Source organism: Cervus elaphus, chromosome 21 (assembly GCF_910594005.1).
Source record: "Cervus elaphus chromosome 21, mCerEla1.1, whole genome shotgun sequence".
Taxonomy (NCBI): Eukaryota; Metazoa; Chordata; class Mammalia; order Artiodactyla; family Cervidae; genus Cervus; species Cervus elaphus.
In genome coordinates this window covers 27,031,368-27,167,269 of record NC_057835.1, presented here as the reverse complement: position 1 = coordinate 27,167,269, position 135,902 = coordinate 27,031,368, and the positions used below count along the sequence as shown (strand labels likewise).

The window sequence follows — 135,902 nt, the reverse complement described above, 5'->3', positions numbered from 1 at the left end:
ACTTTTAAAGCCTTCCCATTTGGCTCAGTGGTAAAGAATCTGCCTTCCAAGGCAGGACACAGGAGACTCGGGTTCGATCCCTGGGTCAGGAAGATCCCCTGGAGGAGAGCACGGCAACCCACTCCAGTATTCTTGCCTGGAGAATCCCACGGACAGAGGAGCCTGCTGGGCAACAGTCCATGGGGTCCCAAAGAGTCAGACACGACTAAGCAACTCAATAACAACAAAAACTTTTTAAATTATTTATCCTGAGAAGTGGTCAAGATGGCACAGTAGTAAGACCCTCCTCACACAGAAGGAGGATCTCACTTCCTCCCGTGGGTACCCCAAAATCACAACTGTTTACAGAGCCCAACCTGAAGACTAGCAGAAAATATCTACAACTAAAGACATAAAGAGGGAACCACAAGGAGATGGGTAGGAGTGGTGGACATGCAGTATAATCAGAATTATAATTACAGTTGTGGAGGTTCTCCCTATAGAGCAAGAGGTCGGAGTCCTGCCTGCATGAGACTCCCCAGCTCTAGGGTCCTGTACCAAGATGAGACCGTGGAATGTTTGGATTTGAAGGCCAGCAGGGCTTACTTCTGGGAGAGCCAAAGGGTTTGGGAAATAGAGACTCCACTCTTAAAGGGCAAATATAAAATTTCAGATGCTCCGGGACCCAGGGCAGAAGCAGTCAGTTGAAAGGAGCCTGAGTCAGACTCACTTGTTGATTCTGGAGAGCCTCCTGGACAGGCAGGGGGCAACTACAACTCCCATTGGGGAAACAAATTCTGGCAGCAGAGCCCATTCTACCACAAGGACATGGAAGGGAGCAAGCACAATGTTGGAATTCTTCCCCTAGTTCATTACTGCCAGGACAGGTCCCACCTGCCAGCAGCTTGACAGTAGCTCAGGGACCTCTTGGGCCCCACAGCCAGAGGCCCCAGGGTGCAGCCTCACCTATCAGTGGGTGGGCATCGGCCTGGGACTACAGCAGCCAGCAGCCAGCTATGTCTGGACCCAGCCCACCCATCAGCAGGCCAACACTAGCTTCAGGACACCTTGCCCCACAGTCGGTCACCCTGGGCCCTGGCTTCACCAGCCAGTAGACCAGCACTAGCCGCAGGATGACACAGGCTTCATAGCAAGTGATCCAGTCCAACCCACCAGTGGACCAGTGGCCTCTGCACTAGTCAGGACCTGACACCTAACCAGACCAACACCAACACCTACCAGCATGTTCACAGTAGTCAGCCTGTCACAATAGAAGGGTCCATACAGCCCACACAGAGGGCACCCCTAGAGCATATAGCTCTGATGACCAGAGGGATATGCACCACTGGGCCCCAAAGGACGTCTACATACAGCCACTTCTCCAAGATCAAGATAACCAACTTACCAAATATAGAGAATTAGGCAAAAGGAGGCAACAGTGGAATATGTTCTAAGAGCAGGGACAAGATAAAACCACAGAAGAACTAAATGGAGTAAACAATCTACCTGACAAACAGTTCAAGGCAATGATAGTAAAGGTGCTCAAAGAACTCCTGAGAACAAGGGATGAGCAGAGTGAGAAGTTGTGTTTCTAACAAAGAGTTATAAAATAGAGGAACCAAAGAAGAAGAATACAATAACTGAAATGAAAAATGCTCCAGAAGGAATCAGTGGTGATTGGATGATACAGAGGAATGGATCAACAAACTGGAAGATAGAGTAGTGGAAATCACTCATGTTGAATTGAAAAGAGAGAAATAAATAAAAACAAATGACAACAATTTAAAAGACCTCTGGGACAACATCATGCATACTAACATGCACATTGCAAAGATCCCAGAAGGAGAGAAGAGAGAGAAAGGGGCAGAAAACATATTTGCAGACGTAATAGGTGAAAACTTATCTAACCTGGGAAAGAAAAGAAAACAGACATCCAGGTCCAAGAAGCACAAAGAGTCCCAAAGAAGACCACGACAAGACACATTGTAATTAAAATGGCAAAAATTAAAAATAAAGACAGGATGTTAAAACCAGCAAGGGAAAAATGAGTTTCATATAAGGGAACTTCCATAATATTATCAGCTGACTTTTCAGCAAAAATCTGCAGACCAGAAGGGAGTGACATGTAATATTTAAAGTGATGAAAGAAAAAAAATAATAAAGTGAAGAAAGGGAAATGGGCAGTAGACCTAAATAGATATTTCCCCAAGGAAGACATACAGATGTCCAAGAGGCACATGAAAAGATGTTCAACGTTGCTAATCATTAGAGAAATGCAATTCAAAACTACAATAAGATATCACCTCACTTCAATCAGAATGGGAGTCAAAAAAAATCCATAAACAATAAATGCTAGAGAGGGTGTGGAGAAAAGGGAACCCTCCTACACTGTTGGCAGGAAAATAAATCAGTGTGGCCACTCTGGAGAACAGTATGGAGGTTCCTCGGAAAACTAAAAATAGAGTTTCCATCCTTCAAACTCACTCCTGGGCATATATCTGGAGAAAAACATTGTCCAAAATGATACACATACCCCAATGTTCATTGCAGAACTGTTTACCAGAGCTAAGACATGGAAGCAACTTAAATGTCTATCAGCAGAGGAATGGATAAAGAAGATGTGGTACATATATAGAGTGGAATATTATTAAACCATTTAAAAAAATAAAAGAATGCCATTTGCAGCAACACAGATGGACCTGGAGATTGTTGTTCAGTCACTAAGTCATGTCTGACTCTTTGCGACCTCATGGACTGCAGCACCCAGGCTGTCCTGTCCTTCACTATCTCCCAGAGTTTGCTCAAACTCACGTCCATTAGTAATGCCATCCAACTATCTTATCCTCTGTCACTCCCTTCTCCTCATGCCCTCAATCTTTCCCAACATCAGGGTCTTTTCCAGTGAGTCAGCTCTTCATATCAGGGGACCAAAGTATTGGAGCTTCAGCATCAGTCCTTCCAATGAATTTTCAGGATTGATTTCCTTTAGGATTAACTAGTTTGATCTCCCTCCTGACTTTCAAGTGTCAGAAGACTCTCAAGAGTCTTCTCCAACACCACAATTTGAAAGCAAGCCTTCTTTAAGGTCCAACTCTCACATCTGCACATGACTACTGGAAAAGCCATAGCTTTGACTAGATGGAACTTTGTCAGCAAAGTGATGTCTCTGCTTTTTACTATGCTGTCTAGGTTTGTCACAGCTTTCCTTCCAAGGAGCAAGTGTCTTTTAATTTCATGGCTGCAGGCACCATCTGCAGTGATTTTAAAGCCCAAGAAAATAAAGTCTGTCACTGTTTCCATTGTTTTCTCATTTATTTGCCATGAAGTGATGCGACCGGATGCCATGATCTTAGTTTTCTGAATGTTGAGTTTTAAGCCAACTTTTCATTCTCCTCTTTCACTCTCATCAAGAGGCTCTTTAGTTCCTCTTCACTTTCTGCCATAAGAGTGGTATCATCTGCATGTCTGAGCTTGTTGATCTTTCTCTTGGCAATCTTGATTCCACCCTGTGATTCATCCAGCTCAACATTTCACATGACGTACTCTGTATATGAATTAAATAAACAGAGTGACAACATACAGCCTTGAAGGAACTTACTTCACTTAGGATGACAATGGAGATTATGATGATAGATGATAATGGCAATTATCATCTTAAGTGAAGTCAAAGAAAGACAAATATCATATGATATTACTTATATGCAGAATCTAAATATATATATACATACACAAATGAACTTATTTTAAAAAACAGAAACAGACTCATAGACTCAGAGACTGAACTTATGCTTACCAGAGGGAAAAAGATAGGGGGAGGGATAGATTGGGAGTTTGGGATTGACATGTACACATTGCTATATTTAAAATAGATAACCAAGGGCCAGATATATAGCACAAGGAACTCTGCTCCATATTCTGTAATAACTTAAATGGGAAAGAATTTGAATAAGAATAGATACTTGTATACGTGTAACTGAATCACTTTGCTGTACTCCTGAAACTAACCCAACATTGTTAACCAGCTATACTCCAATATGAAACTAAAATTTAAAAAAAAAAAAAAAAACCCTCACTTCTAAATTCTAGCACTAAGGTAGAGAAGGCAGGAAGCATTATCAGGAGTCAGGCACCTGGATAAAGAGGCACTGCCCCCTTCTGCACTGTGCTAACATTCCTGTGCCCTTGAGCATCTCCTCCTCTGGGGCTATCCATTATAGAATTATCCAATTGTCACCCCAGAAGGGTCAGCATCCCAGGGCAAAACATGAGTACAATTCAGAGAGGGTGAGAAGTACCCCCACTTTTCATGCAACAGGGCCAGCTTGATTTGAGAGACCCAGCAGAGCACAGGCTAGTCTGGGGCAGATTGCTTTAGGAAAGAGCTGCGTGCAACTTCAGTTGCTCAGTCATGCCAACTCTTTGTGACCCCATGGACTGTAGCCCACCAGGCTCCTCTGTTCATGGAATTCTCCAGGCAAGAATACTGGAGGGAGTAACCATTCGCTTCTCCTGGGGATCTTCCTGACCCAGGGATCAAACCCAGGTCTCCTGCATTGAGGGGCGATTCTTCACCACTAAGCCACTTGGGGAGCCATCTATAGCCAAGTCAGGCAGCTAATGCCCTTCACTAGCAGTTTCCTGACCACAGATAGAATCAAAAGGGGAAAGAAATCCAAGAAGAGAACAGCACAATGAAAAGGAGAAGACGTATCAGTGTCATGAGACATTGACTGTGTCTGAACTGCCTTCCAACATGACTCAAGAGGCCTTGGCATCGCAAACCAGGTCAAATCTACATAAATTCATCACAATGCCACCCATACTATGTTTACTCAGAGGAAAAGAAAGTGGGGGTGGAGGTGTTTATGACCTTGGGATAAATAGAAGGGCAGAAACAAACTGGTATCAGTTCTTCTCTTTGTCTTTTTCTGGGAGAGGGGTCTGAGGAGTGTTTGGCTGTGTGATCAGCCCTCCTGAGAAACGTGGCACCAGGTAATTCTCCTGAGAAATGTGATACCACAGGATTCCAGTCCTGTGTCTGTTCTATCACGTCTTTCCCCAGTCCTGGCTCTCTGGAACTTCTGAGTTTCGGCCCAGCCAGAAGCAAGAACAACTGTCCCCCGCCTCCTTCCGTCTTGGACTGCTTATCCACATGTATTGTTCTTCCTACTCATTCACTGAGTCAAATGTACTTGTTTCCTACTTCTGTCCTGGCTGACACTGCTTTTCTCTGTTCATGGAACAAGCCAATGTATTTAGAAGCTAATTTTGTTCTCTGAGAATTTTATAATTTCCTTCAACCAACTCCAGGCAGTATCCCAAAATAGTACATTTTGGCAATACTAATAAATTTTGAATGTGTCACCTAATCTCCAAAGGCAATCTCTTCTCTCTCTCCTTTTGGAGATTTGGAATTAAAACTTTTTTTTTCCAAATTATAGTTGATTTGGGGTTTCTCTGGCGGCTCAGATGGTAAAGAATCTGCCTACAATGCAGGAGACCCAGGTTTGATCCCTGAGTCAGGAAGACCTTCTTGAGAAGGAAATGGGCTACCCACTCCAGTATTCTTGCCTGGGAAATCCCATGGACAGAGGAGCCTGGCAGGTTATAGTCTATGGGGTCGCAAAGAGTCAGACACAGTTGAATGACCAACACTATCACTCTCTCTCTCTCTTAGTTGATTTACAGTGTTGGGTGGGCAATCTGTTCTTAAAATGAGTCTTTTCTAAACAGAAAGTATGTTCATTTCAACCATTATTTTGGTTTTTAAGATTACAAAGTAATGCACAGCATTTGTAGAAAGTCTAATGATAAGAAACATACAGATGTAGAAAACAACCTTGTGGTTACCAAGGGAGAAGGGCAGGAGGATAAATTGGGAGATTGGGGTTGACATATACACACTACTGCATAGACATAGATATATAATGAGATATATATCTCGTTATATGTATATACATACATAGCTATCTACATAACATAGATAACTAATGAGAATCTAGTGTATAGCACAGGGAATTCTACTCAGTACTCTGTAGTGACCGATATAGGAAGAGAATCTAAAAGAGTGGATATATAAGGATATATAAGTGGGTCACTTTGCTGAATAGCAGAAACTAACACAACATTGTAAATCAACTATACTCCAATAAAAAGTAATTTAAAAAAAGAAAGAAACATATACCCTAACTCAGAAAGCCTCCCTGAATGGCCCTCACTTGATTTGGTCCCCTCCTAGGGGAAACCACTGTGAACAGTTTGATGCTTGTTCTCAGACGCATTCCTATATGTGTTTCCATCTGTATTCATACACACACATGCACACAAACAGTGCCATCTTAAATTTAAATTTCATGGAATAAGACTATTTTTTTTTTCATGTAATGTACCCTGGAGATCGCTCCCTGCCAGTATCTAGAGCTCTAACTTCATTCCTTTTTTTTTATCTTTACATCACTTTTTTATTCAACAATATATCATGGAAATATTTATACATCATTATGTGTATGTTTTCCCGCATTCTTTCAAACTACATTTTTCTTTCTAATGGATATTTTAGGTTGTTTCCAGTTTTCTCCTGTTAACCTAGGCTGAAATAAATATCCTTGTGTGTGGAGAGGAGACTTACCCTAGCGGAAATTTTTGAGATATGAAATTGGTGTATGCTTTTTTTTTCCCAATTTTTTTCTTTCGTTAAATTTATTTATTTTTTAATTGAAGGATAATTGCTTTACAGAATTTTGTTGTTTTCAATCAGCCATCAGTTCAGTTCAGTTGCTCAGTCGTGTCCGACTCTTTGCGACCCCGTGAATTGCAGCATACCAGGCCTCATTGTCCATCACCAACACCCGGAGTTTACCCAAACCCATGTCCATCGAGTCGGTGATGCCATCCCGCCATCTCATCCTCTGTCGTCCCCTTCTTCTCCTGCCCCCAATCCCTCCCAGCATCAGGGTCTTTTCCAGTGAGTCAACACTTCGCATGAGGTGGCCAAAGTACTGGAGTTTCAGCTTCAGCATCAATCCTTCCAATGAACACCCAGGACTGATCTCCTTTAGGATGGACTGGTTGGATCTCCTTACAGTCCAAGGGACTCTCAAGAGTCTTCTCCAACACCACAGTTCAAAAGCATCAATTTTTCGGCACTCAGCTTTCTTCACCGTCCAACTCTCACATCCATACATGACCACTGGAAAAACCATAACATTGACTAGACAGACCTTTGCTGGCAAAGTAATGTCTCTGCTTTTTAATATGCTATCTAGGTTGGTCATAACTTTCCTTCCAAGGAGTAAGTGTCTTTTAATTTCATGGCTACATATATATCCCCTCCCTTTTGAACCTCCCTCCCATCTCCCTCCCCATCCCACCTCTCTAGGTTGATACAGAGCCCCTGTTTGAGTTTTCTAAGACATATAGCAAATTCCCATTGGTTATCTATTTTACATATGGTAATGTAAGTTTCCATTTTACTCTCTCCATGTATCTCACCCTCTCCTCCCCTCCCCGCTCATCCATAAGTCTATCCACTATGTCTGTTTCTCCAATGCTGTCCTGCAAATAATTCTTCAGTACCATTTTTATAGATTCCATATATATGCATGAGAATATGATAGTTATCTTTCTCTTTCTGACTCACTTCACTCTGTATAGTAGGTTCTAGGTTCATCCACCTCATCAGAACTGACTCAAATGTGCTCCTTTTTATAGCTGAGTCATATTCCATTATGTATATGTACCACAACTTCTTTATCCATTCATCTGTCAATGGACATTTAGGTTGGTTCCATGTTCTAGCTATTGTAAATAGTGCTGCAATGAACAGTGAGATACATGTGTCTTTTTCAAATTTGGTTTCCTCAGGGTACATGCCTAGGAGTGGGATTGCTGGGTCATATGGTGGTTTTATTCCTAGTTTTTTAAGGAATCTCCATACCGTCTTCCATAGTTGCTTTATCAATTTACATTCCCACCAACAGTTCAAGAGCATTCCCTTTTCTCCACACCCTCCCCAGCATTTATTGTTTGTAGACTTTCTGATGATGGCTATTCTGACTAGTATGAGGTGATATCTCATGTTGTTTTGATTTGCATTTCTCTAATAATGAGCTATGTTGAGCATCTTTTCATGTGTTTGTTAGCCATCTGTATGTCTTCTTTGGAGAAATGTCTGTTTAGGCCTTTTCCCCACTTTTTGATTGGGTTGTTTGTTTTTCTGTCATTGAGTTGTATGAGCTGCTTATATATTTTGGAAATTAATCCTTTGTCAGTTGTTTCATTTGCTATTATTTTCTCCCATTCTGAAGGCTGTCTTTTCACCTTGCTTATAGTTTCCTTTGCTGTGCAAAAGCTTTGAAGTTTAATCAGGTCCCACATTTTACTTTTGTTTTTATTTCCATTAATCTAGGAGGTGGGTTATAGACAATCTTGCTTTGATTTATGTCATCGAGTGTTCTCCCCATGTTTTCCTCTAAGAATTTTATAGTTTCTGGTCTTACATTTAGGTCTTTCATCCATTTTGAGTTTATCTTTGTGTGTGGTGTTAGGAAGTGTTCTAATTTCATTCTTTTACATGTAGCTACCAAGTTTTCCCAGCACCATTTACTGAAGAGGCTGTCTTTGCCCCCATTGTATAATCTTACCTCCTTTGTCAAAAATAAGGTACCCATAGTTGCATGGGTTTATTTCTGGGCTTTCTATCTTGTTCCATTGGTCTATATTTCTGTTTTTGTGACAGTAGCATACTGTCTTGATGACTGTAGCTTTGTAGTATAATCTACAGTCAGGAAGGTTGATTCCTCCATTTCCATTCTTCTTTGTCAAGACTGTTTTGGCTATTCAGGGTCTTTTTTGTTTCCATATGAACACAAAAATTGTGAAACTTTTTGTTCTAGTTCTGTGAAGAATCCCATTGGTAATTTGATAGGGATCATATTGAATCTGTAGATTGTGTTTGATAGTATAGTCATTTTCACAATATTGATTCTTCCTAGCCAGGAACGTGGAGTCTCTCTCTATTTATGTCATCTTTGATTTATTTCATCAGTGTCTTATAATTTTCTGTGTACAGTTCTTTTGTCTCCTTAGGTAAGTTTATTCCTAGATGCTTAATTCTTTTTGTTGCAATGGTGAATGGGATTGAGTCCTTCATTTCTCTTTCTGATTTTTCATTGTTAGTATATAGAATACAAGTGATTTCTGTGTATTGATTTTGTATCCTACAACTTTGCTAAATTTTAGCTCTAGTAATTTTCTGATACTATCTAGGGTTTTCTATGTACAATGTCATGTCATCTGCAAACAGTGAGAGCTTTACTTCTTCTTTTCTGATCTGGATTCCTTTTATTTCTTTTTCTTCTCTGATTGCTGTAGCTAGGACTCCCAGAACTATATTGAATAATAGTGGTGAAAGTGGACACTCTTGTCTTGTTCCTGATCTTAGAGGTAATGCTCTCAGTTTTTCACCATTGAGAATAATGTTTGCTGTAGGATTGTCATATATGGCCTTTACTGTGTTGAGGTAGGTTCCTTCTATGCCCATTTTCTGAAGACTTTTAATCATAAATTGGTGCTGAATTTTGTCAAAGGCTTTTTCTGCATCTATTGAGAGTATCATATGGTTTTTATCTTTCCATTTGTTTTTTTTTTTTTCATTTATTTTTATTAGTTGGAGGTTAATTACTTTAGAATATTGTAGTGGTTTTTGCCATACATTGACATGAATCAGCCATGGATTTACATGTGTTCCCCATCCCGATCCCCTCTCCTGCCTCCCTCTCCATCCCATCCCTCTGGGTCTTCCCAGTACACCAGCCCTGAGCACTTGTCTCATGTTAATATGGTATATCACATTGATTGATTTGTGTATATTGAAGAATCCTTGCATCCCTGGGATAAACCCAACTTGATCATGGTGTATAAGCTTTTTGATGTGTTGCTGAAGTCTGTTTGCCAAAATTTTGTTGAGGATTTTTGCATCTATGCTCATCAGTGATATTGGCCTGTAGTTTTCTTTTTTTGTGTTGTCTTTGTCTGTTTTTTGGTATCAGGGTGACGGTGGCCTCATAGAATGAGTTTGGAAGTATTCCTTTCTGTGCAATTTTTTGAAAGAGTTTTAGAAGGATAGACATTAACTCTTTTCTAAATGTTTGACAGAATTCTCCTGTGAATCTATCTGGTCCTGGGCTTTTGTTTTGGGGAGATTTTTTATCACAGCTTCAATTTCAGTGCTTGTAATTGGGTTGTTCATAATTTCTATTTCTTCCTGGTTCAGTCTTGGAAGATTGACCTTTTCTAAGACTCTATCCATTTTCTTCCAGGTTATCCATGTTATTGTCATATAGTTGTTCATAATGATCTCTTATAATCCTTTGCATGTCTTCATTGTCTGTTGTAATCTCTCCTTTTTCATTTCTAATTTTGTTGATTTGATTCTTCTCTCTTTTTTTCTTGATGAGTCTGGCTAAAGGTTTGTCAGTTTTGTTTATCTTCTCAAAGATAACTTCATTCTTTTTGTCTGCCTCATAGAATTCTATTATATGACTGCACTAGAACTATTGGAAAAGATGTGCATTTAAGGAGTTTCTGTTTTTTGCCACTGCAAACAAACTTCACTGAGAATTCCTTCTGAGCAAGTGTCAATACTCCTATGTGATTGATCCCTAGATGTGAAACAACAGGATCAGAGGCATGAAAGTTGCTGCCCAGTTGCCTCCTGGAAAGGATACATCAGCATCTGCCCTCACACCAAATCCATAAGCATACCTGTGTTCCCACACCAGCATCACTTCTGGGTTTTCACCTAACTTTGTAATGTCTCCATACCAATGGATGAAACAAAAGGATATTCTTTTTCAATGTGCATTTTCCTGAATACTAGTGAAATGTAGCATTTTTTCAGAAGTTTTCAGTCACTTGTTTTTTGGCCTATGAGTTTTCTGTGCATATCTTTACCCATTTTCTCTACTGCCTTACTCACAGTGATTTATAGAAAGTCTATAAATTATGGATAATTGTCAATTCTTTATGTGAAAATATTTTCCCATAGTCTATTGCTTGCTATTTTACTTTGCTTATATTTTTTTTTACTGTATGATAGTTCATACTCTTTATGGAGTCAGATAAAAAAAAAAAACTGATGGTTTCCAGTGGCAGAAGTAACAACACAATGTTTGTATATTTTATTTCAGTACTTTTAGTGCTTTGTTTTTCTTGTAATATCAAAACTCGTACTCCATCTGGATGATCTATATCCTATTTCCACTCTTTGTGTTTATTTACTGAATTGCAGTTACTCGGGGATTTTGTTGGGAAGAATGACTCATTTCTCCAGTGCCTTCCCTGAGTGTGTTTTAGGTTAAGGTATTTTTTGCTCTGGTTTCTGGAAATGGGATCCATCTGCTTACTGACCTCTAGTCAGTCCTCACTGAGACAGCCTTTCTTTTTTTCTAATACTATTATGTTCAAATTCACTTTAACATCTTCCCCTTCATTTCACAGGAATTTTGGAAGAAAATAGGGATAAATGCCTATACTCATCCTGCCATCTTGAATGGAAACATCTGTGTGTGTCTGTTCTAAGAAAAATTTTTATTGTGAAATAAAAGCACATAATAGAAAATTTGGAAAACACAAAAAGACACAAAGAAAAAAATAAAATCAATCAAAATTCCACTATTCAATAATAACAATAAAAATAATGTTAAGACATTGGTGAATTCACTACCAGCATTTCTAATGCATGTAGATAAGGTTTTCATAGAAAAATAGGGTCATATCATATATTGAGTCTTATACTATGATTTTTAAACTTATATCACATGAAGAGTATTTTTCTATATCCTTGAGAATAGGGTTTTATTTTAAAAAATGACTATAAGTACTCCATCTGCACATATTTCTTAGAAATTAAAAATCAACTTATTTTTAGTAATATATGTGTTTCCACAAAAAGTAATACATTTCCACGTGTCAAAGCAGTCAAAATGCTCTTCCCAGTGGCCAGTTTTCCTTCCTGGAGTCAACAAATGATATCCAATTATTTTGTAAAGATTAATGTCATAGATGGAACTGGATGAGAGGTTACATATATTTCTAGCTCCTGATACACACTTGCTCTCCAGAAATGTTTCATTTACACCACTGCCATATGAAGACATTCTCTCTTTTTTTCAAATATTTGTCAATTTGGAAGGCAAGAAATAATTTAATATGCATTTTTCTAAGAATAAAGTTAGAGCATTTTCTTTCATGTATTCATCAACCATTCTACATCCACCATCAGAAACTGTCTGTTCCTAAACTTTGCCACAAAGGACCCTTTAAAGGTAATTATAGTTTTCAGGTTTCTGGTCACCTATGAGTGCTTCCCATACCAAGTCAAACGGAGGCCTTTTCCAAAGGCAGTGCCTCTAGTTCCCTGAAGGGCATCATAAGGGGAGCCCACTGCTTCACATCACGTTGTTTTAATGAGCTTTCTAATAATGCTGGAAACTTCTTTCTTGAGGTCTACTGTGAACTCCTGACCAGAAAGAAGACAGACAGTGCAGAGAAACCATGAAGATGATAGAAGGCTGGCGTTTCCCAATGTCCCCCTGATAGGGACAGAGTAAAGGGACAAAGTAAGTGATCCCACTCATTAACTTCCCTGTAGCTCAAATGGTAAAGAACCTGCCGGTGATGCAGGAGAACAGGGTTCGACCCCTGGGTTGGGAAGTTCCCCTGGAGTAGGGAATGGCAATCCACTCCAGTCTTCTTGCCTGGAGAATTCCATGGACAGAGAAGCCTGGTGGGCTACAGCCCGTGGGGTCGCAAAGGGTTGGACACTACTGAGCGACTAACACGCGTAAGTGATCCCACTAGGGGATTAGCAGCAGAAAAAATATGGGAGACACCTGTAAGTTAACGACTACTCAAAAAAAGCAGATTTGTTTAACTCAGTCACTCAGTCAGTTCAGTCGCTCAGTTGTGTCCAACTCTTTGCAACCCCATGAATCACAGCATGCCAGGCCTCGCTGTCCATCACCAGCTCCGGGAGTTTACTCAAACTCATGCCTATCGAGTCGGTGATGCCATCCAGCCATCTCATCCTCTGTCATCCCCTTCTCCTCCTGCCCCCAATCCCTCCCAGCATCAGGGTCTTTTCCAGTGAGTCAACACTTCGCATGAGGTGGCCAAAGTACTGGAGTTTCAGCTTCAGCATTAATCCTTCCAATGAACACCCAGGACTGATCTCCTTTAGGATGAACTGGTTGGATCTCCTTACAGTCCAAGGGACTCTCAAGAGTCTTCTCCAACACCACAGTTCAAAACTATCAATTCTTTGGTGCTCAGCTTTCTTCACAGTCCAACTCTCACATCCATACATGACTACTGGAAAAACCATAGCCTTGACCAGATGGACCTTTGTTGGCAAAGTAATATCTCTGCTTTTTAATATGCTATCTAGGTTGGTCATAACTTTCCTTCTAAAGAGTAAGCATCTTTTAATTTCATGGCAGCAGGCACCATCTGCAGTGATTTTGGAGCCCCAAAAAATAAAGTCTGACACTGTTTCCACTGTCTCCCCATCTATTTCCCATGAGGTGATGGGACCAGATGCTATGATCTTAGTTTTCTGAATGTTAAGCTTTAAGCCAACTTTTTCACTATCCTCTTTCACTTTCATCAAGAGGCTTTTTAGTTCCTCTTCACTCTCTGCCATAAGGGTGGTGTCATCTGCGTATCTGAGGTTATTGATGTTTCTCCCTGCAATCTTGATTCCAGCTTGTGCTTCTTCCAGCCCAGCGTTTCTCAAGATGTACTCTGCATATAAGTTAAATAAGCAGGGTGACAATACACAGCCTTGATGTACTCCTTTTCCTATTTGGAACCGGTCTGTTGTTCCATGTCCAGTTCTAACTGTTGCTTACTGACCTGCATACAGGTTTCTCAAGAGGCAGGTCAGATGTTCTGGTATTCCCATCTCTTTCAGAATTTTCCACAGTTTATTGTGATCCACACAGTCGAAGGCTTTGGCATAGTCAATAAAGCAGAAATAGATGTTTTTCTGGAACTCTCTTGCTTTTTCGATGATCCAGTGGATGTTGGCAATTTGATCTCTGGTTCCTCTGCCTTTCCTAAAACCAGCTTGACCATCTGGAAGTTCACGGTTCATGTATTACTGAAGCCTGGCTTGGAGAATTTTGAGCATTACTTTACTAGCGTGTGAGATGAGTGCAATTGTGCGGGTAGTTTGAGCATTCTTTGGGATTGCCTTTCTTAGGGACTGGAATGAAAACTGACCTTTTCCAGTCCTGTGGCCACTGCTGAGTTTCCCAAATTTGCTGGTATATTGAGTGCAGCACTTTCACAGCATCATCTTTCAGGATTTGAAATAGCTCAACTGGAATTCCATCACATCCACTAGCTTTGTTTGTAGTGATGCTTTCTAAGGCCCACTTGACTTCACATTCCAGGATGTCTGGCTCTAGGTGAGTGATCACACCATTGTGATTATCTGGGTCATGAAGATCTTTTTTGTACAGTTCTTCTGTGTATTCTTGCCACCTCTTCCTAATATCCTCTGCTTCTGTTAGGTCCATACTATTTCTGTCCTTTATTGAACCCATCTTTACCTGAAATTTTCCCTTGCTATCTCTAATTTTCTTGAAGAGATCTCTAGTCTTTCCCATTCTGTTGTTTTCCTCTATTTTTTTGCATTGATTTCTGAGGAAGGCTTTCTTATCTCTCCTGGCTATTCTTTGGAACTCTGCATTCAAATGGGAATGTCTTTCCTTTTCTCCTTTGCTTTTTGCTTCTCTTCTTTTCACAGCTATTCGTAAGGCCTCCTCAGAGAACCATTTTGCCTTTTTGCATTTCTTTTCCATGGGGATGGTCTTGATCCCTGTCTCCTGTACAATGTCACGAACCTCTGTCCATAGTTCATCAAGCACTCTGTCTATCAGATCTAGTCCCTTAAATCTATTTCTCACTTCCACTGTATAGTCAGAAGGGATTTGATTTAGGTCATACCTGAATGGTCTAGTGGTTTTCCCTACTTTCTTCAGTTTAAGTCTGAATTTGGCAATAAGGAGTTCATGATCTGAGCCACAGTCAGCTCCTGGTCTTGTTTTTGCTGACTGTATAGAGCTTCTCCATCTTTGGCTGCAAAGAATATAATCAATCTGATTTTGGTCTTGACCATCTGGTAATGTCCATGTGTAGAGTCTTCTCTTGTGTTGTTGGAAGAGGGTATTTGCTATGACCAGTGCGTTCTCTTGGCAGAACTCTATTAGCCTTTGCCCTGCTTCGTTCCATACTCCAAGGCCAAATTTGTCTGTTACTCCAGGTGTTTCTTGACTTCCTACTTTTGCATTCCAGTCCCCTATAATGAAAAGGACATCTTTTTTGGGTGTTAGTTCTAAAAGGTCTTGTAGGTCTTCATAGAACCGTTCAACTTCAGCTTCTTCAGCGTTACTGGTTGGGGCATAGGCTTGGATTACCATGATATTGAATGGTTTGCCTTGGAAATGAACAGAGATCATTCTGTTGTTTTTGAGATTGCATCCAAGTACTGCATTTCGGACTCTTGTTGACCATGATGGCTACACCATTTCTTCTAAGGGATTCTTGCCCACAGTAGTATACATAATGGTCATCTGAGTTAAATTCACCCATTCTGTTAGGGGAAGCACACTGATTGAAACCGCCCACCCTGGCCAGGCACCATAGTAACCATTTGCATGAGTTGTTTTATGGCAGGAGATCCTGATAAGGAATACGGAACTAATAGGCCACCACCAGCCGGAAGAGTTCGGGAAAGATCGGGAAAGATCGAGAGGAGACACTACCTGTCCATCCACTTCCCAGAATCCCTCTTGCTAGCATCCATCTTGGCTGAGCGATGCGTGCGCCACCAGGAAAGACTCTGAATTAGAATGATTGGCCAAAGACCACCCGGAAACTAATCCCATCACCATAAAACCCAAGACTGCGAGCCACGCGGTAGAGCAGTTCTCCTGGGTTCCCTTACCTACTGCTCTCCACCCGGGTGCCCTTTCCCAATAAAATCTCTTGCTTTGTCAGCATGTGTCTCCTCGGACAATTCATTTCCGAGTGTTAGACAAGAGCCCAGTTTCGGGCCCTGGAAGGGGTCCCCCTTCCTGCAACAATTCCAGTCCATTTTAGTTCGCTGATTCCTAGAATGTCTACATTCACTCTTGCCATCTCCTGTTTGACCACTTTTAATTTGCCTTGATTCATGGACCTAACATTCCAGGTTCCTATGCAATATTGCTCTTTACATCATCGGACCTTGCTTCTATCACCAGTCACATCCACAACTGGGTATTGTCTTTGCTTTGGTTCCATCCCTTCATTCTTTCTGGAGTTATTTCTCCACTGATCTCTAGTAGCATATTTGGCACCTACCAACCTGGGGAGTTCCTCTTTCAGTATCCTATCATTTTGCCTTTACTTACCAACAAAACCATGACATAGAAGCACAGGATGTACCTCCAAACAATAAAACGATGGTGACATGAGCCCCACATCCTGCCCAGTGAGCTCAGTAACTTAGGACACGCTTCCTGAACACATTAAAAAACAATCATTTGCGTACCTAGCCTGACCATGTAGGTCCAAGAAATCTTCCCTGCCCAACCGGGAGGAGAAGCTAATGATGGAAGCATGACATCTATTGAAGAAAGTCAAAGAAATTTTCCCCCCTCCCTTTTCCTTTGATTATAGAACTGTCGTGCTGTAAGTTCTCAGCTTGATACCTTTTCTCCCACCTACTTGTAGGCCTCTCAAGCATCCTATTCTAATAAATTGCTTCTTATCTATCACTTTGCCTCTTGCCAAATTCTTTCTGTGCCGAGACATAGAGGACCAAGGGCTCCAGTCCCCTGAAATGCCATCCAGCGCTTTCACCCCCATCTGAACTCTTGCAGGCTGGCTATGTGACCTGGAGTCCATCACCCAACTTTTCTGTGCCCTGGTCTGTTAGCTGGAAGGGTTAATTTTGATTTTATGTTGAATCTGTTTCTGTGACCTTTACCCTCATCTTGCCACTTTTGTCACTGTAAGCATACATAAGGGCCTGCCTCAGGGAGATAACCTAAGCCACTCACCTGTGAAGGACTGGTAGGAAGTGAAACTAACACATTCCCCTGCCTGAAGCTTGCCATTCTAGGGGATATTGGCAAGGATTGAATAGTCTTTTTTACTTTGTTTCCTCACCCCTCCATCTCTGATCCATAAAAATCCTGGCAACCAAGCCCCAACAAGATGGTTATTTTGAGGCACTAGCCTGCCATCTTCTCAGTCAACTGGCTCCCGTATAAAGTCTCTTCCTAGTCCCAAAGCCTCGTCTCAGAATCACTGACTTTCCATGCAGCAAGCAGAGCAAGCTTGGACTTGGTAACGGCCCCCTCTTACTCCCCACTGAGTCAGCCCCTCATTTGACCCATTCTGTCTCTGAGTCAGGAAGGCTCTTCTGGCCAGCTCCCTCTCCTCTCCAGGCTAAGGGGGCCCCCTCTTCCATGCACTTGGGCCACCTCCCTGCCTGTCTCTATCACCTGCATATGTGCACTTCCTAACTGTGTTTCACTGCCCCCCCCAAAAGCTCTGTGGTTCCCCCAGCCACACAGAGGCCCCCACAGCAACATGTCCTTGAGTGACGCTTGCCAACATGAAACCAACACACACACCTGTCCTATTCACCCTCACACAGAACAGCTCACCACCTCCGGAACACACCATTCCCCCCTACGAGCTGAAAAGGCATTCAAGGTTCTCCCCTACACCTACTCCTCCAGGGTTAAACCACCTGCCTCACTCTTCTCACAGCCAAAGAAAGTACAAATGTGCAATTCCTCCCATTGTAACCCAACAGGACCCCATGAAGCCTTCCTGGAACAGGCCTTCCCCCATATCCTCTGCCGTAGCTCCCCTCTGAAGGACCCAGACAGCAGTATTGGATGCAAATTTTCTGAGCTGTTTTGCATTTGTGAAAACCCCCACCAAATAGAAAATGTTAAGTACCTGACCACCAGGAGCACACAGCCCCAGGCCTCCTGGAACCTAAGGACTGATCTTGCTAACCTCTGTGACACCACCCTGTGACCTCACCATCCGCCCACCATCAGAGAATTGTGCTCAAGCTGATCATCCTGGGACCCCTCTCCCCACCAGCCCTTATAGACAGCCAATGGAAACTCAGATTGGGGCTCTGCAGTAACCTAGAGGGGTGGGAAAGGCTGGGAGGTGGGAGGGAGCCTCAAGAAGGAGGGGACATATGTACACCTATGGTTAATTCATGCTGATGTGTTAGGTAGTTAGAATAGGAAAAAGCAGTCCAGAAGGGCGGTGGCTAAAAGGCAAAGAAGGGGAAAGCCCAGGAAAACAGAACAAAGGAAGGTCCGAGGACAGGAGTGAGAACCTCAGGTAAAACAAACAGCACTCCTGGCTAGCCAAATTTACACAGGGTAGGCTCAGGGGGAGGAGAAAAAACATATAAAGAGAGGAGCCAAAACTGGTCTGGCTTCTCTTCACATCTTTAGGGTTAGCCCACCCTCATGACTCAAGGATGTAGTTCTTTGCTTTCTAAATAAAACTGAGCTATAACAAAGGAGGAAACAGACAGAACAGGCTCTGTCTTGAAAGCAAGACTCCATCTTGGGCCGGACTGTGGACTTTGAGCTATATGCCCAGTATCTATGGAAATGACATACCAGCTGGAAAACCAGGCCCCCAGAAGGAAGAGCCCCAGGGCTCCTACCTAGACTCCGCATTATCTAAAAGAATGCCCTAATAATCTGTGTAACAGAATAGAATCATACATTCTATTACGCTTATTGGCATATGACCACAGGCCTATTGATAATTGTCCACTGTTAACTACCTAGGCTTAAGGCATATGAATCATGGGTTAACTTTGATTGTATCTTTCTTTTCAATTGTTCAGACTATTTTCAGGAAATTTGGGGAGGTGGGTTTGGGCATGTACACTTAGGGTATATAAGGTTTTCACAAAAACTGGTTAGGGTCCTTGACTAAGAGGAGGTTCTACCTTCAGCGTGCTGGTGTAATAAACTGTACTTCACAGTTTATTGTCCTATCTGCATTGTCCTTCTGAATGAATTTGTTTCCCAGAACACGTGGCTACAACAGTAACACTGGTCCCTCCTAGGGCAGTAACACCAGTCCATCCGTCACTTCAAATTTTCGTTGCAATGAGACAGAACCAAAGAGATTACAAACTCCCCCAAAAGATGCATGACAGAAATCAAGCCAATATTGTAAAGCAATCATCAACCAATTAAATATAAATAAATATAATTATATATATATATATAATTTTTTTTTTTTTTTTGCCAAAACCCTTCCAGCTGCCGGAAGCTTTTCAAGGCATGAGCCTCCTTATCTCCCTGCAGGGCCCTGCAGTAAACACTTCTCTGCTCCAGACTCCAACGTGCCAGTGCGTCTGGCCTCACCATGCATCCAGCACACGGACTTGAGTTAATCACACAGCCAGGTTTGTCCCAGATACATGTTGGCTAAGCAGCTCTCCTGTGCACCTTGGGCGCTCCTGGGTGTCCCACTTAACCCTCAGTAAACTCCAAAAGCAATCTTGTCCTGACTCCCAGTCCTTCCTTTAGCACCCTATAATCTGATATTCCTGCTCATGCCACCCATAAAATTCCACCCCACTCATTTCACTGGTGACCTAGTAAATGATGACCTAAGGCTATCCGCTTATTATTATCTCTAATTTCTTCCCGACAGATACAGCATTGCTATGTCTCTGGATATTTGTACTCAGAGAGGATGTTCAATAAACACGGGTCAGTGTTTATTAACTTCTCCGACTTCTCCAGGCCCCCTGCCAGCTCCGCACCCACCTGCTTCCCGCAGTGTGCCATGCCCACATACCAAGGCCCAGGCCAGAATCCGACCAGCCAAACACAGCCCAGTTCTAGCCTCTGCTCCGCACTGCAGGCCACACGGACAGTACCTGGCTCCCTCCCCTCACGGACCCCGCATCTGCCTCCCCCGTGTTCTCCTCTCCAAGGGTCCCAACCTCTATCTGCGTTTATGAAATGCTTGGGGAACTTTTCAATTGTTGGTGCCAGGGCCCCCTGTCAACCCAGCCATTCTGACTTGATAATCCAAGCTGCAGCCATGGGCATCGCAAATGTTAAACGACCCCGGGGGATGCACTTGCCCGGAATCTAGGTACACGTCGGGTCCACGAGACAGAACAAGTTTCCAAATCTGGCAGCTTGGGAAGAAAAAATTAGCAACGGACACGCCCCTGCGGCGCGCAGAGCCCCGCGGGCGCCCCACCCCCGCGCGGGCGCGGCCGTCCCGCCCTAGGTCTTGGTCTCCCGGCTGCGCTCGCTCGGGATAAACCCGGAACCTCACGGGGCTGAAGCCAGAGGTGCGGTTCCCGCGGCCGACCAGGAGGGCTTCTCTGCGGCAACTGTCCCTGGTGAGTAACCAAAGTCTCCGGGAGGCCGGGGTCGTGCGAGACCAGCCCGCGGCGTTAAGGTTAATGGGGGTGGGGGCGCTGAGCGTGCGCGTTTGGGGAGACTCGGCGCTGAGTGCAGGGTTCCCGAGGCGCCCACTGCGTCGGCGATCCACGCTCCCCGGTCCCCAAGAACCGAGTTGCCAGCCTCCCGCCCCTTGCCAGAGCAGGGCGGGATTCCTCCTGGGTGTTCTCCTCTCCTTCCGGGCATTGTGCCCAGGTGCCCCACTCTCCCCTGTTCCGTGCACCCACCTTGGCCTTGGCTTGTCGCTGTCCCTCTCCAGACTCCCACCCACCACACACACACACAATTCACCCCGTGCCCCCTTAGCAGGGCAGCACAGCCCTGGCCTGGGAGGCAGGCCTCATCTGTTTATGCTGCACCAAGTTAGCTCAGCTTTAGGACTAAGTGGGTAAGCCATGGGATGAAGACGCCAAAGAAGTCTTCAGCCTGTTGAAATTTAACACATATGTTCCCTGACTTCCTAAGGAGCAGTCTTTACACTAAGAGAGAGCCAGACGTTTACCTGTGTTCCTCAGTAAAGTTACTATTGGCCTCTTTTTCTGGCATAGCCTGAGTATCTGTAATTCATAGGCTAGCTGGAGCACCAATCACAGTCCTAGCTGGTATTTATTTTGCTGTCATTATGTGCCTGGCACTCTTCTGGCATATAGTAGGTGAGTGTGGATGGGAGCTAAACCTGGCAGCACTCAGATCTAGCCCAACTCCTCTCCTTCCACCCTCACCCTCACCCTCTGCCTCTTGGAGAGGGCTGTGCTCCTTGGCACAATGGGGACCTTTTTTCCCCCTCCGATCTGCTCAGAAGTTTCACAAAGGGTTTGTTGTTGTTTAGTCGCCAAGTTGTATCCGACTCCAGTTGTGTGCCACCCTACGGACTGAAGCACACCAAGCTCCTCTGTCCGTGGGATTTCCCAGGCAAGAATACTGGAGTGTAAATAAAAAAAAAAAAAAATACTTTATTGCTAAAAAATGTTAACCATCATCCTAGGCTTCAGCAAGCTATAGTCCTTTTGCTGGTAAAGAATATTGCATTGATGTTGATGGCTGCTGACTGATCAGTGTGATAGCTGCTGAAGTTTGGGGTGGCTGTGGCAATTTCTTAAAATAAGACAACAATGAAGTTTGAGGGGGAAAAAAGAATACTGGAGTGGCTTGTCATTTCCTTCTCCAGAGGATCTTCCCAACCCAGGGATCGAACCTGGGTCTCCTTCGTTGTAACAGATTATTTTCTGGGAAGTCCTTCATAAGGAGCAGTAGAAATCATATTACACTCCTTAATACCAGTGGTGCTAGTGGTAAAGAACCTGCCTGCCAATGCAAGAAACGTAAGAATTGAGGATTCGATCCCTGGGTCAGGAAGATCCCCTGGAGGAGGGCATGGCAACCCACTCCAGTATTCTTGCCTGGAGAATCCCATGGACAAGAGGAGCCTGGCAGGCTGCAGCCCATGGAGTCACACAGAGTGAGACACGATTGGAGCAATTTAGCGTGCAGCATGCATTAACCTCATGTAGCTTCCACACCTTCCATATTTCATACATGTTGGCTTGTACTAATAGAATCCCCCTGTTCAGAGAAGGAAACTGAAACACAAGAGATGCAACAGTTCTTACCAAGGGTGCAGAGAGGTCGGTGGCAGATCCAGGTTTCCAACCCACAATCTATAGACCTCACTACCTGTGCCGGTACCCTGCAGACACCCTAAACCCCCAAATGCGGGGGACCTCAGGAAGCCCAGCTCTAGAGAACCTGGGAAGCATCTGCTGGGTCGGGTTAAGAAGTGGCTTGTCCTAGAGCTTGTGTCATGCCAGCTCGGAGACGAGGGAAAACTGAAGTCTAGAACCCCTGAAACGAATAACTTTCACGTCAACCAGGAGAGTGGTGAGGCTTCCAGCTATCTTCATGGTGCTGGAGACACTGAGGAGAGAGGTGGACCATTGTCCCCCTGGCGAGGACATACATCATGGTGTCCCTAAAAGGAGTTGTGCAAAACCGGCAGGTGTGGGTTTTCTCACAGAAGGAGTGTGCACAATGCTGAGGCTGCCACCTGGGGAGGGTGCCCAAGGTGTGGCATCCCTGTGGGAAGTCTGACCCTCTTCCTTCAGATGTGAAGGAATCCATCCCCTTACAGTGTGTTTAAAATGAGACACTGAAGACCACTGTTCACCCATTAAGCTACCTTCTCTCCAAGTCCTGTGGGCCTGGGAGATTTTATCAGTCATCCAGAAGCAAAGATGACAGAGAGTCTGAGAGCCATTTCATCCGAAGTGTGGTAAAACCAAGTGCTCCACAGCAGGGAGCACTCCTTGTTGCACCAGAACATCCCGTTCCCCCACCCCCACCCCCACCAGCATGCCTATTCCTTGGACACGCAGAGCAAACCTACCTCAAGGCTCACACTGTTCCTTCCCTGTGTTGGGCAAGCCGCTCCCAAGCCCTCCCTGGCCCGGTTTATCATTTGCATGTTCAATCAAAGGTCACTTTCCACAGATCTCCCCTGTTGCCTCCTCCATCAACTCCCATCTAAATCAGGTCTCCTGGCTACTCTCTAGAGTGCCCCCAACACACATGTTCCTTTATAACACTGCAGTGAGTACTGATGTATTCATTCTTTCATTAGACTCTTGTCTCCCCAGGGCAGAGATTATGGGAGGCTGCCCACCCACTCAGCCCCAGGGCCCAGCATTGTACCTGCATAGAATCCACGCCTAGGAAATGTGACAATGAGCTCACCTGGCCTGAACAAACTAGACAGGGATCCTGGCTAAGCCACACACATATTCTTTCTGGTTCTTGGTCCCATCTACACATGCATGCATGCTCATTCAGTCGTGTCCGACTCTTTGCAACCTCATGGACTATGACCTGCCAGGCCCCATCTATACAAAGAGCCAAGAAGCAACAATTTAGTTTGCCACTTCCTAAGGGTCTGACCACACTTCAAGCCATCCTTTAATGAATCTATGAGAACTAGTGTGTCCTCAGTCAAGCGTCAAAGTCAGTGTGGAACTGCTTCACTTCACTAATGAAGTCCATCATCTGTCCTCACGTCCAACTCTCAGCTGGCCACCCCATTCAGGGAAACCCCCACCCACAGCATAGTATGCCCCTTCTCTCCTCATCTGGAGGAAATAAGACATTCCCTTCTTTCTCAGGTGCTTGTTTGGAAAGCATCTTATAAGCTCCTTCTCACTAAAATGTGAGTGACTGATAGGATGGAGCCACTGAGCCCTGTATAAGTTTGCCTTTTATTCATTCGGCAAACCTATCGGGTACCTTCCTGTGGGCAGTGCTGTGAGTCTGAGAAACAAGCTAACATCATAAAACACTAGCTTCGAGCCAGCATTGTGGTCACGCATGCACAAACATTCTCATCCTACTTGCAAAACCACCCTAGACCACAGCACCAGGAAGGGAGGAGACCGAGGCCCAGGGGGGCTGCGTGGCCTGCCGCAGGCTCCACAGCCAGACAGGCGCAGGGCCTAGCTATCTCACCCTCTCCCCAGATGTCGTACAATTGCAGGGCCGAGTAGTAAGGGATGTGGCGTGGGAGCCTCAGAGCCTGGGAAACATGTATCCTGTGCTGACAGCAAGTTCTAGGGGCCAAGGTTTAGTGTGTCTAATTACTCCTCTTCAGGTACATTAATCCAAGCAGGATTTCACATTTTCCTCTTGAATCTCAGATTTTAAAGAACAACAGTGCAATGAGAAAACGGAAGCCTCAAAGGAGGCAAAAAATAAAACCAGGAGGGAGCAGTTGTGTCATCAACACAATAGGGTCAAGACCTTGAAGGTGAAATCAACCTACAGGACTTATTATGGAGAAAAGCTAGCTATGAGAGAGTGAATTCTGCTTTGGGTTAAATGTAGCCGTGGTTACAGTTTCTGGGTAACGAGCATTTCTGTCACCTAGAACACATAACAGGCATGCGGGGATGTGATGAGCTCGGCACTGTGATGCAAGTTGGTCGAGATGGTCCCTGTGGACCCTGTCCCCCCTTTCTCAGTCCGGAGTCTGCTACACAGGGATGTTTACATCACGATTCTTAGTTTCTTTCACTTCTGCAAGGAAGTATGGGCCCCATGGAATAAGGTCCTTACGGAGTCCCTCTTGCTTTATAGGTGTCAGCCAGAACATGGCACTCAAGCTGAAGTCAGCCAAGAAATTGCTCACTTTCTTAGGAAGATCATTGTTGGCTCTTCTGGAGACTGTAGTTTTTACTATAATCCCAAAGCCACGGAAGAATGTTGCTGGTGAAATCGTACTTATAACAGGTGCTGGAAGTGGACTCGGAAGGCTCCTAGCCCTCAAATTTGCCCAGCTTGGGTCGGTGCTTGTGCTCTGGGATATCAATCAGGAGAGTAATGAGGAGACCTGCAAGATGGCTGGGGAAGCTGGAGCCAGGAGGGTCTGTGCCTATACCTGTGACTGCAGCCGGAAGGAGGAGGTGTATAGGGTGGCCAATCAGGTAAACCTGTGTGCCTGCTCTTCCTATGGGCAGTAAGGACTTCATGTAGTCTCTGACATCCATCAGTTTCTCTATTTGCCTTCCTCTGCTAATTTGCCTCTCTAAAAAATATCAGGGCGTGGGAGTTAGCATTTTTGAGTCTTGCTATGTGCCACACACCATGCTTGGCACCCTCTGAATTATGCTCCTATAAAGTCAGGCCTCTTATTATCTCCACTTCACAAATAAGACAATGGAGACAGTGCAGGTGAGTTTCTCAGGTGACTTACCTGACAAGTGCAGGTAGTAAGTAGCAGAGCTGCAGGTGGGACACGAGTCTCTTGACTCTGAAGAATGCCCTCCAGCCAGCTCATGTGCTGGTTGCCCGGTCCCCCCGTTACCGTGTAAAAGAAAGGCCATAGCACCTTTCATGGAGGCATAACAAAAACTGGTAAACAGGGCTATAAATAACCTGCTGGGAGTCACAGAGCTAGGGGATGACCATGCAAGGAGGTGAACCTGTATCTAGTCTGATTGCAAGTCCACCTGTTTCCCCCACGCCCAACAGTCATTTCCATTCAACCTGCATTTCCCTCACGTGGTCATATGAAAAGCAAATATTTTATTCATCCTAAAGACTCTTAACTGCAGCTGCCCCTTTGGTGACGGTAGAGAAGTATGTATAAAGAACACTTTAAGGAGCCCGGGGCTCCAGTGGATTCGCAGAGCCCGAGGAGGCACATGCCCATGTGGTGGCCACTTCCTCTTCCCTCAGAAGGATTTCTCTGCCTGCTCGTTGCATGAGCACTGCACACAGCACTCTCCTGGACTACTTTTTTGTGGCTCTCAGAGTTCCCTGGTTTCAGGAGAAGGAAGAAAGTAGATGTGCCTGCTGGAAGTTTCCTGCCCAGCGTGTAGGCTCTAACTGGGCTCTGCTTGCAGCTTCTCATCTGACTCCCCAGTGGAGGGGTGTGCAGGTCTCTGGCCAGTGAGTTTCTTTTAAGTTGTGACTTTTGTCTTTACATCTTATACATCCGTGACCACCACCATCACCAATCTCAGGCTGCCTGGCAAGTCTGGGGATCCAGACCAGACAAGCTGGCATGGGCTTGTGTGGGGACCACCTTTCAAAGTGCAGGAGGGTCTGCTGCAGCTACTTTTGCAAACTAAGCTCTTTGCACTTGTAACACAATCTCCTGCTAGGTTGACTTCCCCAGCTATGAGCCACTTCTCTGGCTATGAGCCAGTCTTAAAGCAGTGACTGGTTCACATTTAAAGACACAAGACCTTAAGACATTCATACTATAAACCAGCCATTTCTACCTCTTGTTCTTGACAGAGGAAAGGTAAGCAGGAAATTTTTATCCCATAGAGGAATAATCAAGGTGCAAACTTTTACAGCTGATATGACAGTGTTTTATTTCCACAGACCCCAGTAACTTCGAAATCTTGTGTCCCTAGATCATAGCTTGGGACTAAGTTCAGAAAGTTCATCCTTGCCACCTGGCATCCTGGTTGAGTCATTTATTGTTCAGAATCACACAGCCCCGTTCAGCATGTGATTTTGCCCCGGGAAGAATGCCTTGACTGCTGTTCAGCTTTGCTTTGACTAAATATTTTAGCCACTCTCCATATCAGACTTCAAGTTAGATTGTTTCCAGCACTTCTATCTGAAAATTTCAACATGAAACATGCGGTTTCCTTGGCCTGCATTGCAATCCTCAGTTTCCCCGAGGCTAGGGATCTCATCGGCTAGTGGATACCGAGCACGTCACGTTCCTTGCTGGGGCTCATGTGTTCTGGGAGAAGGCATAAGGAGAGTGGCAGTGTCGGCTCGTCGGTAATCCAGCCTCCCTCTCCAGAGCTGCATCACCCACACAGACAGGTTCACACCCACATCTGCACACCCACACGAGTGTGCACACAACACACAGAGCCAGAGCCAGATGTAAGTGGTGCTGCAGCCAGGGGTTCCCTCTAATTCGCGGGGGACAGGGCCCCTGCTATGTGATACAAATTACAGGAATGAAATTCAAAACACAGAGGCACACCAAGGGACGGCCCCACCGCCTGCCATCAAGCCTGGAAAACCCTGTGCAAAAAAAAAATCTGACAAAGAGCCTGGGTCACTTGCTGACTGTTTGCTCTAAAGGGAAGGCTCCAGTGGCACTCCCAGGATTTTTATTTCTTCAAGTTATTAAGTATCTAGTCTGGCCAGTGCCGGTGGGACAGCAACAGATGGCGGCCCCTCTGATCCTCCCTTCACAGACCTTACACCTAAACGTTGGTGTTGGGGAGAAGAGAACCAGCCAAGAGATGAAAACAGGATGGACGGGTTCTGAGCTCCTGTGTGTCTGAAACATCCATAAGATGATCATACTCCCTCCGTTCCCTCCCTGCCCCAGCCCCGTTGCTACAAGTGGCAGGGCTTGATTTACATGGCATGGCATCACGCCTGATATATCACCACGTCCATTTAAAGGCCGTGCTGCTCATACTTCATTTTAGCATAGGACAGTCACTAACCATGTCACTACTGAGTATGAGAATAACTCTCCCTGTAGGAAAGGAGCGTTACATCATAAGAAGAGGGGAAGATGAGTAGAAAGGCATTAGACTTAGATCTCTGATGTGCCATGAACTCTGCCAAGGAAATAGACACGCTTTGTTTTTAGAGTGCCTTGCAGCAGCAACTCAGTCTGAGTTAACAAGGACAGAAGCATCTAAAACCACAGGAAAATAAATCCAGTTCACATAAAAGAATTATGGATGCACCTCATTTTATGGCACTTCACAGATATTGCATTTTTTTCTACCATCTGAAGATTTCTTTTGCAAATTGAACATTTGTGGCAATCCTGCCTTAAGCAACTCTTGATGGCACCCTTCTTTCGACAGCATTTGCTCACTTGGTGTCTCAGCATCACATTGTTTCTCACAATACTTCACACTTTCATTATTATATTTGCTCTGGGTGGTCTGTCATCAGTGATCTTTGTTACTGCAGATCAGTCAAGGCTTAAATGATGGTTAGCATTTTTAGCATTTCTCATTAAGGCAACTTGTTTTTTAAACCTAAAGCTATTGCACACTTAATAGATGACAGTATAGTGTAAACATAACTTTTCTATGCACCAGTAACCAAAACATTTGTATAACTCACTATGTTTTGGTGTCAGCTTTACTGCGGGGTGGTCTGGAACTGAACCCGTGTATCTCCAGGGTCTGCCTGTGCTGCCCTGGTGGTGCTGATTTCTGTATTCAATTCAGGTGAAGAAAGAAGTTGGTGATGTTTCCATCCTGATCAACAATGCCGGAATCGTAACAGGCAGAAAGTTCATGGACTGCCCAGATGAGCTTATAGAAAAGTCTCTTGACGTGAATTTCAAAGCACATATATGGGTAAGTATTTTTTCTTCTCATTATAAACGTCATTCCCAGGTGGCGCTAGTGGTGAAGAACTCACCTGCCAATGCAGGAGACATAAGAGATGTGGGTTAGATCCCTGGGTCAGGAAGATCCCTGGAGAAGGAAATAGCAACCCACTCCAGTATTCTTGCCTGGAGAATCCCAAGGACAGAGGAGCCTGGCGGGCTACAGTCCATGGGACCGCAAAGAGTTGGGCACGACTGAAGCGACTTAGACTTCTTCTTGTTCTCTTACAGTAGTGAAAGTGTTAGTCACTCTGTCTGACTCTTTGCCAGGCTCCTCTGTCCATGGGATTCTCCAGGCAGGAATACCAGAGTGAGTTGCCATTCTCTTCTCCAGGGGATCTTCCTGACCAGAGATTGAACCCGGGTCTCCTGCATTGCAGGCGGATTCTTTACCATCAGGGTGGACTCTTCCAGCAGTACTGGTCTTAAGTAAAGCACAGACTTCTCAGTTCTAGCTCAAGCTGTCCTCTCCTGATCCAACTTAAGCTCTACCTCCCCACACCTCTGCTCAGGGAATCCTGCAAGGACACAGCTGCCCTGTGTCCTAGTCATGTACTGATGGCCAGCGTCCTGTCTGGTACCATCCCAGGCCCCTCATAAATAAGCCTTCAAACAGCCCAGTGAGATAAGGGCTCATAGAAGTTAAAAGTGACCGCGCTTAGACATGACCAGGTGACCTCATCATTTGCCTAGGCAGGAACTCCCTTGAAGTGAAAGGAGGCATAATTAACAAGCAAACATCCACCAGGTCTGTTTGGGGGCACACTAAGATGCACAGTCAACTTTGTTGTTGCTGTTCATTTGCTAAGTCATGTCTGACTCTGCAACCCCATGAACTGCAACACTCCAGGCTTTTCTGTCCTTCATTATCTCCCAGAGTTTGCTTGAACTCATGTCCATTGACTGAGTGATTCCATCCAACCATCTGATCTTCTCTCACCCCCTTCTCCTCCTGCCTTCAATCTTCCCCGACATCAGGGTCTTTTCCAGTGAGTCAGCTCTTCACAACAGGTCCCCAAAGTATTGAAACTTCAGCTTCAGCATCAGTCCTTCCAATTCATATTCAAGGTTGATGTCCTTTAGGATTGATTGGATGAATCAAGGACAGCACAGATATTCTTTAGGACTCTCAAGAGTCTTCTCCAGCACCAGAGTTCAAAAGCAGCAATTCTTCAGCCCTCAGCCTTCTTTGTGATCCAGCTCTTATGTCCATACATGCCTACAGGAAAATCCATAGCTTTGGCCATGCGGACCTTTGTTAGCAAAGTAATGTCTCTCCCTTTCGCTGTCTAGGTTTGTCATAGCTTTTCTTCCAGGGACAGCGTGCCCACCAGCAGCCTGATAACTACATGCCTTGAACATTAAAAGGCATGGTCCTGACTCGCAAGGAGAGGTGCCCACACTCAAGTTGCATTGTCCTAGCCTTTGCACAGACCAGTCACATCAGCCTCTCCAGCCATGCACACGCCCTCGTTCTGCCCCTCCTGGCTCTTGCTCATGACCACATCTCCCTGACAGGCCAGATGAGTTTAAAAACAAAGTGATATTTTTAAACTGAAACCAACAGCCACATGTCCTGTGAACAAAGTTGAAGAAAAATTTGAAATTCAAATATAAGCCAAGGGAGGAAAAATTTATCATTTTTTATATTTATCATTTTTATATTATAAATTTATCATTTTTATATTATAAAAATAAATTTATCATTTATGGTGATAAATCTAAATAACCATATCTTTGAGTAGTCTTACTGGTTTGTGGACTGTGGATGCCACAATTAAGATTTTCCTGTACTGTTTCAATTGCTGTTTTTGTTGTGTTTTTAAAAGTCAAATGTGAGCAAATGTAAGTTTGAGTAAATTATTTTTAATAATTGAAATTCCAATTGAAATACTGGAATAACCACCAGCAAAATATTGATCCACAGCTTAAACAAGTTCAGATGGTTACTTGCCAGATAGTTAAGTTTGAATGTCCCATTTCCTTCAGGTATTTTTTTGAACTTGAACAACTTTTTTCAATCATGATTGCATAAACAGCTGAAAAAAAATACAATGTGCTATAAAATGTTAAACGTTTTACCTTGATCTTCTTAGACTTATAAAGCCTTTCTACCTGCTATGATTGCTAACGACCATGGACATTTGGTGTGCATTTCAAGTTCAGCTGGATTAATTGGAATAAATGGACTGGCAGGTAAGAGAAATACGGTATTTCACAACCGCAGCTTGAGCAATAGCTCTGAATAATTAGCACTGACTTGGTGCACTAATAATAAATGGTAATAGGTGAAGACATATATTCAGTAAGGTAAGCTGTTGAGAACTTTATCAGCCAGCAAAACTGCCCAGCTGCTATACTTACACGAAGTTGAACTGTGCACTTTAGAATCATTAGGTCTTATGCAATCCCCTGGAATTAATAAAAGACCTAGCTGGGTGGGATCAGGAGGTGGGAGAGAGGCTCAGGAGAGAGCGAGTATACACATACTTACAGCTGATTCATGTTGTTGTATAGGAGAAACTAACACAACATTGTAAAGCAATTATCAAAGAAAGAGACCCTACTTATATATTCCTTACACCAGTGATCAGCATAGTCACCTTCCCCTAAACTCACCTGGCACTGTCATCAGGGGGTTAAGGAGGACCCTTCTGGGAATTCCTTCATGGTCCAGTGAATGAGAATCTGCTTTCCAATGCAGGGGGTGCAGGTTCATCCCTGGTCAGGGAACTAAGATCTCACATGCTGTTTAGTCGCTCAGTCATGTCTGACTCTTTGCGACCCCCTGGACCACAGCACACCAGGCTTCCTTGTCCTCCACAGATTCCCAGAGTTTACCCAAACTCATGGCCATTGAGTTGATGATGCCATCCAACCATCTCATCCTCTGTCACCCCCTCAATCTTTCCCAGCATCAGGGTCTTTTCCAGTGAGTCAGCTCTTCGCATCATGTGCCCAAAGTATTGGAGTTTCAGCTTCAGCATCAGTCCTTCCAGTGCATATTCAGGGTTGATTTCCTTTAGTATTGACTGGTTTGATCTCCTTGCTGCCCAAGGGACTCTCAAGAGTCTTTTCAGGGCAACTAGGCCCATGCACGCTCTAGAGCCTGTGCTCCACAACTAGAGAAGCCCTCACATACTGCAAGCAGAGAAAGCCTGCACACTACAATGGAGACCCGGCGCGGCCAAAAAAAGAGAGGCCCCTTCTGCTCTATGAATTTTCCATTAAGTGGTCTCCCCTGGCTGGGAACTTGGAGAAAATGTCTTCACCCAGGGAAACTTAACATTAACCTTCTTTTGCTGTTCCATTGGTTGGAGACTGGCAGGAATTTGTTGTCACTTCCATGTCCCTTGCAACCGAGTTGACATTAGCAGTGGGGAGGGGATAAGACATACAACAAGATCTTCGGTGAAGAGGACCCACCGGGGAGCTGGCTCTAGGAAGTCCTGTCCTTCCCCCACCCCCAGGGTGTCCCCTGGAGGCTCATCCATCAGAACCCTAATTGCAACACTCAGGTAGCAGACCAGCAAGCTGGCTGACTGACAGCTGGTTCCAGATTCACAGCACTGGTCTCAGCAAGTACCTCTCAGCTGCCAGATAGGTTTCCAGAACCACTTGTCACCCCAATATTAGCAGTCTGTACACGTCTCCCTGTAGCCTGGGTCTCCCTGCCTCTGTCCTCCTCAGAATCCATCAGGCATTATTATTACCCCTCTCTCTCGTACATCTGAGAAGTCACAGGTCCTTGACATACCACAAGTGTATTTACAGCTCCTGTTAAATCCTTTTGTTAGACACAGCATCTCTCTCTTCAGATGCAGGTCTCTCCTCCCTGGCTCCCTTAGAAACAAGTTTTCCCGGCGTGGGCAGCAACTCCCTGGAATCAGAACCTCTGGGGCTGCTACTTGGAATGCAGGTTCCCTCCCCCTGGGCTGTACCCACTCATCCCAGTCATCTTCCAGGCAGAGCAGACCAAAATCAAGCAAAACAAGAACTCTGAAATGGTTTGTCTCTGCCAGTATTCATGTTACAAGGAAATCTCCCTATAATGCCATTTTAAAACTTTACACTATATAATAGTATCATTTGTCTTTTCAGATTACTGTGCAAGTAAATTTGCAGCCAATGGATTTGCTGAATCAATATTTTTAGAAACATTTGCCAAGGGACAGAAGGGGATCAAAACGACTATCGTGTGTCCATTTTTTATAAAAACCGGAATGTTTGAAGGATGTACTACTGGGTAAGCATGTCATTTGATTTCAAAGGAACTGTATTTTGAAAAATGATTGACCATCGATTTTATTTTGTTCTGGCTAATGTTGTTTGAAAAGACTTTTCCAGCATTCAGCCTACTTTATAAACGGTTTTAGAATTTATTTCCTTAGATGTGTTAGTGATTAAGACACTGGGTTTAATAATGACAGTTTAAGGCTTAAAGAAGGAAATGGCAACCCACTCCAGTATTCTCGCCGGGGAAATCTCATGGACAGAACAGCCTGGTGGGCTGCAGTCCATGGGGTCGAAAAGAGTCGGACACAGCCAAGCATGAACACAGCACACAAATATCAAGGCTATATCCACGTCTTCAAGGCCACCCTGTGGCCGCGACCTGCTCCCCCATCTCCTTGGCGCTCCTGTCACACACCCCCTTTCTGCCACCAACTCTACCCTGCTCTCACCCCTGATTCCACAGAAGGACGAGAAGTTGATGAAGAGGTCTAAATACCCAGTCTGCACTTGTCAGATGACAGGCAGTTACTTTTCAAAGATGCGCTTTGCAACATTTAGGCCATTTGATTAATGTGGTTTCACACATGTGCCTATTATAACATCATTGTGTTAATTAGAATCCCTGTTTTCCACTTCAAATTCTAGTTATGTTATTACTCACCATATTGATAATAAGAGAGCAAGTATAGAAAAATATCAAATCTGGAAGGAAAAGAAAGCAATAAATGATGATGTCTTGTGTGTGCATGCTTGCTAAGTCACTTCAGCTGTGTCCGACTCTTGTGACGCTATAGACCGTAGCCTGCCAGGCTCCTCTGTCCATGGGATTCTCTAGGCAAGAATACTGGAGTGGGTTGTGATTTCCTCCTCCAGGGGAATCTTCCCAACCCAGGATGGAACCCACGTCTCATGTTTCCTGCATTGGCAGGCAGGTTCAATACCACTAGCTCCACCTGGGAAGCTTACAACTGTTTTATTGTAATTTTTAAGAATTGTTTTCTCTAATTTCTTATTTGTTTTCTTTAAACCCCCCCTTCCCCCCACCACCAGCTGTCCTTCTCTCTTACCGATTCTGGAGCCAGAATATGCAGTCAGGAAGATAGTAGATGCTATCCTGCAAGAAAACCTGTACCTGTATATGCCCAAGTTTATATACTTCATCGTGTTTTTAAAAAGGTAATGTTTCTACTCCTATTAATTCTCAATGTGCCAGTCCAGTCAACAGCTTACTCCAGAGCCAACAAAGAGCAGCCATTTAAAAGATAACTGCGGGAGGGGGGGATAACTGTTACTTATTTATTTTATTTTTGCCTGTGCTGGGTCTTCATTGCTGTGTGGGCGTTTCTCTAGTTGCAGTGAGTGGGGACCACTGTGTAGTTGTGGTGAGCAGGCTCCCCACTGCAGCGACTTTTCCTGTTGTGGGGCAAGGGCTCTAGGGTGCATCCTGATGTAAGTGTCAGGATGGCCGCATGGAGAAGATAATGTTTGATCAGAGACCTGAAACTGGGAAGGGCAGGGACCCCCTGGATATCTCGGGCTGCCCCCAGAGGGACCATGAGCCCAGGGCCCTTTTCTTGTCCCCACTCCTAGGACAAGTCTTCAGTTGGCTGACTGTGCCCTTTCTCGTCCTGCGGTGTGAACGTCATGATGGACAGGGTCAGAGTGTCAGGAGGGGCAAGGGGGATGGAGAAGATGGACAGTCTTAGTTGGGTCTTGCCAAAGCTCTGAGGAGCTATTGCATGGACTTCTCTCAGTTGTCCAGGAAAGAAAGGTCAATGACTTCTTTGGACAGTGGGAGGAACTGATTGTTCCTCAATCACAGCCCAGTAGCACTTTGAGCAACAGAGCGAGGTTGCAAGGCAGGATCAAGACTCCTCAAGGCTGCACGCTTCCTGTCCATCATTACAGAATGTAGTCAGGCCTTGAGACTGACACGGAAGTGAGTGAATAAGGTAAATAAAGCAAAGAGAGACACAGAGACCCTGGGCCAGTGTCATCCCACGTGGTGGATGAGCCCTGAGTGACCCACGACAGGGACGTTCAGGTGGGCATGGGTGACTCACGTCTTCTGCAGCAAGTCAACGGCCCTGCTTTTCAGTGGAGCTCGTAAAGATGTTCCATGAATGATAACCAAGATGTTCCCTCTTGTGTTCTCTTTAGCTTCTTGCCCCTCAAGCTGGGGCTGCTTTTGGGTGAGTACCTGGGGGCCTTTAATGTAATGGATGGCTTCACTGGCTCCAGGAAGAAAAACTGAAGACTGCTTCTGTGGCTGAAATACCCACAGTTACACAACATCTGTTTCAATGAAGAAGTGTCTTTGTTGACAGAATGTACATGGAGACCATAAGCACAGTTCTTTGTCTGCTATTTGCAACCAGTGCCTCTGAAAATAATGTCGCTCTCTGCTTTTCTGTTAAGTTTTTTAAATTAAAAAAAAAAAGTCCATTTTTGTTGTTTGCTTGCAACTGCTGTGGAAGTGATTGTTGTTATTGTTATTGTTTTAGTTACTATATCACATCCGACCTTTTGTGACCCCATGTGTGGACGTGAGATAATCCTCTCTCTCTTATGAATTGCCCATCATTTTGGTCGGGTGTCTGGCTGAACTTGCACTGGACAGGGGAAGTGAGGGCTGAGAAGAAGCCTGAGTGCCTGCGGAGGTGGGGTGTCCTGAGGACACAGAGCTCTGGGTTCCCCATCACCTTGTTCTCAGACTTGGCCTTGTTGAAACTGTGCCGTCTGGCACAGAAAGGTCAGACTCCCACATCATCCTCACACAGATGCTCGTCCTCCTCCCCACAAAGATGCTTGTTTCTACAGCCCTGGGTATTCCGAGAGCAATTGCCAGACCTGCTGAAGGCTCCCCAGGGGCACTGTGTCAGGGAGCTTTCCTGCACATTCCTGTATGACCAAGGGCCAGTGATACTGGCGTGCGTGCTAAGTCACTTCACTTGTGTCCTACTCTTTTGCGACCGCATGGACTGTAGCCCACCAGGCTCCTCTGCCCATGAGATTCTCCAGGCAAGAATACTGGAGTAGGATCGCCATGCCCTCCTCCAGGGGATCTTCCTGACCCAGGGATTGAACCTGCATCTCTTACATCTCCTGCATTGGCAGGCGGGTTCTTTAGCACTAGCATCATCTGGGAAGTCCCAGTGATCCTAGACCAAACTTTAAATAGGATCACATTGCTTTCCTAGAAGATACCAAAGAGTGGTTGCTTATGACCCTGAAGAAATGATCTCCTCCAGAGTTAGATGAACTGTTCCCTATTAAACCAGAAACCATTCCTGTGGGTAATTTCAAGTGTTTCATTTAGTAGTTCAAACTGGGTTTCTCGTAAGGTACTTTTTTTTTTTTACAGAAGGAACAAATTTATCCATTTATATTCATCAGGGCTGCCTTCATTTCAGATGTATTGCATGCTTAGGGTTTAATCAACTGGCCAACTCTTTTCACGCTTTGGAGATTAACTATAAAAACAAGAGTAAAAGAAATATGTTAATTGCCATAGCCCCAGAGCTCCCTCCCTGGGTGGGTGGAAGCACCTGCCTTGCGAGAGAAACAGCAGCCTTTGTCTCCTGTCTGTCACTGGAGAGTGAGGACAGGGGAGGAGGACCTTGGGAGTCCCTGTGAGAGTCATTTCGGGGTAAGATGCTCTTAGAGGGGCAGCCGTCTCAGGAAATGTGGCGTCTAGAATCCATTCTGGACTGATTTCTCCTGAGCCGCCTATAGGATTCTGACAACTCTGCCCCTGTATTCCCTTTCCCTTCAGAAAGCCTTTTTTAAAACCTCATTTTTCATAAAATTAGCCCACAAAGACATTTGAAAATATGTTTTCTTTTTGCAAAAATGGGTGATTATTTTCAATATTTTAAAGCAACTGCATCTTCCTTGTTTAAAATACTTTGTTTGGACTTCCCAGGAGGCACTAGTGGTAAAGAATCCACCTGACAATGCAGGAGATGCAAGAGATGTGGATTCAATCCCTGGGTTAGGAAGATCCCCTGGAGAAAGAAATGGCAACCCACTCCAGTATTCTTGCCTGGGAAATTCCATGGACAGAGGAGGCTGCTGGGCTAGAGTCCATGGGGTTGCAAAGAGTTGGACCCGACTGAGCACACACACACATATGTCAGTGATTATATAAACTGCAGAAGTGCTGGGCTAAAATGTTATGTTTTTTACTGTTTTTTTGGAGAAGAAAATTCTTCAACAAAGTAAGGATTTTGCAAAAATATAGGCCTTAACAATATAGGTATTATGTATTTTTAAAAAAACTTATTTTATGATCATAAAAACAATAGCTCATATTTGTCAAGCCTGGCACAAAGCGTGCCACTTTACACACACGATTTCATTAAATGAGAATCATAAAGGTATCTGGTGGATGCTGAAGAAAAAATACCATTTATTTCACAAGGGTGACATCCTCCTCAACCAGAGACCTGCATTCAGAGGATCAAAGAACCACTTAACATCTACCAACTCCTGTGCCAAATCCTTGACTAACAAGGTTAATTAAGAGTGAGGCACAATATTGCTCCCATATTACGATTCCAAACACGTAGATTCTAGGGGTCTGTTTCTTTAACTGAAGAATAAAGAAGAGACTCTAAGGAGATTTTGTAGAACAAGGGCCTGGGGCATAGCAGACACCCACCACCTCGTAACAGCATTAACAGCAATTATTTCTAATTGGAGTGCATCTTGGCTGGAAGACTACAGAGTCCTGAAATTCAATTGTGGTTTTACAGTACCCATACAACTGTCTAAATGAATTTGGATCTACTCAAAGTACTCAGAGGAGAAGAGACCACATGTAAATTAGAGAATTCCAGAAAAAATACCAAGGTGATTTAACACCTCTGGGGAACAAGCATCCTCAGAGAGTGTTTCCTGGCAGTTTCCATCTGAAATTTAATCCTAATGAATCCACGATCAAGAGCCCAACACCCAAAGAGGCCTCAAGACTCAAAAGGCTGGAGACAAAAGCTGTCCCCAGGAGTGGGCACCCTGCCCTCCAGGTTGCGTCACCTCACATCCTACAGTCAGCATACCGCTCAAGAATGAGGAAGAACTCTTGATCTTGGAAGGAGTTTGGCTGGGCAAGATATGTATGACCTTGGTTTTGGGACAGCTTTTTGGCTTGTTTTGTTTTGTTTTGTTTTTTTAATCATCTTAATGTTTACTTTTATTTTTTATTTCTTTGGCTGTGGTGGATCTTAGTTGGGACATGTGAGATCTAGTTCCCTGACCAAGAATCAAACTCCAGCCCCCTGCACTGGGAGCATGGAGCTTTACCCAATGGGCCACCAGGGTGGTTTGGCATTTACATTGTGATGTCGTATTAGTCAGCTCAGATTGGGCCACCATGACAAAATAGCAGAGACTGAAGGGCTTAAATAACAGACATTTGTTTTCTCAGTTCTGGAGGCTGAAAGGCCAAGGTCAAGGTGCTGCTGGGTGCAGTTTTGGTGAAGGCTCTTCCTGGCATGCAGTCAGCCCTCTTCTCGCTGTCCTCACATGGCCTTCCCCTGTGTGTGATCACTGAGAGAGGGAGATCATGCTCTTCCTATAAGGGCACTAATGCTATCATGAGGGCCCAACCCTCACAATCTAATTGATCCTACTTACCTCCCCAAGGCTCCATCTCCACATATCATCACACTAGGAATTAGGGTTTCCAACACCACATGCTATTGGCCAGAATTAGTCACATGACTGAACTAGCCTGCAATGGAGGCTGAGTGTGTTCCCTGTTTTGCACTGCAAGAGCTAGTTAAACATCAGGGGTTACAGCACTATGGAAAAAGATAAAGACACCTGTTGATGTCAACTTATAGCTCTGTCACAGTCTGCTTCCCCAAATGGCTATGTATCCTCTTCTCAGATGGAAACCACAGACCCACTCTGCCTTCAAAACCTTCCCACTCTGCATCTCAGGCAAAGTCCAGGACATTTGGACCAGGGCAGCACTCTGCATCAGGTCCAGAAATGAATCTTCTCAGTCTGATGACCAAGAAGGTAAAAGGTGATATTTGCTGCCATGCTGGATTCTATGTTCTAGAAGACAAGCTTTAATGGAAGCTGCTAGGGAAAGACTTAGGACCACAGTCTTACCTCTGCTAAGGCCACGGTCTGGAATCCACACTTCCCAGGACTTCTCATCAGACACAGAGGGTGCTGGCTGCTTCAACCATTCCAGGCTCTGCTCTGCAGGTAGAGCGGGCCTCTGGGAATAGACTTTCATCCTCTTAAACCTCCACTTGCACATGGATGCTGTCCGGTCTTCAATTCCAGAAGACTGCTGAAAGCAGCAGAAACATCCAAATTGTAGCAAAGTTTTGAATTTGTCTTAGCTTTCCCCCTCACACTGCAGTCTCCTTTAGTAGGTGACAGAGCTTTCAAGGTAGAGTAAGGTCAATGTGAACCCAATGTTCTATGCCAGACAAGGATCACCAAATTTCTAGTCCATATGATTATGAGCCCTTGCTACCTCCCACCTGAGAACTTGAACTTACATCACATATTTTCATCTCTGCCATACACAGCATTGCTCAACATGGTATTGAGTTATCGTTTGTTGTTCAGTTGCTAAGTCATGTCCAACTCTTTGTGACCCCATGGACTGCAGCACACCAGGCTTCCCTGTCCTTCACTCTCTCCCAGAGTTTGCTCAAATTTATGTCCATTGAGTCAGTGATGCTATCCAACCATCTCATTCTTTGTGGTCCTCTTCTCTTCTCACCCTCAATCTTTCCCAGCATCAGGGTCTTTTCCAATGAGCTGGGTCTTCTCCAATGAGTCGGCTCTTTGCATCGTGGACAAAGTATTAGAGCTTCAGTTTCAGCATCAGTCCTTCCCATGAATATTCAGTGTTTATTTCCTTTAGGATTGACTGGTTTGATCTCCCTACTGTCCAACAGACTCTCAAGAGTCTTCTCCAGCACTAAAATTCAAAAGCATCAGTTCTTCGGCCCTCAGTCTTCTTTATGGTCCAACTCTCACATCTGTACATGACTAACAGAAAAACCATAGCTTTGACTAGATGGACATTTGTCAGCAAAGTGATGTCTCTGCTTTTTAATATGCTATCTAGGTTTGTCATAGATTTTCCTCCTAGGACCAAGGTATTGAGTTATAGATTAGTTTAAAAACAAGGTCAGTGACCCAGGGATTCAACCCACATCTCCTACGTCTCCTGCATTGGCAGGTGGGTTCTTTACCACTAGCACCCCATGGGAAGCCTACTGGAGTGGGTAGCCATTCCTTTCTCCAGGGGATCTTCCCAAACCAGGGATCAAACTCGGGCCCTATATTGCAGGCATTTTCTTTACCATCTGAGCCACCAAGGAAGCCTATCAGTGGTTTAGATAATTCTAAAGTTTGAAAACAAAACTTTGTAAGTTGATTGTTAAATTTTTAGGACTTCAACTTTCACATTTATTTCCTAGATGCTTTATGAGAAAAAAATTAAGAGTGATATTAAGACAATGAATATAACTCAAACAAAATTATGTATAACAAATAAATTACAAAAAAATTAAAATAAGGTTCAGCTGTAACAGTGACTAAATAACAGAGAGTTAGGAACTATAAGTGTATTCTGTCATGGGAAAGTCTGAAGGTAGGTGGAGCATGCCTTCCATGTGGGCTCTGCTCCATGAAGTTCCAGTGACCTGGGCCACAGACAGTTCCTCATTTGGTCATGCCCATAGTGTGGCAACAGCATTACCAGCAAGATGGCAGCTGTCACAGACCCCTCCAGGCAGCAGATGTAGGAAGGGATAAGGATGAAAAAGACACAGGCACAATTTGCCTTTTAAGAATATTTCTAGAAACAGCCACACAACACGCTCTTCAAACATTATTAGTCAGATGCAAGTGAGACTGAGGATTGTTGCTTTTATTATAGCAGCCATGATTCCATTTAATAACTGCAGAGATTTCTAAACATGGGAAACTGGGTCTCAGTGATCTTGGTCACAGGCTCCCTCAGATCATATATGGGAATTCAAATCAGTTGAATTATGCAACTTATGTCAAGTGATGTGAGCTTTCTGAAACCCTTTTGCAATGCTGCAGATGACTGTAATTCCTCATGTGTAATTCCTCATAAAGAGCCTCTTGATAAAAGTGAAAGAGGAGAGTGAAAAAGTTGGCTTAAAACTCAACATTCAGAAAACTAAGATCATGGCATCTGGTCCCATCACTTCATGGCAAATAGATGGAGAAACAGTGGAAACAGTGAGATACTTTATTTTGGGGAGCTCCAAAATCACTGTAGATGGTGACTGCAGCCATGAAATTAAAAGACACTTGCTCCTTGGAAGAAAAGCTATGACCAACCTAGACAGCCTATTAATAAGCAGAGACATTACTTTACCAATGAAGGTCCATCTAATCAAAGCCATGGTTTTTCCAGTAGTGATGTATGGATGTGAGAATTGGACTATAAAGAAAGCTGAGCACTGAAGAATTTATGCTTTTGAACTGTCATGTTGGAGAAGACTCTTGAGAGTCCCTTGAACTGCAAGGAGATCCAACCAGTCAATCCTAAAGGAAATCAGTCCTGAATATTCATTGGAAGGACTGATGTTGAAGCTGAAACTTCAATACTTTGGCCACCTGATGCAAAGAGCTGACTCACTGGAAAGACCTTGATGCTGGGAAAGATTGAAGGTGGGAGGAGAAGGGGACAACAGAGGATGAGATGGTTGGATGGCATCACCAACTCAATAGACATGAGTTTGAGTAAATTCTGGGAGATAGTGGAGGACAGGGAAGCCTTGTATACCACGGTCCATGGGGTCACAAGGAGTCGGACATGACTGAGTGACTGAACTGAACTGAATTCCTCATAAGGAGTAAATGAACTGACAGTTATAAAATGCCAACATATGGTTTGGTACCTACTAATGCTCAATACTCCAGAATCCCATGGACAGAGGAGTCTGGCAGGCTACAGTCCACAGGATCCCAAAGAGTCGGACACAACTGAGTCATGAACATACCCACACACAATGCTCAATACACACCAGATTTTTACTGTGTCTCCTATGTTAATCCCAAACACCTAATTTATTGCCTTCAGTTTTCTGATGGGTCAAAGAAAAGTCATTTGTTTTCATTTTATCCAGATTTTGTTGTTTAAGATTGGAATGATGACTTCATGTCAGAGATGAAACCTGATGTTTAGAAGATGAAATCTGAAACCAGAAGTTGGCATCTATCAGCTAGTTTTGCATGCCTATGTTTAACATGGTTTTTCAGAATATAATGATCCTTATCATCCTCAGCTTTGTGGCTTCTGCCAGAAGTTCAAGGTATCAAGAAAACGTTCCAGTTAAGAGCCTGTAACAGGGGCTTCTCTGGCAGTTCATTGGTAAAGAATCTACCTACCAATGCAGGAAACACTGGTTTGATCCCTAATCTAGGAAGATCCCACATGTTGTGGGGCAACTAAGCCTGTGTGCCCCAACTGTTGAGCCTGTTACTGAGCCCGTGTGCCATAACTACTGAAGTCCATGTGCCCTAGAGCCTGTGCTCCACAACAAGAGAAGCCACTGCAATGAAAAGCCCTCATAACACAATTAGAGAGTAGCCCTGCTTGCCACTACTGAAGAAAGGTCTGTGCAGCAATGAAGATTCAGCACAGCCAAAAATAAATAAATAAAAATTTTAAAAAGAGCCTATAGCATACATTTGCACACCTAATCCATTTTGTACACGTAGTACTTTGCAGAGTGAAACAAAATGGACATTCAGGACATATTTTTGAAAGGAAGACAGGAAGAGATAGAGAGACGTTACAAAGGAGAAAGTCAGGAGGAAAGAAAGAACAAATAGGAATCATAACAAGACAGTCAAGATCCAAAGTTTATCCAAAATTATATCAATATAAGTGGCCTACATAGAGAATAGTGAATAGTAACATGAGTAAAAACATCGAAGTAGAACATTATATTTTCTTTGTGTGTGTGTGTGTGTGTGTGTGTGTGTGTACTCCAAAAGATAGCAAATTCTTTTAATTACAAAGAATTAAAAGACTATTCTATACCTAAACGTCCACTGACAAGAGGAATGGATGAAAAAATGTGGTACATGTATACAATGGAATATTACTAAGCCATAGAAATGAATGAAATAATGCCATTTGCAGCATCATGGATGGACCTAGAGAGTTTTATACTGAGGGAGGTAAGTCAGACAGAGAAGGAGAAATATCACACTATATCCTTTATATGTGAAATCTACAAAGAAGTGATACAAACGAACTTACAAAACAGAAAGAGTCTCATCGATTTAGAAAACAAGCTAATGGTTGCTGGGAGGAAGGGAGAGTTAGGGAGTTTGGGGAAGGTTGGGTACCTGCTGCTATATTAAAAAATAGATAACCAACAAGGACCTACTGTATAGCACAGGGAACTCTACTTGATATTATGTGGCAGCCTAGATGAGACGGGGCTGGGGGGAGAGCGGATAAAGGTATATGTATGGCTGAGTCCCCTTGCTGTTCACCTAAAACTATCACAACAGTGTTAATCAGCTATACTCCAATACAAAGTAAAAAGTTAAAAGTCTGAAAAAGAATATTCTGTAGAAATCCGTAACTGTAAATAATTCCACTTTCTGCAGTGAAATACTAAAATACCCTTAACATATAGGTTTTAAAACGTCATTGCAAATGTGTTATAAAGAATTTCCAAAAAAAAAGAAAAGAAAAAAAAAAAAAGAATTTCAAGTGGTACCAGACACATTGCTAGAACCTAGAAGTTTAACATATACACACAACTATATAGAAATTAATAGCCAACAAGGACCTACTGTATAGCACAGGGAACTATACTCAGTATTTTGTAACAACCTATAAAGGAAAAGAATCCAAAAAAACCAATATAGGTAGTTATAGATACGCCTCCCTGATGGCTCAGATGGTAAAGAATCTGCCTGCAATGCAGGAGATGTGGGTTCAATGCCTGGGTCAGGAAGATTTCCTGGAGAAGAAAATGGCAATCCACTCCAGTATTCTTGCCTGGGAATCCCATGGACAGAGGACCCTGGCAGGATACAGTCCATGGGGTTGCAAAGAGTCAGACATGACCAAGCAACTAAACAACAATGATGATGAACTAGCATGACAACAAGAAACTTTTGAAAACTAAAATCTTAAGGACCCCCACACTTCAATGGGCTTTTTCAACAGGAATCCCAGTAGGTTCTCACAGTAAAGGTCTGAGAAAGATCCCTTCCTGGCTCTGGGAAGAGGGATCACTGGGAAAGACCCTCACACCAAAAGCCTATTTACTCCCATTCCCAGAACCCAATAAAACATGTTTAGCTTTCAACCAAAAATTGCAAAGCATGCTTTTTGAAAAAACACAGTCTGAAGAGGCATAGTAATCATTGAAACCAGACTCACAGATGACACAGATATTCACATTACCGGGCAAGAAATTTACAATAAATAGATTAATATATTAAGGGCTCTCATGGAAATAGTAGATAACATGCACAAATAGACAGGTAATTGTGATACTGTGATTTGTATTAAGACATACACATTCCTCTTCCCCAGTGCTGGCACGGAGTTCCTAAAACTCTCACAACTCTTAAGTGATAAGCGATAAAGATAAACTGGATGTCCTAGAACTCACCTAACAAGTCCCTTTCACTCACACCTGAGTTTAGATTAATGGTGGGACTTTCAAAAAGGGTCCAGGCTGGTTGCCAGGGGAACCAATCATGATTACAGGGTTGGAATTTTCAACCTCTGGGAAGGGAAGAGTGGCTGGAGGCTCAATCAGTCACCAAAGGCCAATGATGCAATCAGTCATGCCTATGTAAGAAGCTTCTGTAAAACCTGAAGGACAGGCTTCAGAAAGTGTCCCTGTTGGTGAATGCTTCCCACGGCTGGAGGATGGGCACCCCCAGTCCCATAGGGACAGAAGCTCCTGCACTCAGAACCTTTCCCACCTCTACGCAATTCATCTCTTCTGGCTCTTCATCTGTATCCTTTATAACATCCTTTATAATAAACTTAAATGTGTAAGTGTTTCTCTGTCTTCTGTAGGGCTTCCCTGGTGGCTCAGATGGTAAAGAATCTGCCTGCAATGTAGTAGACCCAGGTTCAATCCCTGGGTTGGGAAGATCCTCTGGAGAAGAAAATGGCAACCCACTCCAGTATTCTTGCCTGGAGAATCCCATGGACAGAAGAGTCTGGAGGGCTATAGTCCATGGGATCGCAAAAGAGTCAGACACAACAGAACAACTAACACTTTCACTTCACTTTCACTTTATAATAAACTCATAAATGTAAGTAAATGTTTCTCTGAATTCTGTGAGCCATTCCAGCAAATTACTCAGGCTGACAAAAGGAGGCATGGGAACTTCTATTTCAAGCCAGTAGGTCAGAAACACTGATGACAACCTGTGCTTACAACTGGCATCTGAAGTGGGGTCAGTCTGATGGGACTGAGCCCTAACCTGTAGAAGCAGATTCGAGCTCCAGGTAGATAGTGTCTGAACTGTGTCCATTTATAAGACACTCAGTCAGTGTCCACTGAGAACTGCAAAACTGCTTTATGTGGGGATTAAAAAAACACACACACACACATCTGATGTTGGAAGTGTTATGAGTGTGGAAGTCTTCCCAATGCAGTTGGTGGGGAAAACATGCATCAGAGTGATGCAAACAGAAAGATGGAAACTCAAAGAATTTTTTTTAAAAATGATAGAAATTCAAAGCACCAAAACAGAAATGAATGTCTTTGGTGGGCTCATTAGTAGACTAGATATAGCCAAGGAAAGAATCAATGAGATTAAAGATGGATTGATACAACCTAGATGAGTAAGATGGGGTGGGAGGTGAGAGGGCGGGGACATATGTACACCTATGGCTGATTCATGTTGATTTATGGCAGAAACCAACACAATATGTAAAGCAATTATCCTCTAATTAAAAGTAAATTGAAAAAAAATAAATAAAAGTAAATTGATATTTATAAGATAGTTCAATGGAAAGTTCCCAAATTGAAATGCGAAGAGGAAAAGATGAAGAGAGAAAACAGAACAGAACATTCAAGAACTATGGGGCAATTTCAAATGTGTATCATGTGCATAACTGGAATACCAGAAGGTAAAGAAAGAGCTTCTTATTCCTAATTTTCCAAAAGTTTCTTTTACTAAGATTAAACACACATGGACTCTCTCTTCTGGATTCTTGCTGAAGCAATCAGAAGGTGTTGCATAATAATATGCTTTGGCAATTCCCCTTTCCCTTCACCTGATATTTATCTGTTTGCATTACCTGCCTTCCCACATAAACGCACAAACTTGGATTCTGATGGCATATGTGTATGTCAGTCACTCAGTCATGTCCGACTCTTTGTGACTCCTTGGTCTGTAGCCCACAAGGCTCCTCTGTCCATGGGATTTTCCAGGCAAGAATACTGGAGTGGGTTGCCATGCCCTCCTCCAGGGGATCTTCCCAACCCAGGGATTGAACCCCGGCTTCCTGCATTGCAGGCAAATTCTTTACCATCTGAGTCACCATATTGCCTGTTAATATGGTCACTTTGCTGTCTTGATGGATGCATCACCAGAGAACGTAACATTCTCTGAACAAACCCTCCATGTCCCACAGATCCGAAGCTACCAACCCAGCACCACTGCTCTCTGCTCACCCCTGACCAGTGACAGCTGTCAACCTGGATACTCATACAACCCCTACCCAAACTTTTATGTTTTAAATAGCACATGAAATCAGAGATGTACCACTTACTCTTAAACTTTTCATCATGATGAGAAGTATTATGTTTGTATTACATTAAAAATTGTGTTTCTAAAAACTCATGATGATTGAGAAGTGCTTCTCACAACTGATCCAGGGCTTTAAAAAGGAGGAAAACAAATTGTGCATAATCATAACTACATAAAGGAAAACTTAAAACAATTTAAAATCATTTGGAGAAAAGCTTATGTCAGTAAGCCTTCACAGGTAATGTGACGGGGTGATATTTTTTTTACTTCTCTTTCTTGTGTCTCTCAAATCATAATGAGGATATCAAACATGCTAGTGGAGTCCACCCAGATCCCTTTTGCCCCAATACACCCACCCTAGCTGTTGCAAGGGATTCCTAGCAGCTGATACTTGGAATCTTCACCCCAGGCTCCTTCCTGCCTGACTGAGCCAATCCACATCTTCAGGGCCTGGGTTTGTTTGATTCAGGGTAGAAAGAGTGGTGTGTGTGTGCACACGCTCAGTCATGTCCATCTGTTTGTGACCCCCATGGACTGTAGCCTGCCAGGCTCCTCCGTCCATGGGATTTTTCAGGCAAGAGTACTGGAGTGGGCTATAAAAAGGAACACATTTGAATCAGTTCTAATGAGGTGGATGAACCTAGAGCCTATTATACATACTGAAGTTAGAAAAAGAAAGACAAATATCATCTATTAATGTACATATATGGAATCTAGAAAGACGGTACTGACAATCCAATGTGCAAGGCAGCAAAGGAGACACAGATGATAAAGCACAAACTTTTGGATGCAGTAGGGGAAGGAGAGGGTGGGATGATTTGAGAGAATAGCATTGGAACATACATAGTACCATATACAAAACAGATAGGCAGTGGAAGTCTCATGTACAACACAGGAAGCTCAAACCCAGTGTCTGTGACAACCTAGAGGGGTGGGAGGGGGTATAAGAGGGAGGGGACATATGTACACCTATGGCTGTTTCATGTTGATGTATGGGAAGAACCATCACAATATTGTAAAGTAATTATTCTACAATTTAAAAAAAAAAAAAACCTAGTGGGATACCATTCTACAACTGTTTAAAAAAAAAAAGAATACTGGAGTGGAAGAGGGAGAAAAAAGAGAGGGTGGGGTAGGGAGGCTCCCTGTGTCTGTTCTTATAAGGGCACTAATCTCATTAACGGGAGCTCCACCCTCATGACCTAGTCACCTCTGAAAGGCCCCACTTCCAACATCATCACATTTGGGAGAAGTCAGAATTTCAACATATGAACTGGGAGCCAGGAGAGACACACTCAGTCCCTAAAACACTATCTTGCTACATGTTGCTCTTCTCAGCATCCTGTCTTTACTTCCTTTCTCACTATGACACACACTCCCTGGCTGGTCTCCTAAGAGCAAAAGAAACAAAAGAAAAACAAATGGGACCTAATTAACCTAAAAACATCGCACAGCAAAGAAAACCACTGACAAAATGACAAGTCAACCTACTAAATAGGAAAAAATATCTGCAAATGATATGATCGATAAGGGAGTAATATGCTCAGTCACTCAGTCGTGTCCAACTCTTTGTGACCCCATGGACTGTAGCCTGCCATGCTCCTCTGTCCATGGGATTCTCCAGGCAAGAATACTGGAGTGGGTTGCCATGCCCTCCTCCAGGGAATCTTCCCCAACCAGGGATCATAAACAAGTCTCTTCCATCTCTTGCATTGCAGGAGGATTTTTTTTTTTTACTGCTGAGTCACTGGTGAAGCCCAAGGGACTAATACCCAAAATGTGTAAGCCACTTATACAACTCAATATTTTTTTAAAAACTCTTGATTTTAAGAAATGGTTGGAAAACCTAAGTAGACATCTTTCCAAAGAAGATACACAGATGTCCAAGAGGCACATGGAAAGGTGTTCAGCATCACGAACCATCAGAGAAATGCAAATCAGGACCACGATGAGATACCACCTTATACCCATCAGAATGGCTATCATCAAAAAGTCACTCTGAGTGTGAGCAAACTACTATTTTTCTTTGGGGACAGAAGGTCCCTTTAAGGCTAAAAGGCGTGAGTAGATGCTGTATCCCTGTAAGGTGGTTGCAGAAGGAAAGCAAAACAGCAAAATCACATACATATTGCCACAAAGTAGAATCTCCAGGGAACTTTATATTATCCAGATCGCCCTCCAGGATTTGTGAGAAATTGGAAGATTCTCAGCAAAACTCTGAGGCATTACTGCCCAAAAGAATTGCTTTTCTTCCCAAGTGAAGGCAAAAAGGTAAGAGGTTGTTTGTCAGCTGGATACCTAGGAATGCACTGCATCAATCAGTTACAATAAGGAATTTACTTCTGGTGGGAACTGTTGTTGTTTAGTCCCCCAGTCACATCTGACTCCTTGTGACCCATTGACTGCAACACATCAGTCTTCCTTGTCCTTCACCATCTCCCAGAGTTTGCTCAAACTTATATACATTATGTCAGTGATATGCCATCCAACCATCTTATCCTCTGTCTCCCCCTTCTCCCCCTGCCCTCAATCTTTCCCAGTATCAGAGTCTTTTCCAGTGAGTTGGCTCTTTGCATCAGGTGGCCAAAGTATTAGAGCTTCAGCATCAGTCCTTCCAATTGAATATTCAGGGTTGATTTTCTTTTAGAGGTCCAATCTGGTTTTAAGAAAATTAGCTTTGGGGATTTCCAAAGTCCGAATCATGGCCACTGATGTGCTAACCTCCTTTGGTCAGGTGGGTCTGCTTAGTTAGAAATGGGCACAAGGCAGGACTCTGGTTTTTAAACATAAAATCAGCTGAAATCCCTGCAGAGGGTACACTCTCAAACTCTTTAGATAACTAGGATCCCATTTCTCATTTTCCCCCCTAGAGTAAAAGAATAATTTGAAACAATCTAAACAGCTCAGTTTACAGCTCAGACAATTCAAACAGTTCACACATCCCAAACAACCTTCAGGGCTAAAAACAGTCAGTTCTAACAGAACAGCTAGGTCCCAGAGGAACCAAGTCAGGCTTTTCAGGCAGTTCCTATAGGTCAGCTCCTCTTCCAAAGGAACAGAGGAACAGCTGAACGGGAATGGTTTTAGTGAAACATATACTGCAAAAATCAGACCAGGGACTTCCCTGGTGGTCCAATGGTTAAGAATCCGCCTGCCAATGCAGGGGACACAGGTTAGATCCCTGATCCAGGATGATCCCACATGACTCGGAGCAACTAAGCTCCTGCCCCAAGACTACTGAAGCTGGAGTGGCCTAGAGCCAGCACTCCAGAACAAGAGAAGCCACGGCAATGAGAAGCCTGCTGACCACAACTACAGAAAGCCCATGTGCAGCAATGAAGATCCAGCAGAGCCAAAAATAATAAAAGAAAAAAATAATAAAATAAAAATAAAAAAATAATAAAAGAAAAAAAAAATCAGACCAAAGTACCAAAGAAGCCATGGCAATGAGAAGCCTGCTGACCACAACTACAGAAAGCCCACGTGCAGCAATGAAGACCCAGCAGAGCCAAAAATAATAAAAGAAAAAGTTTTTTTTTAATTAAGAAAAAAAATAATAATAAAAGGAAAAAAAATCAGACCAAAGTACCAAACAAGTACACTCATACAGAAGAAGGATTTCACCCAGAAAAAAAAAGGGGGGGGGGGCGGGGACCAGAACTTTAAAGATCCCAAATTAAGCCCAGAGAGTTCCAAACGCAAAGAGGGTGGAGGCAGCAGTGGAAGAGAAAGACTTACCTTCAAGCTCCAGGGTTCCTTGAGAGAAGCCGTGAGCTTGATGCGCTCCACGTGGCTCCCGGACCTTCTTGCTCACCAGCCCGGCACCCTCAGGGGTCTTCTCTGGACCCCACGTGGGCCACCAGGATGAAGACTTGAAGCGGACAGACTGCCCGATGCTTCTCAAGCAAAGAGGGTCTTATTCGGGACCCGCAGAGCCTTGCAACTTGGGGTTGGCAACCACAGCAAGTCCCTGCAGGCAAGGGAGGATTTTTTAGAGCGGGAAAGAAGCGGTGAGGGATTCGGTAAGCACATGGCTTGTCTTTGGCTGAGTCCTTCCTGTCTGGCTCCGCTATTGTCACAGGGCGTGAGAGCTCCGCCTGCTGGTCTCCTGGCGCTATTTCACTGAGGTTTCTACTAATCTTTCACGTCTTCATCTGCAGTATGTAGATACTGATAATACTTAGTGTTAGTCGCTAAGTGGTGGTGGAGCCCAGGAAAATAAAATCTGCCACTGTTTCCATTTTTTTCCCATCTATTTTCCATGAAGTGGTGGGACCAGATCCCATGATCTTAGTTTTTTGAATGTTGAGTTTTAAGCCACCTTTTCCACTCGCCTCTTTCATCTTCATCAAGAGGCTCTTTAGTTCCTCTTCACTTTATGCCATTAGGGTGGTGTCACCTGCATATCTGAGGTTGTTGCTATTTCTCTGGGGAATCCTGATTCCAGCTTGCTGCTACTCATCACCAAGTCCTGGCAATTGGGAGCCCCAGGTATCTCTACATCTACCCCTTCCTACATCCAGACCTTTATCCTTAACTGACACTACCCTTGGGCAGGCTCTTATCCTCCCAACTGGAGTTTTATAAGAGCTTTTTGCACTATCTCCCTGTCTCCTGAAATACCATCCTTCCCTTAAGACCACCATGCTGGCTCCTTGAAAAAGCAATTTCAAAACCATCTCAGTCCCTTGCAAAAACAAACTCAAAAAACAGGCAGAACAAAATAAACCCCTCAAATGGTACCACAATAGCAACAGGGAAAGTTCACACACCTTCGCCAGACACTCACAGCTTTCCTGATATACTTTGGTATTTCTCAGATACGACCTCTGACCACTTTTACCACATTCATTTGAAACCTGTTAAGTTTGCTGGGAGGGGATCCAGGATCTCCATATTTAACAAGGTCCCCAGATGTAAAATGGGAAGCCTCCTGTCTACCCTCTTGAGTCATTTTCCACCACTCTCTGCAGCAAAAACAGTGTTTCCCAACCCTAGATGCTTGTTAAAATCACCTAGGGGGGGGTTATTTTGTTAAATACTAACACCTAGGCATCTCCAGATGAATTAAAGAAGACTATCTGGGAATTAGGGGCTTCCCTGGTGGCTCAGTGGTAAAGAATCCACCTGCCAATGCAGGAGACAGAGGTTCTATCCCTGGGTTGGGAAGATCCCCTGGAGAAGGAAATGGCAACCCGCCCCACTATTCTTGCCTGGAAAATCCTATGGACAGAGGAGCCTGGCAGGCTACAGTCCACAGGGTCACAAAGAGTCAGACATGACTTTAGTTTCTACTAAAGAACAATGTCTGGGAATGAAGTCCAGGTTGGTATTTTTTTAGAAAGTCCCCAAGTAATCTGATATGGACCCAGGACCAAGAACCACTGGTAGCATTTAGGGTTGAGCTGTTCAGAAAAGTACCCTCACATCTATGCTGTGCCTCATCTCCATTCCTTTGCCCACAGCCCTCCTCACCTAGATGGACCTGCGCCTGGATGTCTGCTGAACCAATTCCTCTTAATCCCTCAGGACTAGCCATAGGTACTGCTGACAACCCCAGGCAGCGTCCCCACACTCCCTCCCACAGGCTGAATTTGGTCCATTCTCTCTGGGCTCCTATGACATTGAGTACATATCTCTACTATTGTAGTAAGTTATGTAGTACATAATATTATAATAATTATCTCTGTCTCCTCCAAATAAGTTTTGGTGCTCAGTCGCTCAGTCGCGTCTGACTCTGCAAGCCCATGGATTGTAGCCTCCTAGGTTCCTCTGTCCATGGGATTCTCCAGGCAAGAATACTGGAGTGTGTTGCCATTTCTTCCTTCAGAGGATCTTCCCAACCCAGGGATCAAACCTGTGTCTCTTATGTCTCCTGCATTGGCAGGTGGGTTCTTTACCACTAGTGTTACCTAGGAAGTCCAAATAAGTTTTGAGCTAAAGGCAAAGCCCATAAGCCATACATCTTTGCATCCTTCTGAACTTAGCAGTATCTGACATATCATTGTTGTTTTGTTTAATCACTAAGTCATATCCGACTCTTTATCGATACCATAGACTGTAGCCCACCAGGCTCCTCTATTGGTGAAATTTCCTAGCAAGAATACTGGAGTGGGTTGCCATTTCCTTCTCCAGGGTAATCTTCCCGACCCAGGGATCACACCTGTTCATCTTCCATATTGGCAGGCAGATTCTTTACTGCTGAGCTACCAGGAAAGCCCCTTCTATCATCTAATAGGTACTGAATGAATGATTGTGGATTGAATAAATAAATGAATGGAAAAAATGAAGGGATTCATCTTTTTGATAAAATAGTAGGTGAGTTATCTGTCTAGACTAAGAGGCCTAGGATGAAGTTGCTCTGTCGTGTCTGACTCTTTGCGACCCTATGGAGTATACAGCCCACCAGGCTCAGGGTGAATTTAGAGTATTGGAAAGAGGAGGATATTTGGGACTATGGTTGTGAATCACTAAGATGAATGGGAAAAGTGAATCTGCATATATATTCAAGTAAAATACAGGAGTAGAATTCTTTATTGTTCTTAAAATATTTGTTTAGCCATGCAATTCATTCTATGTGCAAGTATTGTTAAGTGTTATAGGACTTTATGTATGTATTTAGCTGTGACCCAAAGAGGACTTAGTTACTGTTGTAACGGACTTGTCAGTCCTTTACACCTTAGTGTAAATAAAAGCTTCGAAGGTAGGAGAAGGGTGCCATCTACCGATAAAATGGAGAATAACAAGAGACGTGATAGCTTCAGTGATTTCTTATTTTCACATTGCTCCTAGGAATTGTCTTACCTAATTTCATACTCTGTCCACTGCATATTTAATCAAGTCTTTTTCTAGATTATTTTAAGCACATTACTATTTAGGAAAACATTACACCACCTCCACACATACCCCATGACTATTTTTAAATGTTGTTCACATCTTCCTTAAAATTTTAGTGTGTGCTTTTTTCCCTAATGTCCTAAATCAAATTTTTTAAAATAGAAATTAGTGGATAGCACAGCTGCAAAGTCTAGACAGTTATTAATCTTTAACAAACAAACAAAAGATACCAATGATTTTGTTCATAAATACAGAGAGGGGAAAGAATTTTTGACACAAGGCAAGGGCCAGATGTGTTCACCTTATTTAATACAAATACAAACAATGTGCAGTTAAATGCATCATTGGCGCCTCTGCAAGAAGGTATCCCTGGCCTGGCACTGCAGTCCTCACCGTACATCCTGGAGGATGCATCTGTGCACCGTGCTTCGTGAAGCTGATGAGTGCACACGGACAGTGGAGAGACCGAAACCCACTCTTTAGGTCCTGTACTCATTGTATGAATAATATTCTATACATCACATAAGGTATTTTCTCAAGAGCTTTCCTCATACACAAGAGACATACTTATTATTCGGAGTGGAGGCAGGACCAAATAGGGTTTCACGACCTTCCTGCTCAGATCCCCTGAAAGTTCAAACGTACGTGGTTATTGCTGCTGTTTAGTTGCTCAGTCATGTCTGACTCTTTTACAACCCCATGGGAGCCCACCAGGCTCCTCTGTCCATCGAATGTCCAAGGCAAGGATACTGGAGTGGGTTGCCATTCCCTTCTCCAGGGGATCTTCAAACCCACATCTCCTGCACTGGCAGGGGGCTTCTTTATCACTGATCCACCAGTGAAGCCCTTCAAACATATAACATTTATTGAGCAGTTTCTATATGCCAGTCACTGAGTTTTTTACTGTATAGGTGGTGTGTTGGTTAATCAGTTGGTCCCCTGGTGGCTCAGACAGTAAAGAATCCACCTGCCAATACAGGAGTTGTGGGTTTGATCCCTGGGTCAACATGAGGTTTTGATACCTGGAGTAGGAAATGGCAACCCACTCCAGTATTCTTGCCTGGAAAATTCCACAGGCAAAGGAACCTGGTGGGTTACAGTCCATGGTGTCACAAAGAGTCGGAAACAAGCACATACGCCAATACAGGAAATGTGGGTTTGATCCCTGGGTTGGGACGATCCCCTGGAGAAGGGAAAGGCTACCTACTCCAGTGTCCTTGGCCTGGAAAATCCCACAGCCAGACAAACCTGGTGGGCTACTGTCCGTGGGGTCACAAGGAGTCGGACACAACTGGATGATTACCACTTTTGTTGTTTAATCAAAACATTCCTGTGAGGAAGATTTTATACAGAATTTAATGATGGAGGAGAGCCTAAAGAAACGGAAGCTTACACCAGCTGGTAGGTCTAGTAACTGGTTGAAATGGCAAAGCCAACCTCTTTGACCCTCAAATCTATTTCATTTTCTCTCACCAGGGCTGTGAGGAAGAAAATATAGCCAAGAAAAATGGTTAGGGGCGACATCAAAAGGGACACTAATTCTTACATGGGGGAGGCAGAGTGGAGTGAATCCCCACTGGTTTGAATTCTTCACAGTTGCTATCGGAAGTGTTTCTCAAAAGATTTACCTTGTAATCCTAATCACTGTTGTGCTTCCCTGGAGAAAGGGTGGGGCCCATGCAGCTAGATTTAGGAAAGGCTCTATCGCGCATCTTCTCTTACAAGAGTCACAAAGGTCAGTAGTCTGCAACACGTTACTGACTGAAGATATGTCTTTTGTTACCAGAATGTCATTGCCCAGATACATATCAATATGTTTCAGAGAGTGATACAATTAACTTTATGTATTAACATGACTATGGCATGCCACAGTCCATGGGCTTGCAAAGAGTCCGACAAGACTTAGCAACTGAGCAACATAGCGACTAAACAACAACAATTAACATCACCAGGTAAACTTGCTAGGGCTTAAAATTGATCAAGTGTTCATTAGCCAACTTATGCTTGTCGTTATCACTCATATTTGCTTAGTTAGGCTTTTGTTCCAACCTTTATTGTTGTTCAGTCACTGAGTCGTGTCCGACTCCTTGCGACCCCATGGACTGCAACAGGCCAGGCTTCCCTGTCCTTCACCATCTCCCGGAGCTTGCTCAAACTCAGGGCCATTGAGTCAGTGATGGCATTCAACCATCTCATCCTCTGTTGTCCCCTTCTCCTCTTGCCCTGTGTATATTATATATATATAAAAAATTTTTAATGACGCATCATGAAACTTTGAGTGAAGAACTTTACAGTGAATTTTATGCAGATACTTACTCTGATTGTCTAAGTGATATGTATACTAGTGTCTCAGAGGATGATAGTTCTTCAGAATATCAGTTCAGTTCAGTTCAGTTCAGTTGTCTCAGTCGTGTCCAACTCTTTGCGACCCCAAGAACCGCAGCACTCCAGGCCTCCCTGTCCATCACCAACTCCCGGAGTCCAACTGATCCCATGTCCACTGAGTCAGTGATGCCATCCAACCATCTCATCCTCTGTTGTCCCCTTCTCCTCCTGCTCTCAATCTTTCCCAGCATCAGGGTCTTTTCAAATGAGTCAGCTCTTCACATCAGGTGACCAAAGTATTGGAGTTTCAGCTTCAAAATCAGTCTTACAAATGAACACTCAGGACTGATCTACTTTAGGATGGACGGGTTGGATATCCTTGCAGTTCAAAGGACTCTCAAGAGTCTTCTCCAACACCACAGTTCAAAAGCATCAATTCTTTGGCACTCAGCTTTCTTTATAGTCCAACTGTCAGATCCATACATGACCACTGGAAACATGCCTGGACTAGACAGACCTTTGTTGAAAAAGTAATGTCTCTGCTTTTTAATATGCTGTCTAGGTTGGTCATGGGCTTCCCTGGTGGCTCAGAGGTTAAAGCGTCTACCTGCAATGCAGGAGACCCGGGTTCGATCCCTGGGTTGGGAAGAACCCCTGGAGAAGGAAATGGCAACCCACTCCAGTATTCTTGCCTGGAGAATCCCATGGATGGAGGAGCTTAGTGGGGTATAGCCCGTGGGGTCGCAGAGTCGGACACGACTGAGCAACTTAACTAACTAACTAACTAACTAGGTTGGTCATAACTTTCCTTCCAAGGAGTAAGCGTCTTTTAATTTCATGGCTGCAATCACCATTTGCAGTGATTTGGGAGTCCAGAAAAATAAAGTCACCCACTGTTTCCCCATCTATTTGCCATAAAGTGATCGGACCTGGTGCCATGATGTTAGTTTTCTGAATGTTGAGCTTTAAGCCAACTTTTTCACTCTCCTCTTTCACTTTCATCAAGAGGCTCTTTAGTTCTTCCTCACTTTCTTCCATAAGGGTGGTGTCATCTGCATATCTGAGATTATTGATATTTCTCCCAGCAATCTTGATTCCAGCCTGTGCTTCCTCCAGCCCAGCGTTTCTCATGATGTACTCTGCATAGAAGTTAAATAAGCAGGGTGACAATATACAGCCTTGACATACTCCTTTTCCTATTTGGAACCAGTCTGTTGTTCCATGTCCAGTTCTAATTGTTGCTTCCTGACCCGCATACAGATTTCTCAAGAAGCAGGTCAGGTGGTCTGGTATGTCCATCCCTTTCAGAATTTTCCACACTTTATTGTGATCCATACAGTCAAAGACTTTGGCATAGTCAATAAAGCAGAAATAGATGTTTTTCTGGAACTCTCTTGCTTTTTTGATGATCCAGCGGATGTTGGCAATTTGATCTCTAGTTCCTCTGCCTTTTCTAAAACCAGCTTGAACATCTGGAAGTTCATGGTTCACGTATTGCTGGAGCCTGGCTTGGAGAATTTTGAGCATTACTTTACTAGCGAGTGAGATGAGTGCAATTGTGCAGTAGTTTGAGCATTCTTTGGCATTGCCCTTCTTAGGGACTGGAATGAAAACTGACCTTTTCCAGTCCTGTGGCCACTGCTTCAGAATATAGTGTTGATTCAAACTATGTGAATATTAGACCAACAAAAAGGCAAAAAAATCTTAGAAACTGATTATGACTTGAAAAGTTAAAATGAAACCCACAGTACTGGAGAATGCTCCTTTGCATCAACAGAAGAGTGTATAGAAGACAACATTTCATGTAAATTTGAAGACTTTACAGGTGTGTCAGGTGTAACTATTGACTGTAATAACCATCAAAGTATTAGTGAAATAACAGAATTAAATTTTGGCCAACCAAAATAAACATCACCACCTGCAGGCATTGGTTTCAGCAAAAATCCCGCTAGTCAATATTTAAGAGCTCTGAGAGGTGAAGAACTCTGTTTAAACTGGCTTATCCAAGGCTTCCTGCTGAATTTTTCTTGCACCTCTTTGAACATCCCAGTGAAAACCAATTAGAAATCACCAGTAAGGAGTGGATTGGTTGTAAGCAGGGCATGATGTGTGACATTTATGTTTTTAAATAGGATCTGGCAGTGGGGTTGGAAGAGGCTGATTAGGAAATGCAGCCAAAACCTGAAATAGGATATTTGGTAGGGGAATTAGGATAGAGAGAGACAGACAAAAATGTAGAAATATTTAGGAAGTAAAATGAATAGGACTTGAAGATGTATTAGATACCAAAGGGAAATAAATAATAATAATACATTATTATTTATAATACCTAATACATTATCATTCTAATGTTAAATAATTATTACATGATGTTTTCAAACTGTGGTGCTGGAGAAGGGTGCTGAGAATCCCTTAGACAGCAAGGAGATCAAACCAGTCAATCCTAAAGGAAATCAACTCTGAATATTCATTGGAAGGGCTGATGCTGAAGCTGAAACTCCGGTCATTTGCACACCTGATGCAAAGAGCTGACTCGCTGGAAAAGACCCTGATACTGGGAAAGATTGAAGGCAGAAGAGGGTGACAGAGGATGAGGATTGAATGGCATCACCAACTCAATGGACATGAAGTTGGGCAAACTTCAGGAGATGGTGAAGGACAGGGAGGGCTGGTGTGCTGCAGTCCATCGGATCTCAAAGAGTCAGACACGACAACTGAACAACAAATGACCAATCTGCAGATTTCTAGTTGTTCAGGTAACTGGATATGAGACAGAGAAACTGGCTTAACTTTTGAAATTCAGTGCTTTCTAAATGTATTTACCCCTAATGCTGCTTTTCTTTTTTTCCCCCTTGGAGATTTCCAAAAGAATTGGTGGTCAGCAGGACTTGCTTTCAGAAATGTTGCCATGGGAGTTCCATGCATTAGAAAGGAACTGGCCTGGAGAATCTGCTCAACATCAGCCAACTTCTGTGTAGAAAATCCTGAGAAAATTGTTATGGAGACAAATGCATTTTACTGTTGAAATGAATAGCGGGGCCACCGTTCCTGTGAAAGAACCTAGAAAGAGGAGTAGGTAAGCCTCAGCCTGTGTAGAGGAAGGGAAAGAACCTGGGATGGCATTAAGTAAGTGAAGTCATTTTTGTCATGTCCGACTTTCTGCGACCCCATGGACTATATAGCCCACCAGGCTCCTCTGTCCATGGGATTCTCCAGGCAAGAATACTGGAGGGCGTAGCCATTTCCTTCTCCAGGGGATCTTCCTGACCCAGGGACTGAACCCACATCTTTTAAGTCTCCTGCACTGGCAGGCAGGTTCTTTACCACTAATGCCACCTGGGAATGATATTGGGAGCAGCCAAACTGCAGTATCTGACCCAGGGCCTGTGCTCCACTCACTCCCCAACACGCTGTCTCCATGGTCTGTCTGGGTGGAAACAATGCCGCCATCTTGCTGGTGCCCCACCTGGACGTGTCTCCACAGGCCCCTCTGGCCTTGCTCAGTGTGTGTGTCACAACCTCCTTGCTCAAAATGTAACAGAGCAGGACCCCATGGGTTCTTCCCAGGACAAGCCTTCCCCCATATCCTCTGTTGCAGCTCTTCTCTGAAGAACCAAGATAACATTACTGGACACACATTTCCTGAGTTGCTCGGCAGATATGAAAGCCCTCCATCGAATGGAAGATATTAACTATTTGAGGACCATGAACACACAACCCCAGGCCTCCTGGAGCCTAAGGACCGACAGAGTGAACCCCTGTGACCTCACCATCAGCCAATCAGAGAATTGTGCTCAAGCTGATCACAAACTCTGCAACCACACCCTCGCCCCACGTGGTTTTTAAAAATGCTTTGCTGAAACCCTCCAGGGACCTAGGAGCTTTTTAGGGCACGAATCACCTGTGTCCTTGAAGGGCCCTGCAACAAACCTGTCTCTGCTCCACACTCCAATGTTTCAGCGTGTTTGGATTCATGGTGCGTCAGGCACACAAACCTGCACTCACAATAACCTTGGGGACAATACACTGTGGAACAACCAGCGACACCACCTCTCTCCACTGACTTTCCCATGGTCCCTTTCATTCTTACTCTGAAGCTTGAAAAGAAGCAGGCTTCTTCAAGAAACTCTTTCCAATGTCCTCTCCAGCATCTCAGGATAGTTGCTCTCTGGGGGTCCTTCCAGAAACCTCCAGACATGCCTGAACCTCCAGGTGGGTATAGCTCAGGATCCCACTCTGGGATCCTCACAAATCAAAAGGGCAGAGCCTGACAGAGTGGATGGAAACAGGGTTTCAGGAACACAGTGCTACAGACAGAGGATTTATGGAATATCTAACGCTTGCCACAGGTTCCCCTTGTAGCTCAGTCAGTAAAGAATCTGCCTGCAATGCAGGAGACCTGGGTTCAATCCCTGGATCAGGAAGGTCTCCTGGAGAAGGAATGGCAACCCACTCCAGTATTCTTGCCTAGAGAATCCCATGGACAGAGGAGCTGGCAGGCTACAATCCACGGTGTCCCAACAGTCGGACATGACTTAGTAACTAAACCACCACCACTTGCCACAAACTTTAAATCCATATTTTAATTATGTGATATTAAATACATTCAATAAAATATTAAAGTCTATATTTTAATTTTAAACATTTGTCTATTTAAAAACCAGACCAGAAAGAAATTCTTGAAAATGTGGTAACTAGTACAGCATCAGGGTCGTTAAAGTTTAATAAGAATCTGTATTTGGATGGTTGGATGAATAGTTGGTTGGTTGGCTATTATTTTTGGTTAAAGTTTATGATAAAAAAATACCAAATATAATATTTATTAAATACTGCATTAAAATCAGTCAGAGTTTTTATTCTCCAAGCTAAAAAAGTTGTAGTTGATGCAAATGAATCACAAAATGAGTATTTACCCCTTCAGTCATGTGTGAACATGACCAACATTACGTTGGTTTAGCCACTAAGTCGTGACCAACTCTCTTGAGACCCCACGAACTGCAGCCCACCAGGCTTCTCTGTCCTTCACCATCTCCTGGAGTTTGCTCAAATTCATGTTCATGGAGTTGGTGATGCTATCTAACCATCTCATCCTCTGCCGCCCTCTCTTTTTGCCTTCAATCTTAATCAGCATCAGAGTCTTTTCCAGTGTACTGATGGAAAAGAGGAGAGAGTAGGAAGGGCACCAAGTTTTCTGAGGAGAGGCGAGACGTTGTCCACAGAGAAGAAAAGAAAAGCAAAAGAACTAAGGAGTTCCTATGGCGCAGAGTGGACCAACAGGCTAAACCTCCGATTTTGCCTGTTATCTGGTGAGCCCGCGGAGGGAGGGTGGGTGAGTCAGACTCACTGGGGAGGCACTGCAGCAGTTCACCACCAGATGGCAGCATAGAGCTACTGCCATCTTCACCCTTGGCCCGCATTGCCGCTTCATGAAACTGAACTTTATTTTTTGTTTTTCAGTTGTTCAGTCGAGTCCAACTCTTTGAGACCCCATGGACTGTAGCCCGCCAAGCTCCTCTGTTCATGCGATTTCCCAGTCAGGAATACTGGAGTGTCGTCCCCTCACACACCCTCTCCCCTCTCTCCTGCATTGCAGGTGGATTCTTTACCACTAAGCCACCAGGGAAGCCCCAGTGAACTATATACAATGTTTCAAAGAAGGACTGGACTCACAGCTATGGAAACAGGAATTATTCTAGCCAGACTCCTTTCATTGCACTACCCAAGACCTGAGCACTGATGCTCCTGAATCCCACTTCTGTTCACTTTCCCTCGTTCCCCCTTTTCTTCTTGCTGTCACTGGGAAAGTAGGATTACTAGTAAATCTGATTTATTCCAAAAAAAAGGATCATTCTACTTCCAAATTAAAGAATTGCTGAGTCCATTCTGCATAAAGCATTTTTGCTGTTCTTTCTAAACCCATAGTGGTTCAGCTATGGCTAAAACTTTTATTAAAACAAAACACCATTTGCCGTGTTTAACAGTACCACTGGTAAGAGGCAAACCACGTTTTAACAAGAGTAGTTAAAAAATAAAGACGCCACAGAAATCCAATTGCTTTTCTTCAGAAAAGTCAAGCTTTCTGCCATCAACATCTTTTAAGATTAATTTCCACATACTTCAGTTCAGCTCAGTTCAGTTGCTCAGTCGTGTCCTACTCTTTGCAACCCCATGAATCGCAGCATGCCAGGCCTCCCTGTCCATCACCAACTCCCAGAGTTTACTCAAACTCATGTCCATTGAGTCGATGATGCCATCCAGCCAGATACTTAATAACTTCTAAATGTGCTCAGTCATGTCTGACTCTTTGCCACCCCATGGACTGCAGCCCACCAGACTCCTCTGTCCATGAAATTTTCCAGGCAAGAATACTGAATGGGTTGCCGTTTCCTACTCCAGGGCACCTTTCCCACCCAGGGAATGAACCTGAGTCTCTTACTTCTGCTTCTAAATGGTTCATACAAATAAAGTATATTGCATCCTCAAACCCAAGGTCTTTATGAATTTTCATTGTTGAACTAAGCAAACAAATAATTTTCCTTTATAGCCACCAATAGGAATGGCATTGCAGTGATCTATCCAAGATTAAAATACTGTAGGACCGTCAGTCAACCCATTCATTTTAAATTCAGGCCAAGTCATTCAAGGAGAATTTCACACATATACATGATGTCCCCCAAATGCTATAATTTACATTTGGTGCTTAGATTTTGTCAGCAGATGTGACATAGATATGTATCCAAATGGTTCTCTAGGAACTACACATTATGCAGAAGTTGAAGACACGTTATTCTTGCTTATGTCAATGTTTACTTGTACTCGAAAGTTTCCTCTAGTTTGCCTTTCTGTTGTGATAGAACCTGGCCTGGTATTGTAGTTATGCTCTCATCTCTTGTTTCTGTGTTGTTCTTTGGTCAGTAAGTCACGTCCCACTCTTTGCAATCCCACAGACTGTAGTCTACCAGACTCCTCAGTCCATGGAATTTACCAGATCAGAATATTGGAGTATGTTGCTATTTCCTTCTCCACTGGATCTGCCCATCCCAGGGATCGAACCTGTGTCTGCTGCATTGGCAGGCAAATTCTTTACCACTGAGCCACCAGGGAAGCTTTGAGACTAAACTTAATGTGGATTAATTGTAAGTCTACATTAATTTTTAGCATATTTCCAAAACTACCTATTAATAATGACACTACACTGAGCTGAAGACAACCAAAACATCGACTCTTTGAAATATGTAGTTTTAACCTAAAGTTAATATTACCGGTAATTAACCTTATCGGTGACAGTAACAAATCACATCATGTGTCTCCTAGTATCAGGCACTGGAAAAGCCACAATAGCTCTTATATAGGACTCTGTCCAAAAAAACCCACAACCTGAACCTAATTACGAGAAGATCGAAGATCAGCCAAACTGGGGAACATTCTACAAACAAATGGCTTGTACTCTTTGAAAATGTCAGTCATGAAAGGCAAAAGGAGAAACAGATGCTGATTAAAGAAAATGGAAGAGACGTGAAAACCCAATGCAACGTGTAATCCAGGATTCCAGCTTGAACCAGGGAGGGGGAAATTGCTAGCTAGGACATTATTGGGAAAATTGGTGAAATTTGCATAAGGTCTATGGATTCGATGGTCTTCTCAGATGACTCAGTAGTAAAGAATCCGCTACCAATGAAAGAGATGAGGGTTCAATCCCTGGGTCGGGAAGATCCTCTGAAGAAGGAAGTGGCTACCCACTCCAATATTCTTGCCTGGAAGATCCCATGGACAGAGGAACCTGGCAGGCAACAGCCATGAAGTGGCAAAAGAGTCGGACAGGACCGTGCGACTGAGCACAGCGTAGACATAGAATAGATAATAATGCAATGATGTGAAGTTTCCTGATTTTAATCATTGTACACGTTTGTGTAAGTGGATGTCCTTGTTCTTAAGTACACAATATGTACTTAATGTGTTTAGGGATAAAGGGCAATGTATTCTCAAGAGACTCAGAGAGAACATGTAATTTTCATGGGTAGGGAAAAGAGTGTGCAAACACAGAAAGTGTTAACAACTGGTGGGTGTGAGTGAAGAGTAGGTCAGAGTCCTTTGGACCATTCTTGAAATTTTTCTATTAGTCTGAAATTTTTCAAAATTAAAAGTAACTTGTTAAGAAAAACATGACAGCCAGAAAGTCGTTCCAGACTAAGATCCAGTAAAGCAATTTTTGTTGTTGCTGTTTAGTTGCTAAGTTGTGTCTGACTCTTTGCAGACTCCACGGACTGTAGCCCACCAGGCTCCTCTGTCCATGGGATTTCCCAGGCAAGAATACTGGAGTGGGTAGCTATTTCCTTCTCCAGGGGATCTTCCCAACTCAGGGATGGAACCCACATCTCTTGTGTCTCTTGCATTGCAGGTTGATACTTTACCACTAAGCCACCAGGGAAGCCCAAGACAATTTTTACTTTTTTTCTTAATGAATAACATATACAGAGGTGAAAAAATAGAATATTTACAAAGAAAGTAAAATCGCCCTAAATCCACCTCCCTAACCTGCAGGTGTTCCCACGACTACAGATTTCCTCCTGTCCTTACTACCCTTACATCTCTTGTCCCTTCTCCGTCCCCATCGCCTGTTTACAACCTCCCCTTGAAGGTTGGACCCCCACCTCTACCTGTCCCCTTCCCCACTTAATCTTACCAGAGCAGCTAAGGTGTGCCCTTTTGTGTTTGGCACTTTCCACAAAGTTGTGCACTTTCACCAAAAACCAAAATACATTATGTATTTGGGCACATAATAAGCGAGTGGCTGAATATTTTTGCATTTGAAGACATTCGAGGTTTGTTTAATCCTAGTAAAATCCCTTCTTCTCTCACTCATCCCCAGAGTTCATCTTCTACCCAGTTGAAAAGGAGACCAAACACCCCAACCCCACTTTTGTTCTTCCTCCCGGCTGTCTTTATCTCACACTACATGCATGAGCTTTCCAGGTGCTTGATGGTAAAGAATCTGCCTGCCAATGCAGGAGATGTGGGTTTGATCCCTGGGTCGGGAAGATCCCCTGGGGAAGGAATGACAACCCACTCCAGTATTCTTGCCTGGGAAATCCCAAGGACAGAGGAGCCTGGCCAGGGTGGTGGGGGGGGCAGGAATGGCAAGGAGTGAGATATGTATGGCTTAGTGACTGAGCACACACACACATACATGCATGACTCTCCACCAGGGCATTGCTGAGGCCAGGCGGCGATGTTCACACCTCTCAGTTGAGATCAGACTGGGCTCTGCCCTCCAAGTGAGCCAGAGCCTCCCCAGTCTAACCAAAATCAGCAGGTCAAGTGTTAGGCATCTGCCACTAGCCAGCTGTAGGCCTTTGGCAAGCTATAATCTTTCCTGTTTTCAATTTTCAATTAAGTCAACCAAAGGCAGGATTAAATAATTTCTAAAAATCACTTTTAGTTCTGAAAGACTATGATCCATGATTCGATAGCCAGGAAATGTAGAAATAATCAGAAAATCAGAAGCAGAAAAATTTTGAAACAGCATAATAAAAGATGATTGCGAACAACGTGGGTTTATTCTTAGATGCAGAGGATAGAAGAATCAGACTCTCCTCACACATACTGGTGGAATAGAATTAGCTAATTAGAGACTGGGGGTTTCACAATGGGACAGTTACTGACTTAATAAAACAGTTGACCATGACTTACCACTATGGATGAATGACACGTCTCCAAATGCTATAATTAAATAGATCAGAAACCAAATTCTAGCTATGAGTAAGCTTTTCTTCCTTTATACTTTCAGTAGCTTGGGAAGAAAAGTAGAGTCAGTTTTTTAGGTTATTAAATCAATGGTTCCACAAGTTTAGACCAGAGATAAGAGCATTTCAAACGAGAAGGGAAGGATTGATGACAACAAGCCCAATATTAAGTCAGTGCACAGGGAAAGTAAAGACCAGGCTGGTTGAGTGACTTGTTGAAGGTCACACAGAATGGAGGTTCACTCCCAGAACGTCTGCTGGGCGGGGTACCCCACTGCTAAGCATCCTCGTCCATCAAACACTTCTCACCAGCTAGTATGGTGCTGGTCTCTGGGCTCTTATTGAAACCGTCACCTTTGACACTGATTCACACGCTTCACCCCTGTACACACTTTACCCCTGAGGCTGTCAGCTTAGGTAGGCTGTGTACAAGGAGACCTTTTGTAGTGTTGGGAGTCATTCCAGCCCTCTGGGATGGAGTCCAAGATGCACACCTTCTACCTCCCTGCTGTGGGTCCCTCTGGCGACCATCCAGGTGTTTCCAACTCTTGCAACAGCAGTAGGTGAAGGGCTCCACTTGGCTCCAGGGGTCTATATCTCCATCAGCGTGCCGTCTAGAAATCTGCAACACTTGAAAGCCCAGTACACGAGCTTCCCTGGTGGCTCAGACGGTAAAGAATTCATCTGCAAGGGACTTCCCTGGTGGTCCAGTGGTTAAGACTTTGCCTTCCATTACAGGGGGTGCAGGTTCAATCCCGGGTCAGGGAGTTAAGATCGCACACGCCTTCTGGCCAAAATATATATATATATATGTATATATATAACAGAAGCAATATTGTAACAAAGTCAATAAAGACTTTTTTTTAAAGGTCTACATCAAAAAAAAAAAAAAATCTGCCTGTAATGTGGGAGACCCAGTTTCAATCCCTGGGTCAGAAAGATCTCCTGGAGAATGGAATGGAAACCCAATCCAATATTCTTGCCTGGAGAATCTCACAGACCAAGGAGCCTGGTGGGCTATGGTCCATAGGATTGCAAAGAGTCGGACATGGCTAAAATGACTTAGCATGCTTGCACATTATTTAACCACTCAAGTCAAAGGTTTTTCTTCTCTATGGATGAAGGCTGCTATGAAGAATAAATGAATAAAGAGCACGCTGAGGACCATGCTGCTTCCTGCTCACTAGGCAGTTATACAATGACCATATTGAAGAGTCTGACTGTCCCATCTTAGACGAGAGAACAGTTGATAAGTTAGAAAATCAAATGAGTGAAGGTGAAGGTCTTGCTGACTACTATGGTTGTGATTTCTTCTCTGAATGCTGGTTTCATATAGTATTTGTGCTGAAAACAGACAAGTGTTTTGTACAAGACACTTGAAACTAGGGGTTACAATGAGAAGAAGCTAAAAGACAATATTCAGTGTGAAAGTTTTCTAGTTCTTTATAAAGAAGCCTTAGCATCCTACAAGGAAGAAATAGTGCATTAGCTGCCAAACAATAAACTGGAAGATCTAGAGGGTAATACCAATCAGATATTGAAATGGATTGAGCAGTGAGTCAAAGACCCTAGTTCTTGACTTAACAAGAATGCCACTTTACCATCACTCTTGATCTCTCTCTTCCATCATCATACAAATTGTTCAATTATCAGTAAGACTTTCTTACTGAAATTGTGCTGTTGGACTAGAAGGTGGATAGTATAAAAGCTTATGCTTGGGTTTTTCTTTTTTTCTCTCTCCATGAGAAAGCCAAACTCAAATGTAATGAATAATACTACTAGTAAAAGTTGAGAGTTAAAACTGTAATTGCTCCATGGTTCAGTTGCTAAAGGAAAAATGTATTAGTTGCTCAGTCATGTCCAACTCTTTGCGACCCTATGGACTGTAGCCCACCAAGCTCCTCTGTCCATGGGATTCTCCAGGCAAGAATACTGGAGTGGGTTGCCATTCCCTTCTCCAGGGGACCTTCCCGACCCAGGGATTGAACCTGGGTCTCCCGCATTGCAGGCAGATTCTTTACCATCTGAGCCACCAGGGAAGCCAGTAAATAAATAAATCTGACCAACAGCGTAGAAAAGAAAATAATAAATGAGGAGAAAATGCAAGATATTCACAAAAGTACCCAGCACAGCACTTGGTGCGTAGTAAGCATTTTAAAAATATTAGTTATTGCCATTAGTGGAAATGCAGTGGCAGCAACATGGCAAGCAGGAGTAACAGCAATATCGCTTTATTTGGGAGACAACTTGTAATTAATAACAGTGGAATATCTCTGAAAAATGTTCTTGGCAGAATTCATATTTCCATCTTTGACTGGAGCTCATTACAAATTACCATCTTCTCTGAACAGAGGAAGAACCTTTGAAAGAATGTCCTGGATGAATTGGGAGGGCACACCATCCAGTAATGTGTAGACAGAGAAACATTTTTTTCCTTCCTGAACCGTTCCATTGGACTTATTAAAAAAAACCTTTCTTCAGCTGCTTTAATCATTGGGATACTAATAAAAACAATAAAAATCCCTGCCAATATTTATAATACAAAAATATTCACTGGCCTCATATTCAGAGCATCTTAAGCATTTACCTGAAGTCAATTTATTCTCTCAAGGTATGTACACTGGATTTTATGTGCTTGTGCTTATTGCTCAGTGGTATCCGACTCTCTGCAACCCCATGGACTGTAACTTGCCAGCCCCCTCTGTCCATGGAATTCTCCAGGCAAGAATCCTGGATTGGGTTGCCATTTCATTCTCCAGGGGATCTTCCAGACCCAGGAATCGAACCTGGGTCACCTGCATTGGCAGGCAGATTCTTAATTGTCTGAGCCAGCGCGGAAGCCCAAGTTGAAACAAAACCAAACATGTTATATGCAAAATACTCCTCCATTTACTGGCTTGGGTAGAATATCACAACCCTGGGTCATCCCTTATTATTTCTTCATTTCTTCATCCGTCTCCTCATCCATGAAAATAGGAACCTTAGTGGCTGCCCTGCCGGTCTTCCAAGGTTGTTATTGGAGATGAGATGAGGAAAAACTTGGATCCAATAATTGCAATTGAAGTGGTACAAATTTAAAAGTTGTTCATATTTCAAAATGTGAGCTCACTGCCCTACACAAACACTGGTTCTCAGATTCTATTTATGCTAACTGAAAAACAAATTCCGTGGTTGGTACATCTGCCCCGCCATTGGGGCCTGAAGCTGGCTCTCAGGAATGGAGACAGGCCGACTCAGAACTTGCTGGAAGGTGTTTGGATGCTCACCTATCTGCGCTGCAGACAGGGAAGCCACGACAGCAGGAGCCTTTCCCAGACTGCTTGAAGGAATGTAACCAGGCTGTCTCAGGGCTGTGTGCAAGCCAGAATATATATTGACATGATAGACCACAATGGATTTAAGTGTTTTAAAGTCAAAAATACACTTTTAAAAATAAGTGCTTGAGTTGGCTGCTTGAGCAATACCTGGGTGCTGAAGCAAATTTGTTTAGAATAAACCACGGAATATACAGTGGCTCAGACGAAGAATCTTCCTGCAATGCAGGAGACCCAGGTTCGATCCCTGGGTCGAGAAGAGTCCCTGGAGAAGGAAATGGCAACCCACTCCAGTATTTTTGCCTGGAGAATCCCATGGACAGAGGAGCCTGACAGGCTTCAGTCCATGGGGTCACAAAGAGTTGGACACAACTGAGCGACTAAAACATGCACCCCGCTCCACGTCCTTCTAACGCTTCACACACGTCCCTTACACTTCCTGTAGCCCTCCTTTTGATGGGCAGAAACTCTATCTACTGCAAAAGAATCTCCCAAATTTGGGGAAAAACTGCAGAAATGTCGGCTGCCTCTTTTGCCCTGATATGCCTGAGGGTGTGCTTCCTAGGTGGCTCAGAGGTAAAGACCTCACCTGCCAATGCAGGAAACGCAGGAGATGAGGGTTCCATCCCTGAGTCGGGAAGATCCCCTAGAGGAGGAAATGGCAGGCAACCCACTCCAGTCTTCTTGCCTGGGGAAACCCATGGACAGAGGAGCTTGGCAGGCTACAGTCGTGGGGTCACAAAATCAGGCACATCTGAGCACGCACGAGCACTCTGAGGGCGCACAAACTGCCCTCTCTTCCTCTGCCGAGGCACAGCTCCTGTGACCCTCCCAGGTTGTCTCCATTGCTTCAATTCAGGTGTTATATTGTGAAATATTTTGTCTTGAGTGACATCTTGTGTGGGTGGGACAGCCAGGGGTTCTGAAGCACGGAGGTGAGTTTGTCTCATTCACTTGGCTCATTTAGAGAGACACCACTGCCTCTAGCATATTCTAAGAAGCGATAGGTTATTTCATCATTTGGTGAGATTTCAAGCGCTAGCTTGAAGCATAAGGGGAAAAACCCTGTTGAACCAGGCAGGTGGTCAGAGCACTCTTGGTTGTGTCATGTCCTGAGATATGCAGACACTCAGCCATCACGTAGTGACAGGAGAGGTAAGGGGGTGGCCCTGGGAAGGTCTCGGAATTTGCCACAGAGGCCTTGCTCCTCCACTTCTGACCTGGTTCTGCATCCCAGGGGTGGGAATTGGGGAGCAGGACCCCACCCTCCAACACAAACGTAGAGCAGTAGGTCAGAGGTGGTTTATTCTCCCTTTGGCCTAGAGGGGCCCTCCGCAATTGAGACAGGTTTATCAGGATTTGTCTGCCTCTGTCAGAGGTGAAGGTCCAATAAATAGTTAGCTCGGCCCCCAGTAGCGGGTAAACAATCTACCTGCAATGCAGGAGACATAGGAGACACGGGTTCTATCCCTGGGCCGAGAAGATCCCCTGGAGGAGGAAATGGCAACCCACTCCAGTATTCTTGTCTGGAGAATCCCATGGACAGTGGAGCCTGGCAGGCTACAATTCATCAAGTCACAGAGTCAGACATGACTGAGCAACTGAGTATGCACATCAGTGGCCAAGACAGCCTGTTTCCTCCGAAGGAAGGAAGCCTTTCTTCCCTCTACCTTCTATCTATGGGTGACATTCCTCCGACCTCAAGTGAGTGTCCTGCTCGTCCTTCACCAGCTCTTGGCCACACCTCCGAGCTTGACCGCAGGTGCACCGGGCCGCGTCCTGGAGGAAAGAGAGAAACTGAGGCAGTCATGCAAGTGCTGGGGGTCACATCAGCGGGCAGTTAACTGCATTTCTCACTTCGGTCTTAGGATCTCCTGTGGGGAGAGATCTCTTTCTTCAAAGGTGTTTAGCGCTCTGTAGACCCCAGTCGGAAGTGTTTCTGAATCCCAAACCTTCCTGCGGAGCCTCTGTGTATTCCACAAGTGCTCTCAGTCCTCGCTGCCTGGGGTTTACAAGTTCAGGGCGCCCTGTGGGCTTTGGCTGCCTGGGCCCTGGGGAGCTTTGACAGTGCTTTTCGCTGTGCGTTTCCATCACCTCCATTAGCTATGATTATCAGGTTCTTAAATGCTTATTCCTGCTTTCCCTGGGACATTCGTATGACCTATTTTACTCCCACGTCCTAAACCAGGAGATGATCATTAGAAAAACGAGGTCAGAACAGCAAGAAGGAAAGTCACCCATCTGGGTGGTGGCCCCAACTGCTGTCAGAGAAATGAGCTTTGCTGCCTCTGAATCAGTACATCCATACCCCCTTCCCATCCCACATCCACTGCTCCTCGTGCCTCTTCTCTTGCCTTTACGGTCCTTTTATTTACAACACTTACAACTTTCTAATAAGCTACCTAATAATAGTTTATTCATTGTGTTTATTGCTTACTCATTCTCTCTCTCTCCAATCATATAAGTCCCGTGAGGGCACAGGTTTTTGCCTATCTTGTTCAGTAATCAATCTTAAGTTCCAAGGACAGTATAAGGCATAGTAAGTATTCAATAAATAGTTGCTGGAAAATAAAAAAGAAGTATTTGCTGTACAAATGAATGAATGTCGAATGACAGATACCTGTCTGATGCTCAGGTCATAACACATACCCTTCAGAGTGCTAAATCTTTTCCTTGCTTAATCTCATCTCTACGTACAAAGCTTCAGCAAAATTTTAAAACTTGGCCATTCTTTCTTCTACTCTCTTTACCTCCTCTCACAACTGTAAACCAGAAATTTTATTTCATCTAAACACAACCATTTCCTTGGTCCAGTCTGACCCTATTCTCCAAAGAACCCCATGCTTCAGTAAGAAATTCTCAGTTGTTCACCCTCTTCTAATTAAATCCATCCCATTATTTGTTTTATTGTTCAGAGAAGTACTCAAAATTTCAGAAACACAAACATTTCTGGGAAAAAAACCTCTTCAAGTTAATATAATTGTCTATCTTTGCAAACATGCTACTGTCTTCTTGAGGATTACTACTGCCAAATCATACAATCTTGCGCAGCTGGCCCTCTCCCTTAGAGATACCCAGATAGTAGAATTACTATAATTAGTTTTGCAATCACTCAGCACCAAAGAACTCTTACTCACGACCGGGATACTGTTTTTGAGATGACAAGTTCAACAACATGGAAGGAAGTGGTACGGATCTAAAGACTAGTCTAGTGAAGAAAAAACAAAGTCTAAGATCTCTGATTTTCAAAATGTAATCTCCTGGAATACAGAGTTCATGGGTATATTTTGCTTTTCCTTCTCCTCAAAAGGGAGGGACACAGAATAAAAATAAGTGAGATTTATCAGTGCTTCCTATGGTCCAGTTACCGTGCTAAGCTTTTGACAGCCATCATCTTGACTCCTGGCCCAGGTTAACTGTAAAATGTTGGCATTTCACAGTTGCAGAACTGAGACGTCTACGTTGAAGCAATTATCCAGAGCCCACTGCTTAGGACAGCTAGAAAGAAGTAGGGTTGCCCCTACCTTCAATCACCAGCCGCACCCCTCCCATCCTGTCCCTTATTTCCTCCGCTTTCCACATCTTCTCCCCATGCCCAGCCCAAAAGGATAAATAAAGGGGCTTCTGAAGAGACAGACAGGTAAGTGACCCTGACATTGCTCTGAGCCCTTTTGTGTCCTGAGGGGCTGGAGCCATGCCCCCACCAGGAACAAAACTCAGGAGCTGCAACAAGGTGGGGTGTGCTGCTGTTTGAATTGTTGTTGGGTCTTGTTTTCTCAAGAAATGTAGTCCACAGAGCTTGTGCAAGACATTCTTCAAAAGCGGGAATTACATACAGAAGCTGTCAAGGGTCTGGAATGCGGTTCTACAGGATATCATCTATGTTTCAAGAGAGACAAGATGACAGCTCCAGCTACCAAGCCCATGAACCGCAAAGTGGAAACACCCCCACCCCGGCCATGAGTCCCCAAGTCTCTAAGAAGCCCGGGTGTGTGTCAGGAAGCACTTCAGCACACCAGATTGACGAAGTCCACCTTTTTATCCAGGAGAGCCTCCTCTCTCTGCAGATGACCCAGACCTTGGCCTTCCTCTTCCTTGCTCTTCACGACAAACAGCGTGGTTATCACATCGATGTCATGTTCCTCTGACATCTCCGGAGCAGAAGACACAGGCATGGTGACAAGGCAGCCAGGACCAAACATTTGGGGAGATTTCTTAGAGGTTTGGTGAAGTCAGTCACATGGTCACACAAACTAACTTGTAAATTTATTTGTATGAATCCTTATTTTTACATCACACGTGGAAGCCTTTTATTTGTGTAGACTCAGTATTAAATGATGAAATGAATAGTAACTGGAACACTAGGCAAAGTCAGGAGCTGCAAAGAAAATGTAAAATGCTGTGAGGCCATGTCTATGTGGGATGAGGAATGTGAAGGTCAGAGATGCATGGCATTTGCATGGATCACAGCTTATAGGGTAGAAGTTTTGCTCCTGTATCTGCGACCCAGGAAGATGCCTGGCTTCCCATGGGGTGGGCTGTGCAATTAACAGGACATTTCTGACACTGCCTTAAAAACTGCAAGGTGCCACACAAACAGAAGTGTCAGGACAGACTGCTTCTGCAGTTTAGCACAAGATGTAATGGGGACAACCTAGGTCTACACCTGGGCACGTGACAGAACATGCATCTAGTTACAGAGTGGACTAGTGCTGCATGGGGTGCTCGGGCACTGGGAGGGTACAGATGGCAGAGTTACTTCTGAAATAGGGTAAGGACTGGTGTGAAGTAGAGCTGACCCACCACAAGTCTGCTCCTAAACGGAGCAGAGGATGGCTTTGCAAAAGCAGCAGCAAAATGCTCCCAACCGTGGGCAGGAACAATCAGCTCTGTTTATGCAGCTCAGGCCCTAAGCACCAAGGCACAGTAAACTTCTGACTGATGTGGTAAATGGCTTGTTCTTATCATCTGCCCCCAACCCCCACCCCAAAATGAAGTTTTTTACTTGTCCTTGCTTATCAGAGGTTTCGGGTATACATGAAGCAACTAGGATGGGGGTGTAGAGTGTGAAGTTGAAGCTCTAGTACTCTTGACGTGATCTGAAGAATCGACTCACTGGAGAAGACCCTGATGCTGGGAAAGATGGAGGGCAGGAGAAGGGGACAACAGAGGATGAGATGGTTGGATGGCATCACCAACTCAAAGGACATGAATCTGAGCAAATGCCAGGAAATGCTGAAGGACAGGGAAGCCTGGCGTGCTGCAGTCCATGGTGTCACAGAGTTGGACACGATTGAGCGACTGAACAACAGTGTGAGAAGAAATCTATAAGGACAACATTCTGGGCCAAATTATGTAATAAAACTATAAAAGTAAAGCAGTAAATGAAACAGTTTGACTTCTTGCAATCTTCTCCAGCAGAGATGGGTTTAGGGGGTCAAGTAAGAAGATTGTTGTAGTTGGTATCAGTTTTCAGAGTAGACCAAGAATTAGCCAGGCTTTCACTGATTACCTATAAATCCACTATCTTTTTATCAATGCATTTGAAATATTAATCATACCTACTTGCATGCCACACATGAAACCTGCTGTGGGACAACCTACAGGAAGTTATGGCATTTCTTCAAGACATATTCCCAGGACAAAAGGCTTTGAAAGAGTCAGTGGTTTGCTCAGGTTGTAATGGCACCAAGTGGCAGAGCCTGAACTCAGTCCTAGAACTGACTCCAAATGCAGTGCCATTTTCACACCAAGTTTGGGTCTGGCTTCCGGGTATTACATGGATTTCTGCTGCTGGAAGCTTTATTTTCACTGTGAACAACCTTTCTCCTCAGTGTTCACCACGCTGGGCAGGTCATTCTCTCCTCCCCGACAACCCCACTCCCCCCCTCCCATCTCAACACCCTATACTTGCCCCTCCTTCACCCCACCCACCCTGAAGACAGGTAGAGCCCACCCTGATTCTTCTTTCTCCAGGACGACCATCAGGACTGGTGGAGGAGTCCGAGTTGGTATCAAGCTAATCTGTGGTCTCTAAACACAGTAATGAAGGGACTTCCCTGGTAGTCCAGTGGTTAAGAATCTGCCTCCTGTAGGGGCCCCAGGTTCGATCCCTGGTTGGGGAACTAGATCTCACATGCCACAACTTAAGATCCCACATGCCGCATGGTGTGGCCAAAATAAATAAAATTTTGAGAAGAGAAAAACAGTGATGAAACACAGTGAATCTGAGCGCACAGCCCAAGGGAATGTTTGTGAATGGGGCTGGTCCTATAAGCCAGCAGGTTTGCAGAATGTAAGCCAGGAGGTCTCCTAGAAGCGAGCAGGTGTTCAGACGTGGACTTGACATTTGGCTGTGCAACAGCTCCATCCAGGGCAGAGGCAGAGCCTGGTGGCCCTGAGAGTCACCTGCCTGGGGCCGGGGGGCCACAGCGGCCACCCTGCCGTTTCAGGCGTCAAGCACACTTGGTCCTGATGCAGGCGCCCATCCATGAAAGCTGTTTCTGGGGTTGTGACTGCAGACAAGACCCAGTCCACCTCATTCAATTTCCTTTTCAGAATAGAGCATTTCACACTTCTTCTTCTACAAAATACAAAACCAAAAAGGTGAAGTTAAAAAGTCGGCTCAGGTGGCACTGGTGGTAAAGAATCTTCCTGCCAATGCAGGAGACGCAAGGGACTTGGGTTTGATCCCCGGGTCAGGAAGATCCCCTGGAGAAGGAAATGGCAACCCACTCCCGTATTCTTGCCTGAAAATTTCCATGGGCAGACGAGCCTGGTGGGCTTTAGCCCACGGGGCTGCAAAGGGTCAGACATGACTGAGCATGCACAGGTGACTTTATTTTCCAGGTTCTATGACATCTGACTATATGAACTCACAAAGTGAGAGGCACCATGGAGCTGGGAGCTGGGGAGTGAGATGGGCTCTGATGAGGTGGTACAGAGGCTGCAGACACAGCCAGGGGCTGAAGGTCAGGGGAGATCCGACTGCAGCCCAGGAGGCCGGGGCGCTTGGCTGGGAGGACTAGGCCGCTCAGGGAGCTGCGTGGGTGCGGGAGACCCCGTGTCTGGGAGGAGGCAGCTGTATTGTCGGTCTCCCTCCCTGAAGACTAGGGCCCTTGAGGACAGAGCCTGGGTCTTGTGTGTCCAAAAACACACCCTCCCCACCCTGCTCAAGCCTGCACCCTTTACACGTGGTGCTGGATGGCCAGGACCGTGTAAACAAGAGGAGGGACTGTGGATGTTTACCCTAAGGTGACGGCAGGGCTCGGGAAGTTCAAGGAGGGGGTCACTGGGTTTCCATCTGGGGAGGGTTCTCTGGGCTGCCGTACCGAGGAGGGCCTGAAGTGGACCAGGATTCCTGCGGGAGACAGTGTAGATGGTAGAAGGGATCCCGGACCATCACCATAACCTCTGAACCAGCCTCTCCTTAATTACCCTTCTCAACACACAAGTCAAGTGTGTTGACTTGACCTTCTTTATCTCAGAACCCTGCAGAGCTTTCCCTTCTGTAGAGAGTCAAGTTTAAGTCCTTGGAACAGCCTTCGAGGCCACACACAATGTGATCCTAAGCCACCTGTCCACAGCCCCTGCCACTGCCTTCATCTGCTCTTTCAGCCAGTAAGAGGATGTGTCTGTCAAGGCCACTCACCCTCTGGGAAGCTTGCTTCTGCCCCTCCCAGGGGGCCATCCTCCAGGGACCATCTCAAAGTCTCCTGAGGCCGGTGGTGCCTTGCTCCTCCCGATGGTTACCCCAGCGCTCTGCACACTGTGGGCACTTTGCTAAGGCTTGTGGAGTAGAATCAAACTGCAGTGCTTGCAGCTGGATTCATTTAATACTTAATTGAGCAGCAGAAACCATAAGCAAAAAGACTGATCCATTTAATTACCTTAAAATATAAAATACTGCTCCGAAATGAAAATACAAAGTTAAAAGACAAACTGGGAAAAATACATAGAATACATATGACGAAGAGGTATTAATAAATTTTCTTACCAAGCCAAGCATTCCCCAACTGGTTCACAGCAACAATCTAAGAAGAAGAAAAAAAAGGGCAAAGGAAATAAATACACCCATTCCATTTTTCACTCATCAATGATAAGGATGGAAGTTTTAAAGTGCCCAGCGGGAATGAGGGCCTGAGGAACAAGGAAGAACTCATAGGCTTTTCATCCAGGACTGTGAAGGTAGGCTTCCTGGGGGAAGGAGTAACTACAAAATTCAAACTAATGAAACCTTCAGCCTAGAAATTTCACTCTTAGAAATGTAGCATGTAGATAAAAGACAGAACAGGCAAAGCACTCATAGCTGACATTACTTCTAAGAGGAAAGGAATCCATCTGTGGGAAATGGGTCCATGACCTAGTATCTCACAAGGAAAGACCTACAGTGGACCTGTAACCAGCCATGCAGAACTATTCCAAACTACACTGCTCAGTGGAAAAGGCCAAGCGCCTCCACTCACGCACTACCATGTTCTTTTGCAAACCAAATATACAGCTATACCTGCTGTTTAGTTGCTAAGTTGTGTCCAACTCTTTTCAACCCCACAGACTGTAGGCCTGCCAGGCTCCTCTGTCCATGGCACTTCCCAGGCAAGAATACTGGAGTGGGTTGCCACTTCCTTCTCCAGGGGAATCTTCCTGACCCAGGGATCGAACCTGTGCCACTGGGTCACCTGGGAAGCACTGGGATGTGCCTGTACTTGCATGCAAGACCTTGAAAACCCCCGACATTGGCTGCTTCTGGGCAGATTTATTTACATTGTATACCCATTCACATTGTTTGAATCTGCCCTGTTTTCCAATGTGTTCAATTTTAAAAGTCTGCCTTCCCCAAACACATGCAGAGCTGTTATCTACTAGAAGCTTCCTAGGGAGGTGTTATGGACAGAACTGCTTCTTGGAGTAGTTGACATTGCTACGTCCATTATAGTGGATGACATTGCTTCCATCCTTCAACAGCATCTGGATAACTACAACCATGTAGCTCTTAGAAGAAACACAGATGTTAACCTTTGGACTTTTTTGGAGACATGACACCAAAAGCTACAACCACCACCACGAATTGGACTACATCAAAATGAAAAGCTTCTGTGTTTCAAAAGACACCATGAAGTGCAAACACAACATATTCAGAATGGGAGATAAAATTTACAAACCATGTATTTTATCAGGGACGTGTATCTAGTGTGTGTAAAGGACTCTAGCAGTGATAAAGATACAAAACCCAATTTAAAAATGGGCAAAGGATCTGAGCAAACATTTCTCCAAAGAAGATCTCTAAGTGGCCGATATGTATGTAAAAAGATGCTCAGCATCATCAGACATCAGGGAAATGCAAATGAAAACCCCAATGAGGTACCAGCTCAGGCCCTCTAGGACGGCTGTCATCAAACGTGGGTATTACAATAAATGTTAATGAGCATGTGAACAAACTGGAACTCTGATATGCTGTCAAGAGGTGCTGCCACTCTGGAAAACACGCTGGCTCCTCAAAAGACTAAATGTACTTACCACATGACCCAGTATGGTCACACCGGTTCAACTGCTGGGCATATATCCAAAAAGACGCTGTCTATGCAAAAACTTGTACACACAAGTTTCAAGAAGCAACACACCTTGTAAAAAGGCCAATAACGCAAACAACCCAAATACCTGTCAACTGATGAATGTATAAATGAAATGTGGTATATTCACACAATGGAAGCTCTGTCAGCAACAAAAGGAATGAAGCACTGATATCAGCAGCGGGACTGAACCTTGAGAACACGAGGTTGAGGGAAAGAAACCAGTCACCAAAGATCACAAGGTGCATGACGCCATTTATGGAAATGTCCAGAGCAGGCAACTCTGGAGACAGAAAGTAGGTGAGTAGGTGCCTGAGTGCTGGGGATGTGAAGTGGGGACGAAGGGTGGTGTATGTTAGAAGCAGATCAAGAGTGCTAACAGGTACAGGCTTTCTTTCTGGGGTGATGCCTCCTAAAATCAACTGTGGGGATGGATGACAATTTTGTCAATATACTACTGATAAAAACCATTGCACTGTACACTTTAAACAAACGATTTACATGGTATACATATTGCACGTTGATAAACCTGCTATTTAAAAATAAAAAGAGCTAGGCCAGGACAAATAAATGTGGATATTGGTATGTACATTTAAAAAGGTGACATTAAAATTCCACTCTTAAATACACCTAGAAGTACTGAAATGTTTCTTACACAGTAAGTATTCGTTTCTTGTCAGCTCCTATCTAAATCCATCATTTTTGCAATCAATACAAATCAAAGAATTTCTGAAACAATTCTACCTTTTATTTGAATAGAATCATATTTGAAAATAAAGGTTCCATAGTTTAAAAACCTCTGACCTGGACTAGGTTTGGACTAGGACCAACGAGCTAGACCGTTTGTGTCAGCGGCTGTCGTAATATTCCCGCACCAGGACCAGACGAAGAGAAGGGACACAAACTATCTGTTTTCACTTTCTGTACACATGAAATTTGATCAAATAATGTGTCTTTTACAAAGCAATCCTGTAAATGAAAGACCCTGGATTTTAAAAGGCGGTGAGTTTGAGACCTGCTTTACAACACCACCCCAGTCATGATACTGAATATTCTCGCTTTTATATCATAAAATGAAGCTCAGCTCCAGCCTCATCCTGTGTTGCAATCACCTGACGAACCCCAGCCCCTCCTTGTCCATCTCATCCTGCAGGTAGAAACCCCACCTCTGAAAGCATCACCTTTTCTTTAGAAGGCTGTCCAGTAATCACAGACTTCAGTCACAGAATCCTTTGACTAAGCCCATCCTTAAGGAAACATAAAGAAAACCAGTTCTCTGTACGTCATTTAAAGACACCTGTGCCTCCCCAAGGCTTTTTAAATCAAGGTACATGAGTGATGTCAGGGCAGAGACCTTAGTGACATGCCTGGGACTGAGGCCCATCAGGTACCCACCCTGGACCTGCCGTCCAGTCTGCTCCCCACCACCCCTCCAGGGGGACAGTCCACAGACTGCCCTCCACACGCGGCTCCAGCCCGCCCTCTGTGGTGCTGTCACACACATCACTTCCCTTCCTCGGAGACGCTGCCTCCCTTTCACCCCCATTAATCCCTCCCTTGTTCACATCTTACTTCTTTCTCTCAAGACCCAGCGGAAAAGCTCAACTCTCCACCGAGCTATTCCTAAGGCCCCCTTGCCTTCAGCAAGTCTTGTGAAGTCGGGGACGTGGCAGAGCCGGAGGGGCCCTCTCTCATCGTGGTATTGACAGCAGAAGTGGAGGACACGGGACTTCCCCTGAGGAATCCGAGCTCTGTCTGCGTAAGGCCTGAAAGGTCTTATGAAGTCGCAGTAACCACTTATTAAAAATATTTATCTGTGCCTAAGTTAAATAAACAATTTTAATGCAAACACTCAATAGGGCATCTTCCCCATTGCTCCTAAGATCTCGTCTCTCTCTGCGGCCGTGGGCATGGGCGGCTTCACTCCATTCTGTCTTCTCTGGATCATGACAGAGTTCTACAAGTATGTACAAGAGAGAAGAAACTAGAATCAGTCACATACTAAATGCCAATCAACTGCCAGTAATCGGCTATTGTGTCTTCCAAAAGGAAACATAAAAGGGCAAGTTAAAAAAAACAAAAAATAAATTCTAGGACTCTAGGTAACGTTTTGAGATTATTATCCATTAAACAGAAGTGACTATTCCCCTGGTGGTGGTGGTAGTTTAGTTGCCAAGTCCTGTCCAACTGCTATGTGACCCCATGGACTGTAGCCCGCCATGTAGCCCATGGACTGTAGCCCGCCCGGCTCCTCTGTTCCTGGGATTTCCTAGGTAAGAACACTGGAGTGTCATTTCCTTATCCAGGGGTGTTCCTGACCCAGGGATCAAACCCACATCTCCTGCATTGCAGGTAGGTTCTCTACTACTGTGCATCCAGGGAAGCCCCAATATTCCCAAAAGAATATGTCACCTGTTACTAGGATGGGGACACAGTGTTGAACTACCAGCCCAGGAGCACAGCCCACCAAGAGCTCAGGAACTGCCCAAAGGAGCCAACAGGTGACCACAACAGGTGAGTGAACAGAGGGAAAGGAAGCCATTGGAGCCAGTGCTCAGAGAAGCAGAAATTACAATATATATGAGAAAATGGGGACCATGGGCAGTGGTGGGGGAGTAGGAGGCAGAAAAAGAAGCCGGATACATGTGGTGACAGGGCAAGCCCGCCAGTCCATCCACCTCTAGAAAACTAACACGATGACAAGATACTGATCCACGTAGGAAGACCCACCTCGGTTGGAGCTACATCCTCACACATGGGAGGGGGTGAGGCAGCCAACGAGAGTGCCTGAGGGTCCTGAGGGCACACGGAGGATGTGGTCAGAAAGGTGGGCTTCCCACAGCCATCTAAGGAAGGGTGGTGGGTTCTGACAAACCTCAGGCTTCAGACTCATGCCTAACAGATGAGTTCTAACAGAGGTGACCAAGCCAAGCTTACCCAGAACTTCCGGCAGTTCTTGTACTTCAAGAAGTGAGAGGAACAGCTCTCCTTGTCATAGTTATTTTCGGCCATGCATCTGGTAGACGCGTCCGATTCCTTAAATATGTAAAACAGCCAGCATTTAGGAGGCAGAGTGGCATCTAAAAAACAGATACACACACCTCTGAAGCTGCGTCCCCCCGAGCAGATAACCGGAGAGAGTTTCAAACACTTTCACTCCCAGGGGCCTGGGTTTAATCCCTGTTGGGGAACTAAGACTGCACAGTGGGGCCAAAAGAAAAAAAAAATTCACTGCTGCATAGCAGAAGCCAAACCCCATCTCCTGACTCACAGGGCAGCTCTCCACTCCTCCAAGTTCTCACCTGGACTTGAACGTTTGATGTTAAGGTGATTTCAAGACCCTAAGTAAATAGCTAATGACTGCTCTACAACAAGGTAAAGTAAAGTAACGACATTCATCTCAATGTAAGTTTGGCTATCATTCACTCCATTACGCAAGTAAATACACTATTATGTCAGTAATTTTAATAGGTATCATTAATATCACTTCAAAACTGAAGAGAGCCACACAGGGCTACAAGTTCAAAGGAGGGTAGCTGCCATTTGGGAATTAAAGTTTAGCTGTCTGAACTGGAAGTAGATTGGATAACAAACTTCAAAGTGAAAGGCATGATTCTGAGAAGTCATCTAAAGGAAAACTTTAAATTAAGGGCAAGTAATTTGCTTCACAGATCTGAGAAACATGGTTTATCTAAAGCAACTTAGGAAAGCTGCTGAAAATAGATTTCAAGTAGAACAAAGCCAATACTCCATGCCAAATATTTAACAAATGTGTATATTTGGAAAATGCATATGAATCGGGAAATATAATTTTCATAGCACCAGTTCGATGGCTGCCTTATTCAAGGATGACAATGCCACAAGTTAAGAACTGCTAACTGTACCAAATAAATGCCAATAAACGATTTTAACAACAAAACGTTTTGTTTACGTGGTACCCTTGTGAAAACCTTCAGGCTTTAAATACTCTAACTCAGTTATCAGCCTTTCACTCTCAGCGAGGTGGTCTCAGGGACATGATGAAATCATTGCTATCACAACATAAATTTCAGTAACCATCTAAAAATACCTACTTTCCAACTTTGAATGTTTGGACTCAAGAATTTCCTCAGTGATGCACATGCTTGTCTAGTGTTAAGAGTGACAACTAAAAGCTTGTATGCTCTACAAATTAGGGAAACTCAAAAAAGAGCTGAGTCTTTGTCAGCTAAATGATGAATATCTAAAAATGCTTTTGTGAAATAAGGATACGCAGGCCATGAATGTTTCTTGTACAGGAATAACTTTATTCAAGAATTGCAGAAAACTGATGCCCACAAAATCAGAAGACGCTTATTTTTCCAACTTAATACTTGTAACAATTCAAAGCCAACCAGCTTACCGACAAGCAAGGGTTTATGTCAGGATCCCTCAGCCTCCGCGTCACCATGGGCATCCTAAGTGTCTTCTCCCTGCAGGCAGAGGTTGGGAAGGGTAACACAGTGGATGGCACACAAGTCAGTGAAGCCTCATCAACTCCGCAAATACAGTACCGGAAAAGTTAACTCTGGCATAAAGATTTTCTAGTGAGGAACTCACGCGCGCTCTGTATTTTCAGAATGAAGACTTGGATGTGATTCTCCTCTACCCTAACTCATGCCTCAGCACAAAGGCCTTGTTTAAACTGTTTAAGTGCCTCTACTGAAATCTGACTACAATGTTCAGAGAGAAAGTTCCGCTAAAATTCAGTTTTAGTTTACTCCTATTTCTAAAGGTGGCTCAGTGGTAAAGAATCTGCCTGCCAATGCAGGAGACAAGAGTTCTACCCCTGGGTTGGGAAGATCCCCTGGAGGTGGTACTGACAACCCACTCCAGTATTCTTGCCTGGAGAATTCCACGGACAGATGAGCCTGGCAGGCTATAGTCTATGAGGTCGCAGAGTCAGACTGACTTTAAGTGACTAAAAGACAACAATATCTATAAACTAAACAATTAAATGTATTAACAAAACAAAAATACAGCATGCACTCTACTGACTACTTCCTTATTATACACTGATTAGCACACAAAATACGGGTGGAATAATTTAGTACAACTTAGGAAAAATTTGTCAACTAAAGTACCTGAATGTCTACTCTGTGGCCTGTCCTGGCCAATATACCAAAAAATATATAAATAAATAAAAAAACACCAAAGTTATTGCTCAGTGGACATTTTGAAAAGTTAAAAAAAAAAAATCTGAAACTTAACTTCCCAAAGGCATTTTCTATTTAACTGATACATCCAGGGATAAAGGGAAGTGAGGGAACACCACTGCGGCACATTCATCTTCTGGCTAAAGCCCTATAGGCATACAGCTTGAAGGAGCCTTTATCAATTAAAGATGATCACAGTTCTCTAAGAGCCAATTAGGGATTCCAAGTCAAATCATATACTCTTATTACAAGTAGGTCACCTATATTATCCCAGGACAACTGCCCTCTCTAATGAATCTAACTGAAATTGGTATGCTTGTTATCTTCAAAGACACATCATAGACATGAACTAAAAGAGAATTTTTTTTTAAAAAAAAACTCAACTACTTGTAACAACACAATTCTTTATTTCAACATATTGGCATATTATCAATGAGCCACCCACAAATATTTTTAAATGCTCAGCGCTAACTTTATGGAACTTACCCCTGAATCCCGCTCTAGCTTAACTTTTACCTAAAGATCAAATTAGACAGCAAATAATGTAGGATGACCTACCCAAAACACCAATGAATAAAAAACTGCGTCAGTATAACTAGACAGAGCTCTGAACTTTTGTACAAAATGGTTTCTACTTCCCTTCCCCAAGATGGGACCATCAAAAAATATGAGCCATATTTTTAAATATTTTTAAAGTACGTTCAGGGAAAACAATCAAACCCCCATAAGCTCCTGAAAAGTGGAGGTATTCTAGAATCATGAGTCAACTAGTTCCCTTTCTCTTTTACAAGAAAGATCAGGATGTCCAAGCTAAAAGGGATAACCTTTGCAAAGAAGGATGGAAAAAAGTCTAACCCTTCCAGGTCCTTTCAGTAAGTAATCTATTTTATGATGTTCATTGACCAATACGTGAGTACACCTAGCTAACACAAATCTCTTGGCAAGAAGAAAATTCAAGATGCTGTTCAACTGTACCTAGAAGCTTCTTCCTCTCCCGAACACAATTTCTTTGCGGGCTTGACTTCTTCCTAAGACAGGTGAGGGCACAAAATGAACTCACGGCTTTCTTGTCTACATGTGTCCCGTGCTCTGAACACAGAGCTCTGCTCCGCTGTTCACACTCCTTGGATGTAATCTCAACAATGATGGGACGCAGACTGAACTCAGGTTGCCCCCCTTCCGTGAAAGTGTTCTACTTTTTATCACCATCGTCGGACCACCTAGGTAACATCATATATACCGAATCAGGTTTGCTGTAGGAATTTATTCATCATTCCTTTCCTTTCCCTTCCGGGTTCTAAATCCCAGTCAATCTAAGTTTGGATTTCCGACTGTCACCTGCTCTGCACGAACCCACATGTAATAACTGGAAATGAAGAGGAAATGTCAGTTTACAGTGAGGAGCGGGGCTGAAAGCGGCTGTTCCGCTAAGGAGGCCTCATCTACTTACTCTCTGAAGGTAACAAACAAACATGCCTAAGCTCTCTGTCCGCAGAGGACAGTCAGAGAGAAACCAACGATTTGAGGGAGGGGGCGCAAAAAAGCACAGCACGTTTGAGGAAGAGCTCTCAACGCTTTCTGCAAAGGGCAAGCTGCTTTAAACAGTATTTCTTGACTTTCCATCCACTGGTTCCACGTCCCCACTTGGAGCAGCTTTGCAAGGGAAGGGAACGCTGCTGACCGGTCCAAGGTCCCCTGCCACCACCACCGCCCGCGCCCCCAGGCTGTCCGAGCCCAGGCAGGGCTGCGGGCCTCCCCACCACAGGAGCAGCCGTCGGGAACCTGCAACGCGTCCCACGAGGCATTTGACCCTCCAACGTACGTCTGGGAGCAGGCGGCGGATCAGGAAGTCGGGGTGGCCTTACGGAGGGCCCGGGGAAGGCCAGAGGAGACCCCGGAGCGAGGCGAGCCCCAGGCCCGCGGCCTCCAGAAAGCTGCCCGTCCAACCTTGTGAGCGGTGGGCGCAGGTGAACACACCTTGCTCTCACTTTCGACGGCACCCAGAGGGCAGGGGGCGAAGAAAACACAGGGAACTGGGGGCACGGGCGGGGGGGCGGGGGGCCGATTACGCTCCAAAGGCTGGGAAGGAAGGATGAAGGAAGGGCTGGGGGTTCCCGGGCAGGGGGCACCTCCCTCGGCCCCGGCCCGAGGAGACCCGTGTCGCCACGAGCAAGCGCAACAGCAAGAGGCCCGCGCCTAGGCGAGGCCTGGTGGAGGCGGCTTCACGCCAGAGACGCGACTGCGGGTCCCGCGGCGGCCCGGGCGCGCCAGTCTCTTCCCGCAGCCCTGCAGCCGCGGCGGAGAGAAAGCGGGGGGAGGTGGGGGGAGTGGGGGGGGGCGGGGAAACCACTCACCTCGGGCGGCCGCTCCGCCAGCGCCCAGGCCGTCTCCAGCTCCAAACACGTCAATGGCTCACGCAGCTGGGCCTTAAGTAGCGCGCATCCCAACGTGCTGCCCCCGCTCCTCGGCGGCCGCCGACCCAATCAGCGCGCCCCGTCGCCTGACTGACAGCCGAGCGGGTCCCGGCTCGGCGGGGGCGGGCGGGCCTCGCCCCGCCCCCAGTCGGCGGGAGGAGGGCCGAGGCCGGAGGAGTGGGCGGGGCGGTGCTCCCGACCCCGCCTCCGCCCCCGCCCCGCCGCGCCCCCCGCGCCGCGGCCCTCCTCTTAACACTTCGGCTTGACTGGCGGTGCGGCAGGCCAATCGCAGGGCGCAGCTGCGGCGGCGGCGGCACCCAGTGGCCGGCCCCGGGGCGGAGCGCGCGGGGAAGGGCGGGGGGGGGCGGGCGCAGCGGCGGGCGGGGGCAGGGGGCGGGCCGGCGGGAGGCGGGGGCGGCGGCCGAGCGGGCCGGGGGAGGCGGCGGTGGGCGCGACGTCGGCGGCGGCGGCGGCGGCGGCGGCGGCAGCTGCAAGTTGGGCTGCAGGGGCAGCGCATACACTACAATGGCTGCTGGAAAGAGGCGTAAGGAAACAATTTCCAGGCCCGCCGCGTCCAGCCCGAAATATGAGAAAAAAATTATTAGAAATTCCGCGGGCGGTGTAAAGGCGGCGGACGGGCCGGAGGGAGGATGTTAAAGCCCCGCGGTGAGTTCTCCCGGGGTCCGGGGCGGCGGAGAGGCGTTTAGCGGGAGAAATATCAGGGTTATTTAAATTATGGGACTCGCTGAGGGGGCAGAGGAGCCGCGGCGGCGAAAGGAGGAGGAAAAAGTTTGTGCTGCTCTCAGCCCCTGTTCAGGACCCCAGAGAGAAAAATAATAATAAAAAATAAAATAAAAATAATCGGGCGGGGGTGCGGGGACTCCCGAAGTCGCTTCTGACAGGGCAGGGGGCGATGCGGCTGGAGACCCGAAGGTGAGGTCGGTGGGAAAAAAAAAAACCCCTTTATTCAGGGTCTGGAAAGTTTGAAAAGTTTTCCTCCTCCTCCGCCTCCTCTCTGGTGCTGCGAATATTGTGACAGCGGCAGCGGCAGCAGCGAGAGCGGAAGACATTAGAGACCCGAAAAATAAGGGAAAAATTAATATAAATTCGGTTTTGAGAGTAAACTCTCCGCATTTTCTACCAAAACATCCCGGGGGAAGGTGGGTCCCCAAAGGGCCTGGCGGAAACCCGCAGTCGGCAATATTTGGGGGGCACTTGGAGTGACTTGGGGGGAACTTTGCCCCTTTTTTCGAAAGAGGTTTTTCTTTTTTGGAGAAATGCATTTGTTTTCGCCCTTTCCTCAGGTGGGCGAGTCGGGGTCGGGGTGCGGGGTCTGCGAGGAGGTGTGAGCCCCGGGTGTGTGGCTGCGGGGGGGGAGGGGGGTGCTAAATGAAAGCAGGAGATCTGCACAGACCAGGGACAGCTTGTTGTCAGTATCATAAACAACCAAAATGGAGGGAGAACTCAGGCATATAACCAAATAAAAATTTTTTAAAAATCGCAAAAAAATCCCAAAAAATCCGGGATGCTCCCCCTTTTCTCGCTCAAGGTAAAAGGATGAACCGCCTTTCCCCTGAAGTCCATTTTGACTTTGCAGGGACCAAGGAGTTAATATTTATTTATTTTTTCAAAACTTTCGAAGGGCAAAAGCCTTTTATAACTCAACCGACAATGAGAAAACGTGAAAATCCGATGCTCGAGAAGGAGGGGGAGGGGGGGGGAGGTGGTAGTGCAGAAACTGCTAAACTTAATGGTAATGTGGGCTGATTTGACATAAGATAAACACTATATTTGCTATTTTATAACTCTGTTTTAATGATCGTTGCGGATTTTTTTTTCTCTCCCCCCGGTGGAAAAAAAAAAAGTGATGCCATTTTCTTAATAGAGTTAATATGTGTGATTGGAAGAATAAACCCTTTCGGCTTTGAATTGCATTTTCGTCGCATTTATGCTTCAGGTTTTGTTGGTGGCTCCCTCCTTTCTTTAAACTAGGCTCTACAGAGGAGGGGTAGAGAGGTGGTGGTGCACACAGAGGCTGGTGTGCAAGACTGGAGCACCTTTTGGGGTGGGGTGGGGACTTACTGAGCTGCTCGCCTCCTGACACGTTTGCTTCACCTGCTCATCCTCAGGAAAGAATGTCCAGCCGAGGTTTTCTGGTTTTATGTATAGAAAAGGATGGTGCCTCTTGCATCACAGTGAAGTTAATGGGAAAGTGCTGCTGATGTTGGTTTCCACGTGGGATGTGGGACAGAGCAGGGCATTTTAAAGGGACAGCTGCTCTTTTCTTATGATTTTTCATCACCTACACAGAAGCCCTGCGTGAGGACCAGCAGCAGAGGTGCTGGGAGGGTGTGGTGATGGAAGAGCCTCCTCTTTCCATGACTCAAACGCACCCACCTTTAGCAGTGATGGAGGGAAAGGAGGGCTAAAGCAGGCTCACCAGAAGATGGATATTGTGTAGATCAGTTTGTTTCCAAGCTGTTCTTTTGTGTAACAAGCCCTCCCAGGAACTTTGCATGTTACATTGCTGTGCTCTGGAAGCTGATTTTGGAAGGAATTGTGGAAAAATGGAAATAGTTTAAGGTGTGTGGTGTAATGGTATAGCATTATTGAACAGTTATGAATTCTGTGCAGTGAGATCAAAGAGCTGTGTATGCCCATAATATGATTTTACAGCCATTTTGTAAAAGCTGTAAAATACCTAATATTCAATTTGGCTTAAGGTACAGTGAGGACTTCTGGTTGAAAACTGCAGACAGAGTGGTGGAGATTCTTTTACTCTGTAAGCAGTAGGCATTTCTTTAAGGGAAAAAAAAAGCACATACACCAACACCATGGAAAAGTTTACACATACCCATTTTAAAGCCCCATCCTATACATGTGCAGTAACTCTGTGCCTTTGAAATGAAAAGGTTTTAAAGTCCTGTGACCTACCGGTTTGCATCTTTTAAGTTGAATTTATTTGTGTTATTTAACAGGAAATGTTTACTGATCATAAACTACTATTGACTCTGATGGCTTAGATTTTCACAATATTTTCAAAATTGAAAATATGTAAGTTGTATGCTGTACTCTATTGGACATTAAGGTTCACCTTGAATAGAATTTACTTGTGTTCCATTTTCCACAGGTATATGAAGTTTCTGGAATAGATACCTATTTTCCTTTGTTTTTATGATTTATAGAAATGGATTAAAATAAGGACTGGATTTTTAGACTTCTTATATAGAATATTTTTTCTGGCCATACTGTACAAACAAATTATTATTTTGAAGTCTGGTGTACGTTAACCTGTGTTCACATCTGAACTCTTACCTGCACTTTTCTGTAAATACCTCCATAGTAGCAGTTACATCCACATAGTGTGGTTTCTGATTTTGGAAGCAATTGCAACTTTCTAAGAACTCATTAAAAAAATTAATCCCGTGAATCCCTGTTAAATCAAAATTGATTGGAAAGTGATTAAACTGTCAGTGGAGAAGGGAAACTCCCCCCCCCCCCAAATAATCTTTGCAGAGGTCTCATGGTGCCATTAATTCTTATAAAACCTTTGAAATTTATCTTACATGTTCATTGTAGTTTGGCTGGAGACAGTTACATTGAGTATAAGTAGTCAAATTCAGTATGGATTTAAAATAAGTGAGACTTTTAAATCTTGAATAGTTGCCACTTTGACAAACCAGTTACTAGTATCAGTAAATTTAGTTTCTGTAAATGTGAAGAAAAAGTATTTCTTCCAGTTACATGAGACCATGGAGTTATTCAGTTTGCTTGGACACTTCACATTATGATTAGTTTATTGTCATCCTAAATAAAAGTGCTGGTATTGTGATTTTTTTTTTTTCCTATGTCACAAAAGGTGGTATGAAACCTTCTCCATGTTTGGGTTTTACACACCTGGCTACTTGTCTGAATCAGAAAATACATTCAGAGCACACAAGTATAAAACCTGTAATTCCTTGGAGAGTCTCATTTAGCTAGGACATAGCATAATTACTCATTTGAATTGATTGTACTGAGTTTTTGTAATGACTAAGAAATACTACCTGTTGAACATCCTTTTTCTGAAGCTACTATTAAATTGTACCAATTAACAGAAATAAGTTAAGGCTGTTGTATACTCATAATCTTTGTATACTCATAATTTCAGGTAGAATTAGAGAAGCCTCATAGCTGGAGATGCTAATTTGAAATTTATATGCCTAATTTTGCTATTGGACATTCTATAAGGAATTTAGCTGCTGTGGAAGATGATTTATAAATATGAGCTAATTCTGATAAAATTCAACATCTGCATATTTATTACATATCTAAATATTTTAATAAACAGACATAGCTAAATAAATTAGTGAATATGTTTTTATCAGTATATTTTCAAAGTTGTAAGTGTACTCTTGGTGTTTTAAAACCATACAAAGGTGTCCTTTTTTTTCCTTTGTTTTTAACATAATCCTGGTTGTCACTATATACATTTTGGTTTGGTATTCTGAAAATTTTCCTTTCTAAGAATTAAATTGTTATTTGCTGAATGAAATATAATGCTGCTGTCTTTGAGATTTGAAAAGCTTGAGAACTAAACCATGTATCTATAGCTGTCTTTGAAGTTTTGTTTTGATAATCATTTGCTCCTTGAGCTGTGTAATCAAAATATTGGTTCCTTCCAGGAATGTTTTAATGTTCTTTATTTAGAATCTTGTTCTTTGGAAAATTAATATGTCTGAAAAGTTACCTGTTACACACACATATATACAGACAGACACACACCCAAGAAAAAAGTTTTACTGAATAACTTTACTTACACAATCTGGAATACTTGTTCGTTTTGATGTGTTTCCAAATGTATAGGAAATAAATAAAAATTTTCCTCTTTATATTGATAACATCTTAGATTCTTTAGTTAAGTTATTTGAGTAAGGGAAGAGTTTCAGAAGAAGGCAAGAACAACTGAATGTGCTCAACAAAATCCAGGATAGTGAATATGTTCAAGGTAAAAAGGCTAAAAGTTGTCCCTTGAGCCATTTTTTAACTGTTTTAAGAACCTGATAAACACCTTATCTGAAACATCAAATACTTTGAAAATATATCGGACACTGCAGAGGAGCAAAAATGGACCCTTAATTTCTTTAATTGTAACAGGAATTAATGTAGGCAGCATATTTAACCAATTAGTAAGTGTTTAGGTAGCCTTGGAAAAGTATTTACAAATAAGTTAAATGTGAGGGCAGGGTACAGTGAATTGATGAACTGAAAGTTAACTATGATTTTAGAATTCATGCAGGGGAATTCTTTCCCATTTTACAATAAGACCACTTTGGAAGTAACTAATTTTTACTTTTGTGTGTATTTCAGTACCTTATTTTTTCTTTTTTTGAAAAAGCCTGAACCTGACATCTGTGTTACTACATTTCTTTTATAACAGGGCAACTTTTATATCTCATTAGCAAATTTAATTTGAGAAATTAAATACAAAATTTTACATCATAACATTTTCTGAAAGTATTGATGTGTAGTTATTAACATTTGAAGTTGTGAGAAATATACAGGTATGAAAGCCTGGTAGACATTATTGCAGGGGCATAATTTGATTTTTAGTTTTAAATCGCTTGGCCTAGTGCCCAGTAGTTTTACATTCTACCCTGGGTGTCCACCTGTCTCTGCCTCCTCCCTCCAGGGTGGTATTGACAAGGATATGGGGATGAGGAACTACCAGGGGTGCTTTGGTATTTTTGTTTTCTGATTTTGTGTATGCACTGGTGTGTGTTGTCCAAGTGTTAAGGTTTTTGTTCTTTTTTTTTTTTTTTAATGCTTATCAGAGAACAAAATCCCAATTTTAGAAAACAGTATCTCATTTTTAAAAAGTGAAGTGGTGTGATACTGCATTAAAATTGTTAGTATTGAAAAGTCCCTGGATGTCTTGTAAACAGAGTTACTGCAGGGACATGGCTTTAAAACTAACCACAGTATGTGGGGGGAATTTGAGATGGCAACCCAAGAAATGGGTATGCCTATGTAGAATGAATGAATTTAGGCAGTTGTATCCTAGGTTAATAGAATGAGCAATTTGCTTGAAGTGTTTCCCTGTGTTTTTTTTTAAGTGAAAACTTTTTCCTAATTTAAATACATAGAAAACCTAGAAATATGAATGTGTTAGAAAGCAAAAATGTTCTTTTTGATGTTTGTTTGTTTGTTTTCTTAAAAAAAAATTGTAAGGAAAAGTGTATTATAAGAACCTAAGTGTGTACTAAAATGTCCAAAATTAATGGGGAAAGAACTAGTTATATGAGAAGATCAGATTTAGTCGTGGTAACTTTAAAATTTGACTTCTGTGAATAAAGAATAACTAACTATAAAGCAAATAATAGTAAATTTACTCCCCCAAAATGAGAGTGATAATTGGGGGAATCTGTAAGAGAGTATTTTTAATACAAATTGCTGGTTTATGGTAACCTTTTAAAAACAGATTCCTCCCCAATTTTTCCTCCATATCTTTAGACTTGTAGTAAACTAAATTAAACTCTAAGAATAATATGTAGTGGTTATTCAGAATACTTTATTTTTAAATAAGAAAAAATGATTTTTTGTTATTTTTTTAAGAGAGTAAAGTTTATTTCAAATGTGTACCTAAGTGAAGTGTTCTGAAAAATCTTAGAAACTGTTGAAAATTATTTTCTTAATTCTTCTTCAGAAACTTTAAAACTTCCAATTAAGTTAATGAAATAAATTTTAAAACCTTAGTTTAAGAACAGTGTACTTTCTGAACTTTTTTTCAGGGCAGTTTAAGTCATTTCTTCCAGACTCAGTAACATTTTAAAAGCTTTTCACAAGGTAAAGATAAGAACACTCACAAACTTTTTGATTTCTGAAGTGTTTTTAGAGGTAGGCTGACAGTTAAAGAAATTTTCTTCCCCATTTATTAATTAGCAATTGATTTTCTGAAGGAGAATCTAGACCTATTACAGTATTGTTTTCGAGAGTGGAATATTCTTTTAATATTAGAAAATATTTTAAGGGTAAAAGAGGCATCTTTTCTTCAAGGGTCTCAGCAGACTGTGGTTATCTGCTATTGCAGAGCCTTGAGCTCTACCTTTTTTTGAGAGTCAGAGACTCATTTTAGGCTTTCAGATATTAAATATTTGAATTGTTGTCTCAAACCAATGTTCGAATTGCATATTGTTTATTGATTATTTATGATATCCTATCTTTTAGTTTCTGAATATGGAAATGTTAGTTGTCAGATGAAATGCTACAACTGCAAGGCTGCCATCCGATTTTTTGAAAAATTTTATCTTTTAAATCAATAGTTTGACATTAGAGCCTTGAGTTTTGAGATACATTTTCGGAGACTGTTCAACTAGAAGTCAGAGAATGAGGAATTTAGTCCCTTTGACTAATAGGCAGAATTAGAAAAATGTTTTAATCAATTTTTTTCCACTTGAAGATATTTTAGTAAAAAGTTGGCTGAATTGTTCTTAATCAGAAGAATTTTAAGAAATTGAACCTGAAAGTTTGAGGTAGTTCAAATGTGCAGGTTCAAAATAGCCCCAGTTGAATTTTAGACTAGTAGATTTTCTCAGTAACTTGATTTTATTTCCTTGTATTGCCTTAATGTTGGAATTACGTAGAGCCCACATCACTTTTCATCATATTCTAAAACAGTTACACTAATAGGTTTTATTTTTATCAACTTTAGACAATGAAATGAAAATACTATTTTATATAAGGGTACATTACCTTTTTAAAACTATTCTGTGCATTTCCTAAATTTAATTTCTTTAACTATTCCATTCCAAGGAAGAGAAACTAGCTCCTTTACTCTAAAACTAAATTTGCTCTAAATTTGCAGTTTATGGGAGAGTTGTCACTTTATATGTTTACATAAGATCTATTATAACCTTAAACATAAATATTAATATGATTATCATATCTGATTATAAACTATATCTCAAACATGAATTTGCTCCCCTTCTTCTAAAATTGTTTTCTGAATAAAACTGAGAAAATATTTTTCTTGTGTTTTTCTCATTTGTTATTGTTTGAAGTAATTTAATTGGGTAAGTTTTCAATTTCAATTATATTCCTCTTGTAATATTAATAGAATTTTACCTAAAATTACTATTCAAATACACAGTGTCTCAGCAGTAAAATAGAACTAGATACATAATAAAATAGTTAATTATACTATGAGTGGTAGAAGCAGTCTTAGTAGTTCTTATTTGGAATAGTTTAAAATGGCTCAAACAAACTGCCCATGAGTATAAGGCATACCTCTAACAGCAGTTAGTGATATTTTATAGTTTTCTTTTTCTGCTTCATAAAGTTTGAGCATTCTCAGAGCTACTGTCATGCAATAAATAACTGATTTAACTATGCCCTGTGTAAAGTACACATATCAGGTTTAGCTTTTAATACAAGTTGCTTTAGCTTTCTTATAAGAAAACTGAATAAGACAGGTGTCCCTTAGTTATAATTTGGTGGGCATCACATCTTAAAAGATATTACGGGTAAAATATATTATCATAATCACTTACCCAAATCAAAATGAAAGTAAACGATCAAGTAATTGTTTTAATTAGACATAGAATGATGGTTTTAAATATTTAACTAGATAACTTGATGTACTGCTGAAATATAAGGAATTTTAATTGAAAGTTGTTATCGTACCCGAATCTATTTTTGTATGCCTCAAAAGTTTGTAAACAAAAGTGAACACATGTGAAAGTCTGGTAGCTTACAAACGTTCCTAAGCATCTATCATTTGACAGTTAATGAAAATGTATTTTTTAAATATATGGGCAAAATTATTTCAATAATTATAACATTCAATTATTATACTTATTTTTCAAAGAAAAATGGAGAGGAATGGTTTAGTGTTGCTTATATCTCTATCAGTTGCATATTCATTGCATTTGAAATTAATCATTAAAGCATTTGACACTTTAGGGATATTTTAGGCTTTTTTTCTTTTCTTCTAGTAGTGTAACAGTGTTTTCCTTAAAACCCTTTCTTTTTGGACATTATAATCTATTTAAGATAGTTATTTCAAAACTTTAACTGCTTTTATTAAATAAGAGAATTTCTGTTCCCTAGATCATGTTATTCTTAAAAGAAGTTCCTATCTTGAAATACTCTTAATCATAGCTAAGGTTATTTTTGTAAATATATGCTAGAAGCTTTCTTCTTTCTGGTGTTAGGCATTTATCACTATGAACTTATCTCTCAGAACTGCTTTTGCTGCATCCCATCAATTTTGGTATGTTCCATTTTCATTTATCTCAAGGGTTTTTGTTTTTTAATTTCTCTTTTGATGTCTTCTTTGACCCTTTGGTTGTTCAGTAGCATTTTGTTTTATCTCCACATATTTGGAAATTTTCTGGTTTTCTTCATGTAATTGTCCTCTAGTTTCATACCATTGTGATTCAGAAAAGATATTTGATGTGATTTCAGTTCTCTTAAATTTATTGGGACTTGTTTTGTGACCTAACATATGGTCTGTCTTGGAAAAATGCTTCATGTGCACTTGAGAAGAATGTGTGTTCTGTTGCTCTTATAGAATGTTCTGCCAATATGCATTAAGTCTACCTGATCTAACATGTCATTTAAGGCCGATATTTCCTTATTTTCTTTCTGGATGATCTAACCATTCGTGTAAGTTGGCTTTTAAAGTTCTGTTCTATTATAGTATTGCTGTCTATTTCTCCCTATGTTTACTTTGTTTATTTAGGTGCTCCTGTGTTGGGTACATGAATATTCACAGATGTTATATCTTCATGTTCAAATAAACAACCTAACTTTTAGAGATATTTGAGGAACTATAAAAAGAGTCAAGGAACTAGAAAAAGAAAGGAAGGAAACATGAAAGATTAGAGGAAAAAATGAAAAAGAGACTAAAAAGATAATAGAAAAAAATCAATGAAGCTAAGAGCTGGTTCTTTGAAAAGGTAAATAAATTGACAACCTTTAGCTAGACTCATCCCTCCTAAAATAGAATAAGAAATGAAAGAGATAAGTACAACTAATACCACAAAAATACAAAGCATTCTAAGAGACTGCTATGAGCAGCTATACAGCAACAAATTGGACAACCTAAAAATGGACAAATTTTGAGAAACATAACAAGCTACCAAGACCGAATCATAACAAAATAGAAGATCAGAACAAATGAGTTACTGGTAAGGAGATTGAATCAGTAATCAAGACTTTCCAACAATCAGAAGTCCGGGATCAACCAGATGCCTTCACTGGTGAATGCTCCCAAGCATTAAAGAAGACTTAAAGGCATGCCTCATCTTATTGAGCTCTATAGGTATTGTGTTTCTCACAAATTAAAGGTTTGTGACAATCCTGAATCAAGCAAGTCTGTTGTTGCCATTTTTTCCAAGAGCATGTGTTCACTTCTATGTCACATTTTGGTAGTTCTCACAATATTCAAACTTTTTCATCATTACTGTATTTGTTACGGTGATCTGTCATCAATGACCTTTGATGTTACTATTGCAAAAAAAAATTACAACTCATTGAAGGCTTAGATAATGATTAGTATTGTTTAGCAATAAAGTATTTTTTAACTACATTGTGTTTAAAGACATTCTGTTGCACACTTAATAGACTACAGGATAGTGTGAACATAAATTTTATATGTACTGGGAAAACAAAAAAAAAATCATGTGACTTGATTTTTGCAATATTTGCTATATTGCAGTGGTCTGGAACCAATCCTGCAATATCTTTGAGGTATGCTTGCAATTTCAATCCTTCTCAAACTCTTCCAAAAAATAGAAGAGGAGGGAACTCTTCCAAACTTATTTTACAAGGCCAGCATTGCCCTGATACCAAAACCAGACAGGATGCCGCAAGTAAAGAACCTCATAGGCCAGTATCTTTGATGAATGGTCTTCGCAGGTGGCTCAGCGGTAAAGAATCCACCTGCCAATGTGGGAGACTCGGGAGACATGTGTTTGATCCCTGGGTTGGGAAGACCCCCTGGAGTAGGAAACAGCAACCCATTCCAGTATTCTTGCCTGGAAAATTCCATGGACAGAGGAGCCTGGTGGGCTACAGTCCATGGGGTCACAAAAGAGTCAGACACAGCTGAGCAACTGAATAAGCAGGCACGCATCTTTGATGAACGTAGATGCAAAAATGCTCAAAAAAGCATTAGCCAACCAAATTCAATATGTTAAAAGGACCGTACACCATGATTAAATGGTATTTATTCCAGGGATGCAAGGATGGTTCAACACCCACAAATCAGTGTGATATGTCACGTTAACAGATTGAAGGATAAAAATTACATGATCATTTCAATAGATATAGAATAGGCATTTAACAAAACTTGATATTTATTTATGATAAAAAAAAACTTTAAACAAATCAAGTGTATGTACCTGAACATAGTTATGACCGTATATGGGAAGCTCAGAGCTAACATCATACTCAGTGGTGAGAACCTTTTCTCACTCAAAGGTGAGAACCTTTTCCTTGATAATCAGGAGGAAAGAAGGATACCTACTTTGACCACTTTTATTCAACACATATTGGAAGTCCTGGCCAGTCCAGTTAGGCAAGAAAAGAAAATAGAAGGCATCCAAACAGGAAAGGAAGAAATAAAATTGTCACTATTTGCAGATGGCATGATACTTTATATAGAAAACCCTAAAGACTCTCCCCCGACCAAAAAAAAAAAAAAAAAAAACTGTTAGAACTAGTAAATGAATTCAGTAAAGTTGCAAGATATAAAATCTGTATAAAAAAATCTATATGTTGCATTTCTATATGTTAATAATGAACTATCCAAAAGAGAAATTAAGGAAACCATCCTACTTAAAATTGTGAAAGACTGTATGCTGAAAACTGTTAAGACATTGATGAAAGAAATTGAAGAAGTCACAAATAAATTGAAAGATATCCTGTGCTCATGGATTAGAAGAGTTAACATTGTTTAAATGTTCATATTTCCCAAAGCAATCTACAGATTCATTCAATCACTATCAAAATTCCAAAGGCATTTCTCAGAGAAATAGAACAAACAATCTTGAAATTTATATGAAACCATAAAAGACTTGGAGTACCCAAAGGAATCTTGTGAAAGAAAACCAGGCTGGAGGCTTCACATTTCTTTAGTTTCAAACTATACAAAGCTATAGTAAGAGAATAGTATGGTATCAGAATAAAAACAGACACATAGATCAATGGACCAGAACAGAGAACTCAGAAATAAACCCATGCATTTTCGGTCAATTAATACATGACGAAGGAGCCAAGAATATCCAGTGGGGAAAGGACAGTCTCTTCAATAAATCATGTTCAGAAAACTGGAAGCCATATGCAAGACAATGGAACTGGACCACAATCTTAAACTACGCACAAAAGTTAACTCAAAATGGATTAAAGACTTGAACATAAGACCTGAAAACATAAAACTCCTAGAAGCAAACACAGGCAGTAAGGTCCTTGACACAGGTCTTGACAATGATTATTTTAAATCTGACATCAAAAGCAAAAGGAATAAAGGCAAAAATGGAAAAATGACATTACATCAAACTAAAACTTTCTCCACAGCAAAGGAAATCATCAACAGAATTAACAGACAACCTACTGAATGGGAGAAAATATTTGCACATCATATATCTGATTAGGGACTAATATTCAAAATATATAAGGAAGTCATATAACTCGAAAGCAAAAAAAAAAAAATCCAATTAAAAATTGGCAGATCTGAGTAAACATTTTTCCCAAGAAAGCATGCAGATGGCCAACAGGTTCATGAAAAGATGCTCAACATAATTAATCATTAGGTAAATGCAAATCAAAACCACAGTGAGATAATACCTCACAGCTGTTAGGATGGCTGTTAAAAAAAAGCTAGAAATAACAAGTGCTGGCGAGGATATGGAGAAAAGGGAACCCTTGTGAACTGTTGGTGGTGTAAACTGGTGCAGCCACTATAGAAAAAACAGTATAGAGTTTCCTCAAAAGATTAAAAATAGAAATATTGTATGACCCAACAGTTCTACTTCTGGGTATTTATCCAAAGAAAACAAAAATAGTGACTTGAAAAGGTATATGCACCCCTATGTTCATTGCAGCATTATTTACGATTGGCAGGATATGGAAACAATTTAAGTGTCCATCAGTGAATGAAGGGATAAGGAAGATGTGGCATGCATGTGCATGTATGAGATATATATTAATTCATCCATTAAAGAGAATGAAATCTTGCCATTGATGACAGAATGAATGGACCTCAGAGGTCTGTGTAAGATAAGTCAGAGATAGGTGCACACCATATGATCTCTCCTATGTGGGATCTAATAGATAAATTAATTTTTAAAAAACCCACGCTCACAGATACATAGACCAGATTGGTGGTTACCAGAGGCAAGGAGTGGGAGATGGGAGAAATGGATGAACTGCTTTTGGTTTTGGTTTTGAGTTGAAATAAATAGGAAGCAAAAACAGTTTAAAAATATATATATATATATATACACTAGAGATCCAATTGGTGTGCTTAAGCATTGGATCTGATGTGGTGCTTCAGTTTCATCATACTCATTTCACCTATTATCAGCCAGTGCAGGAAGAGGAAGAGAAAGCAATTTGTTTTGAGAGAAGGGCAGTTGATCATATTCAGGGGCTGACTCATAAGAGCCTTTCTAAAAGGCATGATACCTCTGCCAGAATTAAAAGGAATTTCTTAATTAAAACCATAATACCCGTGTGTCTAAGAAGTGTTTTCATAATCAGATTTCAGGCGCACTTGTGTGCCTGCACGGGCCCTCCCAAGTGTTCTGCTGTTTGCACGTATTTGCTCTCAGTGCTGCCACCCTGTGTATGGCAGTGCCTCGGTCCTGTCTGCACTAATTTTCCGTGTGTGTGTGTGTGTGTGTGTGTGTGTGTGTGTGTTTTATGAAGCGATAGTGTCCAAAAGTATTTCGGGAGAATGAACATGCATATTACAATAAATTTTAAAGATATTTTAGTATACTCTGCCCTGTGTTTAGTGCTGTACTAAATCTAGACTTTTAAAGGTTACACAATTCAGAAATATGGTATTCAGTTGCCAAAAATGAAATTTGGGGGATTTTTAAAAGACAAATACCTTTATCTGTTTCATCCGTCACTTCACTAAAACAAGGTGGATTGTACTAGTAATTTCAAAATAGCTTGAAATTGGTGAAATGTGAAAGCAGAGGGTTTGATCCTTCAAAGTTGAGAAATATTATAAGATGTTTTGTTTTAGCCAAGTTTTAGTTAAAAGTTCTTCCTAGCAAAAGCAAAACCAAAAATGAGCACAAAAGAGACTGTTTCTGTTTAAAAGAAAAAGAAACTAAATTTGATTGGTTAAATTATTCCCTGAATCATTAGACAAGATGACTTTTAAATTATATCACCCCAAATATTTTGAGTATCAATACTGCACACCAGCGATAAAGTAGTTCACCTGGGTAGCAATCTCTGTTTTCACCTATATTATCTCATTTAATTTTTACTGCAATCTTGTGAGATAGGAAGTGCAAGCGTAATGTGTATGCAAGGAACAGTAATGACTTCAGAAACTGAAATTGTTACTTTTGATGAGCAAGTCTCTAGACTGTACAGGTCATAGAAGCTCAGTATATTAATTTGCTAGAGAGTAAACCTGAATTATCTCCATATTGAGGACTTATTTTAAAAATCAATTTGTCTCAAAGCTAAAATTTTCAGTCGTGTAGTTGATACTGAGTAACTTCAATTAGAAAGTACTGCTTGTCTAGATACTTTTAAAAGTTATAGATGAGGGGGAAATTTTTTTATGAATTTACTAAGTTAAGGGAGATTTTTAAAGATGTACACCTAAACTTTTTTAATGACCTTAAATTGATACAGTTTTACTAATCTTTGCTTTCAAACACATTTATAGCAAAGCCTTCTGATATCAGAATAATGAACATCTCTTTTTTAATGTTTGGCTAGTTTTAGTTCAGTAAATAATGTAATCATATATCATAATTGGACATACTGTTTAGTTTGGTTAATTTCAGATGTTAAGCTTCCCAGATTAGAACCGTCACTGACGATTTTACCACTCAGGAGAATTGAAAGAACGTTATGCAATATGTGGTGCCATTCCAACTACTGCAAAATTCCAAGTCAAGTTCAAAATCTCTTTTTTTTTAAATTTTTGCTGGGAAAGATTGAGGGCAAAGAGAGAAGGGGGTGACGGAGGACGAGTTGGTTGGGTGGCATCACTGACTCAGTGGACATGAATTTGAGCAAACTCCGGGAGATAGTGAAGGACAGGGAAGCCTGGCATGCTGCAGTCCATGGGGTCACAAAAACAGTTGAAATTTAGTTGATGAACAGTGATTCAGGTGTGCAGCAAAGTGATTCAGTTTTATATGTATGTATTCTCTTTCCGATTCTTGTCCATGTAGGTTATCCCAGGATATTGATCATAGTTCCCTGTGCTGCCCCCTTGGTCCTTGTTCACCTGTCTTATGTACGCTCGTCTATGTCTGTTAATTCCGAATTCCAGATCTTGTTAGCATGTGCTTATCTCTGTAAGTTTCGGGAGTTAGAGACACATGCTACCTTTGATGGCGGCCGTTTCTTGACTTTGTCCGGTCTCCATGCAATGCTTTTCTCATACACCTGTCCACCTCTTGGCTACTCTAATGTTAAGTCCCATCTCAAACCATCTCTTTTTTTTTTTTGAAATTTCTTTATGCTTTCTCTAAATGAGAGCCAGAAGTGGGGAGAGTAGCTCCTACGCCTCTAAGGGTACTGATGTTGGCCTTTCCTTTTTCCTTGTCTTTTTTTTTTTAATTGCCTTTCAGATAATAGGTTGATATATGAAAGAGATGCTACCAAGCAGTATGTTTTAAAATGCCAAGTGAATGATGGACATTAAAACCTAGATCTTCAAGGGAGGGGAGAGGTGACCCTGGAGGTGGGCTTTGCACAAGGTATGATTTGGGAATAGACAGAAGGAGGGATGACATTCCGGTAGAGCGAATGGTTTCAGGAGGGTTTAGGGGGCAGAAGTGTGCTTGTCAGCAGTCTCCAAGAGGACCAGTCCACCTGGAGGGGGTGCCATGGTGGGGAGCAGGGCCAGGTGGAACTGGAAAGGTGTGCTGGGGCCTGCCGTGAACCACCTCGCCCACAGACTGAGGAACCTGCAGTCTGCGCTGTAGATGGCACTGCAGGTTCTTGAGCAATGGAGGGTATTCGGAAAATGAAGTCGATTCAGAACCCAGAATGAACTGAGCCTACAGGTGTGAGACTAGAGTCACAAAAATGTTAATATGACCCAGATTTGGCGTGGTAGATCCACTGCTGCGAGAATGGCTCAGATCTCCATCACCACGCCCATTCTCACTAGCCAGCTCCAGACCTTCATTCTCAGGGCCGCTTGGACCTAGCCAGCAGGCATCTCAGACCTCAGTTGTCTTATTTACGGCCCCACTGTTCTTTCAGGCCCCTGGTCAGGAAACTGTCTTTTCTGCGTTGAGTTGGAACTTCTGTTGTAGGTTTAGTACTTCTGTTGTAGAGATACCAAACCAAGTGGAAATGTAAGGGAAGAGTAGGAGGATTCAAGTGGTCCTGGAGCAGGGAGTTTGGGCGGGGGGGGGGGGGGGGGGGACGACACATCCAGCCAAGAACAAGGGAATGATGAGGGCCTCGGCCTGCAGCGCCCACTGGGTACTGTCCTGGAACTGGGGCCTAGGGCATGGTGAATGAGCGGACTACTAGTCAGTGAGGCTGAGAGGGAAGACTGGGGTCAGGATAGACCAGTCCTCACTGTTATGGAGCAACCCCATGGTTCAGAGCTGGGACTGCAGTGGCGTGATGCCCCTTCTTCCCTGGGTCTCCTTCTCACCCCTCTGCTCCGTCCTCTCATCGTGAACCCCCAGCATCTGGCCTGCTCCAAGCCCCCTTCCTCCGTCCCCTCCCCAAGTCACAGAGAAGCTCCCTGCCCCGGGCCTGCCCCGCAGCCTGGTGGGGACGGCCTCAAGTCTCCTGCCCCCTCACCCCACCAGGACTTCAGGCCTAGGCCATCTCCACATCCACGTCCTCGTACAGGACAATTTGTTCTGTCTCCTGTTCAGCTCGCAGATTGACAGAAGGCCCACCAAAGGCCAGGGATCCTGCCAGACTCCGCCAGGTGGGAGGGAGGAGACGGTAAGCAGCCATCTCACCCATGGGCCCCCCCGCCCCACGCCTGGGCCCTCCTACTGTGTGCAGACAGACCGCTGCCCACCACCAGCAGGCCAGCCTTGTAGCCAGGCCGCAGAGACAAACGCACGCACCCCAGAGAAGGACGGGCACAGGCGACAGGCTTGGGGAGGATGTACACACACCTGGAGCCGGGGGGACCCATAGTCCCCGGGAGACACACACCCACAGCAGTCCAAGGGAGACACATACCCTGGGTGTGTGTCTCCATGTCTATGACTGTCGTCTGTAGTTCTGCAGAGAGAGAGGAGGGGAGAGGGGGAGGGTTGAGGGCGCACCCGGCTCAGGCCAGGGAGGGGACAGACATACGGTGGGGAGGGATACACGCTCCCACGGGGTCGGGGTGAGTGACTTAGTGACACATGTCCAGAAGACAGGTGGGGGGGAGGGACAGACACTCAGAAATGGTGGGGTACAGGCCACTGTGGCATGGGGCACTCACTTGTGGGGACAGAAGGAGACCCACACAGGAAGTGGGGGAGTCACACCCGCAACAGGATGTGAAGGGAGACACCCGCCCTGGGGCATAGGGATGGAGAGGCCCCTCTGCACCCAGGAGAAGCTGGACACCCGCCCCGGCATCCGGAGCCAGGGAGAGACACGTGCACTGCAGGAGATGGACACCCAGAGGGGAGAGAGAGACGCACACCAGGAGTGGAGACGGGTGGCTGCAGCCCCGATCGGGAGAGGAAGACAAGCAGTGGAGAAGGGAGTTGGCACAGGACACACGTGTCCGTACACTGCGTGCACACGTGGAGGTGGGGTGGGGAGAGGCGTGCGCACACCATGAGGGGAGAGGCAGACATGAGCAGGGGCACACACAGGCCCCCTCTGCACCTTCTCTGTGCCCATCTCCAGGGTTGGGGTGATGTGTCCTGATGCCCTGTGGGTTTGTCCAGAGAGAATCTGAACAGACATTATCTCTCGACCACTCAGAGGACCTGACCCTCTAGGCCACCCTCAGGTCACAGCTCCACGCAAAAGGCCAGACCTCAGTCCTTTAACTCTCATTAAAGGACCAAACTGCAGTATAGCCCCATTCAAGTTGTTTTTCTCTGAGCATAATGTCCATGTCATCACACCCATCTCCCGAGTTTTGAGAGTAGGATTCAGAATCTTGGGTGTGCCCAGACTCTAACCCATGAGTCCCAGCCTCTCCTGGCCCCAGCACACAGCGGGCTTGGACTTGAGTAGGGGCGTCCATGTTGCCCATTCGTGGACCTAGGTCTTATTTGTCATAAAATCTGCCCTCACCCTCGAGCTCTTGGAAGATGTCCACTCCTGAGCTGAAACCATCAAAGCTGGGTCTCAGTCCAGCTTCGCACCCATCCAGTACTCCTCCAGGGTCTCCCCTCCCGGCTGGATGCCTGCCCCCAGCCAGACCCCCTGTCTTCCTGATGTCAGGTCGAGTGGCCTCCTACACCCGGAGCACCTGCCTGCACTGCTGCCCCCTCACAGCGTGGTCCAGGGGTGGGAAGGTTCCGTGGGGAGCGCATCACCTGCTGTTACCTTTACCGAGTGCTCACTGCGCTCTCGCTGGCACGCTCCCACCTGGCAACTCCTTTAAGCCTCATCACAGCCCTGTAGATGGTTGCTGAGCTCATCTGAGTTCCGAGTGGGAGAGGAAGAGGAGGCTGGGAGAAGTTAAGTAACCAAAGACTAAATGAGATAGTGCCTGAAGAAGCCTCCGCGTGGCCCCTGGTTCGCACACGTGCTCCAGTGACTCTCATTGTCTGACGGCCCTGTGGACCTCTCCCTAGTAGTGGTGACGGTGTTAATAGTTCTGCCATAGAACCAGGACCTCTGAGAGCCTGCTGCTGCTAAGTTGCTTCAGTTTTGTCCGACTCTTTGCAACCCTATGGACTGTAGCCCGCCAGGCTCCTCTGTCCATGGGATTCTCCAGGCAAGACTACTGGAGTGGCTTGAGGATCTTCCCGACCCAGGGATCGAACCTGTGTCTCTTATGTCTCCTAAATTGGCAGGCAGGTTCTTTACCACTAGTGCCACCTATTTCTAAGAGTCTGGTAGTCTATTAATAAACTAATATTAATTTATTAAGTGATTAGTATTTTCCTTTTATTTATACTCAGTATTTGATAGAGTAGGAATATCTGTTTTATGTTCTAATTAATACTAATCTGTTAGTAGCTCATACTCTAATAGAGATTGCTATTAGAATTTATAGTAGACATGAGGTAACTTTACGCTAAGATCACCGAGAAGACTGGTCTGTCAGGCTTGCTTGTCAACAGCCTGTTCCCCTACCACCAACCTTATGGTATGGGCTTCCCAGGTGGCGCTAGTGATAAAGAATCCCCTAACATTATCTGCCCCCAAATCCCTTCTCTTGGCTGCTGGGCAGCTCTGCTGTCCTGCCTGAGGCTCACCATCTCTTTTCTCGTCCCACTGAAGATGGATAGATGTTTACCCCACTGGTTCTGATTCTCTGCCAGTGGAGATGTTCAGGATTCTCCAGGCCAGGCTGTTGGAAGCTGGACTCTGCCACCTCCCTCCATCCAACTGTCCTCTTTTCCTTCAGACCTTCCTGGCCTCACCTCCTTTCTCAAACCTCGCCACTCTGGGCTCCCATGTGTGTGAGAAAGTGCGTGCATACGCCCTGCACACAGGCCCACCCTGTTGCCAAGCCTGGCAGGTGCTCGCCATCCCCCTCCTCTGTGTGATGCTCCCCTGGGTGCCGGTCCATTGACTCGCTCCGTGACTTGGGGCCCATCCCCTGTGAGGTGCCCACCACCTCCATCCCTCCGTGTTCAGCCCCTTCCCAGCCAGACATGGTTCTCTGATCTTGCTAGACTGATTTAGCCTTCACTCTTATTACAGTTAAAAATGACCCAGCCATTGTATGCTAAATGATTGTTTGAAAGACTGAATCATGAAAACCCTCTCTCAGAATATTTATTTGTGGAAAATAATGTACACAGTTGAAGGGCCATGACTAATAAAGGTATTTGTTTCTATTAGTTTTACATCCTCTCAAGCTTCAAGTGGTAATTGCCTGGCTTCAGCAGCGCATGTAGAGCGGCTGGTTGGCCTGTGACCATATGTCAGGGTTTCAGATACGATTCCTTCACAGAAGCTGTGAGTCAGAAACTGCATGTGTATATTATCTTTTCTGACTTCATCATCGTCAGCTGGGTTTTATTGAGCACCCATGAGAGTTTATACACAAGAGACGCTGGTTTGATCCCTGGGTCACGAAGATCCCCTGGAGAAGGAGATGGCAACCCACTCCAGTGTTCTTGCCTGGAGAATCCCATGGACAGAGGAGCCTGGTGGGCTACAGTCCATGGAGTTGCAAAGAGTTGGGCACGACTGAAATGACTGAGCACACACACAGCACATGGAATTTGTAGTACATTCCATACAGATTTATTGTGGAGGTTAAGTTTAGGGCTGCATTTAGAGATGTTTTGTAAAACTTGTTATAGAGTATGTCAAAAATACTGAAAAATCTAAAGTGGGGAGAACAGTAGAATGCATCCTTATCTATCCATGACCAGTTTCAGCAGTTACCACCTCTGTGGGGGACAGGGTGGTCCTCCTACCCACGCCCACCCTTTCTCCTGCCCACTAATCTAATACAGAATTATTTCCCATCACTCGTATAGTTTTGGTAAGTAATTCTGAAACGTACACTCTTTTTAAAGATATAGTTACAATACAACCGTCATGCTCCAAAAGGACAGTAATGCCTTAATGTCATCAAATACAGTGTTCCGTTCTTCCCAGTTCTCGCAGTTTTTTTTTTTTTTTAATCTGCATGATTCAAATCCAGTAAGACCTGTTTATATAGTCAGTTGACATGTCTCTCAAGCCTATTTTGGTCTATAGGTTACCTCTTCCTTTTTTTTTCCCCTTAAAATTTTCTTGAAGAACTGATTTTTTGGGGTTTTGTTTGATTTTGTCCTGTAGAGTTTCCCACAAGTCTGTATTTTGTTAATTGCATCCCTGTTGGTTGACGTGCCTCATTTTATGTGAGAAACAGGTTCTGCTTTCTGCATCCAAACACATTAAAAAGTCTCCCAGAAAAACAAAAGTGGGGAAGGTGGAATGTTGAAGAAGTAAATTTTGAATGAAGTGCTATAAGCAGTAAGAATGACATTGATATACGTATAGTAAATCTAGATATGTGCTGTCTTATTTCTGGTGGAACGTTGATATTCACATCATCAACAGTGATGATCAGCACTGACAGATATTTCCTTCTAGTATAATTTTTCTTTGAACCTGTGTTAATACTTTTGTAAATTGGGACCTTCTTCATTGTCTGTGCTAATACTGTATAAAGGTTATTGCCTGCATACTTTTGTGTTACTTCTACATACACCTCAGAAGCTAGGCTCCTTTGAAGGAGCGTCTTTGAATTCAGAGCATCCTTTGAATGAGCACCATGTGTACTTAGCCTTCCCTGTGGTCGGCCAGGTAGCTTATGTCTAGTCTTCACTTGATGCAGTGAGGGATGGTCTTGTGCATAAATCATTATGTGTGTCTCATGTTTTCTTCAGGTAAACTCTCAGGTGTGAAATGAGTGGAGAAAATGGTAAATGCCTTCTTTTACTTGGCCATTGTGTGGCCAGTTTGACTTCTGGAAGTTGCCCGTAGTACCTGGGAGTGGTCATTTCCTTAGCTCTGCCCAGCGTGGTCATGACCACAGTCTATGCTTTTTTATTTCTCTTGTGTATATTTATGTTTCATTATCTTGCCCATGCTTAGCAGTCCCCCCACTGCAACCATTATTAATTTGTCTTTGACACCTGAGGTTTCTAATCTTCTCTGCACCAAAAATCTCAGCAACCCAACCTGTTGGGGTTTTTTGCCTGAGAGATTGGCCCTGAGTGTGGGAAGGCCCAACACCTGCCTCCACAGTGCAGTGTGTGATATGCGAGGATGTGGGACACCTTCTTGGGCTGCTCAGGACTTGTGTTCCTCCTTTCTGTCCTCTCCCTTTGTTTCAGATCATTGATGTTTTGGTTTAAATGAAAGATACTTCAAGTTCATGGTAGGATGAGGTGGGAGAAACTCACCTGCCAAATTCTGAGTTAGAATTTGCAAAGCACATAAATTAAGGGAGTAATTATTCACATTACCCCAAATTCCTTTTTTAAAAAAATAAGGATCCAGATGGGTGCCTCTTTTGGTGTCTTGCATTATTAACTGTGGAGGGGATGTCAGTTAGAAGTCTCAAGTATTAGAAATATTCAAACATCATAATCAGGATACTCTGAAATCACAGTACATCCTGAAAATACCTCCTATTTGCATAACACTTTGCCACGTGTCATCATTCCTTGAACTGCTCGCCTCTGCGACCAGGTGACTCCGCGGCTGCATGTGTAGTGTTGAAGTAACAGCTGAGCCCCAGGCCTGCCCCCACCGTGCCTTGGTGACATGGTGTGGCCGCTCCTGGCCCTGCCTCGGTCATGTTCCTCCCTTCTGGGTCCCCCCACAGCCCCAAACTGCTGAAATTCCCCAAGGACAGCAGTCTGGTCTCCTGTGCCCATTCTCACGTTGGCAGGTTTTACTCACTGCCCTGAAGGAATCGGTCAGGTTGAGGCTGATGCGAGTTATGTGGAGTTCTTCTCGGCATGAATCTGAGCAAACTCCGGGAGATCGTGAAGGACAGGGGAGCCTGGCGTGCTGCAGTCCATGGGCTCACTAAGAGTCGGACACAACTTAGCAACTGAACAACAACAGCAGCTTCCCTGGCAGAAGACTTGATGAGTGGAGAGAGGTCCTTCCACCCTGAGGCAGAACTACGCAGGCAAGACTGAGGGCCAGGCACAACCACAACGTTTAACAAAACCTGCGCTGGAGTGATGTGAGATGCCACGTCCTCCTCGGGGGTATTCTCCCCTCCTCTGCCCATGTGACCAGTGTCCGCCCTTCCTGTCAGCCCGTGCTGGGCTCACTGCTCTGGGGTACCCATAGGGAAAGGGAAGCAGGAGGGGCCATACGGGGGTAGGCATTAAGAGGTACAAACTATCATGTATAAAATAGGCTACATGTGTGCATGCGGACTCAGTTGTCTCTGACTCTACAACCCAGTGGACTGTAGCCCTCCAGGCTCCTCTGTCCGTGAACTTATCCAGGCAAGAATACTGGAGTGGGTTGCCATTTCCTCCTCCAGGGGATCTTCCCGATCCAGGAATCAAGCCCATGTCTCTTATGTCTTCTGTGTTGGCAGACGTGTTCTTCACCACCAGCACCTGGGAAGCCCCATGTTAGTTTCTGCTATATAGCAAAGTGCCTCCGTTACACATGTATATACATGTATCCACTCTTTTTTAGATTCTTTCCCCATAAAGGTCACTACAGAGTACTGAGTGGCGTTCCCTGTGCCATCCAGGGGGTCCTTACTGGTGACCTGTTGTAGATGTAGTCGGGTGTGTTTATCCAGAAGTGTGTTTGGACAGCCCTTTCCAGGTCCTGTGCAGGTGGGGGCCACTCTCCTCTGTTGAGGAGGATGGACGTTCTCGGCCTGGCCACCAGGTGGCACAGTGACTGCAGCGTCCCGGTGTCCGGTGAGGGTGGGCCCAGCCAGGAACCCCGGCAAGGTGCTCCTGGCCGCTGGGCCCCAAGGGAACCCAAGGGAGTTTCATTTACATGCTCAGCCAGTTCCTCATTGCTCACAAAGGGAGATCAAGTAGGGTGGGCAGCCGTACCCCTCCACAGGTCCACGTGGCCAACAGGAGGACAGCTTCCCCCCGCCTCCCTTCTCTGCCTCCTCCTATGCCTTCAGCACAGACGTGAGCACCTCCTTGGTGCACCCCCCATTCTAGGTAGCGGGGATGTGGAAACAGATGAGAAGAGGCGGGATCTTGGCTCTGAGGAACTTTCTCTGCGGCCTCGCCAGGGACCCCACTAGAGGCAGACCCAAGAGTCTCTCTGCTGTCTTTTGTCACCCCCGAAGGCTCCTTCCCCCCTCGCCCCCAGCATGGATTGACTTTTTTGTTATCTAAGTGGGCTTCAGTTCAGAAAGCAGAAGGGTCACCCATCAGGGCACTGCTGTGACACGTTTTGTCTTCACCATGAGTTTCTGTGGCCACTTTGACCTTACGTCCTGTTAGCCTACTTAATCTGGAACTGACTGTGCTCTTTTTACAGTTAAGGATATTTAGGTCCAGAAAGGCCGTGAGGCGTGTTAGTATGGCGTAGGTCAATACATGGAGAAATCCATGCGTAGGTCTCTGGGTCATCAGGGCATTAATGATAGAATCAGTGCCAGTAAAGTTTTTTATAACTTACTTTTAAAATTTATTGAAGTATAATTGATTGACAGTGTTGTGTGAGTTTCTACTGTACGGCAAAGTGCTTCTGTTATGTATGTGTATATATATTCTTTTTCACATTCTTTTCCATTATGTCTTATCATAGAATGTTGAAAATGCTCTGCAGTAGGACCTTGTCGTTTGTCCATCCTATATATAATAGTTTGCATCTGCTAATCCCAAACTCCCAATTCATCAATACCAGTAAAGTTTTTGAAAAACAAAACAAGCAAGTCCAGGATTGTGGCAGGTGCCTGTAGATAAATTTGGCAAACACCGCATTTGCTGGAGAGAGCTGTTTGACAAGGTCAGCCCGGTGTAAATGCATTTAGTTAAAATTGCGTCTAAACACCAGGGCTTCCCTGGTGACTCAGACAGTAAAGAATCTGCCTGCAATGCAGGAGACCTGGGTTCAATCCCCGAGTGGGGAAGATCCCCTGGCAAAGGGAATGGCAACCCACTCCAGTATTCTAGCCCAGAGAATCCCATGGACAGAGGAGCCCCATGGGCCGTGGTCCATGGAGTCGCAAAGATGTTTAGAAACATTTCCTCTGCAAAGGGTGAGCAGGAGTGTGAGAATAATGCAAATGTGATCACTTAGAAACCTCAGAAAACACACGTTGTTTGTTTTGAGACCATGGGAAGTTACTGTCCAAGACTGCAGCCATCTTCATTGTGTCAGACTTAGCTGAGGACACATGGGAATGCCGTCTCCTTCCCTCCGTCCCTAATCCCTCCACCAGCCTGGCTCTGCAAGATGGCATTCAGTTCACAAACCCTTGCCAAGCCCGCTTCAGTTTCAGGAGGATGTGGGGAGGGGACGAATTCGAGATGCTGTGTGACCAAGGCTTTCCCATGTCACAGCGTTCACAGTGAGGAATTTGGGTTTAGTTTTTACCTGGATAAAGTAGGTGTTTTCTCTGGTTTGTAGTAATCTTACTGTTTTCACAGGTGTGTTATAATCTTTTTACCACAGTTAGAAGAGACAATTAAAAGTAAGCTGTTTCAACAGGTATCAGTTTTCATATGCATCTCACACCACATATGACGGAACAGTTCTTCACACATAGTCCTGCCCTGCCTGTCCTTCAGAGATTCTGTTAGCTCTGATTCTATATAGGAGCCTGTGCCAGTAAAGAGGGAGAAAAAAAAAAATGAACCCTTATTTTTAAGCGCACATCCAGCTATTTGGGGTCAGCACCGATTCCTGAGTCACCCACCGAATAGGGACCTTGAGCCCTGAGAACCCCACTAGAGATCTAGCTGCGTCCCCACGGTAATGCTCACAGGCCCACATGGTCCCATCCTGCCCTTAGGAAAGGGTCCAGCAGGATCAGACCTGGTTCTGACTCTCAGAAATTTGGGCCTGTGTCTCTGGTCCCCACACTCTTGGCCCTGAACCCGGGTTAGAGTCTGTGTTTTGAGGGCCTCTCCAAGTCAGAGTTCTGAAGGAGCATCGTGAAGACGATGGATCGTCAGACTACACTGGTCACGCTGACGGAAACACACAGCCCTGGTCACTCAGTCCTTATCAGAGAGTGGGGGGCCTGGTGGCACTCTCCCACCTGTGCAGAAGGAGCCCCCCGGGTCCTGACTGCGGCTTCAGGGGAGAGGACCCTCAGTCTTCACGCTGATGGGTGTCAACCCCTTTTTGTTAATTATTGATACCTATCAGCAAACACTGCAACGGCCTGAGTTTCTAAGTAAGGAAGATCACATTTCTTTAAAAGAAAACATGCTAACCTAAAACAACTGATAGGAAAACCACCACTTAATTCTGTTTCAGAAAACCACACAAGCACACGGAGGTTGGCTGTTTGTTGAATGATTTAAAACTGTCTGGGGATGGGAGTGGGATGGGAGGGAACATGTTATACAGGCACCCACACTGAGGATAATTTTAAATTAGAATAATTTAAACTGTCCAGCCCCCTACAGGACTCCTCCACCATCTCCAGCTTCCTCCTGTCTTTCTCTCTTGGCTACCAAAAGCAACAAATCGCCTGAAGTCACCCAGACCCACCATGCAGTTCCTGACCCCCTACCTGCCCGTGCTTGACTGATAACCTACTCCTTTGATTGTCTTGGCTCAACTGTTCCTTTATTGTTTTTTTTTAATTAATCAAAGGCAGGCCTCCCAGTCAGCATGACACGTCTTTCTTTTTAAGGTTACCACTAATTAATATATTTAGAAGATCTATCCCCAGGCTGAATCGCGGCTCTCCACCGAGTGCTTCCTTTGGTATTTGATAAATGGAACCTGCCCCAAACTATTTATTGTGTGTAGGTCTCAGTTCCAGGCAGAGTGTATTCCCGGAGGCCCTAAATCACCGAGTGTGATGTGCCAGCCAGCGTGCAAGAAACAGGTGAACCTCGCTGGCTTCCTCCAAGGGCGACAGCTGAGAATGTAGCTCTGAAAACCGCCTGGACATCTTATCCTTTCTAGTAAGGACTGAATGTGACTCTAACAGTTAACCCAGGATCCCGCTCATCTTTTTTTTTTTTTCTTTTCCCCCCTCTGAATGGGAAGGAAGGATTTTAGTCATTTTGAGGAAGAATTTATGAAGAATTTAGTTGACGAGTTTATCATTTCACAGAAAAGTGGAGGTTTTTTGTTTTGTTTTTTTGCAGACTCCAGCAAATTCATATGATGATTTGTTTCTGAGACTCATCAATTTTAAGTTTCTCTCAGTATGAAAACTTGCCTTCTTTTATTAGCTTTAGGTGGCAGTAGTGATAAAGAATCCACCTGCTAATACAGGAGATGCAAGAGACACAGGTTCCATCCCTGGGTCGGGAAGATCCCTTGGAGGAGGAAATGGCAACCCATTCCAGTATTCTTGCCTGGAGAATCCCAGGCAAGATCCCCCCCATGGACAGAGGAGCCTGGCGGGCTACAGTCCATAGGGTCACAAATTCGAACACGACTTCAGCAGCAGTGAAGTATAATTGGTATCTGGTAAACAGCATGCATTTAAGGTGCACAGTTCTCCAGGTGGTGACCTCAGGGATGTAGCCATGAAACCAGCAGCACAGACAACGTAGGGAGCGTGACTGTCATTCCCAAAGATTTGCTCATGTCCTTCTGTGAATGCTGCTGACCCATCCCATCCCATCCCCAGTAACCGCCGAGCTGTTTCCTGTCACTGTAGATGGGCTTGCATTTCCTAGAATGGTGTATAAATGGAATCGTGTAACATGCCCCATTTTTCTGCCTGACTTCTTTTGACGCAGCCTGATTATGTTGTGGTTCATCCTGTTACTGTGTGTATCAGTACTGTATTCCTTCTCATTGCTGGTGATTAGTTCATTATTTGAATCTACTGCAGCTTGTTTATCTGTTCACACGCTGATGGGCATTTGGGTTGTATCTAGTTTTTCACTTTGACAAATAGGACTGCTCTGAATATCCATTTTCAGATCTTCAGACAGACATGTGTTTTCTTGTCTCTTGGGTACACACATAGGTGTGAAATGGCTGTGTCACATGCTGGGCACATATTTAACTTCTTAAGAAACTGCCAAACTTGTTAAAAGTGATTGTACATTTTTACCTTCCGGCCAGTGGTGTGAGTCCCATTTGTCTTGCATCCTCACCGGCACTTGATAAAGTCAGATGGTCAGTTGTTGTTTTTTTAATTGTAGTCATTCTAGTATGTAGACGGCAGTGTGTCCTTGTGGTGTGATTTGCATTTCCCTCATGATCCAGCAATGGTGTGCATTTTTTAATGTGCTTATTTGTCATCCTTATTTCTTCATTGCTGAAATGTCCGTTCAAACATTGCCCATTTTTTTAATTGGGTTTTGTTATTGTTGAGTTTGAGAAGTTCTGTGTATATCCTGAATACAGGTTCTTTATCACAAACATTTGCCGAGTTCTTCTTCCAGTCTTCTTGTGGCTTGTCTCCTCATTCTCTTCACATTGTCTCTTGGAAGAGCAGTTTTAAAGTTTGATGGAGTCTAATTGATCAGTTTGTTGCTTTATGGGTTGTGCTTTTAGTGTTGCAGCCAATGAATTTTTGACTTACTGAATGTCAGAAAATCTTTATTCTGTTTCCTCACAGAATTTTTATAGTTTTAGGTTTTATGTTTCTGTCCATGATGTACTTGTATATGGAATGAGGTATGGATACAAGTTCTTTTTTTTTCCCCAGCATCATTATTTGAAAAAGCTTTTTTTGGTGGGAAGGTAAAAATTATTTTTTTCTAATTGTAAAAGTAAGACATTTGTAAAAGAAGAATATAGTCTGTATCTTGCTAATTTTTTGAAATAACTTAGCAGGTGACATATAAGGGTATTGTGAGGTGAATGGGGAGTAGTTCTAAGTGTGTACTTTACAAAATTGGAATTGTAGTGTATTCTGTGTCTTGCTTTTAAAAATTCTTAGCATTATATTGGTGCTTAATCATGTGATTCATTGTTTTTAAATGCCAGGTTTTTAATGGCTGACTATTTTATCACATAGACATATCCTACTTCACCCCTTTTATTAGACATTATCAATTTATCTTTTTTTAAATTTTATTCTTAAAATATGCTTCAAATATGCTTATACTTAAATCTTTGTTTCTCGGTTTTTCTCCTTACATTTTTAGAAATATTTATCAGATCAGCGTACGTGGACACTAAAAAGGCTTTGAGTACCTATTTCTACAACATATTCCAGAAAAGTTTCAACAATTTACACTCCCGACAGCAACAGCTAAGAAACTTAATTTTTTTAATTGATCTTTAAATTCTTTTTTGAAGTGTAGTTGATTTACAATGTTTTGTTAAGGAATACAATTTGCAATTCACTATTTTTATAGATTATAATCCATTTCAGATTATTATAAAATATTGGTTATACTCCCTGTCCATCACGTCCTTGTATCTTATGTAAGAAATTTAATTTTTTATGGCAGGTTTTGTTTGTTTATATAAAAGCCTCAAGGATGCTCTGGACACCCCCTTCTTGTCTGCCGCAGCGTCCCTCTGACCTTGGCCACTGGCCCCAGGCCGGGCACCCTGCTTCTCCCTCATCCCAACCACGCACAGCACCCGCTTGCTTAGCTCTGCTGACGCTGACCAAGTTAGGCCAGCTCCTCGCGCCCCTTACCCCTTTAACCTAACAGCTTGCCAGGACGAGTGTATGTCTCTCCCACATCTGTAATCACCTTGGATGAAAACCTCTCTGCTTTCTCATGCATGGTTTTGCCTTGTCTTCTGTCCCTCCCTTCCCTCCCCTCTATCCTCAGCACCTCAGCTCTCTCCTGTCTCTCCTGCCAGGCACCTGACCGCCACCAGCCACCGCCCTCCCATTTTTCTCCTCTTACAGTACAAAGCTCTGAAAGGAAGTCTCTCTTCCCTGGAGGTCACTTCCTGTCCCTCCGCTGGCACCCAGATTGAGGGGAGCCCACTCCTGGCCCCAGTCTCCTCACTCCCTGGTCCACCCTCTTTCTTGCTGAAACTTGATGCCATCATTCCTAAGTGGCGAACTCTGCGCAGGAGTACAGCGTGGCTCTGGGACTCTTAGCAGTCCTGTCTTTTTGTGGGTTTTGCCACCTTGCCCTTCTCAAAGCTCTGCCCGACCGCCCCCCCCACCCCGCCCCGACAGATGGCCTGGTTTCACCCTGTCATTGTGTCAGGAGCTTGTCTGTCCACCTTCCATTCATCTCCTGTGTTGATACTGTCGGGCACACAGGCGGCCTCTCTCGGGAGAGGCTGCTGCTTGCTGGTTTTCAGCTCTGTGCTCATCCAGCACAGTCCCCCGCAGCCCATGGGACGGGCACTCCTTGCCCCTTCTCCTCCCCGCACCGCCTTTGCTCCCCGCATCCACCCCATCTCCCCGGTACTTGTTCTCAGAGCCGTCTCACACTTGCTTCTCGTCACAGTACATGGGTGTAAGAGCCCCCGGCCTCGGACACCGCTGCACTTCTCTCATCTGAACCCTTATGATGTCCATGACTGCACCCCACTCCAGCCAGGGATCACCTTGGCCTGCAACATAGCCTGCACTGGTCACCCGAGTCCTGGCTTACCAGTGTGCTCCCCACACCCCCTCTTCTTCTTTGTTGTACACTCTCCAAGCACAAGTCTGTAGCATTCTTCTCCTTTTCTGACCCTCGGTGTTCCTAGCTTACACCATGTAATATTGTCTTTGCTGTCGATCTGTCGTGCTAATGCCGCCTTACGTATGGTTGCACTCTGACCGCTGGTCCAGGGGAGTGAAGCCGATCATTTGTGCATGAAGCGCGTGGTGCCTCTCTCCCTGGTGGTGAGCACCATAGACGTAGGTCTCCATCACCGGCACGGTATAATGAAGCTGAGGACAAGATACACAGTGGAGGCTTCAGAGTTCATTTGGGGTTTTCTTTTTGTTGATGATGAACTCGCCACCTGCAGATTCACCTTAAAACCAGTGACAGCCTCATCTGATCTTGAAGACCAGCTCAGCGGCTGGGTGCCACTTGTCCTCCTTGTTCCACCTCCACTTCTGGGGTGCTCTAGGTTTGCACGCTGTCCTCAACACTCCCCCCTCCCCGAGAACACACAGCCCACGAGGAGACACTCATCCGTCAGGATTTCTCCGTCACCTATTGTTCGGAACAAAATATGCACCCCTAAAGGTTTTTCTCAAAAATGTGTTGCAGCAAAAATAGTGCATGTGTTTAGAATGTAAGTGAAGAAAATAAGCAGCAATTCTGAGAAACGGCAGTAAACTTGGGCTATTTTACTGAATTAAAAACATGAACAACCTAGATAATTTCATGGTGGTTCAAGGGGAAAGTGCATGAGTCAAGGCATGTTGATTGTTTTACTTTTCATTTTCCATGTACTATAAATATTTTTCTTTGATTCACATTTGTTCCTAACAGATTCTGAGGTAGATTTCCCACTAAAGTATCAAAATACGAATAAGTGGTAATGAATAAGAACAGCACTGTGGTTCATGTGCCGTTAGCCAAGCTGGTGTGACTTTTGGAACTTGAGACTAACTCTTCTTTTCTTTTTAGGTCGCCTCTTGGTGGTGTGTTGGCCGTAACTGGCACCCAGAATGCCTCACTCTGTGACGGTCTATTAATAAGGTTGCCTTGCTAGACTTGGGAGCAGAGCCCCCGGTAGGTGGCTTTTATCATTATATGGCATGGCTTTCCAAGTGATCGCTTATTCCAGTTTCTTCATAATAGAAGATACGACATTAAAAGCTTTGGAAAGCCTGCCACATAATAAGCATGCCACTTACTGTTCTAAGATCCATCAAAATGTATCGTGCTCAACAGGACCTCGTTAATAGTTACGGTCTCACAGAAGGATCGGAATCCTGGCAACGAGCAATTTTTCCCTTGTCTCGTGCACGAAACGCAGAGCTGCTGCAAAAGCTTATTTGTCCACGTTCCCCAAATAGCCCACAGATAAACTCTTCCTCCTCCAAGTCTTGCCCAGAGTTTCCACTGTATCTCTCTCTGTCCACTGGGAATGGTCTGAGTACCTCCGAGCAGGTGGGGAGAGGGCTTGGCCCTGCCAGGTGGGATGCGGCAGATGCTAGAATAAGGACCCCGGTGGAACAGCAGCAGTTTGCTGACCTTGGAAAGAGGACACAGTCAGGCTGCTAGAGCCTGCAGCCTGTAGGGGCAGCTCAGTGGCTCAGATCACGGTGTAGCCATACTTGGAAATCGAGGCACATGTGGATTTGGTACCAGGTAAGTCTGTCAGCAAGACCTTGAATACAGGATGGAGGTTTAGGGGCCCGGGCCCTCAGCCCTGGGATGGGAAGGATACAGATGGCCATGCCGAGCGCCAGAGGATGGGGTTGAGTCACCGAACTCCACCAACAGCAGGCGGGCCACGCCTGGGAAAGGGGGACATGGCCAGAGGCCAAGGGCCAGGCAGGGTCTCACAGTTCATGGGGAAGGAGCTCTGATCAGATGAAAGGCCCACAAACTGATCTGGCTGAAATGCCCCAATCTCAGCACAAAAATCAAGTCAGAATAAACATATAGTCGTTCCTATGTTGTAAATATTTTTAGTTATATATTAAGATGTTAATGGTTTTCTAGTGTTATGGATTATGGATTTTTTTTTTTCCTCCATTTCATTGTAACTTTTACACTTGCTTTGAATAAGCTGTTTTGGAGCAATTAGAAAAAAAAATTTTTTTCATTTCTTTCACTTTCTTTTCACTTTCTTTTCTTTCACCAGCTCGGTTCACACAGATTCTCTTCCTTCTCATTTCTCTTAATCTGTAACTAGTCAAAAATTACCTGACATTTTCAACGTCATCCCCCCATTGAAGATCACAGGAAGAACATCCTCTGTTAAGGGTTTTGAATTTCACTTGGTTCCTTTTTCTTTCCCGTAAAACCATTGATTTCCCAATAGGAAATCACAGTGGAGACAGGTTGCATGTACTCACAGAGCTATGGAGCCGAACATTCAATGGCAGAAATGTTCTGAAAGTCCAGGCCAACCTAGTGCTGCCCAGGGGCACCTCCCTGCCCGTTGGGTCACCCGCAGGCCTCGAGGGGATGTGCCCACATCTCCACAGCTTTCCACACCCACGGCTTCCCAGCGGCTGTAATGCTCACTAGGTCTCCACCCCGGCGTCAGAACTAACATCCTCCTGTGGGGCTTGTCTTCTCAGCTTGCTTTGAAACTCACTTGAAATTTCAGGAACCCCACAACATGTTCACCTGCTTGCTTTGATTCCTGAAATTCCTTAAAGGGACTCAAGTGTGGTCCACGCACATTCATCCAGCATCTGGCATTGTGCCAGGGATATGGAGGGGGTGACCTGTGGTCTCTCCCTGCAGAAGAATTTACAGTCCTGGGGGAGAGACAGGTCATTTCAACAAGGACTTGACCCACTGTGTTAGACATAAGAATCTCAGAGACATAGAGTTCTGAAAATTTTCATTCTGAAAAAAGTTCACCCCATCTCAAGTAAAACTGGTCAAGGAATAGAATTGTCAGGTCTCTTCTAATCGTGACAGCTGTGGGAGGGCAGGGGTCCTCTGGCGGCGGGGGCAGCGGCCGCCCCTGGTTTAACAGGCTTGCCTGGAACGAATCCCATTCACCTTCAACTCGGTAAGAATCAGTCGAAGTGATTTTGCCCCCAGACAGTCACACGGACACAACCTGGGGAGGACAAGGTGAGGGCGCAGGTGGAAACTTCCTGGGTGTGGGTTCCTCGGTGGGTTCGCTGTCTGGTCACACTTCCCAGCATCTGTGCCTTGCCGTGTATCGCGGCACAGGCCGACATCCACAGTGCACCCGACTTTGAGATGGCTCACAGCTAATTCTCTGCACGAGCTTTTGTAGCTTAGTGAAACTCTTTCCTTACCCCTTTTGTTTTCATGTGTACTCTTTCTGAACGTATAGACAGATTGAGTGTGCGTGCTTGGGGGGGTCAGACTCGAAGCCTGGGTGATGCTGTATTTGTCATTTTAATAGCAGTAGGCTGTTAACTGTCTATGCACAGAGGCAGCCCTCCAAATGTTCAGTGTGAACATTTTTATAGTTGGTGTCCAGCATTTTTCTTGTTGCCCCAGGAATTTAAGGGGTCAGTGGTAAGAAAAACAGAGAAACAAGTCATCCCAATTTGAGACACGTGCAGTTTTCAGATTGAGCTGACCTGTGGCGCCTGCTTTATAATCCTAGCCTGAGCACTAGTATTTTGGGAATGCTTTATGCAAAAAAAAAAAAAAAAAAGAAAAGAAAACCTCTAGAAATAAAACTGATTAAGCAATCTTAACTCTGTATGCAGGTGTACTTGAGATTTTTTGGCGTGCTCTCGCTCTTTCTCTGGCATCTTTGCTTCTCTTTTGCATCATTGTGTGCTCATTTCCTGTTGCCAATACTAATTGTCTAGGTGAAGAAAGTGAAAATGCTCGAATATAGCACCCATCTGTAATTTTTAGTTTTTTTTTTTTAAATTTTGATATGAATATACAACCATTTAAAAAAGGGGCTTCCCTGGTGGCCAAATGGTAAAGAATCTGCCTTCAGTGTAGGAGGCCCAGATTCATTCCCTGAGTGGGGAAGATACCCTGGAGGAAGGAATGGCCACCCACTCCAGTATTCTTGCCTGGGAAATCCCATGGACAGAGGAGCCTGGTGGGCTACAGTCCATGGGGTCACAAAGAGTCGACACAACTGAGTGACTAAGCACACATACACACATACAACCACATAAATTAACCAAGGAAGACATTTCTGAATTGAAAGATAAAATTTATTTGGATAAGTTTGTTTTATTCATCCAGCTATCTGTTCTTTCTTCTGGGGACTCTAGAAAATAAAATAAAACAGTCCACACCCAAGTTCAAGGTGGCCCCAAAAGGAACACCCTCATTGTGCAGATGAGAGAACTGACATCGGGGTTTGTTGATGCCACTTTGGAATTCGTTGACTTTTTCCTCTTGGTTCTTAAGCACAAATAGGTCTGCAGTTCCTTTCACTTCTCTGTCGGCTTTCAGTATTTGTATATTAAATGTAAAAGTCTTTCGAAATATTGTAGGGCTTTATCGCGTGGTAAATTTCAGAAGGGTTGTCCTAGAACTGCTTTTTAATGAATTGCTCAAACGTTGAAAATAACACATACAGCAGTTTCAAAAAGGCGTCCTCATAGTTGACCGATTTTCATTAATGACATCAAAGATAGGAAGATTAAGTCTGTGATTATCAGTATTCCGGGTGTAAAATGAGACATTTGGGTGCCAACAACTTGGCGGGCCAGGTCAGGCACAGCCCTGCTCACTGCCGTGTCTCCTGCTTCTGGGCACGTGCCCTGCTCCATTCTGTCGTGTGGCATCGCAGACTCTCTAACCGCCTAACCGTCTAGCCATCCTTCTGCTCCATGCCAGGCACGGACGCAGGCTCCAGGCATGTCTTCACTTTAAAAACTTGCTTTAGGAATGAATGGGGACCAAACTGATATTATACACTCATACTAATTGATTTCTTAGCAGTAAAGTCAGTCAGAGAATGCTTGTTCTGTGAAACAAAATGAGTATTTCAGACAGGTTTTAACTGCAGTTACTGGGTTCAATCCCTGGGTTGGGAAGATCCCCTGGAAAGGGAAAGGCTACCCACTCCAGTATTCTGGCCTGGAGAATTCCATGGACTGTATAGTCCATGGGGTCACAAAGAGTCAGACACAACTGAGCAACTTTCACTTATCTTCACTTGACTGTTGTTTTAATCTAAGGCCTTACAAACAGCTGTTTACAAAGTCCCTTTCTAGTGGCTTAAGTTTAGTTTATTGGACCAAGTTATATCCACACTGTATTATTTTTTACTTGAACTTAGATACCTGCATTCTGTCCTGCGTCTGCCATGGGGATTGAGCCTGTAAGTTCACTTCCTTGCTGGAAAGCACTTGTCTTGCTTTAATTATTTTCATTCACTCAACAAAAATTTTACTTCCTTTTATAGGAAACAGCAGTAGATAGAACTAACACAGCTCCTGCCCCAGTGCTGCCTACAGTCTACTTTTACTTCTGTTTTAGGTTTTTATACTTAAAAGATAAGTTATTATTCTTAATAAGGGGTTTTACAGGCCTGCACAAACCGAATGCTGTAAAAATTTGCACATTACCATACCGTATCAAAGAAGTGTTCTAGGTATGCTGTTGCCCCTCAGAATTGACTTCAATTATGTTGTTGTGTTAGTAATTTCTTTCACATTATTCAAAGCTTTATCGTGTTTTATACATATGAAGTATTAATTACTAGTAAATTTCCTTTTTCAACCCACTTGTTTACTATACATGAAAAACATGTTTTAAGCAAATGTTGACATCTTCTTAATTGTTTACTAATGGTGTTTTATGATTAGCATAAAGGAGACTGAAACTTTGATTATGATGGCTTTTGCCCTTAATTAGCAAAGTATATGCTTGACTTCTAGCTTAAACATGAAAGAGTTATCGATGCAGGTAAGTGTTGTCAAAACTCACAGCTCTCAGAGAAACGACTATCAGAACTGTGAAACTTAAAGTACAAAGTACAGAAATAGTTTTAATTCAAGCTTTTTCTTTTGTCAGCATCCTCATAGGAATTCATTTTAGTAGACCCTCTGATGTATGATTCATTTCGCTTGTTATTTTTCTGCATGAGTCACCATTTCAGAATGTAAAACACAGGGAGATAATAAACCTGTGTGTGTGCACGCACACACTATATTCCCTTTAATTATTGTTTTTGTGTATGCAAAGTCGCCCTAGGAAAAATAACATCTGTTCTGAAACCAGCAAAAACTGGGCAGGTATTCTGAAGAGTGTTACTTCATCTTAGGGTAATTTAAAATAGGTATATGTACGTTTTCTACCTTGCTCCATGATTCTTTAGATCAAGACAAAGAACTTTAATTATTTGGAAAAGCATGGTAACCCATCTTCGATATGTAAAAAAGAAAAACTGGAGTGCGAATTTCATTGCAGCCTTTTCAGAGGAGTCATGATGGTTTGTTTAAGACTTTCTTAACAGTATAAAAGAGAATACACAGGTAATTTTAGTTGACATTTTAGTTAGGAATCCATGAATGGAAACTGTATATTTATGTTTATTATGCCAAGCCAAATAGTTATAAACTCTAAACAGCTTCTGGTTTCCTTTGTTTGAGGAAATAATTAGCCACTCATAAGAACCCAAAATAATTAGGCTGAATTCAGGGAAATTAACCATGACTTTGGAATTATGTTTTGTGATAAAATGAATGAAAATGATGTCTGTTATTTTATTTCAGGCTGTAAAATATGTAAGCGGGGTAATTTGTAGACTCTTGTAACATTTCAAATCAAAATAGATGTAATTTTAAGCTGTACTGAATTATTTTGACTCTAAAGGGTTTTTTCTTTATTACAAATGCCATTGAACAGTAAGCATAAATAAAAATTTTATGGATGTATTTGAGATGCAGTAAAATTTATATTGGTTGGGGGAAAAAGAAAAAAATTAAATTTATTGTTCACTAGTCTACTTTGGTTTTAGATTTTTGTTTCTACCTATGAATCACTATCCACTGAGACAGATATGCTACTTGTTACTTTAACTGCTATTTAAATTATCTTAAATTTACTTTACAAACTGTCATCATTTAAAACAAGCTTTTTAAATCTTAAAGGTGTGTCTGTTTGGGAGTCATATTGGCAGCTCTGATAGAGAAAAGAGGACCATCCCCTATTCCTTCATGCCTTTTAAGTGTAATGACAGGATTTATCCACTTGCACATTGGTTTGCCAGCCTGCCCTTTTACAGAGCGGTAAAATAAGACCGACATAGGACACTGGCCCCTTCTTGACCACATATATGCTGTCAAGATGTTCAACTTCTCTGGGCCTCTCACTTTAAAATGGACATAGTGATAAAAGCATCTGCCTCTTAGACCTGTTGAGTTCCAGGGAGGTAATAGAGATGAAAACACCCTCCACTATGTAAGGCATTTATATTATTGAATTAGCATAACGTGCAACAAAGGCTTTCATATTCTTAATTACCCTACCAAAAACCCAGTATGTGCCCTGGGCAAGTAAGTATTCACCAAGTTTATTTTATCATTTTGCAATTTTGAGGTGCAGAATTCAGTTCTTCCATTTATGCATGTTCTGTGCTTTTCCAAAAAATGGAGCCTTTGCTTTAACTTTGTTGAGCATCCTTTATTAGCCTAAATTTTTGTTTTCTCTTGTCTTTTAAACTATGAGAATAATAACTGCTTTCACATATACCTGTAGTATTTTTGTATTGATGCTTGAATGCCCTCTATTAAATATTGTATCTGCAGATCATCAAATTCTTAAAGTATTTGAAAACTTGATTTCAGGGGGAATTAATTAGATGTGTGTTTAGAATCTTAGGGCTTCCCTCATAGCTCAGTCGGTAAAGAATCTGCCTGCAATGCAGGAGACTCAGGTTCAATTCCTGGGTCGGGAAGATCCCCTGGAGAAGGAAATGGTAACCCACTCCAGTATTTTTGCCTGGAGAGCCCCATGGACAGAGGGACCTGGCAGGTTACAGTCAATGGGGTTGCAAGATTTGGACACAACTGAGTGACTTTCACTTCACTTCACTTAGAATGTTAAGTAAAATTATTGTCATTTAGCTTGTCATTGGGGAAGCTTATTTTGTTTCAAGTATTTGATTTATATTCTCCTCAGATTCTCATAATCATGATTTCTGAATTGTTATCTTTAAACCATTTAGGGTTTACTTATTTCTCTGTGCCCTGTACTCACTGTAATAAAGAATTCTACTTTTTTTCCCCTTCTCTTTGACCATTTCTGCTATTTGTTCTTTTCAGATTTACTTGTACAATCAGGAATTATTAGCAGATTTTTTTTTATGCGTGTTCTTAGTCTCCTAAGGATCTTGCTACTAATAGGCATTTTTAAGATATTTTAAGATTTTTCAACATCGATCTCTTAAAACACCCCTTCTCCTGTAGCAAACCTATATTTAACTTCCCTTGCATGCTTTTGAAATCTAAGGAGTGCAAGGTTATTGCCACATGTCAGCAGTTGTCACATGCAGTGCTTGCAGCATCCTGGGAAATAAAGTGTGGGCTCTTGCAGGTAACACACGTGTAGCTTAGAGAAGCCCGTGTTGCACAAGCACAGGCAGTGTGAGCTTGGGAGGTGCTCTCCTTAGGGAGCCCGCTGCTGTTCTGAGCTCAGGCTGCTGGTGCACTGTCCCCAAGAGAGAACCGAGCTTGTCTGTTCTTGAGTAGTGCTGAGCTTCATGAAAATTTGATCCATTTGGTTTACAGTGACCCTAATAGGCATTTCTCTGAGTAGGCGAGTTAGGATTAAAAAATTGAATTTGGGGAAGAAGTGTGGGGTCATTCAGCATCATGAGATGCCATTTATCTAGGTAATACTGTCTTACTTTTCATTTCTGCCTTAATTTGGTCATGTAAATGTGCTCAGAACTAATAAAGATTTGCAACTGGTGAAAATTAATGCATGACTCTTCAGCCGAGTACTGAATGAAAGCATGTGTCATGAAATTGCCATTCTCTGATCCCGTATTTTCCATCACTTACGGACTGGTTCCGTTTAGAGTGTAGTCCATGCTTATTTTTTGTTTCATAGGTTGGCCAAAATGGGAAGGACTGGATTCCGCTCTCTTCCACGAAGAGTCAATGGGACTGGCTAAGATCAAGGTCTGAGGCTTCGTCCATCCATCATCAGGTATGCATTGAACAAAAATCACTGCAGTTCTATGCATGTATCTTTGACGTATTTGGTTGATATGCATATTATGAATTTGGATTTTTATACAATGTTGAGTCACAACTTTATCCTATAGTTTTTAAATGCACTGTAAGTAATTTAAGTTTTGCAATATATTGAGTTAAATGATATTGTTAGCCATGAAAAAATTTCAGCTGGTCTTAGAAAAGTGTAATATTTGAAATATGCAATTCTTCATTGCTCAGTCTGTACATCCAAAGATAACAGAATTCTTGTGTTACTCCGTATTGAGTGTCACCAATTTTCATAGGATCAATTGTTTGCTGCATCATGATGCAGTTTTTGTACATTTTTTTCAGTAACTTAAAAACTGTTTTTCTCAACTGGAATTCTCTGCCCAATTATGGTTAGGTTCTTCTAACATGATAATGGCAAAATATGACCAGTCTTTGAAATATTTTCAGATATTAGTTATACATGGGGGTTTAGATACTTTGTATTCCCTGTTGACTTAACAGTTGCAAAATTTAACAGCTTGTTTCCCACACCATTCTAAATAGATGCACAAAAGCATCATGTTAGGAAATCAGATAGTCAACATTACTCTTTTTTCCTGCTTTGGCAGAATGCTTTATACCAACTTACCTTGTCTTTACTGGTTACAGCAGAATAGCTGTTTAGATATTTCTGAGAGAGGCAGAGAAGCTGTGTCTTGAATGAAAATGTAACAGGAAAAGAACAAGATTCAAAAAGATTCAAAAAAATCTAAAACCAGAGGGAACACATTGTGTTAGCAGTAGTGATGTCAGTTGCATTAATTGTGTTAATGTCACTTTAAAAAAAATTTTTTTTATTTTTTAAATTATGAAAAGTATGATAGCACATATAGACTTGGAAAATACAGAACAGAGTTACATATAGTTCTAATACATATTACAACTTTTAAGTAGATAAATTAAGATTTTTAGTTGGAGTTTCTCAAAATAGCAAACTCTTAAAAATTAATAGAATGAATAGATAGAAAAGTAGAAGGATATAGTCTACCCAAAAAGCACTGTGCACTAATTCAATGTAATTAAGATTTATCCAGCTTTCACACAATCGCTGGGTACAAATGCTGTCTTCTCTGCAATAACCCTCTGTGTTTTTTCAGTCTCTTCACCTTCTTGTGGCTTTTGATGACCAAGTCTAAGGTCTTTCTTGGTAACGGTCACATTGTACTTGAAAATATGTGGGTTATTTTCCAATATCTTTTGATATTTATTTCTCACATAATTCCACAGTATGTGGGAACTTGAGTTTGTACCCTGCAGTTGTGTGAAAAAAGTGTTAATGTCACGTTTAAACTGCAGAGGAAACAGGCGTGAAGGAAAGCCTTGTTGTGTCTGCCTACCGAAAAAGAAAGGCTATGTGAATCAGACGCCGACTAACTCATGCACATGCTTTACACTTCAGTCACATGAGCGATGATTGCTGTATTTTGCCTGTTTAGGGACATCCTCTATATTAAAATACAATAGGATCAATTGCAATGTACACTTAATTTTACAAAAATGTAGGTTAAATCCATCCACTTTTAGTGAGGGCAAGTGTCAGTCTGATGCCAAAACACAAGTGATAGAAAAAAACTGGTTTTCATTGTTTTTTGAATATATAATAGGATGAGAAATCCAGTTGATCAGTAGTTGATAACATTTAGCCACCTGCCAATTTTCAATTTAAAATCAGATCTTTTTGAAAGAGGTTGCCAGTATTATTAGTTCTGTGTCTCTTAGAAATATAGTACCCTGCTAAAAACTAGCATTCACGAACCTTGAGGAATCGTTTAACTTTTTAATATCAAATGGATCTTTTGGGAACTGGTTTCTTCCTCTGAGAAATACAGTTGATAATATTTACTATCTCTTGTCCACAAGTTTTCAAGGGTTTCAGTCAATGTAAGTTTTTAAGTAGACATATGCTTTGCCATACACGATATACATTTCATTCTTTCTTTCTCAAAGCACTGATAGTGAGTTGAAACTCTGACCCACCTTTTTCGAACTGACACCTCCACACTGATGTACCCCTGCCCAAGTATTGTGCTCACCCCTGTCACAGGTCACAGGTGTGTCAGAGACTAGTCCCCTGTATCTGGCTCATCCGCTCTCCTTGGGTGCCCGATGAACAGCGTCGTCTTCTGTGATGTGAAAGATGGTGGGGAAAGTTACTTCAGCCAAATCATTGCTTCCACCCAAGAGACAGGGAGCCATGACCCTCACCTAACATAACACCAAAACATTTCACCACCTCAAGAATGCATATTTGTCCTGAAGACAAGTCATGTCTACTCTTGAGTCAGAAACCCCTCTGCGTGTGATGACACTGATGTAAAGAATTGATTTTCACCTTGGGCAATGAGTTCAACTCTTTCAGGCCTCTGGTGTCTCTGTCTTGAGAACTCCTTCCCTGGACTGAATGGTTCACAAGGTGCCTAAAAGAGTTTTTGGCTGATTAGCTTTATTTTTCTACAACACAAATTGTGACTAGAGCCACCTCGCACAAATTAAGAGGATTTTTAGACATTAAAACATACGTGGAAACATTTTTATGTTCTCAGCGAGATTTGTGTTCTCTGGGTCCTTGTAAAAAGTGAAGCTTTAATGATGCTACTTTCAGTGGCACGTCCTGATAATTCCCGAGGGTTCCCTGCTGCTCTCCCTGAGTACGACGTTTGTCAGGTGGGATCTCAGGGGATCTGTGAACTGTTCATTCTGAGCAATGCCTTAATATGTATTTTGACAAATATAAAAGAAGCCTACAGATATTACATTAGACCAGCTGAATCCATTTTATGGTTTCTTCTTTCTTTTTTAATTCAAAAGCATCACATAGCAAGTAAAACTTTTAAAAATTAAATCTAGTTACAAACTAGTTGTTTCTTATTTTTTTTTCCAGTCCCTTTTTGCTTTCTTTTACGACCACATGAAACTTGAGAAGCCACCTAAAGCTAAATCATTTAGTGGAGTTGGGCAGTTCCCAAGTGTCCAACAAGAAGGCCTGCTTTAGGCTGCGATGGCCACTGTCATTCCTGGTGATTTGTCAGAAGTAAGAGATACCCAGAAAGTCCCTTCAGGGAAACGTAAGCGTGGTGAAACCAAACCAAGAAAAAACTTTCCTTGCCAACTGTGTGACAAGGCCTTTAACAGTGTTGAGAAATTAAAGGTGCACTCCTACTCTCACACAGGAGAGAGGCCCTACAAGTGCATACAACAAGACTGCACGAAAGCCTTTGTTTCTAAGTACAAATTACAAAGGTATTAAACTCTATTTGTCTTTCAGATTCTATTTTCTATTATGTTGGCTATTTGAAGCCATTGTTAACGTATATATTTGTATCCACCTCTTTCCGCTGACTTGCAGAGAGAAATGTTTAAGTAGATTAGTTTTAGCATTCTAAGTCACAGACTTTTATGTGTTAGTGCTTTTGGATCTTTTTTAATGCAATGCTTAAACGAGAGTAGAATGTCCGTTTGTACAAAGAAATTGCAAGAGAAGGGTATGGACGTTAACGTGAGTATATTCTGTCTTGCTCAGTTGCATATGCAATCACTAAAAACCAGCGAGAACTAAAGTGGCGACTTAGATGGTTCCAGGTCTGCAGTGTTTAGGTGTGTTAACTACCCTTTGTAGCAGACACGTAGCGAGTTAGAGAGTGTCCGTGAGTAGGGCCGGTCTGTGTTAGCCTAGCAGCTTAGCTTCCGTTTGAACAGGGAGGCCAGGCCGTTCTTACCATAACGCTGACAGAATATGTCTGTGTTCAAGGCACATGGCTACGCACTCTCCCGAGAAAACCCACAAGTGTAACTATTGCGAGAAAATGTTTCACCGGAAGGACCACCTGAAGAACCACCTGCACACGCACGACCCCAACAAAGAGACGTTCAAGTGCGAAGAGTGTGGCAAGAGCTACAACACCAAGCTGGGCTTCAAGCGGCACCTGGCCCTGCACGCGGCCACGAGCGGCGACCTCACCTGCAAGGTGTGCCTGCAGACGTTCGAGAGCACCGGCGTGCTGCTGGAGCACCTGAAGTCGCACGCGGGCAAGTCGGCGGGCGGCGTGAAGGAGAAGAAGCACCCATGCGAGCACTGCGACCGCCGCTTCTACACGCGCAAGGACGTGCGCCGACACATGGTGGTGCACACGGGAAGGAAGGACTTCCTCTGCCAGTACTGCGCTCAGAGGTTCGGGCGCAAGGATCACCTGACGCGGCACATGAAGAAGAGCCACAACCAGGAGCTCCTGAAGGTCAAGACGGAGCCCGTGGACTTCCTGGATCCCTTCACCTGCAACGTGTCGGTGCCCATCAAGGACGAGCTCCTCCCGGTGATGTCGCTGCCCTCCAGCGAGCTGCTGTCCAAGCCGTTCCCCAGCACGCTGCAGCTGAACCTCTACAACACTCCGTTCCAGTCCGTGCAGAGCTCGGGCTCTGCCCACCAGATGATCACCACCCTGCCTTTGGGCATGACGTGCCCCATAGACATGGATGCTGTCCACCCCTCCCACCACCTTTCCTTCAAGTACCCGTTCAGTTCTACCTCATACGCCATCTCTATTCCCGAAAAAGAACAGCCCTTGAAGGGGGAGATTGAGAGCTACCTGATGGAGCTGCAGGGCGGCATGCCCTCCTCCTCCCAGGACTCTCCAGCGTCCTCGTCCAAACTGGGGTTGGAGCCACAGCTCGGGTCCCTGGAGGACAGCGCGGGGGACCTCTCCCTGTCCAAAAGCTCCATCTCCATCAGTGACCCCCTGAACACACCAGCATTGGATTTCTCTCAGCTGTTCAATTTCATACCGTTAAACGGCCCTCCCTATAACCCGATCTCGGTGGGGAGCCTGGGGATGAGCTACTCCCAGGAGGAGGCACACTCTTCCGTGTCTCAGCTCCCCCCGCAGAGCCAGGACCTGCCGGATCCTGCCAGCACCATAGGGCTGGGCTCTCTGCACTCGCTGTCCGCAGCCTTCACCAGTAGTCTGAGCACGAGCACAACCCTGCCGCGTTTCCACCAGGCTTTCCAGTAGAGCCCCAGCCTGCGCATCGATGGCCGAAACGTACGTGCAGCCCTGCCTTAGCTGACCATTCTGGTTTTAGTGCCTACTTTAAGACAGTATCACAGTTTCTGCTTCTGTATAGTACCAATTTTCATTAAGCCAGTATAAAATAGAAACTAGCTTTTTAAATGAGCTTCAGAACCATTTGTGTTCAGCTATGTTTACCTGGGTATTTTGTCCTGATTCACTGCCAACTGTCATATTTTAAGACGATTTCTCATATAGGAAAGCCATTATTAGCAGTCAAGTCTTACGAATCCCATGTTCTGACTTACTGTTGGATCTTAAACTTTGCATTTTTGTCCGAGATCAATGGCTCTACCTTTTGACATTTGGCTCCTTAAAAATATTTTGCTACAGAATGTAAGTTTTCTAAAATGTACATGAATGACCTGAGAGTTTAAAAAAATTTTACTAGCCTCTAAATGGATTAATAAGCAAATGCTTCAAATGAATTTAGAATCCAGTCTGGGGACATAGCATATGTTTCTTAGATATTACCATAATTTCAGGTCAGTATATTTTGAAGACTTGCTATTGTCTAGCTCAAATGTTTGCTGTCTTTTTCATGCACGTGTAAGAAAAACAGATCCTAGACACAAAGCGCACCAGTGTTTGTAGCAAACAGAGACCCCCTAGGAAGGTGACCCGGCAGTCCATGTTACTTAAGAGTTGGCCTTAAATTAGTACACAGGATGTTTGCCACGCTTTATCCTTGTTGCTGTCTTGCTGTTGCATTCATGCTAATAGTCTATGGCGTCAAGAGTCTTCAGCGTCAGTCTTTAGGTGCGTCTCTTTCATCTTCTCCATCTTTCATGGTCAGAGGGTAGGTCGAGGACAGCCAGCCATTTCCCTTGGCATCTCACTACACATTTGGTCCAGAGTCCAGAGCTGTTGGGGAACACAGGTGTGCTTATCCCGGGGGTGGGGCAGTCCCATCTTCTAGGGTGAGAGACCCCAGGCAGGCCTGCCACTCTGCTAGGGACTTGTGTGGGGACCACGTCCCCTGTTGCCAGGGTGGAAATGAGGGGTCAGGTCATAGCATATCACTTACATCACTTCTTGCTCCCTTTGATTCAGTTTTCTCTCCCTGAGCACCAAAAGCAGAAAAGAGAACAACCTGCGCTCCAGCCACCGCCACCCCGCACTGTGGTATCTTACTCATCAGTGTTAATTCATTTTCCCTGCTGTTTTTGGGCAGAGGCTTTAAAGTTAAATGCATTCAAAAACTATTTGAGGAAGGATCACAAAATTTAAGTGACTAAAAGAAAATACTGTAAACCCCACTTTTACAAGTCCCTGGGAAAGTGGGAGGGACATCACAAAGAAGCTGAATGCACAGAGGGAGGGAGGAGAGCACAGTGAAACAAGCCCTGTCTTCGGTGATGTGAACAGGAGCGTGGTGTTCCGTGAACACAGTAGTTATCACAGGCTTTCCTCGCTTTAGACAGCCAGCACATTTTCTCAAAGGTCAAACTATTATGCTATTTTTCCAATAATCGGTTGGGGGCATCAACCTAAGAAACATATCTTATTAAGCACTTGTTAACACCTTATTTGGGGACCCTGTCTGTCGGGGTGGGTTTGAGGAGGGAGGGTTTATAGAAGAGTATATATCTCTTTTAAAAAAAAAAAAAATATTTCTGAGCACTCATGAGCCCTGTGTGGAAGCTTCTCTTCCCTTTGACAGGGCCAGCTATCACTGCGGATCTCCATGTTTACCAAGAAGTTCTAAAGATGAGTGCAGATTACTGAATATAATGCGTTATTTAAACTATTGGGGAGTAGTATAATTTGTGGAGAGATGTAAATTGTAATAATGTAAATGGGGGTTTCACTATATATGATATATATGTACACACACGTGTATCGCACTTCATAGAATCAGAGTTGCTCTCGTACGGAGCTTTGGCTCCAGTATTTTTATCATGCTCCTATTTGTTTTGTTTTTTTTAAATCCCAGGAGCAGTAGTTTTTATACGTATGTATTTAAATTTTATTATTAAAAGTTACATTTTATTAAAAAAAAAGTGTGTTCCAAAGGCATTAAAATTATATATGTTAATAAGGAAATACATTTAAAAATTTTTCAAACTGCTCCTGAGCGTTTGCCTAGGAGACTGCTTGCTCTCAAAGTAGGCTTTTAGCTCTGCTGTGTTGCGGCCCGCTTTAGTTTCTATGAAACAGATTGCTTACTTAAATCATTAGTTGAATGATTAGTGTTCAATATTGCTTTAATCACCGTTGAGAGGAAAAGAAAAAAGAAAAGAAAAAAAATTTTGGTGACAGAGCACAAATAAATAGAAAACCTGTTTTTAAATAGAAATCAAGAATCACAAGTGTGGAAGCACTACTTTATTTTTGTCTAAAATTTGCTTAAAGAGAAGTCAGATGAACGAACTGAGATGTTGGCCTTTTGGTGGGCTGTATTTCACTGCTAATAAAAAAGTAAAAAGGGAGTACCAGGATTTATTAAATAAAGCATTTTGGAAATGGGGAATGGCGCCATGTAGGTGTATATATATATTTTTAGCCTAATTCTCGCCCAGCATACCTTCCAGGGCACCAGGGCTGAAATTGTGGACTCTATTTTCACGTGTACACACCCCTTTGCCTGTTGCTTTCCCACAGACTTGAAATCACACTTCCAAGTAAGAGGGAATTCAGCTCATTCATTTTTTAAACTGACTGTAGTGGTCACTAAACCCCCTTTGAGAGAATCTCTATTAAACATGAGGTAGACTCATTTTATTTTAATTGCACAATGGTCTGACAAGGCTGTAACACCGAACTGGCTCTTTTTTTTTTTTTTTTTCCTTAAAAAGAAAATTGACACTTTCGATGTCAACTGGATGTGATTAAAAATAATGATTGCCAATTCTGTTTTCATTCTCCAGTGGCCAGAATCATCATCCTCGAAATTTCTAGTAGTGCCTTTGCTTGGGTTGGTTGGTTGGTTTGTTTTTTAAAGGGATTGTTATTAAGTAAAAATATCTCAGTTTAGAATTTGGACCTCAGACAAGATATTGAACCTCATTCAGTTTGACCTTCCACGTGTTTGTACAAATTAAGATCACCAGATACTGAAGTTTACGAGCATGGAAGGATACTGACACTATAAGCAATATTCTCCACGGATGGACCCAAACATCACCTTGATAGCTGCTGGTCACTGCTACAACATGCATCTTACAACCCTGTTACCAAGTTTCGTTGTTCCTGTCCTGACTGATCACGCGCTACTCTTTGTGCAACTTGTTAATTTCATGTAGGTGTTTCTTCCAAACTATGTATTTTTGCGGATGTGTTGCTTGTGTTTTATTCTTCTTCGTCACTTGTGCAACATAGTGATATATTGTGTTAATTTGGACAGTAGCGGTTTTTAAAAACCATATACTGACTGAAAACATGAGCCAGAGCTGACTGCTTTATTAAGCTAATAATGAATGTTAAAAAGTACATATTTTCAGGATTATTCATCTAGTAAGCAATACACATATATAGGCCAATATTTTTTTAAAAAATAGAGCTTGGTCAGTCTCTATACTACACATATTACAAGATATAGCACTTTCAAAACGAATCTAAACCTTTACAGAAAAACTTTCTTATAGGTTATGCCTTTTATTTTAAGACTTATTATAATTTGTTTCAAGTGCCATTAGAGGATAGATATATAGGCCTTTGATATATAATGCTTTGTGTTCAAGAATGGTAGACGGTATTTTAACAGGTACAGTTTTACAGTGTTTTCTTATCAATTTGCTATATTGCACAGAATCAGTGTGTGTCTTTTCATAAGGTTTTACAATGGTTTATTTTTTTACAAGGTTTACGTGTCTCAAAACACACTGTCTTCCCAGTATGTAAGTTAAAATACAAAAAAAAAAAAAAAAAAAAATATTCACCCAAGTTGCTTCCAGCCTACTGAGATCCAGGTGACATTGGAGGAGATCTTTTAGACGTCATGTATTCTTCATTAGCAATGGCAGACTGTTACCTCTGAGAAATGAGTGCCTACGTTGAGACCTTGTCTTATTTTTCTCACACTGTGTCAGCAGCCATGTCAATCACACAGATAGTCTGTGGTGATCCCATAGATCCATGTTAAGCTGTGTTGTGTAGCTCTGTGCTGAGAACCCATGCAGAGCTCCTTTCTGATCCTATATACATCCAGATGATACGACCCACAATGGGCAAGGCACGTTCCTATCACCCCTGGCCCTTCTGCAATATTGTCAACCCTCTGAGGACGGAAGGCAGTGTCTTTTGATAAGTTACCTAACTTAGAAAGGACAGAACTATTGCTAATGTGTAAAACACTTCATTGTATAAGCTTCAGTGGTACAGATGACCCAGAATGAATGTGTATCTTCTCAGAAACACTCCTTCAATATTCTGTTGGATCATGCTGCTAATGTAACTTGGGATACAACTCTTCATGGTGCTACAGATTTCTCTGTCTCGTTCAGTCGTATTTTTTTTTTTATCCATAGGAAAAATAAAAAGGACTGCGTTAGGTGTAAACGTGTACAATATATTTTTATACTGTGACTTCATTTGTCTTTAACAAGACTTTTACACCACCCACCACAATGTATTCATGTGCACTTGCAAAAGGAAACCTTGGACGTGCAAATGTTATACCAGAACAAACCCAGCTTTGTCCACAAAGGTGACCGTGACTCGGAAAGAAACACGGGCTTTATAATACGGTGTGGAGTGAAGAACGTGCTGTACGTTACTAACAGCCCTTTGAATTTAACAAAAACTGGGCATCCATTCGGAAATGGATTGCATCATGCCTGAACATAAGCTGGACTGCTGAAATTGTATTTTTAGCTGACGAAAAAGTGTTTGGACTAGTACTCTAAAAATGTTCTGATGATAAAGTTTTGAGTCAAAATAGAAAAGAGAAACTGCATTCCAGGCTGCATTATGTATATTTTTATTGCATTTAAAATTCGCTCTTCTGTGATACCGGGAAATCAAGTGGCTTATCCTGTATATCATGTACTTAAAATGTATTCACAAACTACTGTTGTGTTTGTATAAAATATAGACAAAGATCATATTTTCTGTGTGTGTATAAGCTCTGTAAAATAGCAATCACATTATGAAGCTGCAGCGAGACTACATTTTAAACATCCACATCCAAAGAAGCAGGCTATTTATTGTCCAGTTACCCAGTTATAAAATATTCATTTGCTGCTAATTAAACAATAGTACTGCAGCTTCTCATGGCCTACAGTGTTATGTTTGCTGTAAGAAAAAGATATGTGAACTCCACAAAAATATATGAATAAAAATTATAGAATGGCTTTAGATAATGTAGATCTTCCTGAAATTTTAACAGATGATAAATTTCTAT

The 135,902-nt window shown here is 43.4% G+C and overlaps 3 protein-coding genes across 12 annotated transcripts; 2 read left to right on the top strand and 1 right to left on the bottom strand.

Moving 5' to 3' along the window:
* The first annotated feature begins 20,298 nt into the window (after positions 1-20,298).
* On the top strand, positions 20,299-35,093 carry LOC122679586 (epidermal retinol dehydrogenase 2-like). The gene is made up of 7 exons (XM_043880415.1): positions 20,299-20,452; positions 24,633-24,979; positions 28,229-28,360; positions 30,489-30,588; positions 32,494-32,638; positions 33,679-33,804; positions 34,789-35,093. The coding sequence occupies exons 2-7, from the start codon at positions 24,647-24,649 to the stop codon at positions 34,880-34,882; spliced, it is 930 nt and encodes a 309-aa protein (XP_043736350.1). The 5' UTR covers positions 20,299-20,452; positions 24,633-24,646; the 3' UTR covers positions 34,883-35,093.
* A 37,745-nt stretch (positions 35,094-72,838) lies between these two features.
* CHCHD7 (coiled-coil-helix-coiled-coil-helix domain containing 7) lies at positions 72,839-85,859 on the bottom strand. 8 transcript variants are annotated; one of them, XM_043880026.1, is made up of 7 exons: positions 85,709-85,813; positions 84,330-84,574; positions 82,562-82,631; positions 81,118-81,216; positions 76,608-76,644; positions 75,860-75,971; positions 72,839-75,194 (listed from the first exon to the last, which is right to left on the bottom strand). In XM_043880026.1, the coding sequence occupies exons 3-7, from the start codon at positions 82,613-82,615 to the stop codon at positions 74,942-74,944; spliced, it is 555 nt and encodes a 184-aa protein (XP_043735961.1). In that variant the 5' UTR covers positions 82,616-82,631; positions 84,330-84,574; positions 85,709-85,813; the 3' UTR covers positions 72,839-74,941. The 8 variants fall into 8 exon arrangements, with proteins under 8 accessions (XP_043735961.1, XP_043735962.1, XP_043735960.1 ...); XM_043880027.1 differs by having other exon boundaries at positions 84,330-84,382; positions 85,709-85,775; XM_043880025.1 differs by lacking the exon at positions 84,330-84,574 and having other exon boundaries at positions 85,709-85,859.
* Positions 85,860-86,255: 396 nt separating this feature from the next.
* PLAG1 (PLAG1 zinc finger) lies at positions 86,256-135,605 on the top strand. Of its 3 annotated transcripts, XM_043880362.1 has the most exons (5): positions 86,256-86,434; positions 117,265-117,369; positions 125,338-125,436; positions 128,377-128,735; positions 129,244-135,605. In XM_043880362.1, the coding sequence occupies exons 4-5, from the start codon at positions 128,494-128,496 to the stop codon at positions 130,499-130,501; spliced, it is 1,500 nt and encodes a 499-aa protein (XP_043736297.1). In that variant the 5' UTR covers positions 86,256-86,434; positions 117,265-117,369; positions 125,338-125,436; positions 128,377-128,493; the 3' UTR covers positions 130,502-135,605. The 3 variants fall into 3 exon arrangements, with proteins under 3 accessions (XP_043736297.1, XP_043736296.1, XP_043736298.1); XM_043880361.1 differs by lacking the exon at positions 117,265-117,369; XM_043880363.1 differs by lacking the exons at positions 117,265-117,369; positions 128,377-128,735.
* The last annotated feature ends 297 nt before the right edge of the window (positions 135,606-135,902 follow it).

Bases quoted from the DNA above. Each gene is read 5' to 3' on its own strand.
- CHCHD7 (XM_043880025.1), bottom strand. From the start codon at position 82,615: ATGCCCATGGTGACGCGGAGGCTGAGGGATCCTGACATAAACCCTTGC. The intron at 76,645-81,117 runs GTAAGCTTGGCT...TCTTCTTCTTAG, and splicing joins AGAACTGCCGGAAGTTCTGG to ATTGTTGCTGTGAACCAGTT. The intron at 75,972-76,607 runs GTAAGAAAATTT...TGTCTCCCGCAG, and splicing joins GTTGGGGAATGCTTGGCTTG to GAATCCTGGTCCACTTCAGG.
- PLAG1 (XM_043880361.1), top strand. From the start codon at position 128,494: ATGGCCACTGTCATTCCTGGTGATTTGTCAGAAGTAAGAGATACCCAG. The intron at 128,736-129,243 runs GTATTAAACTCT...TCTGTGTTCAAG, and splicing joins TCTAAGTACAAATTACAAAG to GCACATGGCTACGCACTCTC.
- LOC122679586 (XM_043880415.1), top strand. From the start codon at position 24,647: ATGGCACTCAAGCTGAAGTCAGCCAAGAAATTGCTCACTTTCTTAGGA. The intron at 24,980-28,228 runs GTAAACCTGTGT...TATTCAATTCAG, and splicing joins TGTATAGGGTGGCCAATCAG to GTGAAGAAAGAAGTTGGTGA. The intron at 30,589-32,493 runs GTAAGAGAAATA...TTGTCTTTTCAG, and splicing joins TGGAATAAATGGACTGGCAG to ATTACTGTGCAAGTAAATTT.